At 37.0% G+C, this 144,179-nt stretch overlaps 4 protein-coding genes across 5 annotated transcripts; 2 read left to right on the top strand and 2 right to left on the bottom strand.

Moving 5' to 3' along the window:
* Positions 1-45,148: 45,148 nt before the first annotated feature.
* LOC117315167 lies at positions 45,149-48,885 on the bottom strand. Its single transcript, XM_033869312.1, has 6 exons — positions 48,839-48,885; positions 48,142-48,283; positions 47,446-47,551; positions 46,900-47,187; positions 46,009-46,170; positions 45,149-45,643 (listed from the first exon to the last, which is right to left on the bottom strand). Exons 1-6 carry the CDS (start codon positions 48,883-48,885, stop codon positions 45,450-45,452), a joined length of 939 nt encoding a protein of 312 aa, XP_033725203.1. The 3' UTR covers positions 45,149-45,449.
* Positions 48,886-71,640: 22,755 nt separating this feature from the next.
* Positions 71,641-97,265, bottom strand: LOC117315035 (dipeptidyl peptidase 9-like). 2 transcript variants are annotated; one of them, XM_033869171.1, is made up of 19 exons: positions 97,155-97,265; positions 95,234-95,809; positions 92,898-93,069; positions 91,659-91,904; positions 90,775-90,836; positions 89,770-89,873; positions 89,125-89,305; positions 87,615-87,783; positions 86,959-87,029; positions 86,300-86,370; positions 85,031-85,112; positions 81,654-81,783; positions 81,059-81,236; positions 79,578-79,689; positions 79,073-79,175; positions 78,411-78,460; positions 77,948-78,090; positions 77,380-77,491; positions 71,641-76,185 (listed from the first exon to the last, which is right to left on the bottom strand). In XM_033869171.1, the coding sequence occupies exons 2-19, from the start codon at positions 95,726-95,728 to the stop codon at positions 76,093-76,095; spliced, it is 2,574 nt and encodes an 857-aa protein (XP_033725062.1). In that variant the 5' UTR covers positions 95,729-95,809; positions 97,155-97,265; the 3' UTR covers positions 71,641-76,092. The 2 variants fall into 2 exon arrangements, with proteins under 2 accessions (XP_033725062.1, XP_033725063.1); XM_033869172.1 differs by having other exon boundaries at positions 97,141-97,243.
* Positions 97,266-97,699: 434 nt separating this feature from the next.
* On the top strand, positions 97,700-111,074 carry LOC117315166 (protein RRNAD1-like). Its single transcript, XM_033869311.1, has 11 exons — positions 97,700-98,021; positions 100,709-100,774; positions 101,286-101,507; positions 102,780-102,888; positions 103,525-103,836; positions 107,287-107,416; positions 108,256-108,450; positions 108,631-108,659; positions 109,065-109,178; positions 109,585-109,658; positions 110,052-111,074. Exons 1-11 carry the CDS (start codon positions 97,875-97,877, stop codon positions 110,202-110,204), a joined length of 1,551 nt encoding a protein of 516 aa, XP_033725202.1. The 5' UTR covers positions 97,700-97,874; the 3' UTR covers positions 110,205-111,074.
* Positions 111,075-112,780: 1,706 nt separating this feature from the next.
* Positions 112,781-118,933, top strand: LOC117315036 (zinc finger protein OZF-like). Its single transcript, XM_033869174.1, has 3 exons — positions 112,781-112,873; positions 114,499-114,991; positions 116,195-118,933. Exons 2-3 carry the CDS (start codon positions 114,661-114,663, stop codon positions 117,352-117,354), a joined length of 1,491 nt encoding a protein of 496 aa, XP_033725065.1. The 5' UTR covers positions 112,781-112,873; positions 114,499-114,660; the 3' UTR covers positions 117,355-118,933.
* The last annotated feature ends 25,246 nt before the right edge of the window (positions 118,934-144,179 follow it).

Raw genomic sequence — 144,179 nt, 5'->3', positions numbered from 1 at the left:
GACAAAGTTAGCCTCTTCGATGATGTCCTTCACTTTGTTGAGTTGAACTCGGGCGATGAAATCTGTGAACTCTTTAGCTCTATTATCATTAGGTATGTGTTGCCAACATCAAGTCCTTTTACCTTGTCCAATTTTGTAAGCCACACAAAATCAGAGAATGGCCTACCAGAGCGGCACAATGCATGGGCATTACGGAAGAGAATTGTTAGCTTGTCAATGACAGCTTTATTCAATGATTGTAGAGACTTCACTGCCATTGTCTCCTCCCCTATAGCCGCCTTCGTCCTCCCAGCAACAACCTCTACACTCTTTACATGAGCCTTGCTTTTCTCATGAAGCTTCACTGTTTCCAGTTTACCAGTTGTCCATGTAAAAGAGGTGGCTTGGTCCGGATGTATATCGATACACCACCTACAACTTAGGTTGTAAGCTGCATGGTCTAGTGACAACCATGGACGCCCACATTTCCAGCTCTCCTGCAGCTTTCTTTTACCTCTATTTTGTTCATACCTTCAATTAAAAGTGATTTCATTTTTCACTAACACACTGGTAGCAGCTTTTGTACTTTATTACAGTACGACCATGATAAAATAAAGTCTGTTTTGTTTTAATTGATCAATGAAAGACTGGACTTGATTATTATGTTTTTGATATAAATTTATTTAACAGACTTACAGTCAAACAAAATACACTTGTAAACAACTTCGTGATTACTTTTCAGTCAGTAAACTCACAGCATGACGACCTATAAATCCGTCATTATTGATGAGAGAAAGTCGGAGTAATTATGATTATTATATAATTTTTGGGATTCTTAAACTTTTTTAACATATGTACATTTGACAAAACGAACGCAAATCCAACAAAATGTAAACAACGTCGTGGGTGTGTCCCAGTCGGTAAACTACAACACGACAACATACAAAATGCGTCGTAGTAAAACCAGTTGTCGCTATAAAAACTAAATTATGAACAAGCTTTACTTACTTGGCCGTTTTAGCGGGTTTTATCTCTGTCGATGTTGACGAGGGTCGTTTCAAAAAAGCCCAAGCGTCAGCCATGCTTCTCGTTGTTAAGCGTGACTAATGCATACCGCTCTACAAACAGCTTTCCGATTGGTTGAGATGATTAGCTTCTATCCAATCACGGCGCGGTTTACATCCGCAGTCAGCATTATCTCCCTTTACCTGCTTTGGTGCACTTATGTACAACGGACTTGGCTTTGAGTCTTACAATCGCGTAATCAATGAAATCCGAATACTCGTTGGAATCTGATTTCGAATCGTATTTACAATGGCAACATCGAACGTAGTACTCGCCCAAACATTTTATTTTGGGCTTGTAAATTAATCATTATTGCATTTTTTCATGGCCCAACTAAGGTTTTGATCGCCATCGGCGACCTGGCGACCGGCTGTGTCAAGCACTGAAAGTCCCTTCCGTTTTTCGAAAGGCAGGGGACTAATAACGGAAACATGTTGGTGAATGTGTATAAAAAGCGGAATGGATGTTTGTCTCAGGAATCATGGCGAAAAGTTTCAAGCAAAATTTAAGTAAATCTTTATTTAGGACCAATGTGACTTGATTAACCAATTTTTGTTTTTGTTTTACACTGTACATGTACCATCATGATAATTAGCAGTAGTGTCATGTTTACACTTTATTTATGAAGTAGGTGATGGTTTTTGGAAATTAGTGTCTGATTTGAGTAATTACCAACATAAAGAATGTGTGACATATTTGTATAGTAGGATTTTAAAATCCATGGCAAATATGGCTAAAAACAACATATTATGGTTTTTTTAAATAGAAAATAAATTTGAGATAGATTGTAGCAATAAGCATGGACACAATTCTCACAAACACATATCAATTATATGGAATAGCTAAGTGAACAGAGTTTCAAGATGCATACCGTGATTTGAGTACAATTAGTACTATTTGCCTCTTTGTTCCCATTGAATTCTGTTATTGTGACATGCGTCATAATAACATTTGATCCTGCAGATGGCAAGACAAGATCTGCTTCTTTTCCCCATAACTTGACTGAAAAATCTTCATTTGATCCATTTGACAGACGGATAACCTTTCTTTTTGACGCTTCTGTTGTTAGAACAGAATATGATTACTTAATATTTTTGTATGCTATTAAAATATTGGGGAAATTGATGTGTATAGAGCAAGAGTGAAATCTTGTGTCTATTTATGAAACTTGGAGCAAAATAAGTACACACGTACATATATTAGTAATGGGAATCGAATAACTCCACAAATACGGGGGTAAGGGGCATGATTTTGCTATGAGAAACTTTGGCCCATCAAGATGTATATTTATGTTAAGTATGAGAGTCTGGGTGGAATAGTAATGGAGTTATGGTCTGGACCACATATGTGCCCGTCGCCAACATGATAACATAATATGTCCCGTCTTTTGTCGGGCGTATAACAAGAGGGACTATATTGCCAAATATCAGCACCCTAGTACAATTATAAAGTGATGAAATTAATACCTTGTAAAACTCGGCCCTTACCTACAATTTACGCATCAAGTGCGTAATTCCGCAATATTTAAACACTTTTTACACGGGGAACGGTGAATCCGGAAGTAGAAGATTTAAGTTGCTTCTCAATAATAACGATAAAAAAAAGAAGTCGGTACTTTAAATGATGGCCTTAATTGAATTAAAAACAATATTGTATATAAATATTTCAAGTGTGATTTACTTATTGTGTCATTAACTGCTGAAGACAAATTTGAGCCAGCCTACTAAAACACACATACGCATTCACCACACGCACGAAAGGTCGTCCTTAAATAACCTTAGCTTAAACCAATCAAACCAAACACATTTGTGTTCTTTAAGTTAAATAGCTGGAGCAGTTCATTATGAAAAAAACCGTAGGTCAGTAGAATTTTCGTCAAGAAAACCTTATGGCAATGCCTTACACCAGGAATTCGAAAATGGTGGTCTGCAATTGAAGTAAAAGTAAATATGAACTATAACTGTAAGCTGATTGTTAATGAAGATCCCCTGTCCTCAGCAATCATTTGCATACACGTGTATTGTTCAGATGATAGACCATTCCACAATAATCTGTTCATCGACCTGGCTGCCATGCAACCAAAATTTATGAAAAAGAAAACTAAATACACATCTACACATATATATTCATTAATAATAAAATGGCTCATAAGTTGAGCATTCCAGCAAATATATTCATACAAAAGGTGTTTATTGACCTGGTTACACACAATAACATAAATACCACATGCGCATCTACTGACCTGGTTACACACAATAACATAAATACCACATGCGCATCTACTAACGGTTTATAATATCCATGTGAAGTTTCAATGAAATTTTGTCAGGAAAAGTTGTCCATTCAATTTGTATCTACAGAAGGACAAACAGACATGCAATCTGATTCCAATATGACTGATGGCTCAAAAGATAGAGCATGCTACACCGATCACCATTGCTCTTCAATCCGCTTACCAGATGGTGCCTCTATTTTCTCTGCGGAAGCATGCGCCATCGATTCGGCCCTCGACCATATCGATGAACAACGCATTAGAAAGGCAATCATTTGTTCCGACTCTATCTGTCCTTCAGAATTTACAATTACGAGATCGAAAGAATATATACTCATCCAAAACCTTGTTTAACGAATATCTTGTATCTTAAAAAATGCAAAATAACATTACTTTGGATTCCGAGCTAAGACAGAATTAAAGGCAACGAACCTGTTGACCGCCTAGCAAAACATGATCTAAATCTGCAACAAACAAATATCAAAATACCATATACAGATTTCAAACCTGTAATTAGTTCTGCCATTCAGAGTAAATGGCAGCAACGCTGGTCTCTCGAGATGAGCAACAAACAGTTTAAAGTACATCCGAAACTTAAAACATCAACACCAAGTCGGGAGGATCCTAGAGAGGAAATCGTCCTCTGTCGGCTCCGTACCGGGCACACATATCCTACTCAGTCGTTCCTTTTGAAACAAGAGGATCCACCGGTGTGATATGCATGTGATGCTCAATTCACAGTGGAGCATTTTTTAATAGAATGTTCCGATTTCAAGGACATACGCGATAAATACTTTCGAGTCCCGGATATGAAAACCCTTTTCAGTTCCGTGGATTCGAAAACAATATTTAGCTACTTGAAAGAAATCGATCTATTTTATAGACTTTGATGTCTTTTACGTTACTCTCTTTGCCGTTCTATTTGTTTGACAAAGTTAAAAAAAATTATTCGTACATATATATTTTTCCATTGGTGACCAACTTTTTTTATCACAATGATGTAAATATCCAATACGAATGCTTTTAAAAAAGAACAAATTTTATCTGATTTTAACTTTAAAAATAAAAAACGATAGTATATTGTTTGGCCCTAAATGGCCCTAGTTGTCGATGGGCCGTAAAACATAAACAAACAAACTATAAAATCACACACAGCTGATAAATCCAAAGAATATAGGACCACTGGTAGAATTTCGCCACAAATTCTATAACACGCGGATTTTACTACAGAATCACACACTGAGCGCAAAATATTAAACCAATAATATTCACACTCCCATAAATTATATAGCACATACTTCAATACGACCCACTGAAGTATACCTAAATATCTCTTCAGAAATTAAGAATAGCTCGCTTTGATAATCCTAACATTGTATCATGCAGTTAAACGCGTATACACTAATTTGTTGAGTTGTTGCATCTCGGACACTCTAGTAATCTGGGTAGAGGTTTTGGGTCTTCCCCAAAGTTGATTGAGATGGGCAGTTGTCTGATCCGCCATGCTCCACAGATGTGTTAGTAGTCCTTGTGAGACGGGAGGCTTCATTGGTATCTTTTTTACTTTACTGGAAACTTTGTGCACATCTTTTAAGATTGTGTTGGTTAGAACCTGCTGGTAATTCATAATACGGCTCTCTGATGTTTTTATTTGTTACAACATCTCGGTGTCGGTAGTCTCAATCTGTACTATCTTCGTCTCCAATGCTGTCATCCGGAGTGAGAAGCCTTCCAAGAATTTTGCTAGCGTCACCACTGGCATATCAGGTACTGGTCCGGTTACTTGTGGTTCGCTTGTTGTCGCGCTGTGAGAGGGGTGAATTTGGGCCTATGGGGGGGGGACATAAGGCCAGCTTCGTTGTACATGTGTCGACCATCTTTATTTTCTTCATCTCTCTTCTAAGCAACAAAACATAGGCCGGACGGACTAATTCCGGAATAAAGTACAAACTAAGAAAATAAGAATGAAATGGAACTAAAATATCCGGGAAAAGAGTTATCTACCCTTTGACCGTACATGAAATAGATAGATATCTCACCAACCAGTATTCCATATACATAACACGCTAGCAAATGTGGGTTCTGAAGCCACACAAAAGTTGCTGTCAGTGTGGAACAACGGCCTATCACAACAAGGAGACTTAACACGAACATACCGCAGCCCTCGACCATATCGAAGAACAACGCATCAGAAAGGCAATAATTTGTTCCGACTCTCTATCCGTCCTTCAGAATTTACAATCACGAGATCCAAAGAACATACTCATACAAAACCTTGTTTTACGAATATCTCGTATCTTAAAAAAATGCAAAATAACATTACTTTGGATTCCGAACCATGTCGGAATTAAAGGCAACGAACTTGTTGACCGCCAAGCAAAACTTGCTCTAAATCTGCAACAAACAAATATTAAAATACCATATACAGATTTCAAACCTGTAATTAGTTCTGCCATGCCAGCAACGCTGGTCTCTCGAGACGAGCAACAAACTTTTTAACGTACACCAAAACTTAAAACATCAAAACCAAGTCGGAAGGATCGTAGAGAGCCCTTTTCAGTTCCGTGGATTCGAAAACAATATTTAGCTACTTGAAAGAAATCGATCTATTTTATAGACTTTGATGTATTTTGCGTTACTGTCTTTGACGTTCTATTTATATAACAAAGTTCACATAATCTATTCGTACATATACATATTTTAACATTTTTAACCAACTTTTTTATCATAATGATATAAATATACAATACGGATGCTTTTAAAAGTGACAAATTTTATCTGATTTTAACATTAAAAATAAAAAAACATGTTAGTATATTGTTTGGCCCTAAATGACCCTAGTTGTCGATGGGCCGTAAAACATAAACAAACAAACAATTGAAAATTCATTTGTATTTGGAATCTGCAAGCGAAAGCGGCAGTCGAACACTGGGCAAACACTTGGTAGCAGTCCGACACACGTGGCACCCCTGCGGTACCCCTGCTGCGCGTTACAATATACACTATTGTGTTGATTGTCAACTGTGTGTAGTCATTGACTAGTGGTGGCCGTTTGTTTCTGTTGAGTTTGACGACAGGAATCTGCTCCACGGTTCGTAGCTTTGCATTTAAAACACACATAAGCATAAAAACAAGAATAGCCCCGTACACACCGTCCATGATTAAAGTTGTTGCACACTTCTGACCCGTTTATCTTAAATTTTTGCCTACCATATCTGTCCACATCTTTCTGATTTTGGTTAGAGCCATTTTGCTGGCTGTTGAAATTCTGGGCTGACTGTCCTTTCCCTTTGTTGTAATTTCGGGCTTTCCTGTATTGGTGTTGTGGAAAGAATGGGGTTGTTTGAGTCGTAACTTGACATAGTTGGCATGCGTTTACTTAAATGTTTCTAATGATTCTAATTCGTCCCTCAGTTGTTGAATCGTCCACTTTGCTGGATTCGAACTGTCCCGAGGTACATTCCTTTGTGTAGCTCGGGCTCGTCGTGCAGCCATTACTTGTCGTAAAGTTAACCAAACTTGAACGACGATGTCTGATGTGAACAGTAGAATCTAGACTTACACGAGCCCAGCGGAAAGTTGAAAGTTCTATTGATAACGATTAAATGTTGTTTTAGTCCAATCAAAGTAATTCAATTTACAATTCTACTGCATACAAAATGTCTACTGCTGCTGAACTTGGACCTGACTGGTTCGCCCGTTGTCAGTATAATGTGACCGGGTGGGGTGTGCTGCTGGGTGTCTTCGGCAGTATGCTTCAGTGAGGTAGCACTATAAATCGGCAAAAGTTCCGGCCTATCACAAGGAGACTTAACACGAACATACCGCAGCCTCCCAAAACACACATACGCACTCCCCACACGCATACATGTCGCACGCACGGGAGGCCGTCCTTAAATAACCTTAGATGTTAATAGGACGTTAAACAAAATAAACCAAACCAAACTGACTGACCACTGTTATATTCAGCCAATCAGCGGTCAGCATTCTAATCCCTAATTATAGCCCCGGTTCTGTATACATCAAACTGACCACAGTCACAACAAACGATCTGGGAAATCTGGATTAATATACCAGTACCGCACATAATTATAAAATAATCATGTTACTTGGAGGGTATGGTTATTGGTTGAATATAAACCTGGTTTATTTCCATAAACTTTAAATTATTAAAACGTGGAGAAAGCATAAACAAATTATAGATTAATATAAGATCAATAAAAGAAGGGGATAACTGTCTTTTTCAATGCTATTTAAACTAATTTTATGACAATAAAAAAAAGGATTTGACACCGGTTACAAGTACTTACGAAAGTCTTATTCTTTGTTCATATCCATGTGATTTTATATTCTCGCAGTGAGAACTACTGTAAGCGACAACATAAACAGCAGGCATACGCCTATAATATCCTATAGTAGGGCTATAATTAGGGATTAGATACAAGTAGTAGTGATTTGATTTTGAAAATGACTATTGCTAAATACTCGATTTTAGAGACTTTATCTGTGGGACTAGGTGTCACACGTCAGGGACGCCATACCTATTGATTCTGTTATAGAAACACGAAGGATTTCCAACATTTCGCCTATTGAACCACAGCAACTAAGGGCTGTTTCATGTCAAATAGGACTTATATCCAATTATATCGAGTGCATAGTTTAAAGAGATTTAATAAAGCCAGATTCCCCCCTTTTGGCTCCCACCTCTCGGATTCCCCTGGATGATGTCAGTTGGAAACAATCAAAACTTGTATGGGATGGCAGATTGATGGTTTGTATATAATAGCCTGATGGACTCCTGGGCGGTGTCAATTAACACTGAATATATTGGAAATCGGGCGACCTTTAAAGCCTCTCTTTATCAATACTTCGTTCCTATTGACTGTGTTGATGGACATAGAATCCCGGTCTACATTACTGTTTACACAATATCAAATAAATGTTGCCACTTCAATATTGGCAATTCTTAGAGCACAATGATACAGAAAAAACCGTTATTGCGATGTTAATTTATATCGTTCGTACATTCAATTCACACATCTTTCACACGGGGAAAGCTGCCCGTAATTGACCAGATCTTTACAAATATCTACAAACCAAAACCCTATGATTTTGAGGTAAATAGTTCGGGAATACCTGCGAATGATGTGGTAGACTTGCCGGAGGGATAACGACCAACTACTGCGAAATTATCTCTATTGCGATTTGTAATATTTAAAGGTAAGAATATGGATGATATTCATGGTATCAACCTTGAAATCAATCGTAGTACGGTGAAAGGAGTGTCTGTTTAATATGTGTCAGTATAATTAACCAGGAAATAACTAGTTTACTGAGGATTATCATGTGCCATTTACCAGAAATATGTAACATAAAATATTCTCACATGACAGTTACAAAAAATGGAGAAAATTAAAATATACTCGTGTGCTAGTGACAAGAAATAGGTAAAATCAATATGTTAATATATATATACTATAATTAACTAATAATAAATAAATGACTGCCAAACATTAAACCGGTGTATTAGAATTATTAATATATGGTATTGAAGATATGAGTCAACTTTGGGTTGGTTTGGTTTGTTAAACGTCCTATCAACAGCTTAGGTCATTTAATAATAGCCTCTCGTTTGTGCGATATGCATGCGTTTGATGAGTGTGGGGTTTTTTTTTTGTCTCTTTTCTTTTAAACATTTTTACTTATGTCGCTTTAGTGTTGTTTCGCTTTATTTCATTTTTGTAAGCCCTTATAGTGATCATGACCAATTAGGAATGTAATAACAATATGCCATTATTTTTCAGGTGATCCGGTTCGTATATCAGTATTTAAAGACTCGCAATGACCATGTTTCCAATACTATTGACATTGGTTATACCATTTACGTATGGACAAGGGACGATGGATGACCACATCCGATTAAAAGATACGCTATTTCGGAATTATAGCAAGGAATTTAGACCGGTTTATAACTTTACTGACGCGGTGTATGTTAATATTGACATGTTTCTCATTTCTATTTTGCATCTAGATGAGATTGCTGGTACGATTTCATTGAATGGTGGCCTTCTGTTATACTGGTTTGATTATCGCCTAGTCTGGGATCCATCCGAATTTGGCGGTATTGATTCCCTCGTATTCAATTCCTCAAATGTCTGGAAACCTAGACTTTATATTATAACATCTTCTGATGATTTATCAGATTTTTCATTTGATGCATTTGACGTAAGACTACATTCAAATGGCATGATACTGGCTGCGCCTGGTCGGAATATACGGACAAGTTGCAGTATCGATATGACAAAGTTTCCAGTTGACTCGCATACATGTGTTGCCGAAATAGTGTCTTGGATGTACTCGATTGAGGAGATGAAGTTCATTATAGCAGAGCCAGTCATAGACCTCGGTCTCTACAGACCAAACGGTGAATGGGACATAGACTGGACATCCGTAACAAACAGCACAGACTTTGACACTGGCACTGGCGTAGTTAACTTCTCTATACATTTATCAAGAAGGTACCTGTATTTCGTAATATCTATGGCGATCCCCGTCCTGCTCCTGTGTTTTCTCGGACCGTTTGTGTTTCTTCTTCCGGCTGCTTCCGGTGAAAGAACCTCATATACAATTACTATATTCTTATCATTAGCGGTATACATGACACTTATCGGAGATAATATGCCGAAGGTTTCCGATCCGATGGCGGGGATTTCATATTTCCTCCTTGTGGCAATGTTATATTGTTGTCTACTGATCTTGTTGACAATATTCACTCTCCGTTGTCATAATGTGTCGGACATACGAAAGTTCCCCAGGTGGCTTATAAGGCTGGTTTATAGAGTGCCAATTCGTACATTAGTATACATCAATGAAAAAGGAAGCACGTGCAATATTCATAACGCGCTCAATGCTAGAACAGGTAATGACGAAGAGGAAAGAAATGAAGAACGAAAATGTATTGTAAGAAAGGACGATTTGACAAGTTTCATTGATAAAGTCTGTTTTGTGTAACACTTTTCATCATATCTTTGACGTGCCTGGTGTTTATGCTATATTACTCGTATTGCTGTAACTAACCATGGTCTTTGACCCTCTAGTCAATTTGAGTCAAAACAACACTGAACTAAATGGTGACGCTTGGGCCTGAGGCGGAACAAAAAGTAAGTGTTTTTAATCGCTACTTGGCATAAACGAGTGAATGGATATGGGCAAAATTTGGTTGAAAGGATCCTTTGAGGAAGGCGAACACATTTTGCATAATTTCGCCTGGACCCTGAGGGACTGGAAAAGCGATACCCGATAGGGAAATATAGTTAGTCCTTTTAATTGCTATTTATCATGAACTAAATGGAATTTGTACAAATTTCTTCTGGAGTATCGCATTAATGTATAAATGGTGATTCTGGCCAATAGGCCGAATAGGGGAAATAGTCCTGTAAATCGGTACTTGTCGTAATGCATTTGGTTTGAAGCATTCTGGGTTGAAGCGAAGCAACTTTTGTATAAGCTGTGTGCCTTCTCTAAAGAGCTTGAAAAGGGGGCCCAATAGGGGAAATAAAGATTATTTAAAATGCTCTTTCTGTAGGAATGTTGAGTGCTTCGCTATAATCAGATCAATATTCATGTGAGCGATGTAGGCCACTGTCTCCTGTATATTTATTTATTGCTATAGTCTGTTAAAATTGGCTGAAGTAAATAAATTGACAGTAATGTAGCGCCTTTAATGTTGCTCGTTAGTATATTCATGTAAAATATACAATGTTGTACATTGTTGCAACTTGTGAATTGCCGTCACATTGTTAACCGTGGTATGATGGACACGAAGGCTGTATTTTGTGTTTTTTAGTGTTTTGTTAGTTTGAATGTTTATATTGGTTGGATACGATTAAACGAAATCAAACAATAATCTCGCATGGATTTAGATAAATGAAAGATGTAAAGTACCGCAAACTATTTCACTTCCCATTTTGTTGGAGGAGCATTGATGGTCGGGGATTGGATCGGCTTTTACAACAACGAGGATAATGTCGATATATTCAACAAATCGTTGTACATATAACAGAAAATAGTGTACTCGATACACGATATCCATTTAGATATTATCACCATGTAATATGTTTAATTAATAACGATCAGAGTATCACCCTTTGTTCGTTGCTATACCACTTTCATCCATAAGTTTCCAAAGCTGTTGATAGGACGCTGAATGATACTTAACAAAGCTTTGCCGCTCTCGGTACTGAAACACACAAACAATTACTCTATAAATTGCTCAAGTTGAACCCATTACTCGAAATCAATGCTGATCAAACAAATATAATTGTGAAGACTTTTAAATGAAAACAAACGCTGCCATCCACTTTTGTAAAATATCCGTATATGTGTCAATTAAACGCCGATTCCTCCATTTGGAACTATTTGTACATTTGGTTCGTTTTTATGGAGGCGTTTACGCCTGCCATATTACAATCACCTACGAGTTGTGACGTCACAATCTCTCACTTTCATTTTCGTTATATTTCCTTTCACAGTTCATTTTGTAGTTTCTTTCGGTTCATATATGATGTAGTTGAACTATATATACATTTATGAAAACTATCACGACTACAAATAAAGTGCTATTACATGAAAAAAGGTATATTCAGTATAAATTTCTCTTCGGCGGAAGCCCGGAATTTGAGACCTCTGGTGGTAATTTCTGTAACTAGGGGTAATGATTCGCTTATTAGTCCAAGTATGAGGCACGTCATTGTAGTCCGTCATTCAAAGTATATGTGCACAGAAATGTATTAACTATGCTGATAATGTTGTGAACATTTCAGGAACTATTTTGAATAAACAATAAGAATAATGTCTTGTAAATATCTACACCTGCATCGATTTTTGCAAATCTATATCGAAAATACTGATTGAAGGGAGATAACTGCGATATTCTGACGTTACCTTACAGAGGACACTTGTTTAACTACTAGGAATAAAGACGGCATAACAACCCAAGCGCAAACAAAATTCCGATTTTCATAAAACGCTCCAGGTTTTGGCTAACAACATTTCTTTTGTTTACAACTTGGTAGTTTGTTCACGAGATTTTATGAGATTTGGTCCGATATTTAGCGATCACGTGTTTCGTCTGTTTACGTGAGCGAGCACTCTGTCAAAATGGAGGCACGTGGACATGGGTTTCACACGAAGCATCAAAGTGCGATGATTGTCGCTAGAAATTAATATCTATCATTATGAATTAAAGGCAAGTTGCTTACAAAGTTTAAATCTGTTTGTTGACCCACTGAAATAAGCGTTTGTTTATTTAGGACGAAACTGTTTACGATAAGTTGTTCAAGCCTGGCCAGACCACAAAATCACAATATCTACTGCGATTATAGTCCGAATTTTCTGACGATCTTGCTATATACTATATGCAGACTTTAATCAGCTTTAAGGCAATATCAACACCAGAACCTTTCGGATTACTGCGATAACTGATCGAAGTCCCTGTGTTTCAAATCTATGAATCGGCAGACCTACGTGATGGCGTGATGGAATTCGATCGTTTATTTTTCAAAACTAAGAAAACTGGCACATATCTGTCGTGGTGGTCATTTGTGCTGTACCTTCCCCGACAGAGACAATATACAGAATCTGGATTTTTGTGATAAGGTTTACTGCAGTAGCTACTCGCACTCGTAATATATATGAAAATGCTAAATTATTATTGAACCAGCTTGTCTTATTTATATATTATTCAGCTCACGATTCAATGCAACCTTTTCAAATGTTTTCATGTAATATATATATATACATTTGTATGCACCAAGCTGTGAAATATTTGTATTACATAGAATATTTAAACAATACAAAGTAATTGTAGATTAACAAAATGTATACCAATTGCATTTTAACGTACTAGTACAACTTTTTGTTGTTTTCATGTAATATAACTTCATGTAAAATGATAAATACATGTATATCTATTGGCAATCGATATACAATCCATATAATATAAGACTTTCTCAAATATCAATATCCTCATAACTTTCAAAATAAATCTATATTTGCTTTTGAAATTTCATTAAAAATGTTTGATTTTCATGTCACGAACAAATCCCTTAAAATGATCATCAATCTCCTTATTGGTCTCCAGAAAGTGTGAAAATAAATGAAACTTTTTTGTCAATAATTCTATTCATTATGAATTCATGTATAACCATTTAGGTTTTTTCCAATGTTGACCTTTAAAACTATATATATATACAAGCAACAATCTGTGGGATGTCAAATATTGAAGGCTATAGCTGTTTCAGGATAAATTGCCAAAAATGCTTATAAGTACTGTTTCTTATCACTGATCACATATATTGGGTTTTTGACTATTATGTGTTATTGCTACTTAAGTGTGAATTTTTTCGGCTTCAGTGATAATGTATTTCTTTGTACTTATGTGCAACAGACATCGCGAGAGTTTAATTCTCCTACATATAATATTGACTCCTACAAAAAGAAGTTGAGTGATCATGATTGGTTGACTACGAGAGGCATTTTATCAAATCTCATATTTACCATACTGATTGCTCATGATCATATTTCATCCGGCCTAGTAAACTCTAGAAAAAACATCTTAATTTATGAAAGTAGCTAACTCCTTTAATGTATGTGTAAAAATTAAGTATATATATATATATCGTACAAAACATCAAACTTCTAATATGGTAGAAATGAAACATACATTTAGGCTGACTGCCTGATAATATAATACAATTTGTACAGAGTTTACAATCCTTTGACATTCAGCTCATAATATACACCATTATAATTTGATCTGTCGTCATGCGTCGGTCTTCTTCTTAAGACCAAGATATCGCAGAATGGTGTACAAAAGGTTCTTAAGCTGTTTTATCAAAATTGTTAATTTCATGGCCCCCTATGTGTCGCATTCTCCCTGGGGAGAGGATACATTTTACTATAGTTTATATAGAAAACTCATCACACATATTTTAGCATAATTTGTTTCATTTTCATTGGAAATTGGTTAGCACGTGGTTAGGGCAAACTTTTCTCAATGACATATTGTCAGAGAATGTCAAGGCCAACGACTTGTTATGGGTTCGAATGTCAAAAATAAAAATCTTATATTGATTATTTTTTTTCATTTCATATGAAAGAACATAGTCCACTGAAACAGAATGTGCATATTTTATTGTCATCAGATAAAAATATGGCAGAAAGATATGGCACTTGGAAAAGAATCATAAAGCTATTTTCTCCAGCCAAAATTTAAAAAATAATCCAAAATTGCAGAATAAAGGTTTCTGCTCTTTTATCTATAATATGCACATGAAGGCTTGATGTTTGGCGCATCGATAACGTATGGCTGGCTACAAATGTTATACTTATATTTGACCTTGACCTTCATTCAAGGTCATGGGGGTCAAATGATCAAGAAAATTCAAAGTTCTTATTAATTTGGGTCACATTTTAAAGAATCAGCCCTTTTAAAGGTGTGTGCAATGCATCAAGGTCAAATAATCAAAATGACGCAGATATGGCACTTTTAAAAAGAAATTCCTACCAAAATAAAAAAAATGACCCAAAACTGCACATACACACGAAGGCTGGATACATGTAAGATGTGTGACTGGCTACAAATATTGAGTTTATCTCTCTGACCTTGACCTTCATTCACATTTTAAAGAACCGGCTCTTATGAAGGTGTGTGCGAAGTTTCAAAGGCAAATTATTAAAAATGATGCAGACATGCCCTTTAAAGAATGTTTTCTTGCCAAAATCAAAAATTATCCATAAATTGCAATTCAATTGTTGGCTCAAAAGGGGTCAATTTGGCTCAATTGACGGAAATAACTTCTTCTCTGAAACTAAGCAATCGATATAGCTCATACTTGACTGGTAGCATCCTTTTGGGTAGGGATTCAAAATTGTAAAAATGGTGGGGTTGACCCCCGGGGGGCAGGGTCAAAAGGGGTCAATTGGTTTCTCTGAAACTAAGTTATGGATATAACTCACATTGGTGTGGTAGCAATCCCTATGGGGTTGTACGCAAAGTCAATTTCATTTCATGGATTGATTGCACAATTTGGTATAAAACCTACATTCGTATGGTAGCATGGTTATGGGTGGGTATTCAAAATTGTACGAATGTTGGGGTTAACCTCCCGGGGGCTGAAGGATGGGACCAAAATAGGTCAATTTCGCTAAATTGACATTTTTAGAATAACAATAAACCAATGTACATGTACCCATATAAAATGCTTATGATATATTGACAAATAAACTTAAGCATCATTTTTGTTTCATATCTCATAAAACCAGGTGAGCGATACAGGCCCTCTGGGCCTCTTGTTTTATCTGTGAAACCATTCAGATCCCAACTCCATAATCTTGCTGGACAACAAGAGATGAACACAATCCTGATGTAAAAATAGGCCCAGGGTTCTTTCCCCACCCCAAGGGCCTTATACAATCAAATTGAATTGATATAAAATATGGAAGTTTTCTTCAATATTTTGCATGTAAAACGCTGTATATTTATATACAGTACCTATAGCTACTAGGCTATTATCTACATCTTGGTGCTAAATTAAAAAGCTACAAATCACAAATCACAGTTTATTGTGAATATTGCCATTGGATCTATTAAAATAGATGGAATTGATATCTAATTTTGAAATAATTGTCCTTAAAAATGAGGTCTTTGTTGAAAAAAAAGTGTAATAACTTTTAAAAGCTGTCAATCTAATTTGATATTATTCTAAGATCAAAATAGAAAGGAATAAACAATTTTGTTTACAAGATATTGAAAGACATTGCACACTTTCAACAAAAAAAGTAGCAGACACTCCCTGTATTTTCAATACATATCGTGTATTGTTATAAATTATCGAAATGCATATCGTTTTGTTTCGACATTTCTAATACCCAGGCCTATAAAATATAAGTTTGTTTTAAACACATAAATGCAAATTTTGAACTACTTAAGTATAAAAGATGGTTTAAAGTATGAATGTTAATGACATGTACCTAAGTAGAAGTTGATTTGAAAAAAAATTAAAATGTTTGACTTTTTAAGTAAAGGTTTGATTGAAATAAGAAATGTTTAACTACTTTTAGAAGTAGGTTTGCAACTTTTAAGATGGTTAAAACCATTATGTACATCGAAACAGTCTAAACCATTACATTCATCAGGACTGTGAAAACCATTATGTCCAGTTGGTTTGACACACTTAAGTGGAAATGTTTAGTCATGTTGATATCAGTTTAATTTGTATTCTTGCTTTATTTCAAATATCTCCTTTTACATCTGACTAACGCCTCCTACAGTACTTTCAGTACTTTGATTGTTTAACGTCCTATCAACAGCCATGATCATTTAAGGACGTGCCAGGTTTTAGAGGTGGAGGAAAGCCTTAGTACCCGGTGAAAAACCACCGGCCTACAGTGAGGAAGGCTTTGGGTTCTGTCCTCTGGCCGAGACATACCAGAGTATTTAAAAATGGTAGTTGCTGACCTTGCTTAGCGCTTAGCATACAAGGAGTGGGAAGGCTTGTTCGCCGGTTGTCAGTATAATGTGACTGGGAGGGTAGTGCTGGGTGTCTTCGGCAGTATGCTTCAGTGAGGTAGCACTATAAATCGGCAAAAATTCCGGTCTGTCACAAGGTGACTTAACACGAACATATCACAGCCTCCCAAAACACACATATGCACTCACCACACGCATGCGCACGCACGGGAGGCCGTCAAACAAAATAAACCAAACCAAACTTGTTTTACTCTGGAAACACCGGAGCACAAAGCTTGTAGTTAGCCCTTAGGAACGCTGAAGTCCTCAGTGTCTGATTTTCATAGTCTGTCAAGAGCTGCTCAAACTTCCTCTCGCGGATACGGTTCTTGGCGTGGCGATGACGGGTGAGGGTCTGCTCCTCCACCAAACGCATAGTCGCTTCTAAAGTGTCTTGATTCCTTCCTCAGAAGTGGCGCAAGCAGATAGAAATGGGGCATAGCCCGGCCTGCTTTTCCATTGAATCGTCGGTGCCAGACTGTTAAATAATAAACCAAACATTGTGAGATACTATCGCTAGAGTACGCCTTTTTTGGTATGACAATGCATTTCGGCGCTATATAAGTATAACATTATGACAACATTTTCATTATTTTATGTTCAAGACTATCATATGATTTGTATAAACTTCCTTAGCAGTCGTTGTTTGTTCGGATACTCTGGCGGAACACACTCCATTGTCGAACACTCCAGTTTGGATTGTTCAACCACGTTGTCTCCAAATAGGACAGCAGATCCTCTACCTCTGGACAGGGCAGCTGAACTAAACATGACGATATTCTTATATATTTACGCACCAAAAGTACGTTAAACAAAATAAACCAAACAAAAACCTACGAAGTAATTATTTTGTGAGTGTTAAGCAAGGCTACCCGTTATAAATATTAGGCGTTTGTTCCTACCAGAACACGAATATTATATGATCTAACAATTCATACTACTTTTCGCTTTTAAATCTGTATAATGTTAGGCTGTAATATTATCATTGAAAGATTACGAAAAAAATTGAAATGCGTGACAAAAAGAACTATAAAATTAAATTAAAAATAACGTGTTTCATGCTTCACAGTTCATACTTACTGGATCGTAGAGATATCAGTCGGTCACCTTAAAGGCCGGGGATGGGGTATTAAAGGGAGACAACTCAGAAAAATGGAGAAATATGCAAAACATTGGCTGTCTTCACTTCAGAGAAGGATTTTCTATAAATTCGTGTTTTTCAATAAAACTGATGTTACTAATTTTGTTGGGGATGTAGATTTTCTTGTAAGGAATCTGAATATGGTAATGGTTTTCTTTTTTAAAATTTCATTTAGTCTTAATCCTGATGTAAAAATCAAATTTGAAATTTGAATTTGCCTCCCCGGAAGTTGATACCCGAAGTTTACATACATGGCGTTGTTATGACCCTAGCTGCGCATGCTGGGTAAACAAAATCTCCTACCTTATTAACATTTTGGCGGCCATGTCCAGAAACTAGATCCCTGAGGCACATATATTTTACAGAAATGTACATTAATCCAATTATCTCACTTTTCCTAAACAAATATGTATCAAGCAAATATCACCGGAGTTAATCAACCCCACCAAGATTTACAGTCTAGAATAGGTATCACACAGGTAATCTCGGCTAGGGATCAGATTTGTTCCCACAAAATAAATGACCATATATGGAACACCATCTGGATGAGGATACCAGTTCCTCACTAATTGTATAACACAGTTAGGCATTGTGTCACTTTTATGCCACACAAGTTTCTGTGTTTGACTTTTTCTCTCTAGTGCTTGTTTTTCAATACTTAGCATCTTTCCAGACTTTTCTATGTAGTAACATAACACAAAACCTTTTATTTCTTTTCTGCAATGTTGTGGTTAGTTTTCAGTGTCCCACCACATCTGTCTGAACGTTTCGTCTGTGACACATGGTTGACCAAAACAATGAGGACACTCATTTGACAGAGGATCTTTTGCAATAATAAATTCTACATATTGCTCTGGATGAGATGAATCGTCGGGTTCTTCATATTCCTCCGACACACATACGCACTCACCACACGCATGCATGTCGCACGCACGGGAGGCCGTCCTTAAATGACCTTAGATGTTAATAGGACGTTAAATAAAATAAACCAAACCAAACCAAATCAATAGACTTTGATGAGTTTTACGTTACTCTCTTTGACGTTCTATTTATATCACAAAATTCACATAATCTATTCGTGCATATATATTTTACAATTTTTAACCATTTTTTTATAATAACGATCTAAATATACAATACGAATGCTTTTAAAAATGACAAATTTTATCTGATTTCTACGTTAAAAATTTTAAAAAAAAAGTATATTGTTTGGCCCTAAATGACCCTAGTTGTCGATGGGCAATTTTTCAGCTTGTCTAAATTAAAACATTTGTTTCACACTGACTGAATTTTCAAATTGTTTAACAGGTCATCGTGTTTCGTCCGTCGTCGTTGTGCGCCGTCCGCTGTGCGTAAACGTTTCACATTTCAAACTTCCACCAGTGGAATTAATTAAGCTCAAACTTACCTGAAATGATGCTGGGATGGTCCTGACCAAATGTTATTTTTCGGGTCAGTCTGAAACCCAAGATGACCACGGCGGTCATTTTGAAACATGAATGCGCAATCAGTGTTTTCCTGTACAACACCCATATCAAACTTCTTCTAAAATTCCACCTAATGGATGGATTAAGCTCTAACTTACCAGAAATGATCCTGAGATAATCTTGATCAAGTGTTATTTTGTAACTCATAATTACCTATTTGGCAACTCTGCCACAACCGCTGTGTTCGTTTTGCTCAATCCAAGCACTTTATATATATCATGTTGGATTGTTTGAGTTGCAGTTGCTGTAAGGACCAGGTTGGATACATCAAAATAGCTCTGAAGTACTGCAACTTTTTTGTAGGTTGGTCGAAAATCTAGACCCCTGTAAAATATTACACAATTGCAATGCACCAGAAAATTAATCAATACATACAAAGTCATCTAAACTGTCTTAGGTTTGTCCATTGAATGTATCATAAAGTTTCAACATGATTAATGAGATTAAGAAGAATCTATATTTACTAATAGCTTAATTGGCTTTAACAAGGAAACACCACATTGTAGATAATAGCAAGATCATGTAATTCACAGGTAACGGTTGCCTTTAATTGAACAGCTTTCACTCTTTAAACAAAACAATCATACAATCCAACATGTTCAATAATAAAATGCTACTAACTTTACTTATATCAAACAATTATATAATTACCATGATGAAATGCAATGAGCTTCATCAAATGCCAGAAGACAGATATCATTCTTTAGCTTCATAAAAAGCCTTTTCCACTTAGGTTGTGTTGCTGATTCCGGCGATGCAAATATGATGCTAACATCATCAGCAATATCTAAAAGTTCAAAAAAATAATGAAGTAAATGCTTATGAATTACCTTAACACATATATATATTAAAAATGAATGATGTTTTTTTTTTAGCTCACCTGGACCAAAGGTCATGGCGCAGCGTCCGCCGTCCGCCCGCCCGCCCGCATGCATGTCGCACGCACGGGAGGCCGTCCTTAAATGACCTTAGCTGTTAATAAGACGTTAAACAAAATAAACCAAACCAACTTTCTGAACAATGCTCTTCTTCCTAATGTCTACCTTGACAATGCCCTGCCCTGCAGGTAGGGCGTAAGAATTGTACCTGCTGCCCCCATGGCATGATCGTAAGAGGCGACTAAATTTGGGATCTTATCTTTTCTATTCTTTCTGAACAACTTTCTTCTTCCTAATGTCTCCCTTGACAATGCCTCACTTTTGGCCTTTAGTTGAGCGTTCGCCGCTGTGAGGAAGGCTTTAGGTTCTGTCCCCTAGCCGAGAGATACCAAAGTCTTTAAAAATGGTAGTTGCTGCTCCTGCTTAGCGCTCAGCATATTAGGAGTGGGACGACTGGTTCGCCCGTTGTCAGTATAATGTGACCGGGTGGGGTGTGCTGCTGGGTGTCTTCGGCAGTATGCTTCAGTGAGGTAGCACTATAAATCGGCAAAAGTTCCGGTCTATCACAAGGAGACTTAACATGAACATACCGCAGCCTCCCAAAACACACATACGCACTCGCCACACCGTCCTTAAATGACCTTAGCTGTTATAAGGACTTCAAACAAAATAAAACAAACCAAACCAAATGAAAGCTGGCGAAGTGGTCGGTGATGCTTGATTATCATCGCCATCGTTGGTTACTCAAATGTCCATGGAGTCGTCATTACCACTAAGTATGTCAAATCTTTTGACACTGTTGAAACTTAAATCGTAGTTTGGAGATGGGTACCGGACAGTTTTGGGAATCGAGAGAATTTTCTTTTTCTTCGCGGTTCGTTATTTTGGGGAGTTGTATTTTGCCGTTTCGCCGCTAGCTCGGGTGTGTGGGTTGTTGGGACACAGTGGATTTTCGTTTCAGGTGATGTTTCTGCCTCCATTGGTGTACTGCACGTCGCGAAGAGCGTTGCGTCGAATGAGTCGTGAGCATCAATTGCAAGCGTGACAGATTGAACACTTAACGGGGACAGAAGCGGCACGAAGTGGTTTGGTGTCCATAACCGTCCCGATATCGGCAGATTCGGACTTCTCAAAAGGATCTTAATAGGATCGACACCACCCATATGGAATTCTCTGGAGTAAGAGTTGTTGAATTGGATGTAAGCGATGTACTTCACTTCATTCACACACTGGTATGTTGATCTGATTGGGTGTTCTGATGACGTTCGATAGAGCCGCCATTGTCCATATGCTAGCGTACCCATTCTTTCCACCCGCACAATTTAAAAAAGAATCGTTATACTCCGGTGAAAGAAGATTGAAACATGCCTGTTGCTTGTTTGCCAGTATTTGGCTATTGTTTGTTATCATTTCTTTGCATGTTCGATACCTTAATTGAGTAGACATCATCTCGTTCCCGACTAACAATAATGACACTGCATTAAACAATCTCCATTTGCTGTGACCGTGCTGGTTTGAACGATGATTCGCTGGTATTTTTTTTTACAAGAGAGTTTCGCTACTTAATCAAGGGCATGTGTTTTGTTTACATTCGGTTTGACTGACAGGCAATTTCTAGAGAAAAAGATATGCTCCCTTGACATTTTCAAATTTTGAGAAACTAATTTTGGCCGCCTTCAACAAATAAAGGGTATTACGTTTATTAATCATATTGAAATAAACTAATATTATACATCGATAACAACATCATGTGGTCTGGACCAAAGAGAAACACTTTTGGGACAAACAATTGTAATTGTTATTTCAGTTAGTTCATCGACGAAAAACTTTATCGTAGCTTGTACGTCTTAATCATCATCATACATGTATATAAAAAAAATCAGAGGCCGAGGATACAGCCTGCTAAACACCAGCATTTAACCAGGGACATACTTGGAGGGATTAGAGACTCCACGAACATACCGCAGCCGCGTTTGAAATTATCTTTTAATGTCACTAATAAGAATTGTTAATTTTTGATATACTTTTGTTATATATTTTCACTTTGATACATAAATATGTTCATAATACTATAAATCGGCAAAAGTTCCGGCCTATCACAAGGAGACTTAACACGAACATACCGCAGCCTCCCAAAACACACATACGCACTCACCACACGCATGCATGTCGCACGCACGGGAGGCCGTCCTTAAATGACCTTAGATGTTAATAGGACGTTAAACAAAATAAACTAAACCAAACCAAATTTTCATAGACTTTTACTTTTAAATTGCTGTGTAACACATTTACTTTAATTTAAAATGAGAGTGCCGAAGGTTTTCCTTTGGCTCTATGATTTGTATCTAACTTTGATAGCATTCACGATCCTTTGGTCGAGGACTTGCTTGTCTGGGTGGCTATTAGTTGATAGGGTTAGTCCTAGTAACTCTGACTTCGACCAAAACTTGTTAATCATAGCTTCGCCATCATGCATCCATGTGACGATGTGCGAATCGTTGTTGAGTCAGATATTTTCTGGATTTCTGCCAGGTCGTGCCCATAAAGGTACTCAGATGTACCATCCTGCTGCTCTATCATCTCAGAGGAATAATTTTTGATTAGGAATTCATCATCTGCTCCAATAATTGATATTTCAACATATTTGAAAACACAACAAATATAAACGAAATTTTAGAAAAATATATCTAATGTATGCATCAAAACTGGCTTCAGAAGAATATTTTTTTGTCTTTTTTTCCTCATTGTTATATCATAACACTTCAAATAAATATTGGAAGATGCCTTGAAACTGACATTGTGTTTGCTTGCAAAGTTTTCTGTCAGCACTCCAGGTTTTGGCAAACCAATAGGCTTGCTGGAAATAAAACTGAAACAAAGAACCAATAGGGGTTTGTAAGTAAGGATATTGTATCATTATTCGTTTTTTGATCATATCGGACTTTACTAAAAAAAATCCGTTCGTGTTAAAAATACAATAATGATTACAATGATAAGAAAAATCAGAAACAGTTTGTCAATTTACTTCATGAATAACTGATTTTCCTAATGTGAGCTTCAAGAATGTATAATTTCACCTTGCATCCAACACATCTGATGATCTACGCCGAGCTTGTTGATTAATTGTTAATTCCTGTGTGCAGAATGCCTTGCCAGAATCAGTCGCTTCGCATTGCTTTGTTTCTTTCAACTTCAGGATTTCCTTGAATGCCTCCGACAGTTCTGAAATGACAGATATCACTCAATATGTATAACTGATTGCAAGTGTTAAAATCATATTTACTTTATAAAGTCAAAAGGAAATGTTAATCATTTGATTTAACATAGGCCGATCAATTTCCAATTTACAGCTGCCATTTGCAATAAGGAAGTTATGTCGAGATCAATATAGGTGCAAAGTTTCATCATGACACTACAATAGGCACAAGACAAAGATTGATCAGCTTTTGGTCTTCATAGGAATTATAAATCGAATTAACACAAAAATAGATTTGTTAACAAAATTAATCATATAATGTGTCTATCGATAAACAAAAATAGAAACATACTGCATTTGAGAACATCAACTTTACGTGTCTCCTCCCTGTACTTGGTTTCTCAGCTTCCACATTGAGCACATGTCAGAGTGTCTAAAAATATAACTACTATAGAGACTTAAGGATTTTCAATATGAGATCTTAGAATTATGTTAGAACTTTCTTCATAAATTGATTCTAATATGGTCACACAGACGGAAGGTGATTGGAATAGCCAACAACATGATGGTGCTGCATTGAATGGCAAACAATTATAATATGTTAAAAAAATTAAGATGGCCAAACTGTTCCGACAACCAACAAATAGCTGTTAGTAATTTGCTTTTGCATATTTCATCAATCACCTTCATAAATACATGAACATGTAGAATGAATTTAAGATATCAGATCAAGGAAACTCCATTAATGATTTTGCAATAAATCTCATTAAAATTCTCAGAATGTGTGAAATTTTGTAGAAGAAAAAAAAAATCTCCAACATTGAGTATCATAATTAACATTTAATAGACTGAATTCATCCACGGTATATACCTTGTTCTAGCAGCGCATTCTCAAAATGCCGGGGCACTTTCGTTGCTGTTGTTGGGAAGCCCTCCGCATTGAATTCCATTTGGCAAAGTGAGCTGAAATTGTATGACAATAGTAACGAGTCGAAAAAATTACAATATACCGCAGCCGCCCAAAACACACATACGCACTCACCACATGCATGCCTGTCGCACGCACGATAGGCCGTCCTTAAATGACCTTAGCTGTTAATAGGACGTTGAGCAAAAATAAACCAAACCAAACTATTAATCATAGCAATATTATGCGTACTAAAGCATAGTTTTGTTGGGTTATTTTTCAGCTTGGAAGACATATTACAATTTCATAAAATAATAAACATGAAAAGGTACAGCCCCCTTATAATTAGGGTAAGAAAATTACTGTGGTTACATTCCTCATTTCATATTGCTATCTCTTATTCATGCTGAATGTAAGTTTACCAAAATCATGGTTCAAGTTTTCAGAAGTATCATATCACTTATATTTAAAAAAAAAAAAAAAAAACAATATTGAATTCTAAACTTACTTTGCCTCAATGAAAAGCCATTTCCTTCATCAAGGAGGGGATCATTATGGTGATCATCATGGCCCGCTGTCACCTGACCATAGTTCTGTGACAGATTAAGAAGAACATTTAAAGTTTGAGTGAAAATTCCTTCCAACATATTTTTTACTGGGAAGATGTCTTCAAACCCCCCATACTGTTGCATCGTTTTTGGGGGTTGAACTGCTTTGCATCCGAGACGGTGGAACCTGCAATGATAACAGCAGAGAACACATAGTAGATCAAATTGTAATCTTATTATCACTGTATAAAATAACGGGGACGTTCATTCTAACAAGAATTATGCGTACAATTACGTCTGGCCTTTCCCGCTTTGTCAATAACTTAATCTTAAGTATGGTTAGGTTTCATTATGTAAGTATTGGTAACCTCACCAAGTTTCAATTCAATGCGATAGCAATAAAGCTGTCAAAAAAGGACTTAAATACACATGTTGACGTGGCATTGGCTGCTGCCAATGTAAGAAAAGCAATAACTTAGTCTCGCCTACCTTGACTATCTTCGAAGGCGATACAAAAACAAAAAAAACCTTTAGAAGTGTAAGCTAGCTCATCTATCAAAGTCATGAATTACAATTACCTATCTTAATACACACAGAAAGGTATGACCCTGCTACCGTTGGGCGAGTTGGTTAGCAAGAATGAGAAAAAATGAAATGTGATTGTTGCTAGGTAACAAAATACATTAAAGCTCTCGAGTAAAGAGTGCTGAGATGACAATGTTTTGACCCATTAATACAAACTTCAGAATTGGTGGCCTGGCAAAAAGGTCCAGCAATCCAGCATGCCTGATCACTGATGTCTTCCAGAGATACCTACAATGTCAAAATCAGTACTGATTCAGCAACAAATCAAAACAAATCAACTCTGTCCGAAGACTTTTTGGTTATCCATTAACATTTGAAATAATTATGGATATTGTATCAAAATGACTATGTAAAATCAAGACGTGCTTAGGGAATTGAGCTATGATGAAAGATTTAAATTAAAAGGAATTTAGTATAGATATTCCCAACTTAAACTTACGCTATTACCTCCCTGTCTTGAAGGTGCTGCAGGGGCATGTGAATGTGACAATGGATTTGGAAAATTCAGATATTGAATTTGCATCTGCAAAGAAATGTTTAATCTTAAGATAAAAAGTTGTTCAAAATTAAATGAACAGGATTACAAATATATATGTTAAATCAAGCTTTGCTCAATCTATTAACATAACTTTCCAAGGTTGCCCTGAATGAATTACATGTAGATTTTGGAAATTAAGATCTTGAACTGGCATCTTCAAAGAATGTTAAATCTTTAAACAGATTGTCTCTAAAAATTGAAAGGACAATTCAATTTTGCCATGATGTATTGCTCGCAATTTTGTCATGTTATGTAAAGAAATAAGAGCTGCTGGAGAACAGCTTTATAGTGTCTCACAAATGCTTGTCATAGCCATATAAGTTCAAAACCTATGTCAAAAAGTAAGATTTTTCCAAAAATCATTTAGTTTTGACACTAAGCTATTAAAGGTTAACTGTTTGGTTTGGTTTATTTTGTTTAAAACTATCTACTAACCTATGGTCAGTAACTATGGTCAGCAAGGCAAGAAAACAAAGAATACAAACTTGTCATTTCACTTCTTGTTCAGGAAGACTATCTGGACTTTTAGGGTGCTGAACATTTACTTCTAATGTCTGTTGTGTTCCTATAAGTATACAAAACTGAAAGATTAGGCAAAAACATAAAACCTCAAAATGAACAAGCCCTGCAGGTAGGGCGTAAGAATCGTACCTGCTGCCCCCATTGCATGATCGTAAGAGGCGACTAAATTTGGGATATTATCTTTTCTATTCTTTCTTAACAACTTTCTTCTTCCTAATGTCTCCCTTGACAATGCTTCACTTTTGGTCTTCAGTTGAGCGTTCGCCCCTGTGAGGAAGGCTTTGGGTTCTGTCCCCTTGCCGAGACATACCAGAGTCTTTAAAAATGGTAGTTGCTACTCCTGCTTAGCGCTCAGCATATTGGGAGTGGGACGACTGGTTGGCCCGTTGTCAGTATAATGTGACCGGGTGGGGTGTGCTGCTGGGTGTCTTCGGCAGTATGCTTCAGTGAGGTAGCACTATAAATCGGCAAAAGTTCCGGCCTATCACAAGGAGACTTAACACGAACATACCGCAGCCTCCCAAAACACACATACGCACTCACCACACGCGTGCATGTCGCACGCACGGGAGGCCGTCCTTAAATGACCTTAGCTGTTAATAGGACGTTAAACTAAACCAAACCAAACCAAACCCTTGACAATGCCTCACTTTTGGTCTTCAGTTGAGCGTTCGCCCCTGTGAGGAAGGCTTTGGGTTCTGTCCCCTTGCCGAGACATACCATAGTCTTTAAAAATGGTAGTTGCTGCTCCTGTTTAGCGCTCAGCATACAAGGAATGGGACGACTGGTTCGCCCGTTGTCAGTATAATGTGACCGGGTGGGGTGTCCTGCTGGGAGTCTTCGGCAGTATGCTTCAGTGAGGTAGCACTCTAAATCGGCAAAAGTTCCGGCCTATCACAAGGAGACATAACACGAACATACTGCAGCCTCCCAAAACACACATACGCACTCAACACACGCATTCATGTCGCACGCACGGGAGGCCGTCCTTAAATGACCTTAGCTGTTAATAGGACGTTAAACAAAATAAACCAAACCAAATCAAAATGAACATAGGCAAAAACCTAAAACCTCAAAATGAACAGAGATAATAAATAAATGGAAATGATCTATGAAGCAATATACAATAAATTACCTCTAAAAATTCAGCAGAGAATGATCAACGTTATCTAGCTGCTTTATCCATTTATAAGGTCACTTTAAGCTTAACCTAGCAATTCTGACATTTCTGCAAGTTTTTCGGCAGAAATCATGGCCGCCTTCAACTTTCCTTCTGCCGACTTTTCCACTCCTTTCTGTTTTTTGGTTCTTACCGACGTGGAGGGTTTACCAGTGGAACTTGTTTTGGAGGCAGACTCTGTAACATTCTTTTTTGTCTTGTCTGTTTTTGGTTTGTCTTTAAAAACATGTTTTCGAATAATTAAATAAACACTAGAAATGTCTGATAGACATAAACCCCACTTAAAAGTTCAGAAAACTTAGGTCCATATTTATTTTGACAAATCAGAGACCAATTTAGTCATTATGTCTTTATTATCTAATTTACTTCACTTACTACATTAATGGATTAACCTCAATAAATGTATGCAATGGAGATGTACGTATTACAAAAAAGGAAAAAAAAACACAGAGTAGTTTAAATAAACCATGAAGCCTAAATGCAATAATAGTGAGTTAACGCCAAAACATTAAAAATATATTTAAGTTAATCTTATAATTTAATCCATAAACTGCAAAAATTCACTTTATTGATGGACTATTTTCTATTTCTGTATATGAAATTTATTTCTAACATCAAAACTTGCACATTGAAAGTAAATCTAACTGCTATATATATTTGCATGGGGATAGAGTGCTTCAAAAAATGAAAGAACATATGAAAATTAAAAGGGTCTGAACTTCATGCTTGAAAGTCTCAAATTTCCTACCTTTCGCATTATTTCCAGCAGTAAACATGCTCCTATCTTTCAGAATAACTTCTTTATCATCTGAAAAACAAATAGCATGAAATATTTGAACGGAGGTCCTGGTCTATGTCTTTTTACCACCGTTTGATGATTCTGGATAACAATGAAATGATCAATAAGATTTTCAATATTGTATCTAACAAATCTACCCATTTTATTTTTCTAATCGTGATATGTATATATTTATAAATTGATACAACTATGGAGTCTTTTGGGTAGGTAGGCGTATGCGTCTATCTACATAATATTGTCCACTTTCGTAAAAGATCTATTGTTTGAGAAAACGACAAAATTCTTGCACAAAGTAATGCTTTATAATCAATACCTGCTCTTTAAAACGATATGACTTTACCTAGCAAAAAGACTCCATATGAATCATGGGGAACCTATACAAAAAACATTATGTTCATATGTCTATATATGCCTGACAATTTTAATAGCTTAGCAAGGTACTGCTGGTTGTCATAGGGTGCCATGCATTTGTCTCCTCCCTGTAGGTTTGCAGTCATGCCATTCTCCCCAGTTTCTTCGTCTTCAAGTTCATGAAGTTTGATTGGATGGCTGTACCATCCGTCATCAACAAACTTGACTAGAGTCCATATTACTACAATAATTTGAACAAATCTCATTCTGTATCTATTTGTAATCTGTATACACATCATGGAATGACGAGGTTCATTTTGAAGGAGAAGGTCTCAACATCGAGGGACAGAGCACAAACTCTGAAATGAATTCTAGTCCTTCCCAAAGTGCGACTGCACTTCCGATAGCTAAGAAACGTGACCGTCGAGGTCCGTACCGTAAGCGTTAATTTCAATGAAATTGATACGTTTATTTCCCGAGTGATCGTAGAACAATTTCTGTGCGCTCAAGATCATTTTTACGACTTCGGCAAATAAATAGACTTATAGGCCAAACTTGGGAAATAAGGTATTGTATTATGATTCTTTTCTCATGTATTCATGTGTTCGAACTTTAGGAAATATATTTTGAACGTGTCTTTTGTCCTATCAACCTATAGCCTGTATCATTTCCGGCCGATTTACAGGTCCTCGCGATCGTCTGTCGTATACTAATATCGACCAAATATATAATCAATCGATTATATAATATATTTTTCTATATAAGTATTATTGGGTTTATTGACAGACGAGGCTTGCATGATTATCATACTATTGATGAAATCTTTCAACCCAGTGCAAAAAGAACACGATTTGATTGTGATATCTAATATGTGAAACCACACAGGCAGTAAAGAAGAGCAAATTTTTTTCAATTCGGAGAGCTTTGAGGTAGGAAATGTTCGAAAAGATACTGGTATATGATTTATCAGAATAGCAGCACACAACTTAAATTCTGTCAACTAGCAGTGTTATGGCTTAATCAAAGGGATTTTAAACAAAATATTGGTAATAATTATATCAATCAAATGCAGATAGGAATGATGTCTGTCCATCTATATGCAGAATTAATTAATATATTAGCAGCTCACCTGTTCCGAAGGACAAAGGTGAGCTTATGCCATACTGTAACATATGTTGTCCATCACAACAATTGACTACTTCTTCATAATCGATTGGAATTCGACCAAATTTGGTAAGAAGCATCCCTATTTGGCTATATTGATACAAAAGTGGTCAATAGCGATACATATAAACGACTTGAAACCCGGCAATGTATATCTCTCATATTTGCCTGTAAGCATTGAGCACTATGGGGCGGGGCTGATCCCTTCATTCGTCTGTGAAGGGGTGGGGGGGTCAAAATACATGTGTCAATTTATTTCAGTTTGACTGTATTTGATAGAAACAACTTTTTAGAACTAAGCAATGCATTTTATACCGATTAAATCAATTTAGGTCCTTAGCTAGAAAAGTTGCTGTAATAAAATTCCAATAGGAGTTTTTGTCATATGATATATCCAGATGAGCAATACACTGTCACTGTAACGGGCCCTCTGAGCTTCTTGTATTGTACAGTTATGCCCAGCCGATATGTACTTAACTTTCTGGCTACTGGCTGCACACCACCCATTGCAATGAACTCTTTCAAAAATTAGTTTGTGATTAGATAATCACCCAACAAATTATTTTCATGTGTATACATATATTGTCTAAGAAATTGTATTAATGAGTTTCATATCTAATAATGTTGGAAAACATTTGCAATGGTCGAAAAGACACATTATTAATTTGCGTTATCTATTTACTCTGTATTTCACTTTTGCAGAAGGATATACTTGAATTTGAGTCTCGTGTATTCGACAATGGTGATGAATACTCTGTTGTTATTGATGAAACTGCAGTCAATAAACAAACAACACCATCTGCTGATGTTGATATGCTGGGAACACAGATTATAAACATCAATGAAAAAATGAAAGAAGGTTTAAAGTATGAACCAGTGGAATTCGAGGAATCCCAAGACAAAACTTTAGAGAGTGTTGAAGAACTTTGTCAACTTTTGGGAGATTATGCTGACGAGGAACCAGTCACAGTTACAGACCCAGCAGCATCAGTACAAGATTCAAAAGAAGCAGTCATTGTCGATGAGGAAACTACTGCCAAATTTCTGTCAGAAGATGAGAATGAGTGTCAGAAAGAATTATTTGCAGGAAGTACCAAAAAGGTTGGACTTGCAATTCTTCTTTTATGTTGCCTTAGCATCAGATTCAAGTTGTCTGATGAATGCCTTGGATATATCATTACTGCCTTTTCATTGTATCTGCCTTCAGGAAATCGGTTCATCAAAAGTGCAGTTTAAAAAATAATTTAAGAAACTTTGTTTGCTTTCCCAAAATATACTATTTGTGTTCATCATGTGGAACACATGTGACCAGAGACGTGAATAAGTGTTCTAATAAATACTGTGCAAAGGATTTGACAAAGCTGGGTTCTGTTGGCTATTTCATACAACATTCAGTCATTGACCAAATACAGTTAATGTGTAAGCGAAATTCATTTTTGAACACCATAAGGACAAATCGCTTAAATTTGAACATTATGCCAAGAACCCTGGTCAGCATCTGAGAGAAATATATGATGGATACAATTATAAAAAAAGTTTTGGGAATGGTGTTTTAAACAACCCTAACTCGCTGTCTTTTTCACTAAACACAGATGGAGTCCCAATATGTAAAAGTTCTGCAGTGTCTATGTGGCCAGTTTATATGATTGTGAATGTTAGCGAAAGAGAATTAGAAGAAAATATTATCTACTATGGCTTATGGATTTCTCCGAAAAAAAACAGTGATGTGGAGCTATTTGAAACCACTTCACGAAGAGTTGTCCAGGTTGGAAAATGGTACTGAAATGAATGACTGTTTTGGAAATGCGTTCACATTGACTGCTACGCTGCTGAATTGTGTTTGTGACCTTCCAGCACGTTGCCTGCTAAGTAATAGCATGCAATTCCACGGTAAATAAGGCTGTTGGCTCTGTATGCAACCTGGAGAAACATATCGAACAGAAAAAGGTGGACATGTTCATGTTTATCCCTTTCAAAAAGATGATCCAAAGGGCCCAGGAAGGAATGTGCAGAATTTACAGTCTGATGTAAATAAAGTGGTAAAAAAAGTGCAGGAAAACAAGAAAGATTTTTGGTTCATGTTTCTCAAAAACTTAAATGTTATCCATGGCTTTGTAATAGACTGCATGCACGGAATTTGTTCTGGTGTTGAGAAATTGATTATTTCTTTATGGTTTGATAAGCAATTCAAGGATGAACAGTTTTCAAATTTTAACATGAAATCAGTGAAGCCTAATCTACAAATTACAAGACCACCAAGAACTTTTGACGAACTGTGCACTTTAGTTTACTGGTACAAGGTATTAACATTCTGTCAAAGGAGGATATAACATAAGAAGATATTGAACATGTAGAAATGTGCCTTTTAAAATTTATGGAACTTTTTCCTTCCTTGTATTCATTGAGATACCTTACAATGAATATTCATCAGTTGTTCCATATTGTAGAATCTGTCAAAGGTAATGGGCCACTTTTTGTAAATAATTGCTTTGTGTTCGAGGATTTCAATGGTTGTATACATGTTTTAACACGCACATGGAAATACTGGTGTAGAAACACAGATCATCAATGCTATCACCAAAATGCAAGCAATTCCAACACTGCAAGAACTATACACTGAAAGAAAATCTGAGGATGAAATGTTGATTAACACTATTACGAGGCCTAACTACAGTAATGATGAAAGTGTCTTGGTGATGATGGAATATTTTTGCTTGGACAAACTTACTACAAAACTTTAGATGAAAAATATTTTTGTTTATCTGCTTCAACTCATGGATTTATTTCACCCAGAGTGAAAGAATATCGAAAGATATTTGTCTCAACACTATGTTGTGCTGTTTACGGTTCTGTCTACAAACGTTAAAGCAAAAGACAACAATGTTGTGTTAAATTTATATCCCCTGAAAGAACCATTAGGTTGGGAAATGTGCGAACATATATTCAGTTTGAAAAGCATGCTAATGAAACACAAAATATTGCATTTTAGTTTGAAAAGCATGCTAATGAAACACAAAATATTGCATTTCTGGAGGAGTTTGTATTAGATCAACCATATTCTGATAGAAAACCAATGCACAAAGTGGAGACAACACAGAAATGTTTAGTGGCAGTGAAATTGCAGTCCATCCTAAAAGTCTGAAATATTGTTCAATACCATGATCACACTTTTGTTACAGAATTCCAAAATAGATTTGAAAAAGACTAAAATGCCGAATGTTTAGGCATTCATGCATAATTAAATACACTGGTAGTATACATTGTACTTGTACAAATAGGTAACAACAAAATTTATTTTGTAAAATTTTAGGTAATCTAACACAATGTGATGAACAGGGATGAATACATGTGCATTTATAATGTGTAAAACCATGATATAACAGGAGTATTAAATTATTGTATTCAGGTTGTAAAAAAATATGTTAGTCAACAGATATTTTAGTTTTAAACTTAGCTTCAAAGTAGCGTTTTGATCAGATAGAAATAACAAAAATACCCGTGTATATACTAGATAATGTTTGATAGAAAAATCTGTGTCAATTTGACATTAATTGGAAGGGCAAATACTTCTTAAAATGATAAACATAGATGTGTACTTTCAGGCAATGAAATTGTTGCGGTATAAAGCATCATATGCTATGCTTGAACCATGCATTCGAATTTTTCTAAAAATAAATAACACAAAAGTTTATTTTCTTCATTTATTTGTTACTGGTTGCTTACCTTATATATATACCTTCAAACATGAAGATAATGATAATAACATTTTACATGTGTCTATAGAAAATTATCTCCACTTATAGTATTTTATTAAACTTTTGTTACATTGCAGGTTGAAAATGTCGCTCACACATGAGAAATCTGAACATTGGCAATTATTATTTCATACCATGCTAGTACATGTATACAGGCCAACAACATACAATTATCAAATATATTTAAAAGAGTTGACTAAAAAGTTGACTTTTTCATGTAATATATATTTAAATGTGATTTAGCATATCTATCACTTAGCTGTTTCACATTTTATAAACATGTAATTAACATTTTTACACAAATGTTACATAGATATAACTATATATACAGCTCTTTGAAAGTGATCCGTTCTTGAAGGCTTATTTAGAACAGTTTGTATAAACTGCTCAGCATTCAAAATTTTCTTTAGCCGTTTGAACACAGTTCTAAACTGCTAGGAAGCGTTCATATTAACAGGCATTAAAGCTGACAGTGCAAGTTAAAAAGCATCCAATTGAGATTTTTAAAAAAATAATACAAGTACAGATTTCCAAAAATCGTTTCCGAGACATTCCCAATTTATGCTTGTGTCGTATCTAAGGACGGGCAGACATTTTTCTTTTTTCTTATGCGTGGATACGAACCGCTATAAAAGCGCGTGCATTCATTGAGACAAGTATCAGTCTCTCGATACATGCGCAAAGCGACACAGCTCTCAATAATATATCATACGTTCTCAAACAACAAAAACATGCACCTGATAAACTTATAAACAGAGTAAATATGAGTAAATTCCTACCCGAGTTTTTCCAGTGGGGTATGCAGCAAGAATAACTTTACAACTGTTACATTAATTACATCCATAGTTTCCATTGAAATATTTCCGTGTGTTCGTATCATTTGTGCATGTGTCATAATGATAGTCCCATTTGCTCAGGCATTTCAATTTGCAAATATTGCAATTGGCTCAGCATCAGAATTTTTTCGGTAAAAACCTATAACAAAGAAGACCATCTAATGTATTTCAACAATGTCATTACATTTTCAATAGTTTTAGTAACTCATCAAGGACAAATGAATGCTCTACAGTAAAATAAAGCATACCTATAATCTTCCTTTTTGATATCATCTTGATGAGAACAGCATGATTATGATATTTTTCCAATGCTTTACTGATACTTCCTTTATTTTCAGATACCAGAGAATATACAGAAACTGTATTTCAAACTGTTATCGTACAAAAATGAGAGGAATGCTTGACAGGTATAGGGACAGGAGCATATGTGTTGCTATTGACGTCATATATGATAGCCGGGTATGTTTACTCTTTGATGTTGTGTTTGTTTGTTGTTTTCTTATAATTTGTAACATTTTAACTTGGATTTACGGAGCGCGAGGTTACTGATACTATCAAATTGAACAGTTACACTGTAACTATTTTTTGGAGAATTTGTTTCTCATTTTTGGTTGAAAATTGAATTTTCATAATCATTGTACTTTTGAACAGATTGTTTTCATCTTTGTATTTTTCTGCCAATAAAGAACTGCCATATCCATGGAGTACATAAGCGGGGATATAATCCATATGGAAATAGGGGATTCAAGGGAAGTTGGCAGAAATTCCAACAAACTGGAATCTTTCATCATTTCCAGAGGAATGGTTTGAATGTGGTATAGGTGGTGACCGATGCTAATAAAGCGATTATATCTTTATTTGGTAAGTCATACATGCACACAATAATACACGATTTTGTTTACAAAAATAAGCATGTTTGATGTTGTAAGATTTATTGCCCTTGCTATTGTGTTCTGGTTTGTTGCTGTTGTAAGAGTTATTGTTCTTGGTTAATTCAGTGGCCTGCCCTGCAGGTAGGGCGCAAGAATTGTACCTGCTGCCCCCATTGCATGGTAAGAGGGGACTAAATTTGGGATCTTATCTTTTCTCTTTCTTGCTAACTTTCTTCTTCCTAATGTCTCCCTTGACAATGCCTCACTTTTGGCCTTTAGTTGAGCGTTCGCCCCTGTGAGGAAGGCTTTGGGTTCTGTCCCCTAGCCGAGACATACCAGAGTCTTTAAAAATGGTAGTCGCTGCTCCTGCTTAGCGCTCAGCATATTAGGAGTGGGACGACTGGTTCGCCCGTTGTCAGTATAATGTGACCAGGTGGGGTGTGCTGCTAGGTGTCTTCGGCAGTATGCTTCAGTGAGATAGCACTTTAAATCGGCAAAAGTTCCGGCCTATCACAAGGAGACTTAAAACGAACATACCGCAGCCTCCCAAAACACACATACGCACTCACCACACTCATGCATGTCGCACGCACGGGAGGCCGTCCTTAAATGACCCTAGATGTTAATAGGACGTTAAACAAAATAAACCAAACCAAACAAATTCAGTGGCAATCATAAATATGAATAAATTAAAATCCCTTTAAAATCCTATGCATGTATCAAAATGTGTTATGGTGGTTTTTTGGGGTTTTTTACAGAACAATCCAAATATGGGAACATCAGCCATAGCCTCGATGTTTGGCATAAAGCTAAGAAAATATTACAGGTATTGGGAGAGGCTGGCAGGAAAGTGAGCGGACGATATGTCCTTCCATGGATTAATTATATCGTCAACCATTTCTGGTGGTGCTCTGCGAACTGTAGGGGGAATAAAGAAAGACCGAGGACTATGTGGTTATTCATACTGAGACATATTATCAATGTGCATAGGTCAATAATGTATCAATGCCCACATGGTCCTCTTTCTGTTACAGAGGGCAAGAAATGGTTGACAATTAACTCGGATGCCTATAAAATTGTTAAGTAAGTATAAACTAGGGAACATCAGTCACCTCATCCATGTTATATGAAAAATATTAATTCAATATAATTTATACTATTTTATTGAATATCGTGAGACTTGAAAGTTGTTAGTAAACAGGGAAATACATAAAAGTATTTTATACATAAGTATATAAACCTTATCGGTTTAAAACAAAAAAGTAATTCACATTTAGTAATTTTTTATATTAGAAATAAATATTGTATTCAACAATACAAAGATGTGAAGGTAAATATTTATTCCATGATTAATACATATATAATCACATTTATATAGAAGGTATTACTATGGAATCACTAGCTAGCATAAAAGAATGAGTCTGGACTGAGAATCAGAAAATTGGATTACAATTGTCATTTTCAAACAGCATGTTCCGCAAACAAGCTACAACTCTTCAGAAGACTGGTAACAAGTGTACTGTCCATCAGGGTTTGGAAAACCTCGTCTGATGGAAAGTACAGCACAGGAGGGAATAACCCTCCTGTTGCCAGCCCCGAGCTTTCCCCGCTGCCACAAAACAAAGTTGCGGTATGCGGTTGCTGCGGAAAGTGCTGTTTGAAAAAGAGGGCTCATCATTGAAGTGAAAAGCCCAGTTCAAAATATTAGCCACCTCCAAAACATCTACCCGAGCACAAATGTTAAAAAAGGCTCTGTACGATGTAATGCATGTTGTCTGCCCACAACAAATGTTTTGCCGCCTCTGTCCCATGTCTTGACAATTACCACAAATGCACCATGGTACATTGGGTCCCACTGTCCCATGTATGCCTCTTGACAGGACCTGCCACACATCTCTGGGGATAGTTTCAGCTATGGTATCTCATGTCTGCCTAATTTGGTCAGGGTTCATGGTTTGGAATGAATTCTAGAAGAATGAAAAATATTGTCGTTTTTAAAACATATAGAAAATGAAAGGAAATGTTCTTTGATGTACTGCATGTAAACAAATGAAAGACATGTGGAGGTGAGGACATTTATGTCTTACAGACATTACTAGTTTATTTCAAGTAAAACATGCAGCACATTGGTAAAGTAGTGAAATTATTTGATGAATATGTTTGTGCTTACTCTTTAAAAATGTCTCATGGCATCTTGTATAACAGGAGCTAGTCTGGTGTCCAATGCTGCATTTGGTGATGGTTGATGTTGAACAGATGATGGCTGTGGCAGATTCGGGCTCCGATTGCGGGAGCTAGTGGCAGCATATGGATGGTTTTGAATCCTCGCTCTTGAAACTGTCTACAAGTATACATAAATATATGTATATAAATTTCTTTAAAACATTTCTGTGTTTTTGTTTTGTTTCCAGCAACTGCATACATACATTTCTAGTTTGAAACTGGATATATTGAAGAAACAGTTTTCAGAAATTGACTATACATCAAACATGATTACATACATTTTAACTTCCATCAATTGACTTGCTTTTCATTTACAAACTGCAGCGCCAAAATAATAATTTAATTTGAATGTTAAAAACAATGTATATGATTATTCTCCAAGAATAACCGCTAGCACTGCTGATAGTGCATTTTGTTAAAATACCTACCACATGCTTATATTGGCAGTTAGGATTTAGGCAGTTAGAACTGCACACAGTTCTGGCACAGACACAGCTTTTGCATTTGCCCTGATTTCTGCATTTGCAGCATGGCTCAACTTTAGAATTTGTTGCCTGCACAAAAATTATAAACAGGTACAGTGCTCATAAAAGTTGTAATAGTTATGCTGTTGAAGACTGAACATTTTTAGCCCACCATCATCAGATGGTGGGCTATTCAAATCGCCCTGCGTCCGTGGTCCGTCGTCCGTCCGTCCGTCCGTCCGTCCGTAAACAATTCTTGTTATCGCTATTTCTCAGAAAGTACTGAATGGATCTTTCTGAAATTTCAGATGTAGGTTCTCCTTGGTGCCTAGTTATGCATATTGTATTTTGAGACCAATCGGAAAGTAACATGGCCGACAGGCAGCCATCTTGGATTTTGACAATTGAAGTTTGTTATCGCTATTTCTGAGAAAGTACAGAAGGGATCTTTCTCAAATTTCATATGAAGGTTCCCCTTGGTGCCTAGTTATGCATATTGCGTTTTGAGACCAATCGGTAAACAACATGGCCGACGGGCAGCCATCTTGGATTTTGACAATTGAAGTTTGTTATCGCTATTTCTGAGAAAGTACTGAAGGGATCTTTCTGAAATTTCATATGAAGGTTCCCCTTGGTGCCTAGTTATGCATATTGCGTTTTGAGACTAATCCGAAAACAACATGGCCGATAGGCAGCCATCTTGGATTTTGACAATTGAAGTTTGTTATCACTATTTCTGAGAAAGTACTGAATGGATCTTTCTGAAATTGCAGATGTAGGTTTTCCTTGGTGCCTAGTTATGCATATTGCGTTTTGAGACCAATCCGAAAACAACATGGCCGACAGGCAGCCATCTTGGATTTTGACAATTGAAGTTTGTTATCGCTATTTCTGAGAATGTACTGGATGGATCTTTCTGAAATTGCAGATGTAGGTTTCCCTTGGTGCCTAGTTATGCATATTGCGTTTTGAGACCAATCTGAAAACAACATGGCCGACAGGCAGCCATCTTGGATTTTGACAATTGAAGTTTGTTATCACTATTTCTGAGAAAGTATTAAAGGGATCTTTCTCAAATTTCATATGTAAATTTCCCTTGGCGCCTAGTTATGCATATTGCATTTTGAGACCAATCTGAAAATAACATGGCTGACAGGCAGCCATCTTGGATTTTGACAATTGAAGTTTGTTATCGCTATTTCTGAGAAAGTACTGAAGGGATCTTTCTCAAATTTCATATGGAGGTTCCCCTTGGTGCCTCGTTATGCTTATTGCATTTTGAGATCAATTGGAAAACAATATGGCCGACAGACCGCCATCTTGGATTTTGACAATTGAAGTTTGTTATCTCTATTTCTCAAAGTACTGAATGGATCTTTCTCAAATTTCATAAGTAGGTTCCCCTTGGTCCCTTGTATTGCATTTTTGGACCAGTCTGTCCTGAAAACAACCTGGCAAACAAACAGCCATTATCGTTAAATCTCAAATTTCTTATATAGCTAGGATTCCCTTGTTTGAAAAGTACTGGAGGGATGTCTCAATTTGCACAGATTAGTAAAATGAAGGGAAAAGTAGAGAAAAGATCAATCTGACATGGAACCTATGAAGATCATTCAATGGTGGGCGCCAAGATCCCTCTGGGATCTCTTGTTATGTCTATTCTTTATTCAATCCTGGGGCAAGACATCAAAATAAAATAATCATGGTAAAAAGAAATGATGAAAATATATTTCATAAAAGTCTTGTGTACATGTAACTTTTAATAATTGAAATTTCTGAAACGTTTTACAAATTGAGTTATTATTAGATATTTGATCAAAATCTAACAAAATCCTATTTTAAACCTATTTCAGTTTTAAAATATTTAGTTATCACTATTTTGGTTACAAATCTAAAAACTTCCAATAGATTTGAAATGTTAGAATTCGGGTCCGAATCCTAGTGAAGACAATTGGAATACATCCGAGGAGTTCCGAGTGTTAGTGTTGACGCGAGTACAAATCGGAACTCATCGGATTGTTCGCAGTTTATCAAAATGGATGCACCCACGAAAAACACGTGAGAAAATGGATGGAGTATTTGGGATCAATTCGTTATGCATTTATTTGGACACTTTATTTTGGACAATATTTGAAAGAAAAATGAGAGACAGGTTACAGGTAAGTGCTTCTTCTTTTTGGTGTCGTTCGCGAATACGGTTGTAGGTCACGTGGTGTACGTAGCATAGAAGGCGATACAGGTGTGTCGCCGTGAACACCTGATGTTAGAGAGAATGCAAGTGTGACGAAGCACCTTCCTTTTATAGCAGCGGCAGCCTGGTTGTATCCACGCATAACAAAAAAGAAAAATGTCTGCCCGTCCTTAGATACGACACTACCATAACTGGGGGATGTCTCGGAAACGATTTTTGGAAATCTGTACTTGTATTATTTCTTTTAAATCTCAATTGGATGCTTTTTAACTTGCACTGTCAGCTTTAAGCATTCACAAGCAGTTTTATGGAATGCTAAGAAGAATCAGTCATTTTTAGCTCACACCTGGACCGAAGGTCCGGTGAGCTTATGTCATGGCGCGGCGTCCGTCGTCCGTTCGTCCGTCAACATTTGCTTCAAATCGCTACTAGTCATAAAGTTATGAATGGATTTGAACCCAATGTAGTCAGCAATATCCTCGGGGAAGGGGATCAGAATTTGCATAAATGGTGGCTCTGACCCCAAAGGGGCCAAAAGGGCGGGGCCCAATAGGGGAGCGTTCGCCCCTGTGAGGAAGGCTTTGGGTTCTGTCCCCTAGCCGAGACATACCAGAGTCTTTAAAAATGGTAGTTGCTACTCCTGCTTAGCGCTCAGCATATTTGGAGTGGGACGACTGGTTCGCCCGTTGTCAGTATAATGTGACCGGGTGGGGTGTGGTGCTGGGTGTCTCCGGCAGTATGCTTCAGTGAGGTAGCACTATAAATCGGCAAAAGTTCCGGCCTATCACAAGGAGACTTAACACGAACATACCGCAGCCTCCCAAAACACACATACGCACTTACCACACGCACTTACCACACGCATACATGTCGCACGCACGGGAGGCCGTCCTTAAATGACCTTAGCTGTTAATAGGACGTTAAACAAAATAAACCAAACCAAACCCAATAGGGGGAAGGGGAACAGATTTTGCATAAATGGTGACTCTTACCCATAAGAGGCCAAAGGGGCGGGGCCCAATAGGGGAAATAGAGGTAATTCCTTTAAATCGCTACTAGTCATAAAGTTATCAATGGATTTTAACCCAATTTGGTCAGAGACATCCTTGGGGAGAAGGGGAACAGATTTTGCATAAATGGTGGGTCTGACCCCAAAAGGGGCTAAAGGGGCGGGGCCGAATATGGGAAATAGAGGTAATTCCTTCAAATCGCTACTAGTCATAAAGTTATTAATGTATTTGAACCCAATTTGGTCAGAAACATCCTTGGCAGAAGGGGAACATATTTTACATAAATGGTGACTCTGACCCCCGAGGGGCCAAAGGTGCGCGGCCCAATAAGGGAAATAGAGGTAATTCCTTTAAATCGCTACTAGTCATCAAGTTATGAATGTATTTGAACCCAATTTGGTCAGAAACATCCTTGGGGGAAGGTGAATAGATTTTGCATAAATGGTGACTCTGACCCCCGAGGGGCCAAAGGGGCGGGGCCCAATAGGGGAAATGGAGGTAATTCCTTTAAATCGCTACTAGTCATAAAGTTATGAATGGATTTGAACCCAATTTGGTCGGAAACATCCTTGGGGTAGGTGAATAGATTTTGTATAAATGCTGACTCTGACCACAAAGGGGCCAAAGGGGCGGGGCCCAATAAGGGAAATAGGGGTAATTCATTTAAATCGCTACTAGTCATAAAGTTATGAATGGATTTGAACCCAATTTGGTCAGAAACATCCTTGGGGGAAGGCAAACAGATTTTGCATAATTGGTGAGTCTGACCCCCTAGGGGCCAAAAGGGTGGGGCCCAATAGGGGAAGTGAATGCATGCATGTTCTAAAAACAATTCTTGAGGTCTTTCAGACCTTAGAGAGTCTGGACTTCATTAATCTTTAAAGCAGTTCGGATTCCCACACTATAACCATACATAGCATTGTTAGAGATTTACAAATAAAACAAATTGAATATGAATATTATTTTTACATTTGGTCTAATCCAACCAGGTGAGCGATACAGGCCCCATGGGCCTCTTGTTCGAAGCAGTTGTGTAAGCAGTTCACTTTACCTTGGGATGTTGTCTGAGGGTAGTAAATCTTCACTGTAACGATCAACAAGGGACTCGATACCAGCTGGTAGGGCTCCACTTGGCTTTTCAAAGACAACATCTGGTGTTAGTTGGAGTCAACTATAAGCTGGCTATGTCTTCAAAAGCGAGTGTCCAATTAACTTGTGACATGGTCGAAGAATGGTATTAGGATGGTGCGTCTGTAGTATTGAGGAACGCTCGTTGATGGTGTGTTGCTCCTCATAGTTTGCCACTTACACACTCTTGGGATCTTTGGTTCAATATCCAAACGCTCTGCCAAGTACATAGCCTGATACCACACCTCAAAGTAGGTCTCGTCATCCTTCCTAACATCCTGGAGGCATTCCTTTATCGGGCTGATTTCTTCATGGCTTTGAATGATGTCCTTTAAACCCTGTTGCACATTAACGGTAACAGGTTTCAGATACCTCAGACAGTTCTTCATAATGATGAACGCAACAAGAAACTCAAAGTTCAGGAGACAGGCCAAGAATCCTCTGGTGTTAACTAGGGTATCAGAGTCTCCCATCTTGCTGGTGTCGACCATATCCTCTAAGCGAATCACAATAACATGATATAGTTCACTTAAAGTTTCCATGGCAACGTGTCTCTATATCCACCGTGTCTTGCACAAGTCAACAAGATTTGTCTTTTTAAAGAAAAAGCAAATATCTTTCAAAGTTCCAAGCATGTTTCTCATTACAGGGATTTGACATGCCTTGACGATGCTTAGGTTAAGACAGTGTGCTACACAGTGATGACCTTGTCGTTGATTGCTAGGATTCGTCCCTGTACACCCTTCACATGTCCAGCCATGTTTGAACCGCCATCATATCCCTGCCCTCTCAAGTTCTCAATAGGAAGAGCCAGCTCCAGTAGGGTGTCACGTATTCTGGTTGTAAAACACTCTCTTGTCACAGACTCACAGTTGGGGAAGCAGAGAAACTGTTCCTTAATGGTATTTGCTGTGTCCACATACCGCACGACCAGGGAGAGTTGTTCCCAGTTGGAATAATCTGTAACTTTGTCAGCAAGCCCTTACCAAAATCTGCTAACAATTTGCTCGTAAGTAGCTCACGTGAGAAACTAACATGGTTTGCTCACATGAGATCTCGCGAGCATTTTAACATGCAAATGAGGTTAAATGCTCACATGAGCAAACATTGCTAACATGAGCTCACGTGAGCTATGTAAACCATTAACATGAGCAAAGTCAGCTCACGTGAGCATTTTCTGCTCACATGAGCTCACGTGAGCATTTTCTGCTCACGTGAGCTCATGTGAGCAATTTTCGCTCATGTGAGAAGACATGCATGGAAAAAAATACAGATGCAAGAAATCTAACAATATTTGGGTTCTTTATTTAAGTGGTCCAAAATTGTGTTGCAAGGAGGGAAAAAACTGTATCCAAACTGTGTCCATCCAAACATATCTTAACCGCGGCCCAGAGGTGGAGGGCTTGTGGTAGAATGTCACGCACATAAACACACTAGTAGAAGGTTTTAAAACTGTCCATAAAAACATCAATCACAGTAGAATGTGTCTAGTGTTTTGTCTTTCTCTTGGCATCCAGGCACTTTCTGTTGATCATTATGTTGATCTGGGTTGGGTCGACTTTAAAATTCATCATCACATATTCTGAAATGGACGAAAGCAAAAACATTTAGAAAAAACACTTAGTTTAATTAAGGTCTACAAAAATATTATAGCAATTGGCTGAGGAGATGATTCACACAATTTAATCAATACTCTTAGTCGAAGTGAATACACATATAGATGTTATAGTCTAAACTTCTTAAAGTACCAACAAGCAAATTTATAATTATATTCCCCACATATTGTAAGCAAACAGCAGATAACTTCTTTTTTTGCTTTTAAAATCAAGGGGACCATAACTCCACAAAATAATGTCATGTACATTCCATTGGTGAAGATACAGGATAAAATAAATTGTAGATCTTTCTCAAATAAGACAACTCATTAAAACAAACTATAAAAAGTTCCTCTGTAACAAAGACTGGTCCCATATTATAATATACATATAGACAAATTGGAATAAAATTAATAATACATATTTCTTATTCTTATGGTCAATAATACCTCTAATGGGTTCTATGATGGTATGCGGCAATGGAGGTTTGCTTGTCTTCTCTCCAGTTGCTGAATGTGTTCGCAAAACTTCAGTATCAAAATAGTAGTCCAGCAATGACCGTAGCATTTTGCTGGGAACTTTTTGAGCTTTCCTCCGCATTATATGCAATTTGGTGGCATTGACAAAAAGTGTATGTCCTTCAACAAGTGGTATCTGGAATATAATTTTTAATTCAATTCGATTATTTCAAAATAACCGTTAGGAAAACCATCATTGTTAATTAAAAACGTAAATAAAATATATAATAACAATTTATTAAATGATTTGGTATCTTTACAATGTATAGTATTACTGCATCATAACAGTATTAGTAATAAACAGATGTGATTCACAATCTATATTAGTTGATTAGCAGTAAACAAATTATTTTCTATGGTGAAAGAGTCTTTTAATCTCATTAACTCCCGAGGAACATACATAAGCCATAGGTGCCATTTTGGTGTGAACACTTTTATCAACCATTCTTTCATTGTCGCTACCACAATTTCATTTATGAGTCTAGAACTGGATCATGTAGATAGAATAAAAGTTCTGTGGTCAGATTTGAACTAATTGCTCAGTCGAACATAATGCACTGTGTAGAAAACATACCTTTCCTTCTCCCGGTTGGAGGAAGTCATCAATGGCCGAATCAGCCATAACACTGCTGTTATTCCTGTCTCCTGGGCTGGTTATATGGCTAGTCATTGGAGTCATTGGACAATCATGGGTGTCATGGGCGTGCTTGTGGTACCGGTGATGGGAGAACTCATTAGGACAGGTCTACTAGAAACAGTTGTGGCTGGGGATCCAAATAAACTGCCCTGCAGGTCATCAGTTGGCCTGTTCTCCCATCTTAGAATGACAGCCTTCAGGTCATCAATCAATTTCTTTGATTCTGAGGCAGCTAAAATATTTAAAAAGTTTATATGATGACTTATTAAAGTTATTTATATAAAAACGGATACAGTTCTGTAACTGCAGAATTGTGAAATATTTCTATTTAGTTAACTTGTGATGCACAATCTTGAGTGTGACTTTCAGACAGGACTATTCTTTTTCCAGAATTAGGGATAAAACATGATATAAAATGGCAAAAGCCACAAAGATAATGGCCATTATGATTTGGAAAATCATCACCAATCCCTAATTTTTTCCATGAAAATCCTGATATAAATGATGTTGTTCATAATGAATTGTTTGGAAGACATTTAACTTTCGCACCGAACATATTTCTCACAAGTTTGTTTTCTGTTAATTTAAATGTAATACCTGTTTTAAGTCTTAGTTGGCGATTTTCCTCTTCCAGTTTAGCAATGCGATCCAGACAAGCTCTATTCTCTTCTTCTAAAGACTGCATTTTGTCTTTGCAACCCCAGGTAGAACATCCATAGGAACCGTACAATGTATCCAGACCTTGACCAATTGCAGAGGCTGAGGATGTTTCAAAAGTACAAAATATAAGCTTCAGGATTCTTTCAGTTCTTAACTCTGATACTGATACTTCTATAAGTTTTGTAATATACATCTGACCAAACTTCTGTTAGTCATAGGATCTAGTAGTACTTTTTGATAACTTTGGCCTTGATTCATATAATTAAAATTATGTGAAAATAATAAACATTTTACCTTCAATAGCATCAAAAGCAAAATAAGGAAGGGTGCAAATAAATATATATACTCCCATAGAAGTCCCCCTCCCAAACCAGATTTGAAATGGCCGAGTAACTGTGGACACTTAGTTGTAACCTTGACAAAGAGTATGACCACCACATTCTAAAAGCAAGACTGACCGGTCTGGAAGCCCCCTAGCATTTCCCTTCTACTTATTTAGTGAAGTAAGATAGAAACAGTTAATCCATATGTGAATGAGTTTTTAATAATTAAGCCGATTGATCAGTTTGAAGGATATCTGACAGTAGTATCTTTAATTTGAATATATATTCTACACTGACTGAGTATTTATAAGTATAACAACTATTCTTCAGTGTAAATAAATAAATATCCTACAAAAGTTCAACCTATCGAAATGTAATTAGAACAGAATGTCTTTTCTGATGGACAAAGAGAAACTATTTTTAAGCCTCTATAATATATTGTTTTAGGCCCAGAACAGAAGGGTATCATACTTTTAATGACTTTGGATACCATATAAATACTTACATGTGCTTCTAAAATCTGGATATGCTGGACATCCCTCAAATGTTGGCTCTAATGGGATGAGACAAGACCCTGTTGCTGTGCTTTGCCAATCCAATGTCCGTTTTGCTTTGTGGAGCACAGGTAGATTGTCTTCATAAGTTTCACATGTGATGAAACTGTCACCTGAAGTTCTCAGCAGAGATTTTGGTGTCATTCTTGGAGACCTTCTTAATTGTGGGGTTGACCTTGTAGATCCTGGCGATCTTAATGTTCGTCTTTTTGGAGTGCCGGTAGTAGTGTGCTTCTCGGCTGTTTAGATATATTGAAAAAAAAAATTCAGTCCTGTTTCATCTTTCATATCACAATATTACCTATTTTGTTTTATTTCTCAAGTGTTCATACTAAAACTAAATATTCAAAAATCTAATTTTAACCAATCTTTAACATCTATTTGGCTGGAAGCATTTGATTTGCTTTGTTTGTGCTTTATGTGACAACCATCTACAAATATTTCAAAGAAGCAGAGAAGGGTTCCCTGTTCCAAATGGCTGAGTAGCTAAGACTTACCTGTCATTAATGAAGGTCTGCAATCAGGTAAACAATCTTGCTCTCTCTGTAGTGTTGACGATGGAATATCAGAGGCTGGCATACTTATAACTGGGCTAGAAGAAGACTGCGAGAGAAAAAAGTATGATTATCCTGAAAACAATTTTTTTTTTAATCTATATATAATAAGTACGATACACAAAGCGTTTATCTTGTTTGTATTATTAAACTTCAATATAGCGTATTATCATAAATCTTGTACACTTCCAGGATTCCAATAGCCATATTGCTTAACTATTATAATTAGCCCATGGTAATTATAATTGTACAGTTAAATAAGTAAATGTATCAGGGGCCCCAGCTTTTTTCAGTTTGATCAGACTTTAAAGTAACCTCACTTCAACTAGAAATGTTGTTTGGGGGCCAATTCGATCATATATCCAATGCCTCCCTCTTTGATAAGGGCCATTACTCCATAAAGATTTTTTTCAATATACCGAAGAGTATTTGGTTATCAGAATTATCTGAGCTCTCATTGGCAATCAAACTGAAGTTTTGAATTAATTTGTTAGTACAAATAAGTTTGAGAAATAAATTGCTTTAGTACTTAAGATGTACGTGACACCATATTCCAGACAGACGGACAGTTGGATTCAAAATGCAAGTTGATTAATAAGTCGATATGATGTGCAGATTGTAAGGAGAAAATAAACTTACTTCAATCGATCTTTTCTTTTTGAAGTAATCAGCTGTCTGCATTTTTTGTGTTTCTATGTTTCTTTGTTTTTCTGTTGGTGGCTTGACTGACTTCTGTTTCTCTGTTGGCTCTTTGGTGCTTGTCTTCTGTTGTTTTTTTTGGCTGCAAAAAAAATATATATATAATATACTAGTATGTGTAATATATGTGTTTAGGGTTACAAGTTGAGAATTTGGTTAGGGTCGGTAGGTTGGAAATTGATTTGAAAATGACTTGGGGTACTTTCCCCTGGAAATTTATTTCCTAATTTACTCCAATTTTCCCAATTTGTATGCACGTCATAAAGTTGGATAATGAAAAGAATACATTGTTCATAGTCTGGAGCTTTGTGCCACGATATATCACAGCACTGACCAATATTAAAACAGCTTAACTTGAATTTATTTGTTCATTTAATGATTTTATCACACAACACAACAACTGAAGTTTGAGTCAATGTAAATTTCCATTATTAAAGCATTTCAATATTATAAATTTGATTCAGGTCATAATGTCGTAAAATTCCCAATTTTAACTTTTTGCGTAGAAATAACCAATGAAAAAAGGTATTGGGGCACTTTGGAGAAAAGTATGAGAAAATTACTGATGTACCGCATATAATGAATCTTTTGTAGTGTTTTTGTCAAGCAGGGGGATGACTTCATTTTAGTGTTTTACATTGAGTCAACAGCAGTCAAAACTTCAGGTTGGTCGGGTCGAACCATAAACACACATATTTTTTTCTATTGCCTTAACCTTTTGTTTCTGTTTCAGGCCTTACCTTTTGTTTCTCTGTTTCAGGATGAGGATTATTTTTCAGCTGATCTAATGTGGCTGTATCCTCTTCGTGCGTCGTCCGTCGTGCGTCGTAAACAATTTACGTTTTCAACTTCTTCTTAAAAACTGCTGAACCAAATTCAATGAAATTTTACAGGAAGCTTCCATGGCTGAGGGTGAACCAAAATTGTGAATTATATGGTCCCCACCCCCCCAGGGGCCTGAGGGGCGGGGCCAAAAAGGGTCGAATTGACTAAAACTTCAAAAATCTTATTCTCTACTCTCAGATAAGGTGGAATCAAACACTCTTCATAGATGAAAGGGTCTTAAGGTGCTTTACCAAAATTGTGAATTTCATGACCCTGGGGTCTCACGTTTGCCCCTGGGGAGGGGGTAAACTTTGCTATAGTTTATATAGGGAAATCACATTTTTGAATATTATTTGTTGGATTTGTATTGGAATTCATTCTAACTTGTATCAAATTATCAGCATGGGAAGACAGTTTGATGGTATGTACATGTTGGCCCTAGTTGACCCCCAGGGGCTGGTGGGCGGGGCCAAAAAAGGTCAAATTGACAAAAATTCCAAAAATCTTCTTCTCTACTCTCAGATATGGTAGAATCAAATAATCTACATAGATGGAAGGATCTTAAGGTGCTTTACCAAAATTGTGAATTTCATGACCCTGGGGTCTCATGTTTGCCCCTGGGGAGGGGGTAAACTTTACTATAGTTTATATAGGGAAATCACATTTTTGACTATTATTTGTTGAATTTTTATTGGAATTCATTCTAACTTCGTTAACATTATCAGCTTGGGATGACAGTTTGATGGTATGTACATGTTGGCCCTGACTGACCCCCAGGGGCTGATGGGAGGGGCCAAAAAGGGTCAAATTAACAGAAATTTTAAAAATCTTCTTCTTACAGCCCATTTAAGGTAGAATTAAATACTCTTCACAGATCGAAGGGTCTTAAGGTGCTTTACCATATTTGTGAATTTCCTAGCCCTGGGGTCTCGCGTTTGCCCCATGGGAGGGGATAAACTTTACTATAGTTATAGGGAAATCACAGTTTTGACTATCATTTGTTTTATTAGGTCATCTGACCCTATAGTCATCATGTTTCGTCCGTCGTCGTGCGCCGTCCGCCGTTCGCCGTCCGCCGTGCGTAAACTTTTCACATTTCAAACTTCTTCTCAAGTTCCACCTGTGGGATTGAGCTGAAACTTGCCTGAAATGATACTGGGATGGTCCCGACCAAGTGTTGTTATTTTTCGGGTCAGTCTGAAATCCAAGATGGCCGCCACAGCCGCCATTTTGAAAACACATTTGAAACTTCTTCTCGAGTTCCACCAGTGCTATTGAGCTGAAACTTGCATGAAATGATCCTGAGATGATCCCGACGAAGTGTTGTTATTTTTCAGGTCGGTCAGATATTCAAGATGGCCGCCATGGCAACCATCTTAAAAACACATTTTAAACTTCTCCATTTCCACTGGTGCGATTGAGCTGGAAGTTGGTGAGGATGTTAAGGAGGGAGAGTCAACAAAGTGTTGTTATTTTTTGGCTTCATAAAAACTTTGACATGGCTGCCACGTCGGCCATTTTGTAACATGATTGCGCAATCATGGTTCTTCTGAACTACACCTATTTGAAACTTCTCAAATTCCGCCAATGGGATTCAGTTCTTACTTACCAAAAATGATCCTGAGATGGTCCTGACCAAGTGTTGTTATTTTTCAGGTCAGTCAGTAAACCCGATGGCCGCCATGGCAACCATCTTGAAAAACACATTTTAAACTTTTTCTCCAGTTCCAACGGTGCAATTGAGCTGGAAACTGGTGAGGATGTTTAGGAAAGATAGTCAACAAAGTGTTGTTATTTTTCGGCATCGTTAAAACTTTGACATGGCAGTTAAGGTGGCCATTTTGTAACATGATTACGCAACCATGGTTTTCCTGAACTATTTGGAACTTCTTGGAAATTCCACCAGGGGGATTCAGCTCTAACATACCAGAAATGATCTTTAGATGATCCTGGCCAAGTGTTGTTATTTATGGGTCAGTCAGAAATCCAAGATGGCCGCCATGGCAACCATCTTGAAAAACACATTTTAAACTTCTCCAGTTCCACTGGTGCGATTGAGCTTGAAATTGGTGAGGATGTTAAGGAAGCAGAGCCAACAAAGTGTTGTTATTTTTTTGTCTCTGCCACGGCAGCCATTTTGTAACATGATTGCGCAATCATGGTTTTCCTGAACAACACCTATTTCAAACTTTTTTTCAAATTCCACTGGTGGGATTCAGCTCTTACTTACCAGAAATGATCCTGAGATAGTCTTGATCAAGTGCTATTTTTCGTGTTTATCCAAATTCCAAAATGGCCATCATGGCCAACAGTGCCACTATACCTGCTACAAAGAATACATACTACAATAGTATAATGTTCTTTAGTTTAGAGTCAGATGACCGTTAAGGCCCTTGGGCCTCTTGTTTGTTTTTAAATTCATTCTTTCATTCAAATTTACTGAAATATTTCAAAAATCAGGTGACCGTTAAGGCCCATGGGCCTCTTGTTGATACTTCCATTTCTTTTTGCTCCCTTAAGTTAGCATTGTAAAAAAATAATTATGAAATTATATAAAATATATTTTTGTCCAAGATTGACATACATAAAATTTCTCTCTATATGCATTTAAGCTAAATCTAAGCAAACACGTACCTGGTTAATAACAATTAATTATGAGCATCCAAATAATAATAATAATAAAAAATAGAACATTCAAAACATGAAGTAATATTTCCAATAAGGTTTAGAAGAATACTCAATTTATTTTTAAAAAAATCAATAAAGGGAGGTTACTATTAACTCATATATATTAATACCTAAATACTTGTGGAATTTTCTACTATTTGCACAATTAATTACCGGTCTTAATTTAAGACTGATAAAATGGAACTAACCTAAAAGAGTTTTTATCGTAAAGCAGAGGCTTTTATTAGGTCATCTGACCCGAAGGGTCAGGATGACCTATAGTCATCATGCTTCGTCCGTCGTCGTGCGCCGTCCGCCGTCCGCCGTCCGCCGTCCGCCGTGCGCCGTGCGTCGTGCGTCGTGCGTAAACTTTTCACATTTCAAACTTCTTCTCAAGTTCCACCGGTGGGATTGAGCTGAAACTTGCCTGAAATGATTCTGAGATGGTCCTGACCAAGTGTTGTTATTTTTCGAGTCAGTCCGAAATCCAAGATGGCCGCCATAGCCGCCATTTTGAAAACACATTTTAAACTTCTTCTCATGTTCCACCAGTGCTATTGAGCTGAAACTTGTCAGAAATGATCCTGAGATGGTCCTGACCAAGTGTTGTTATTTTTCAGGTCGGTCCGAAATCCAAGATGGCCGCCATCTTGAAAAACACATTTTAAACTTCTTCTCAGGTTCCACCAGTGCTACTGAGCTGAAACTTGCCTGAAATGATCCTGAGATGGTCCTGACCAAGTGTTGTTATTTTTCGGGTCGGTCCGAAATCCAAGATGGCCACCATAGCCGCCATCTTGAAAAACACATTTTAAACTTCTTCTCAAGTTCCACCAGTGCTACTGAGCTGAAACTTGCCTGAAATGATCCTGAGATGGTCCTGACCAAGTGTTGTTATTTTTCGGGTCGGTCCGAAATCCAAGATGGCCGCCATAGCCGCCATCTTGAAAAACACATTTTAAACTTCTTCTCAAGTTCCACCAGTGCTACTGAGCTGAAACTTGCCTGAAATGATCCTGAGATGGTCCTGACCAAGTGTTGTTATTTTTCGGGTCGGTCCGAAATCCAAGATGGCCGCCATAGCCGCCATCTTGAAAAACACATTTTAAACTTCTTCTCAAGTTCCACCAGTGCTACTGAGCTGAAACTTGCCTGAAATGATCCTGAGATGGTCCTGACCAAGTGTTGTTATTTTTCGGGTCGGTCCGAAATCCAAGATGGCCGCCATAGCCGCCATCTTGAAAAACACATTTTAAACTTCTTCTCAAGTTCCACCAGTGCTATTGAGCTGAAACTTGCCTGAAATGATCCTGAGATGGTCCTGACCAAGTGTTGTTATTTTTCGGGTCGGTCCGAAATCCAAGATGGCCGCCATAGCCGCCATCTTGAAAAACACATTTTAAACTTCTTCTCAAGTTCCACCAGTGCTACTGAGCTGAAACTTGCCTGAAATGATCCTGAGATGGTCCTGACCAAGTGTTGTTATTTTTCGGGTCGGTCCGAAATCCAAGATGGCCGCCATAGCCGCCATCTTGAAAAACATATTTTAAACTTCTTCTCAAGTTCCACCAGTGCTACTGAGCTGAAACTTGCCTGAAATGATCCTGAGATGGTCCTGACCAAGTGTTGTTATTTTTCGGGTCGGTCCGAAATCCAAGATGGCCGCCATAGCCGCCATCTTGAAAAACACATTTTAAACTTCTTCTCAAGTTCCACCAGTGCTACTGAGCTGAAACTTGCCTGAAATGATCCTAATATTATCCCGACCAAGTGTTGTTATTTTTTTCGGGTCAGTCCTAAATCCAAGATGGCCGCCACAGCCGCCATTTTGAAAACACATTTGAAACTACTTCTCAAATTCCACTGTTGAGATTGAGCTGAAACTTGCCTGAAATGATCCTAGGATGGTCCTGAGGAAGTGTTGTTATTTTTCAGGCCTGTCAGAAATCCAAGATGGCCGCCATGGGAACCATCTTAAAAAACACATTTTAAACTTCTTCTCCAGTTCCACTGGTGCCATTGAGCTGGAAATTGGTGAGGATGTTAAGGAAGGAGAGCCAACAAAGTGTTGTTATTTTTCAGCTTCGTAAAAACTTTGACATGGCAGCCATGGCGGCCATTTTGTAACATGATTGCGCAATCATGGTTTTCCTGAACAACACCTATTTCAAACTTCTTCTCAAATTCCACCATTGGGATTCACTTCTTACTTACTAAAAATGATCCTGAGGTGGTTCCGACCAAGTGTTGTTATTTTTCGGATCCGTCAGAAATCCAGGATGGCCGCCACAGCCGGCATTTTGAAAACACATTTGAAACTTCTTCTCAAGTTCAACTGGTGAGATTGAACTGAAACTTGCCTGAAATGATCCTTGGATGGTCCTGACCAAGTGTTATTATTTGTTTGGTCAGTCAGAAATCCAAGATGGCTGCCATGGCAACCATTTTGAAAAGCACATTTTTAACTTTTTTCCAGTTCCACAAGTGCCATTGAGCTAGAAATTTGTGAGGATGTTAAGGAAGGAAAGCCAGCAAATTGTTATTTTTTGGCCTTGTAAAACTTTGACATGACAGCCATGGCGGCCATTTTGTAACATGATTGCGCAATCATGGTTCTTCTGATCAACACCTATTTCAAACTTCTTCTCAAATTCCACCAGTGGGATTTAGTTCTAACTTACCAGAAATGATTCTAAGATGGTCCTGACCAAGTGTTGTTATTTATCTGGTCAGTCAGAAATCCAAGATGGCAGCCATCATGAAAAACACATTTTAAACTTCTGCTCCGGTTTCACTGGTGCCATTGAGCTGAAAATTGGTGAGGATGTTAAGGAAGGAGAGCCAACAAAGTGTTGTTATTTTTCGGCATCGTAGAAAGTTTGACATGGCAGCAACAGTGCCAGAAATGATCCTGAGATGGTCCTGGCCAAGTGTTGTTATTTATTCGGTCAGTCACTATAGCCAACAGTGCCTCTAAACCTGCTTCAGAGAATGCATACTACAATAATATAAGGGTCTTTAATTTAGAGTCAGATGACCGTTAAGGCCCCTGGGCCTCTTGTTTAACTCATTTTATCTTTTTCCCAAAATAGTGGTATTCAAACAAGGACTTGTACAAGTCTACGTGACCTACGTACCTATCACTTCCGGTACGAATGGGGACTCGAAAAAGGTGAATAAATATATAGAAATGCCAGAAGGTAATTCACAAATAAAGATACCAGATAAAGATCACACCCTAACCAACTAAAGAGAATAGTTTGCCAAAATTATCGTGTCGGCAATAAGATGAAAATATTTTTTTCAAGACTTTGAAACGTAACCAGGAGCAGAGACAGGTCAGAGACATATATCTCTGTATATATGTCTCTGGACAGGTCTAACATACGTCTTAATTTTGCGTCCTTTCATATACTTTTTCATTAATTTTGAGCGATCTTTCGATGAATAATATCTTTTAGTCAACCCACTGCATCAATGAGTTTCTAATGCTATTTTCTGGGTACGATGTTCTGACATTTTGATACAAGCGAAGAGTTATCCGCCCCGCTACCATTTGAATTTTGCAGTGGTCATTTCTCCAGTTTAGAAATATTTAATCGATTCAACTTGATTTAGCCTAACGTGAAAGTGTCTTTGTAACGCCACGTGACTGTTTATTTAGATGATTTAATATAATTTGGCGAATTAATAAAATAAACCCACGTACCGTTTCCAAGGGAAAGCACGATTCCTTCAAAGTCCACTATTGTTTTGATGTCTCGTCCACTCTCATCAATATCCTCCGTTACATATGAATCAGCAACATCTGATCCAATGTCAACATTACCCAACGTGATTTTAACTTTCTTCTTGTTAACAACATCCAGACTTTTATCACCAGGGAAAAAGACGACGGCAAACATTTTGAGGAAATTAGTTACAACTCTTGTTGGTACAAACAGTTATCAATGATGGCGCTTGACCACTGTAATTAGATACGGACGCGCACGGAGGGATGCTGTGTTATATAGGTCCTCGTTCGAAAAGTTTTACCACAAATAACACTAATCGCGATGTATTAGTGTAGTGATCAATTGTAAATCAGTTTGCCAATTTGTTTCGGCAGCCGTTCATAATATTTCCAATGGAGTTTTTTAAGTAAATATTTCGCGGATGAATATTTACGATTTGTCCGGCGTATGTATATATCACCTTTGCCATACTTTCAGTGATACTATCGTGAACATGTGGGTCCGAAATTTGATACGTTTAGTAGGCTTCCTAAGTGAAGTTCTAACTGCGAGTCATCGGGTTGTTCCGATCGACATATTAATAGAGGAGACTACTGCCTGCAAACAAGTTGAACCAGCCAACTATGGCACACATTACGACATGTTTATTCGTTGTTTTAGTCCTTACAACAATTTACCAGTTTGACCGATTCCGGTGCACTGGTTATGGATGTCTGTCATCCCGAATTCGAAGTGCATCTCAAGGTTTGTAACACTTTTTATCTGCAGATACTTACAGTAGTCTAACAGTACATTCAGTAAGTTAGTATGTGCGCGTGTGTGTTGAAATGTATATCTTAGTTGTTACGTAAAATATTTTGATTGATAATTTCCAAATCCCATTAATATTACCAAAAACATCACAATCCGAGAATGTTATTCTAAATTTATACCCAACTCCGCAAGCGTTTCAATCATTCGGAACTCCTCGGGTATTCTTTTCAATAATCCAATAATGTTTTTCCGAGCTTGCCGGAAAGGCCCGAGATTATCCGATTGCGTTTCAATGAGCCAATCTTTTCAAGCGTCTTTGTGATTATTTGTTTATATTACTCGATCGGCAATCGTAATTTTTTTAAACAAAACACGCGATCAATCAGCTGGTGTGTGGTAGAAAAATAAAAAAAAAATAACCATTTATAATATTATCATGTACATTCATTCTTACTGCACTCTTAGAACACACGAGGAAGCCCTTTATTATCAGCCTAAGCTGCTTAACGTAATAACTTTATTTTCCTTGTCTATGTAGACTTTGTGTCGTTTTCCTTAATTTGAAAACGAAAATCCAATAGAAATAGCAAAGAAGACCTATAGATATCAGATATGTCAATGCAGGTTTTATAAGGTCTTTATAGCTATATATATTATATATAACGTCTATCAACAGACGTGTGCAACTGATAAAAGTTGCATCTGTTGTGTTGATAATCACTGTAGGGCTTACTCTGCTGTAGTCATGTTGACCTCACATTTCGCGTATGGATTTCAATCTATTATTCATCTTATTTGTAAAACTAATTTCAAAGAATATATATATTTTTTTTTAGAAAACCACTGGAAATGGATAAAACATGTGAACAGATACACTAAACATGAAGACAGTGTCAACATCCATCAGATTTTGACAACTCCTGGTTATGACGAAGTGAAAGGTACCATGATACTACATGATGGCAAGTGCAAATACTTCAAAACAAGACTTAATCTGTTTTTTCTTGGGAAATTTTGTTTAAGGCTCCTCGGTGCAGTTATCCAGAAATGGACAACATGTTACATGGTTGTTACTGTGCATGTGTGGATATTGCAACAATCAACATATTCCAGTGACTATGACTATTCTATCGTTCTGTATTACTTGCTGATAATAGGAGGTATTGAGTTAAACCCTGGACCACCAAAATTAAATGAGCCACAAAAGAAAAGAGTTCGAAAATCAGTTAAACAGTATTGCACATATTTAACTTCCAGAAATTCTCTTGGAAATGCACCACAATATGTCCAACAAAGACTGGATGTTATCACAGCAGAATGTGCAACAAGAAATAGTGCTTGCCAGGATCAAATTGATACCAGTCAATCTGAAGTCAACATTGAACACTCTTCACCTAGTACATCATGTGGTCCTGATATTGTGAAGGAAATGGAATATGAAATCCCTAACAAACAACATCAACCCATGCATGAACAACAAATTGTGGTCACTAATTCTGACATTGAAAGTGTTACAAACAGTTCTAATTCAGGTTCTGAGGATGAAAAATATGTTTTAACAACACCATCAAATTCTTAGGATGATCAAGAAGAGCATGAGGATGAAGATAATGCAAATGAAAAACCTAGTAATCCAGCTCATGGCATCAAATTTGAAGACATTCCAATATATGATGGAGCCAGAATTACCACTGGGGCGAGTATGTTATTACATATAACTTTCGCGCTTGAAGAAAATCTGACCGGAGTTGCATTACCAAAACTTTTAGGACTTACTGAAATTCATTGCAAGGAAAACAATACCACACCAACTTCAATTCATGTATTTAAGAAATGGTTCAAAGATCTAAAAATTCCACCAAAAAAACATATATTGTTCATCCTGTTTGATAAGTGTTGAAACTGAAACTGATACTGATAAATGTCCAAATCCATTATGTGAAATTTCATTTATAAGAAGGGAAAACAAAAGTTACTTTGTTGAAATTTCTTAAGTAGAACAACTAAAAATGCTTTTTTTTCATAAGTCGTTTCGAGAAAGTATTATGTTTAGGTTTAAAAGAGATAAAAAAAAATGTGACAGCATAGAAGATATTTATGATGGGAAACATTACAAATCATTTAGCAATTTTCTTTATTTTCCGAACAACATATCACTGATATGGAACACAGATGGAATCCCATTATTCAACAGCTCACAAGTGTCATTATGGCCACTTTACTTTGCAATTAATGAACTTCCCTACAAATTAAGACGGGATCCTAAAAACCTTTTTTTAGCTGGGTTATGGATTGGTCTTAAGAAACCACAGATGTTAACATTTCTGAAACCTTTCATAAATGACTTGGACATTCTAGAAGATGGGTTTGAAATTAAAACTGATATGGAAGAAATTATAACAGTTAAAGGTATGTTAATGGCTGGCACAGCTGATCTTCCAGCAAAATCTGCTGTATGCAACATGATTCAATATAATGGCAAGTACAGTTGTCCGCACTGTATACAACCTGGGCAAACTACTAAAGCTGGAAAGGGAAGTTGTCATGTTTTTCCATTTCAGTTTAATGACCCGTTAGGCCCAAAACGCAGTCATGAACAGTCAATGGATATGGCACAAACGGCCACTGACACAGAAAAAAACACATGGTATAAAAGGACCTTGTTGGTTCACATCATTGAAAATGTACAATTTTGTAACTGGAAACTGCACAGACTACATGCACTGTGTCCTTTTGGGTGTTACAAAAAGACTAACATCATTGTGGTTTTCCAAAGAGCATTCTGGTAAAAAGTTCAATGTTTTTAAAGAACTTGAAAAAATCAATGATCGATTAAAAAAGTTGAAACCACCATTAACAATAAGAAGAATGCCAAGAGTAATCAATGACTTGAAATATTGGAAAGCATCTGAATATCGTTCCTGGCTTCTTTTTTATGCTCCTGTCCTTCTTCTAGATATATTGACAAAGGAATACTATGAACACTTTCTGTTACTTAGCAATGGTATCTTCCTCTTGTTACAGAAATCAGTTTCTAGAACATTTTGTAGCAAGATATTCAGATCTTTATGAAGAACGTTATTTAACACTAAATGTTCATCTCCTGTTGCATCTTCCTGAAAATGTGCGACAGTTGGGACCTTTATGGGCTTATTCTTGCTTTCCTTTTGAGGATGCAAATGGTTATTTGCTTAAACTTATAAAGGGGACACAAAGTGTAGAATCTCAAATTACAGACACTATTGCCGTTATTCATGGTATACCTTTCCTGGAAAATAATTGCATTAATTCTGGTTCCAAAGAGGAAGAATTACTTCGAAAAATGCAAAATATGACTTTTAAAAATACATATGAACTTGGAGATGATACTTTTGCTTTAGGTAAAATTACTGAATTACAAATAAATTCTCTCTCTCCAGAATATTATGTCGCTATTGCATCGTATATAAACAAACCATTAAATGACATTACAAAGGTGTTTAAAAGATTAAGAATTAAAACAAAGGTGTACCATTCACTTCAGTACACCCGTGCAAAGGTGAGAAACAGCTATACTATAAAATATTTATCTAAAATTTCAGGGCTGAAGTCTTATGGAATAGTTAAAACCTACTTACAGTATGTGCATATTAACTCGAAAGAATGTACAAATTTAGCCATTGTGACACCTCTATTTCAGAATAATGATGTTGAACATTGCTTTCCCTTTGACGATGTCACGGAACAAAGACTTCTGCCACATTTTGCAATTTGTGACTTACCAAACTTAAATTGTCAATCTGTGGCAATTGATGTGAAAGATATACTGGATGTGTGTATTATGATGAACAATGGAAACAATGATATAGTTTATGTATGCAATGCCCCCAATCTCCTTGAGAAAGATTAGAAAATCAAAAGGGTTATTTTGGTCATTGGGTTCAGGATCCATATGACCCATAGGATTAGATATTTTGTTTATCCATGCACCATCCAGATCTGCTGACTGTGCATGAAAGCTTATACTTTCTTAACAATACACTTGTCAGTTGTACTATATATGCATTGGCCTTTTTATATAGCTTATACTGCTTCAGTGCTTGCATTTATATATACATATATACATGTATGAGGGACACTTTCACTCAACATCAATAAATATACAATGTAACTCATGTCATGTGGTATACATGTATATACAATGATATATTAATAAAATATAAGTAGTTACAATATGACATATTTTGTCAAATAACCATTAATGGATCATATAATATATCAGCTCTCCCTAAACTTCAGCAGGAGAGGAGCTGGCGGGGCTAACCTGTACATTTAAATTTACATGTACCTATTTGTAAAGAAATTACATTTCTTTGGATGAAAACTAAAACTGTATTAAATCAAATGTTTGTGAAATGATATTCAATACAGTTCGTACCTTCATAATTATATAAACCTGAATTCAGACTAAAAGACTATAGCTATATTACAACTAAACAATTTCACTGAAGTGGATATGTCGCGCGGCTAGGGCAGTAATTTGGGCAACAGGCAGTGCACTGCATCATAGATTTTAATTTTACAAAAAAAAATCATTTAAAGTTAAAATATGACACCATTGAGATTTTATATTTTGATCATTATTATCTCAGCAGGTCCAAAGCACTAATAGGTTGAGCTTCATACTGTGGTGTCCATCTGTCTGTCAACAATTTATGTATTGACTTCCTTAGCTTGTTACTGCTGATTCAGTGGCTCTATAATGACTTCTTCTCCGAAACATGTCATTTTTGGAGAAGTATATCCAGCTGAACGATACAGGCTTGTATTGAATATGATGCTAGATTATTTTTATCATATTATATGAGCTCTGTGCTTATTCCTAGTAATACATGTAGTATGATTAGAATTACCAGATGAAAGCATTTTCTAGAAAATAAAATGTGTAAAATTTTGAATGCAGTGTCTTTATAATTATTATGTAACTTTCTTTGAATTTTTCTATTCAAATCGCCTTCATCCATGGTCCGTACGTAAACACATGCAGACCCCCCATGGTCCCTAGTTGTGCATACTGCATTTTTGGACCTATCGAAGAACAACATGGCCAACAGGCGGCCATCTTGGATTTTGACATTTGACGTTTGTTATCGCTAGACCTCAGAAAGAACTAAAGGGAATTCGAACTGTCTCAAATATCACATGCATTCATGTACATGTATGTATGCTGCAATTATGAGGAATCCATTAGGAATATATCATTACATGAATACAATTGTTAATTAAGTGACTAGAATGATATGACCAACCTCAAAGAGGAGTGCGTGGCATTCACATATTGTGACAGTACTGGTGACAACCAAAATCCTTGCCAATGTATATGTTCAGTATATATAATCCTATTGAAGTATTGAACTCAGCACAGCTTTTAGCAAGGTCAGAATATTTTAATGATGTTTGAAAAAACAACAACATAGAAGAACATTAATTGCATTGCTGTAAAATGGCATTAACAATTATGATTGTACTGTATATGTTTGTTACAATTGCCGGATAATATCAACTAATTACGTGGAATAAGATAAAGAGACAATAGGTTCTTTGTATATTAACAAAGTAAAACATTGAATTCTGATGGAATAAATGAACATATAAAAATGTTCAATAGATGTAGGTTTCATTAAACCACAAAAAAAAATTAAGTCCAAATTTCTCACGTCTGCTCACGTAAGCAATTCAGACTTAGATCTAAATTCAGCAGCTGAATCCTGCATTAGTATGTTAGAATATTTCTAAGTCCATAATTCACATATCTGCTCACATGAGCTCATGTGAGCTCACGTGAGCATGTAATTTGCACGTGTGCTATTCATGTTAGCAAACCCCTTGCTTACAACAGCTCACATGTTGCTTGTGAGCACAATCTCATTTGCATAGAGTTCTTATAAGTTTCTCATATGTTGCTCATGTGAAGCTCGCGAGATGCTCGTGAGCATATGGTAGAATTTTCTGTACGGGAGGATGGAGAAAAACTTGGCCTTTCTTACTTGTTCTGAGATGTGGTCACGAATCTGGTCACCGATGATGCCAATCAATGGTTCTGTATGGTCTTGGAGATTATTTTTCCCTACTGCTAGCTGTCTGCAAATGCTTCTCTAGTGTGGTGTCCCCTGCATCTATGGGGTTCATAAAAATTGCCTCGGTTGACAGTTTCGCCATTACTGGTTACATCGTAACGGTGGCCACGTAGAGCAATATTTTGTCTTCCACAAAATAGCACAGTGGAGGCAATGGACTCGAGGATTTCTCTGTAGCGGACTTTCCTCAGACATCTACAGATGACGTCGGGTTTCTTTAAGTCGACAGGAAATCCTCGCTCATCTTTAAGGCAGTCTGGTGGTGACTCATTCTGTCATGTGTTTTGCACTCACCCAGGGCCTTAGTCCAATTTTTGACAGGTTTCTTGATGAATGATGCAACAGGTCCTTTCAGTTTTGCGAAAAAATTCACAATGTTTGCAAAAGATTCCATCGCATGATGGGGAATACACAATCCATGGAAAGGTTACTATCCAGGAAGGCTGAAAACTTGGCATCTTCCCATACATTTCAGTCTTTGGGTAATCAAATCTGGTAGATATTGTGCCTGTTCTGGTCAACTGACTATAAATGTCATCTCTGCTTGCAAGATGTATCAATGAATCTAAATATGTCATGGCCATTAATGTCTGAACAGGAAGCATACGCACATGCAATAAAAATCAGAATAAGTAAAGATAATGTCTCGTAATCTCTTGAGCATGAATGAATCTTGAACTTGATCTTTTTACTGATAATGTATGTGTACACAGTATAAATGTAAATATCCTTTTACTCACATTACATTAATTGATATGAACTTTGTTTTCAAACATTAAATTCATATTACTGTATTAATTAAATAAATTTACTTAACTTTTCAAAATATTAGCTTTCAATATATTTATACAAATCACTATGAACAATACATGTATGATTGAATGATGTTGGAATGTAATATACTTTATAAATGAATTTCTTCAATCTATCAATCAAAACCTAACATTTCTACTTTAATAATTAATACATGTATATCAACGACAGCCTTAATCTACAAATCAGGGTTTTATCATTACAAAAATGATCAATCATCTATACATAAATGTTCAACACCTCATATATGTGGAATAGATTGAAATTCAAGAGTAGTACATGTATAAATAAAGCAGCCAATTTGGTCTTCAAATTTTTTAAAGGAGCTAGCATTCCTTTGTTGAATAAAGTTAAGTCATCAAAATGAAACAATGTATTTTTTCCATATAGATCTAGTAAAAGCTATAAATGATCTTTAGATAAATACGATAGTTTTACTCAAAATTCTTAAATTACAATGTCCTTAAAATTCTTATCTTCCCTGAAGAATCACTAATAACCGCAAAGCCAAACAGTATTTGTGTACGATTCATCATAATTCAGTACATTTTGGCTTCAATTTCCTTTCAAGTAGGCATTTCACCAATAGAAATTCTGTGATGTCCGAACAAAGGAATGCCCCTTGAAGCTGAATACAGTGAAACATTCTTCAGTTCATATATTAAATTATCTAAGTTTATACAGCATGGTACAGTTCATATGGCCTATCACAAGGAGACTTAACACGAACATACCGCAGCCTCCCAAAACACACATACGCACTCACCACACTCATACATGTCGCACGCACGGGAGGCCGTCCTTAAATGACCTTAGCTGTTAATAGGACGTTAAACAAAATAAACCAAACCAAACAGTTCATATCCAAAATGCCGAAGTTGATACAGCATGATGCAGTTCATAAAATAGATTAACTGAGTTGATACAGCATGGTTGAAGCATGATGAATTCATATCCCAAATGCCAAAGTCATTGCAGCATGGTCACAGCATGACACCGTTCATAAATTTATAATCAAAGCATGGTTGCAGTATACATGATGTACAGAAGCATGGTATAATTCATAATATCATGGAATTTAAAGCATAATTTCAGCATGTGCTGTAATGCAACATGGTACCATGCTGCAATCATGCTGTGAAACTTGCATAAAAGCAACATGATTCCAGCATATGCTGCAAATTGACCAGGGATTCCTCACGAGATTAACATAACAATGATAATGTTGGGTGAATGCCTTGGGCATCCATCACAAGATTTACGTTGCTGTAATAATATTTGGTGAATGAGTTGGGCATCCTTCACAAGATTTACATTGCTGTGATAATGTTGGGTGATGGAATTGGGCATCCCTCACAAGATTTACGTTGCAGTGATAAATGTTGGGTGGAGGACTTAGGCATCCCTCACAAGATTTACATTGCTGTGATAATGTTGGGTAAATGACTTAGGCATCCCTCACAAGATTTACATTGCTGTGATAATGTTGGGTGATGGACTTGGGCATCCCTCACAAGATTTACATTGCCGTGATAAATGTTGGGTGGAGGACTTAGGCATCCCTCACAAGATTTACATTGCAGTGATAATGTTGCGTGGAGGACTTGGGCATCCCTCACAAGATTTACGTTGCAGTGATAATGTTGGGTGGATGACTTGGGCATCCCTCACAAGATTTACGTTGCTGTGATAATGTTGGGTGGATGACTTAGGCATCCCTCACAAGATTTACATTGCTGTGATAATGTTGGGTGATGGACTTGGGCATCCCTCACAAGATTTACATTGCTGTGATAATGTTGCGTGGAGGACTTAGGCATCCCTCACAAGATTTACGTTGCAGTGATAATGTTGGGTGAATGACTTGGGTATCCCTCACAAGATTTACGTTGCCGTGATAATGTTGGGTGGATGACTTAGGCATCCCTCACAAGATTTACATTGCTGTGATAATGTTGGATGATGGACTTAGGCATCCCTCACAAGATTTACATTGCCTTGATAATGTTGGGTGGAGGACTTGTGCATCCCTCACAAGATTTACGTTGCTGTGATAATGTTGGGTGATGGAATTGGGCATCCATCACAAGATTTACGTTGCTGTGATAATGTTGCGTGAATGACTTAGGCATCCCTCACAAGATTTACGTTGCAGTGATAATGTTGGGTGATGGAATTGGGCATCCATCACAAGATTTACATTGTTGTGATAATGTTGGGTGGATGACTTGGGCATCCCTCACAAGATTTACATTGCCGTGATAATGTTGGGTGGAGGACTTCGGCATACCCACAATATTAACATTGCCGTGATAATGTTGGGTGAATGACTTGGGTATCCCTCACAAGATTTACGTTGCTGTGATAATGTTGCGTGAATGACTTAGGCATCCCTCACAAGATTTACGTTGCAGTGATAATGTTGCGTGGAGGACTTGGGCATCCCTCACAAGATTTACGTTGCCGTGATAATGTTGGGTGGATGACTTAGGCATCCCTCACAAGATTTACGTTGCCGTGATAATGTTGCGTGGAGGACTTGGGCATCCCTCACAAGATTTACGTTGCCGTGATAATGTTGGATGGATGACTTAGGCATCCCTCACAAGATTTACGTTGCCGTGATAATGTTGGGTGGAGGACTTGGGCATCCCTCACAAGATTTACGTTGCAGTGATAATGTTGCGTGGAGGACTTGGGCATCCCTCACAAGATTTACGTTGCCGTGATAATGTTGGGTGGATGACTTAGGCATCCCTCACAAGATTTACGTTGCCGTGATAATGTTGGGTGATGGAATTGGGCATCCCTCACAAGATTAACATTGCCGTGATAATGTTGGGTGAATGACTTGGGCATCCTTCACAAGATTTACATTGCTGTGATAATGTTGGGTGATGGAATTGGGCATCCCTCACAAGATTTACATTGCCGTGATAATGTTGGGTGATGGAATTGGGCATCCCTCACAAGATTTACATTGCCGTGATAATGTTGGGTGATGGAATTGGGCATCCCTCACAAGATTAACATTGCCGTGATAATGTTGGGTGGAGGACTTAGGCATCCCTCACAAGATTTGCATTGCCGTGATAATGTTGGGTGAAGCTATATCGAGTGAGTTGATCCCCTAACATCATTGTATTTTCTGTTGATGAGATGTGGAATCTTGACCATGTGATAGGGCCTCTGACTGATTGGTCGATCCTCAAACAGTGCTTGGCACTAGCTACAATATAGCAGTTTTGATATCCCGACAGATGCTGTTTTAGTGTTCAGACATTTCCCCCAACCTAATTGGTAAATAATAAACTGCGGGATAAAAATTTCACAGACGACAGTGATTACATATCTTTCAGTTACACCAGTATTACATTCTATGACATCTTTATTTTCTGTAGTGAACCGGGCAGTATCTTATTGCATTTCTGTTTACTGTCATTTGATTTTTAAAAGTTAAACAGCAATAAGATGTCGTGATAGATTATTTGTAAGTGAATTTAATTTTTTTCATTTTGTGCAAGGCGTCCATGATGTATGTGTGTGCAGCTTAAACTTAATTCGGGGACCAAAATAGATCTTCAGCTCCAATTGTAACACTTAGTATCTTAAAATCTTAACTTTCCTTTTCTCACTGTTCTTTTTTTCTGTGTATTGTTAGCTCACCTGGCCCGAAGGGCCGTGCGCTTATGGCATGGCGCGGCGTCCGTCGTGTCGTCAAGTGTTCCTTTAAATCGCTACTAGTCCTAAACTACTTTGGAATTTGGATTTTGACCAAAGGGCCTGTTTCCAGTAATGTTAATTCTCCATAGGAGCCTGCCCCCGTATAGTTTCTTATCTAGCTCAACTAGAGTTTTTTTCTTTTCCGAAGAATAATTTTACACCTTTCCGACAACCAGATTTCATAATGTCAGTGAAAATGTATTTTTATAAAGTTGTCATTTTGAGCATCAAAGACATAAGGTCGTAAATAAAAGGTTATCTCGAAATTGTAATTCGCAACATACATGTAGTATAAATTTCTTTTGATAAATATTCCCAAAACATCGTGTTTATTCATAAAACATAAAACAAAAATGTTCTCGGATGAAAATGCACTTGCAGAAACACGATTATGAAGAAAAATGCCATAAAATTGCAATTTTCTCCCGTTATATAGTTTTGGATGCAAACTTCCATCACAAAATCGGATAGCGCTTTACTTGTTTCATATGTGTACAAAAAATCAGCTAATTCCATGTGGTGGAACGTTCTCATATCGCCGCCTGAATGTGGTTGTAAATTGAAAGAAAAGGGGAAATGAGTAACAACCTTGTCTGAAACCCTATTATATAGCTTTTTTATATACAAAATTTTATATTGAATATCAGAGCGGATATTTTCATGACAGTTTTATGATATCTAACGACTAAATAAACAGTATCGATATAAAGATTTACACTGAGGACACCCTGATACATGAATACTGTTCTATCTCAAGTTGTCCTCTTTTGAATTTTCTGATTGTGTGGCCTTGTACATTTATCCGTATCTTCTTGTCTTTGTCTATACGTTTACGGAATCATTGACTCGACGCTAGCTATTCTAGTCTCACTTTCCTTGTTTTATTGTCCCATCTCCAACATCGTCCAAAGCGTTGTGACTCTGTCAGGGTTGGGACCCTGACTTGTCGCACTTTCTTTGTGCCTGCCGACCACGTCATCGTTCTATTGCGTTCAAGTTCAGTGTCTCAGATAGATAAGGGACAGAGCTAACTTTTCTCCATGCCATCTTATCAGAGAATATGCTATGGGATAAAGAAAATATCGAAAAAAAATTCTCGATCTGAGAATTTTCTTCATCGTAAATAAAAGAGTATGATGCACCGAGACGAAATTTGAAAAGTTTTTGATCATCGGATAAAAAATGACGGAGATATGGCACTTTGAAAATGTCAAAGTTTTCCCCGCCAAAATTAAAAAATCGAGCAAAAATGCCTAAATTTTTTTCAGCTCCTTCATTTAAACACATACAGACTTGATATTTGGCACAACTATAGAACTAAGAGTGGCTACAAAAGAAATTATTTTTCAAATAATATTAAAACAAAATTAAACCAAAATCCCTTTGTATCAGGTTCTTTGTTCGTTCGTTTTTTTCCTTAAACAATCAATGCATCTTGTAGTATGGCGGGGCTCACTTTTCTCCGCGATATGTTATCAGAAAATATGTCAAGGTCAAGGTCTAACCGCGAGATCAAATCAAGGTCAAAAATTCAAAATTCAAAATGAGTTAATTGCATTGCAAAATGCATGAATAATGAAGACGAACGGTTCAAGTTTCATGGTCGTGCGATAAAAAAATGACGTAGAAATGGCACTTTGAAAAATGTTTGTTTTCCCGCCAAAATTCAAATTTTCCCAAAAATGCACTTAATTACCCTCTGCTCCAAAATCTTTACATACACAGATCTTGACCTTCGTTCAAGGTCACAGAGGTCAAATGATCAAAAATCGAAAATTTCAAATTCTCTTTCAAACGGTTATTTTTTATTGTATATTAAAAGAAAAAGTTTGTTTGAAGATGTTTGCAACGTTTGCAACGTTTCCAGGTCAAAACGTCAACTTTATCTCAGAAAAAATACATAGGAAAACATTTAACTGCCAAAATTAAATATTATCCTACAATTACACTTGAAATGTTTTTCCTCCAATACTCTTGACACCAACAGATTTGATAATTGGCACATATAAAGCATTAATGACTGGCTACAACAGGTATGCACATATTTGACCTCGACCTTCGAAGTTCAAGGTCACAGAGAGGGTTGAAAGTCAATTGATCGGTTAATGAAGGGAAGCGAAGAGAAAACGAAGAGAAATCGTAGGTAAAACGTACAAAAACGTTCGTCAGAACGAGAACATGACTGCAATCATTTTCTAGTTGGAAATCTCATGTTTTGATCTTGATCAAATCTAGTTTTGTTTGTTGTTCTGTCTATTTGTCAGCTAATATCTTCAACCACGGGGACTTGTGAAGTAGCCATCTTGGATTTTTTTTTATAAAAAAAGTGTTTCTCTCACTTCTTTTCATATCTGTGTACATATTCTCAACATACCGAGCAAATACTCTCATGTTTTTGTTAATTATCTAAAGAAAGTCGAAAATCGGCAATTCAACCATAGGCTAATTCAACCCAAGATTTGAAAATGTTCCACCACTTACATGTTGATGATTTTTCCTCTCATCAATAGCATATTACGTACTGTTTAATGGGATAAAAATTGGTTTGCATCCAACGCCCATAAAAGGGTGTATTCTCTAAAAAAACACAGTTTTTGTGTCTAAAATGTTATCATCGAAAATGGCATTTTTGAGATTGTTTCTTCCATAAAACAGCGAAATGGCGCGATGGAAACATGATTTTTTGTCACAATCATGCCATGAATGTATTCTTTACGGTGACCATCATTTGATTAGATTTTCATTAATATTTTACATAACATGCACATTTTATCAACACTTAGACAGCTTCTGAAAGGTACAACTTTGAGGAGCCATAAAAAACAAACCAAGTGACCTAAATCTTTATACTTTATATATTTGTGACCACAACAGCATGGGCAATGCACCACCAACAGGAAATTTGAATCAGAGAAGGGGCCATTTTGGAAACAGGCCCTTTGGTCTGAAGCATCTTTGGGTGAAGGGGAACCAATTTTTGTATGGCATGACGCGGCGTCCCCGTCGGGTCGTCAAGTTTTCCTTTAAATCGCTACTAGTCCTAAACTATTTTGGATTTTGACCAAATTTGGTCTGAAGCATCCTTGGGTGAAGTGAAACCAATTTTGTATAAACGGTGGGTCTTGCCCCCCAGGGGCCTTAGGGGCAGGGCCCAAAAGGGGGAATATAGCATATTCTTTAAAATCCTTCTTCTTCTGTAGGAATAAAGGGATTTGATCCATGTTTGGTCTGAAAACATCCTGGGTGAAGAGGGAACCAATTTTGTATAAATGGTGGGTCTGACCCCCAAGGGGCAAAGGGGGGGGGGGGCATAGGGGAAATAGAGGTAATTCCTTTAAATCACTACTAGTCATAAAGTTATGAATGGATTTGAATCGAATTTGGTCAGAAACATCATTGGGAGAAGGGGAACAGATATGGCATAAATGGTGACTCTGACCCCTGAGGGCCAAATGGGCGGGCCCCATAGGGAAAAAAGAGGCGATTCCTTCAAATCGCTACTAGTCATCAAGTTATGAATGGATTTGAACCCAATTTGGTCAAAAACATCATTGGGGGAAGAGGAACAGATTTTGCATGAAATGTTGTTTCTGACCCGTGAGGGGCCAAAGGGGTGGGCCCATAGTGGAAATAGAGGTAATTCTTTTAAATCGCTAATAGTAATAAAGTTATGGATGGATGTTCTAAAAACAATTGAGGTCTTTCAGACCCTTAGAGAGCCTTGACTTCGTTATTTCTTTAAAGCAATTGGGATCCCCACACCATAACCATATATAGCATTGTTTGAGATTGACAAATAAAATGAATTGTACATGAACATTATCTTGACATTTGGTCTAATCCAACCAGGTGAGCGATACAGGCCCTTGTTTTCTTCTATGGCGTCTCCTTGATGACCCTCCACATATGACCCTGGCTGTTGTTGACTTTTTGACAACCCTCCTCATATGACCCTGGCTGTTTGTGTCTCCTTGACACCAATCCTTGTATGACCAGGGCTGTTAGCGTCTCCTTAACAACCCTCCTCATATGACCCTGGATGTTGGTGTTTCCTTGACAACCCTCCACATATGACCCTGCTGTTGCAAGGTTAACTCTAAAAAAACAATAAGACTACATCTTACCAAACACCATGTCTCATTGATGGAACAACACGTCTTCTCTCCACTTCTTATCCGAAATAACTTAGCTGTTAATAGGACGTTAAACAAAATAAACCAAACCAAACCAAACCGAAATAACAACACCAACACGCAAATATTCATTTGCCATACTAGCTCGTCTGTAATTAGGGACGGCTTGGGCAGCGTCCGTAAATTTCCCCCTGGACTTTTGCGTTGAACTTATACTGTTCTTCACAACTCCTTTTCTTAAATTTATATGTGTCCGTACTTTGAACAGTCTCCTGGATTTTGCTGAGAGACGCTTCAGAATTCTCGCACACTTTACACTCAAAATAATTCAGCTTCTGAGTAATTAGACTGTGGAAATGCCCTATAAATTTCATTCTGCTACTTTCCGATGGTGGGCTGAATCTGGTCAGATATAGTCCTGCATTACAAGAATATTGGAAAAAATGACCAATAGGAAAATTTAGCATGAACTGCACTGGTAGACAGCTAGCTAGAGAATGACCCCCTACACCACTTATACGTGTCCTAACCAAGGCCTATAGAAACGCGCGTGCAATACGTGCCAGAGAAGACAAACTATTCCTGCTATACTTCAGAACGGCGGGAATATTTAAATCATATTACAAGTTCTAGCTTATTTGTCCTTTGACAATGTGAACTAAAACCCAACAGCAATTTGATCTTTTAATTTGTTTATTCATTTCATTATTTCACCAGATCAGCAATAGTGTTTGATATAAAAGCAAATTATGCAATAATTAAAATGATTTTTTGTTTGCTAACAATGTATGCACTTAAAAAACATAGTTACAGTGATCAGACAACAAACTGTGTTACGTCCTTTCATCCACACTACTCCACACCCACCCAACCTCGTTTCTTTGGAATTACATATATGCTAATTTAAATTATCATATTCATTCTCAAATAAACCCCAGTCTGTGCAAATTTTTAGTTCCGAAGTTTGGCACGGGTTTATTTGTGAACTACAATTTTGGTTGCATTTTGAATTAAAAATTCTTTAAGAAATTGTCCATATATTTATGGACATGAGCTTAATTGATAAGGCAGATAAATATGGTATATGGAATGATGTGAGGAATCTGGAAGTTCCAGACAGGGTATGTCTTCTTCCAGATTTCTATAAAGGATTCCTGTCTAAGACAAACACACACATACTGTGGCCTCCCAAAACACTGCGACATACACTATACACATGCATCTCGTACACAAGGGAGGCCTTAGATAACCTTAGCTGTTTATAGAATGTTAACGATACAAACCAAACCAAACCTGTTTTTGAAAAATAATCAATATTACAACAGCTATCATTCCACAAAATTTATGATGAAATGTGATTTATGAATAAGTGGAGCACAATTCCTGATAAAGATTACGGATACTACATCCCCAGATACATCCATCAATAAGCCCATGCCAGGAGATAAACCGGTATTATAGGAAGTAGTAAAATACCCTGCCAGCCTTGGCCTCAAACTAGCTCAATTCTAGGCTAAAGGGAGATTCCCACTAGCCTGAACCAGAAAGGTGAGCTCAAACTCACCACTTTTGAACTACTCCCTCCTTTGCGATGTCTTTGCCCCCAAAAGACAACCACAACCTAGGTTCTTTAAGCGACCTCTCTCTCTCTCTCAAAGCCCACATTCTACCACTAAAAGGGAAGTTCTCGCAAGCTTGAACTAGTAAGGTGACTTGTACTACAAGCCCATTAATTTCTTAACAGAATGGTATCTCATTACCTGTGATAACCACACATTAAGCCCAAGGTTTTATGTTTGCCCAAACTTATTTTAGGATAAATATGGTATCTGTTACTGTCAGCATTATACATGTATGGAACCAACCTACGTTACCTACTCAGTAAACAAAATTGAAGTAAAAACGCATCTTATATGAAAGCTTAGACAAATCAATGGTACACTTATAAAAGCTGATTAGAAATCTGAAATAAATTGATTTCAAATCAAATCAAAATACAGGAATTCATCTTGTCTGTTATGCAAATACATTTGGCAAAATCTATAATTTAAATATCACATAAAAAACTATGCAAACATACTAAACGTTTAAAATTGTCTGTGTGAAAAAACTATGGCAACTGAATTATGGAAATACAAAATAGAATTCATACTCCACTTATTAATATGACATCCCTGAAAAAAACGTCATTTCTGATCATTTTTTCTACAGAAAATTTATCTTGACAGCCAATTCAGTCAACTTTTAGCCAACTAAAGCACTTGTATACACCTGTATATGTATGGTTATAGGTATGGTACATGTTTTATCAGAATGACATCCATCCCACTACATTTGCAGTAGATTACTGAATAGCTGATAATGTTTGTGAGGGATTGAATTTCACTATGTTCACGGTCATTAAATAAAGCATGAAAATAAATACCCAGCTAATAATAATATATACAAAGGTATATAAGAATTTACTATAGAATGTATAAAAGGTCTAGTCGCATGAAAAAATACCCTCTATAGGCCTAACGGGGACAAAACCTGAAATATTAGCCTGGTGACATTTTCCACTGTAATATTGTGGTGTAAATCAAGCATAGAGTTTAATCATTCTTGGCTAGAGTTTAATCATTCTATAGTGATTCAAATTAGTTTTATTTTATCAGGCATTGATAACAATAGTTGTGTCCTTGGACAAGACAATTAACCCTAATTTCTCTGAATGGCATGCGACCTCAGAAAGACCCTGGCTGTTCACGGTGTGATAAACCCAACAAATAAGCAAACTCTATTGGCTTATTACATCATAACTGCATATAATGTGTCGGTTTTGGTTGGGGCAGTGTACATTTTATAAGTGTTTAATTTAGCTAGATGTAAATGTAATTAGATAAAAAAATATCAGGACATCATGTTATAAAAACAAATGGTTGGGATAATCATTCAATATGGAGACTTTTATCATATTTGGAATAAACTGGAAAAAAATACAAAAAATTTTCTTTCATACACATTTGATTAAGATTGCAAGATTTCCATTCAAGCCTACTTCAGGAAGAATGAGAGATTCTTTCTTTGGGTTCTAAATTTAGAGGAAATTCCTTGAGGTTATATTAAACTTCAATGGAAATCTAGCAAACAGGCAATAATGTTAACTTGTATCTCTACTTCAAACATTTAGTTTCTTCAATTTTGGACACATAGCATAGTGTGAAAGCTTACTAAAATTTATATTGAGCATGATTACAACTTTTCATTTTAAATCAACTTCTAAGGACAAGCTACATATGTTAAAGTTTAGTACCATATCTATCCTCAAATAAGCGCCCTCCACTAGTGTAAAGGTTTAGTACCGTATCATCCTCCAATAAGCCCTTTATCCAACTGTAAAAGTTAAGTATCAAAGTTTGGGGAAGACTTATTTGTGAACCACTTTTAGCATAATACATTATAATTATGTATAATTAATCTCCCGAACTTTAACTTAATATTCTAAATTCTTTATTACATTACTTTTCCAAGCCAACACAACATGTTTTTATAGCTGATAAGTATCAATATTTTACAATTACTGCCTTTAAAATCAGTAAGATATTTATAAATGCAATACATATTCAGTGATCAAACGTTCTGTACCAGTAAATACAAACCTGATAAAAAATAAAATGTCTTCAACAGTTATCTACAACAAAGTTGTAAAATTGAAAGTCGGCTAATCTAACACCACACATGATTTTTCTAAAATCATTATTCCTTTTAATTAACACCATAATTGACCCAATAAACACACCAGCCCCTATAAGTGCATCCCAACCAATCAGGAACATATAGAAAGTGTTTTACCTCGCTGATCTACCAATCTTCAGACTTTGGATTGTTTTGCTCATATAAATACATTTTGAAGTAAATTTCACTTGGAATAATTTTCCCAGTACATGGTTTTATAAACTGCCCCCATTTTGTGTTTTTGTAAGTGCACAGTACACTTATTAGGTCAGATACGGTATCTTAACATATACCATTTATGGAGTGAGGAATAAATAATTAAATGATCTACTAATGAACATAATGGAACACAATATGCTTTAAAGCTTGTATGTGGACAAAATCTGTAATTTTCTCTCTCCATCACTGGTACATTATTATGGCTAAGATACATACAACACCACACTCAAACTTGTGTATGATAACTCATGTTCAAAAATGTTTGAACAGCAATATTTTGTGTCGGTTTGCATTTATGCAAAATCAGCGCTAGAACTTTCTGTAGTTAGTACAATATTTTCCCACAAAAATCAATAAAGTCACTTAAACTCTAAATATACAGTATAATGTGAAAATTTCCTCTATAATATTGAAATTTTTTAAAGCAAGTAAATACATGAAATATGTGATGATGTGTTAACATCTAATTTGAACATTTACATCCAAATGAAAAGTTCTTAAGTAAGCAAACTGTTCATAAATGAAAAACAACAAACATTTATTTCTTTGGGGAAAATCAAAGTGCAGGACCAATTTTTCAAGCTTAGCTGTTTCAGAAACTCTTTGAACACTAATTTCACCCCAAAGCCCTCTCCATTTACTGATATAAAATCATTTCTTTACAGTGACAATATCTGTGATATGACTTCCCACCCCCAATACCCAACCCTCTCTCTGTTTACCAATATAACAGCATTTCTTTAGAGTGACAATATCTGTGATATGACTCCCACCCCAAACCCAACCCTCTCTCTGTTTACCAATATAACAGCATTTCTTTAGAGTGACAATATCTATGATAAAACCCAGCCCCCTCTCTATTAACTGATATAAAAGCATTTCTTAGACTGATATTATCTATGACTCCCACCCCAAACCCAATCCCCCCTCCATTTACCTTTATATCAGCATTTCTTTAGAGTGACAATATCTAGCATTATCACTGTTCAGGCATTATTTTGTTTATTTTTACAATTATGACTACCCAGGACATCTGTATGTCATCCCTAGTTAAACTATACCCTAGCTTATGACTAGAGACAGTCCAGACTCACTCTACACCCATGTTTTCTTAAGATACAAGGAGGTTTCAACTCGGTAAAACAGCAAGTTTGCAGATTTTGGTTTATAATCTGAAAAACCTTAAAAGTGCTATAAATGATTCTGAAGGAAACTCAGAATCATTGTTTTGTAGTGCTCTGCAGCTTCATGATTACGGATTCCGTGTCGCTCGTTAGGGTACACCTGTAACAAAACAACGTCAACATCAAATGTTTTTGAATTATTATGCAAGAAAATATCCAACTTACAATCTGGAAAAGTATTCAAGTTATAATCTGGAAAAGTATCCAACTTAAAATCTGGAAAAGTATTGAACTTCAAATCCGGAAAAGTATTCAACTTATAATCCGGCAAAGTATTCAACTTATAATCCGGAAAAGTATCCAACTTAAAGTATTCATGACAACTTAAAATCCGGAAAAGTATTCAACTTATAATCTGGAAAAGTATCCAACTTAAAATCCGGAAAAGTATCCAACTTATAATCTGGAAAAGTATTCAACTTATAATCTGGAAAAGTATTCAACTTATAATCCTATTCAACTTATAATCTGGAAAAGTATTCAACTTATAATCTGGAAAAGTATTCAACTTATAATCCAGAAAAGTATTCAACTTATAATCCAGAAAAGTATTCAACTTATAATCCGGAAAAGTATCCAACTTATAATCCAGAAAAGTATTCAACTTATAATCTGGAAAAGTATTCAACTTATAATCTGGAAAAGTATTCAACTTATAATATGGAAAAGTATTCAACTTATAATCAAGAAAAGTATTCAACTTATTATCTGGAAAAGTATCCAACTTGTAATCCGGAAAAGTATTCAACTTATAATCCGTAAAAGTATTAAAGTTATAATCCGTAAAAGTATTGAACTTATAATCTGGAAAAGTATTCAACTTGTAATCCGGAAAAGTATTCAACTTATAATCCGGAAAAGCATTCAACTTATAATCCGTAAAAGTATTCAACTTAAAATCTGAAAAAGTATCCAACATGTAATCCGGAAAAGTATTCAACTTATAATCCAGAAAAGCATTCAACTTATAATCCGTAAAAGTATCCAACTTGTAATCTGGAAAAGTATTCAACTTATAATCCAGAAAAGTATTCAACTTATAATCTGGAAAAGTATTCAACTTATAATCCATAAAAGTATTCAACTTATAATCCGGAAAAGTATTCAACTTATAATCCGGAAAAGTATTCAACTTTTAATCAAGAAAAGTGTTCAACTTATAATCCGAAAAAGTATTCAATTCACATTTTGTATTGAGGAAAGTTTTTGTATTGAGGAAAGTATCAAATTAAATATTTCATTAGTAACAATAGGAGTTAAGCAAGCAGAACACCACACATGTAGAACAATTTACCTGGAGACTGTAAGGTTTGCACGCCTTCACTAAAGCATTAATTAGTGTACTTGTATGTTGGAAGTGAACATTCTCATCTATCAGGCCATGGATTACCAGCAGTCGATTCTCTCTGTTAAGGGAATCAAACCAAGAATCAACATTCAGGTATAATTAAAGGCAAACCAGCTACATTCTTTTTGTATGAGTTCCTTGTATTTATACAGTAAATGCAACTGTTTTGTATTCACATAGGCATGAATGTTTAAATATTTACGACAAATGATAATTCTGACATCATATTCAGTACAGCCATATTAAGAAATTCCTTGATAAATCAGAATATATAAAACTGTGATAATTCATTACAGTTTGAAACTGTTTCTACAATAGCTCTGTTACATTGTTTCATAGTAATAGATGACATTGTTTCCATGGCAACTCTTTGACATTATTTCCATAGTAACTACATTACTTTGTCTCCATGGTATTTTAATTAAATGGTTTCCATGGAAACTTAATTACTATACTTCCATGGTAATTGTATTGCATTTTTTCCATGGTTTCTCTACTACCAATCACAACTTACTCATCGGGAAAATTTTGGATGTAATGTAGCACAGATCCTTTTTGGTAGCCAGTGGAATTGTCCTTCGGGACGTCTAGGTACCGTTCTGTGTAGCCAGTGTCATAAAGTTTCCAGTCAACCACTGGCGCCCCCGCGATAGCAACCTGTCAAAAAATGTCTCCTTTTAGGGAATCTTACATCAAATTAATGTAAACTTCATTTTTACAACAACTTCAGAACATGTTATAATGAATTTATAAATCATGATGAGCTGGACAGAAGCACTTGTGGGAGGAAAATGCAAAACCAGGAGAAAACCAACATGGTCAGGCAGGTGACCACATACCTTCTCACTGCAGATCAGGGAAATCATTTCATTTTTTAACACTTCAGTGCATACATGCTCACTGAATGGATTTTATTTGTTCAATAAACCAGAGTGGACTAGCTGTTTAGAAGAAATAGATAATATTAAGAGACTTACCTTGAATATATCGGGCCTCTGTGCTAACCCCAGGAGGGACAAGTAACCACCTGTAACATTTTGTATATCATACAAAATAAACACAAACATAGATATACATGTACAATGTATATATAAATCAGATGTTTGTTGTGTTACCATAGAACATACTCTAAAGCAATGTACATCCTCCACTACCTATTATGGTCCTTTACAAGTATCTCAAGTTTGATCCAAATTAATCCCTTACAGAATGAAGCCTCTAGAGTGCTGACAATGATTTTCTAAAAATTGTAACAGAGACATTGAATATGACCCAACAAAACTGAAACTCGATCTTCTGCGAGATAATGGTCCTACATAACTTGGTGAAGTTTGATCAAAATCAGTCAATACTGCTACAGTGCCAACAAATTTACTTGTACAGGACGGACAGAGAGTAAAACTAGAGTTCCCCCGGTTTCATGAGTAGGGGACTTATAAATGTACTCAAAGATTATCCAAGTTTGTTTTATACAGATATAAAGCCTTGGTTCGGTTTCCCATACTAATTTATACAGATCTTTCAAACAGACTCAAGAACATTATATAACAGGTTGTACATATATAACAAACACATAAGACGATAGGAAATGTCACATGATCATTTACCAAACTCCTTTTATATGTTAAAAGTGACCTACCGTAGGACCAGCCATGGATAGCGACTCTTTCCATGTCTATAAAGTCAACCTGAGAGGCCAGCCACTGAATTCCTTCTACTTGGTCATCGATTTCCACTGTACCCTGTGGATGAGAGACGCTCAACAATTATGATGTAAAAATCAACATCTAACATTATTTATAAATGGCCTGTGAGATGCATGCATGAGGCATAGGCATGTGTATCTTGGGAGAGTGCGGTATGTTTATGTTTGTCTCGATCCTTGTGATAGCGCGGAACAGATATACAGTAAAATAACATAAACAAGCATACTAAATATTACTGAAGCCATTTGCATCCACTAAAACACATAAATCATTACATTGTCAGTTTAAAGGACGATAACTCTGTCGATAAGAGCAAAAACACATTGAAACATCAAACTTGATATGCAAAATGTTTCTATGAGACCAATAGGCCAATACACAACAGAGTAACAACATCGTATCCTGTCTGGTTCATGAAAAAGATTTTAAATATGTTACCAGTCTTTTCTTTATATGGGCTTCAAAGTCAAGTCCGCGGTGACTTGACCCTCGTCCGTCGATTACAACTACAGCGTAACCTTGTGAAGCCAACGTATGATGCCTCAGGAATCTGTGGGGTAAAATATAAAAAAATGAATATATTTGTTTTTAGTTTTAATTGACACTCAGTCAAATCTTATTGTTGACAAAAGTGAAACTGATGAAAATATATAATCACCTATGGCTGTTTAAGAAAACAGCATTCATTTTTATAAAAGTTATTTCATTATGAATCAAATTATAGATATGTCATATTAACAAGGATGGATAGTATTGCAACAGCAATACAAAGTCCCCTGCCTGAACCAGGAGTGCAACTATTTATTTTCCATTTTTTAAGCTACGTGTTATACTGATCACTTATACCAAGTTTCGTTACAATCGGAGTAGTACTTTAGGATTGTCCGGACAAGCCTCAACCAATGAGAAGCCGGCAGCCATTTTGAAAAATGAATTTTTGAAGAAAAAAAATGTGGGATGCACAACTACATGTTATACTGATCATGTATACCAAGTTTCATTAAAATCGGAGTAGTACTTTAGAAGGAGTTGTCCGGACAAGTCTCAACCAATGAGAAGTCTGCGGCCATTTTGAAAATTGGTTTTTCGAAAAAAAAAATGTGGGATGCACAACTACATGTTATACTGATCATGTATACCAAGTTTCGTTAAAATCGGAGTAGTCATTTAGGAGGAGTTGTCCGGACAAGTCTCAACCAATGAGAAGTCGGCGGCCATTTTGAAAATTGGTTTTTCGAAAAAAAAAATGTGGGATGCACAACTACATGTTATACTGATCATGTATATCAAGTTTCATTAAAATCGGAGCAGTACTTTAGAAGGAGTTGTCCGGACAACTATTGCGTGACAGACAGACAGACGGACGGACGGACGGACGGAGGGTAAACCTATAGTCCCCCCGTTTTTCAAACGGCAGGGGACTAATAATGTATCAATACCTCCGGTCTTAACAAAATCAAATTTAAATAAGATGAGGTACACAGAACATTTTTTGTTAATTTTTTCAAAACTTTTTCAATTCATCCACGTGTAATTAGGCTGATTCAGTAAAATATCTTCCCAATGGGATGACTCTCTGTTTGTGAAACAGTGATCATCCATCAACATGATTTAATTCAAATATTATCATATAAGCTTCAGTATTTTCTCTGGCATCGGACACACAGACTATTTGGATATTTCTTACTTAAAATCTACTGGGATAACCCTTACATTTTTTTACAGTCCATAATGCAACAAACTTCAATACAACTGTCCTTTTCACTGAAATCAATATTTATATTATTTAAATGTTACAGATATATGTTGCTACCTAAAAAGAAACTAAGAGAAAGTGACTTCTTTGCCGAAATATATGAGGAAGAACCAAACAGTTTGTATGCTACAGACACCTACCACGATATCTATAAGAACCCTACCTCAGACCTTTGAAGGAGTTAGTGACCTGTTGGACCTGTGGACCTCCGTACACCATTAACACTGTAGGGTACTTCACGCCCGGCTGGAAGTCGTGTGGTTTGTAATACAGTCCGTGCATCGTCCGCCCACACACACTAGTATAGCTGAACAGGTCTGGAGGGTGGTACTCCGGACAGGCTGGAAACGTTGATGGATTAATTGATTGAGGGCATGCCTTTTATCAAAGATGTAAAGTTTAATTTACAGTCCAAATATTATCTAAAAGATGTTAATAAACAGAAATTTTACATGACATCAAATTTATTATAATATACAGGTATGGGTAGTGTTAATGTTGATAATCATATTTTCATTAAAACATTGTTTTTCTCTGCCTTATTCTACAATTATCATCATGTTTTGGTTAATTTCTTGTTTTGGTTAATATTATGGTTTTGGTTAATATAGTGGTTTTGGTTAATATAGTGGTTTTCGTTAATATAGTGGTTTTGGTTAATATAGTGGTTTTCGTTAAAATCATGTTTAGTTAATATCATATTTTGATTTTATATGGCCTTCTAATCACACATCAGTGATCACTCTGTGACAACTTACCCACAGAAGGCATGACAATTCCCAATGTGTCTGTGTACATCTGGCCGTTGTCACGGTGACAGACACGATGGACACTGCTGACGGGCGTCTGTTGTACAGAACTGTAGACTGTCACAAACACTGACAACTCCTGAAACAGTGGTCAATATATATAAATAATCCAACAGAACAGTATTCCCCCTGGGTTGAGATCTCCTATCTCAGCCTTATGGGGCAAAACATTATAGCATAATCAAATACTTCAAAGGACCCACCAAGAGGCTGAGCAATTTAACAGAAACATATAAAATTTCCTTACCTCACTCATCTGTTAATATAATCCTCAGTCTTTTAACCAAAGATTTGTTTTTCACAGCATAATGTTATGTGAAGAAAAAAGGTTTTTTTCCACAGATATTTCACATGGAAACTTGTCCCTGTGTTAAGTACACCTCTTTGGTGTTGTTGTACATTAAGTGTACAGTGATACAGTAAGTGTATAGTATAAGGTCCTATACAGTGTGTACTTACAGAGCTGAAGGAGATACTGTGTGAGGTCCTATACAGTGTGTACTTACAGAGCTGAAGGAGATAATGTGTGAGTATAAGGTTCTATACAGTGTGTACTTACAGAGCTGAAGGAGATACTGTGTAAGGTCCTATACAGTGTGTACTTACAGAGCTGAAGGAGATACTGTGTGAGGTCCTATACAGTGTGTACTTACAGAGCTGAAGGAGATACTGTGTGAGGTCCTATACAGTGTGTACTTACAGAGCTGAAGGAGATACTGTGTGAGTATAAGGTCCTATACAGTGTGTACTTACAGAGCTGAAGGAAATACTGTGTGAGTATAAGGTCCTATACAGTGTGTACTTACAGAGCTGAAGGAGATACTGTGTGAGTATAAGGTCCTATACAGTGTGTACTTACAGAGCTGAAGGAGATACTGTGTGAGGTCCTATACAGTGTGTACTTACAGAGCTGAAGGAGATACTGTGTGAGTATCAGGTCCTATACAGTGTGTACTTACAGAGCTGAAGGAGATACTGTGTGAGGTCCTATACAGTGTGTACTTACAGAGCTGAAGGAGATACTGTGTGAGGTCCTATACAGTGTGTACTTACAGAGCTGAAGGAGATACTGTGTGAGTATAAGGTCCTATACAGTGTGTATTTACTGAGCTGAAGGAGATACTGTGTGAGGTCCTATACAGTGTGTACTTACAGAGCTGAAGGAGATACTGTGTGAGGTCCTATACAGTGTGTACTTACAGAGCTGAAGGAGATACTGTGTGAGGTCCTATACAGTGTACTTACAGAGCTGAAGGAGATACTGTGTGAGGTCCTATACAGTGTGTACTTACAGAGCTGAAGGAGATACGGTGTGAGGTCCTATACAGTGTGTACTTACAGAGCTGAAGGAGATACTGTGTGAGGTCCTATACAGTGTGTACTTACAGAGCTGAAGGAGATACTGTGTGAGTATAAGGTCCTATACAGTGTGTACTTACAGAGCTGAAGGAAATACTGTGTGAGTATAGGGTCCTATACAGTGTGTACTTACAGAGCTGAAGGAGATACTGTGCGAGTATAAGGTTCTATACAGTGTGTACTTACAGAGCTGAAGGAGATACTGTGTGAGTATAAGGTCCTATACAGTGTGTACTTACAGAGCTGAAGTAGATACTGTGTGAGGTCCTATACAGTGTGTACTTACAGAGCTGAAGGAGATACTGTGTGAGGTCCTATACAGTGTGTACTTACAGAGCTGAAGGAGATACTGTGTGAGGTCCTATACAGTGTGTACTTACAGAGCTGAAGGAAATACTGTGTGAGTATAGGGTCCTATACAGTGTGTACTTACAGAGCTGAAGTAGATACTGTGTGAGGTCCTATACAGTGTGTACTTACAGAGCTGAAGGAGATACTGTGTGAGGTCCTATACAGTGTGTACTTACAGAGCTGAAGGAAATACTGTGTGAGGTCCTATACAGTGTGTACTTACAGAGCTGAAGGAGATACTGTGCGAGTATAAGGTCCTATACAGTGTGTACTTACAGAGCTGAAGGAGATACTGTGTGAGGTCCTATACAGTGTGTACTTACAGAGCTGAAGGAGATACTGTGTGAGGTCCTATACAGTGTGTACTTACAGAGCTGAACGAGATACTGTGTGAGTATAAGGTCCTATACAGTGTGTAATTACAGAGCTGAACGAGATACTGTGTGAGTATAAGGTTCTATACAGTGTGTACTTACAGAGCTGAAGGAGATACTGTGTGAGGTCCTATACAGTGTGTACTTACACAGCTGAAGGAGATACTGTGTGAGGTTCTATACAGTGTGTACTTACAGAGCTGTGTGAGTATAAGGTCCTATACAGTGTGTACTTACAGAGCTGAAGGAGATACTGTGTGAGTATAAGGTCCTATACAGTGTGTACTTACAGAGCTGAAGGAGATACTGTGTGAGGTCCTATACAGTGTGTACTTACAGAGCTGTGTGAGTATAAGGTCCTATACAGTGAGTACTTACAGAGCTGAAGGAGATACTGTGTGAGGTCCTATACAGTGTGTACTTACAGAGCTGAAGGAGATACTGTGTGAGGTCCTATACAGTGTGTACTTACAGAGCTGAAGGAGATACTGTGTGAGTATCAGGTCCTATACAGTGTGTACTTACAGAGCTGAAGGAGATACTGTGTGAGGTCCTATACAGTGTGTACTTACAGAGCTGAAGGAGATACTGTGTGAGGTCCTATACAGTGTGTACTTACAGAGCTGAAGGAGATACTGTGTGAGGTCCTATACAGTGTGTACTTACAGAGCTGTGTGAGTATAAGGTCCTATACAGTGTGTACTTACAGAGCTGAAGGAGATACTGTGTGAGTATAAGGTCCTATACAGTGTGTACTTACAGAGCTGAAGGAGATACTGTGTGAGGTCCTATACAGTGTGTACTTACAGAGCTGAAGGAGATACTGTGTGAGTATAAGGTCCTATACAGTGTGTACTTACAGAGCTAAAGGAGATACTGTGTGAGGTCCTATACAGTGTGTACTTACAGAGCTGAAGGAGATACTGTGTGAGGTCCTATACAGTGTGTACTTACAGAGCTGAAGGAGATACTGTGTGAGTATAAGGTCCTATACAGTGTGTACTTACAGAGCTGAAGGAGATACTGTGTGAGGTCCTATACAGTGTGTACTTACAGAGCTGAAGGAGATACTGTGTGAGGTCCTATACAGTGTGTACTTACAGAGCTGAAGGAGATACTGTGTGAGGTCCTATACAGTGTGTACTTACAGAGCTAAAGGAGATACTGTGTGAGGTCCTATACAGTGTGTACTTACAGAGCTGAAGGAGATACTGTGTGAGGTCCTATACAGTGTGTACTTACAGAGCTGAACGAGATACTGTGTGAGTAGCCAAGCTCTGTCAGTCTGTACGGCTCTTTTGGAGAGGAATATGATACTGCATATCTGAAAATATTAAATGTGCTTGTACAATTGGTGATATTTGCTGAGGAATTAAATTTGCTTCATTTAAGGTCATTAAATATACTGTGTAAATAAATATCATGAATATTTAAATATATACAGTGCACTCTGTCCAAACCGGACTCTGTCCAATCCAGATATTTGCCAAAACCGGCCAAATGATTTGGTCCCGAAAATTCCCTTCTTTATTTATAGTTAATAAACTCTGCATAATCCGGACTCTGTCTATTCTGTAATCCGGCCATATCTCCCGGCCCCATTCCTTCTGTATACTAGTAAATCTACTCTGTATAAACCGGCGTCGGTCCCACTGATGTTCCTGGTAGCGCGCGGTAGCTTCAGGGGTTCGCAACGAGTGTTTATACAGTTGTAATTGCCGCACAGGTATATTATTAATTGACCATTAAACGCCATTGTCCACAGGTGGCTACGGCTGGATAATCACCGAAACAGTTGTTAGGTACAATAAAGAATTCATTTTGTCAATTAATACCCATATTGTTACATGTTTGTAAATGTATCATTATTAAGAAATGTTTCATGCTGCCTGGCTTCCCCTTCGCGGACCTCACTACACGAACGTACCCGGATGAGGAAGTCGGAGATGATGGTGACGACATACCTTTTGTATTACTCCGTTTCTATTATTAACAAACATGGATCTCACGACAGCCGTCAACATTAAGGACCAATTAGAAATTGAGGCTAATTCCTCAGATTGGGAATCTGCACTTGTAGAAAGTGTCAGATCGATTGATTGTTCGGACTCGGTGAAAGGCCTCTTAAAACAAGCAACAATCAGTGATTTTTTTCAACCGATGTAACGTTACACATAGTGTCATATTGCCAGTGTTGAATTAAATTATGTTATTCAATTAAAAGTTTGAATATGCATGAATAATGCACAATGACATCTTCTTTGTATATCTTTTATTATTAGTATATTTTGTTTTTGCATTCAACGATGATATCAAGTAGAATCTCTACAATCCGGAACTCTCTACAGACCGGCCTTATTTTCTGGTCCCAAAGGTGTCCGGTTTAGACAGAGTGCACTGTACTAACAAATATAATGGAGTGTTTACTGCAGAATATCTATAAGGCAGTGTTACATGATATTTCGTAAACACAGACAACAGTTCTCATCATGTCTATACCAGAATACTTACAGATGTGTTTCTAAAACAGAATGTCTATGGCCAAGAAAGTATACAAGATTTCTCTTCTCATCAACCCAGATCTGAAACGTCAATTTAAAATTATTTACATCAGTTAAGTTTTCAAAACAAATTTTAGCAAAATAAGAATCACCAAGCTGTAAAATCGATTCATTTTCAGCATTTATTCAATATGCCTTGAAGGATCAACCTTGAAGGAGTTGCTCACATCTTATATCAAAATTAAATCAACATTTTATTAATACTACATCAATTCTACACCAGTGTTATATCAATATTACCTCACCGTTATATCAGTGTTACATCAACTTTATTTAAACAATACATCAACTTTTCTTAAGTAATTAATCAACGTTAAATCATTGATACATCAGCCAGATCGCTGTTACATCAACATTACATCAACATTACATCACTGTTACATCAATGTTACATTAATGTTACATCATTGTTACATCAACATTACATCAATTTCACATAATTGTTACATTAATGTTACATCATTGTTACATCAGTCAGATCGCTGTTACATCAACATTACATCAATTTCACATAATTGTTACATCAATATTACATCAATGTTACTTCAACGTTACATCAATGTTACATCAATGTTATATCAACATTACATTAAATCTAACATTTTTTACCTGTTTGCCCTGTACCTCCCACTGACCACAGGTTAAGGGCACCTGGTCTGTTACATCAGCTTTCAGCTGGCCTGTAAACATAAACAAATTAAATCAACCCCGTTGAAACAAAAACCAACCAGAAAATATCTGACATGTATTCTGCAGCTCCTAACAACGGGGCTGCGGTGGCCGAGTGGTTAAGGTATCCCGACACTTTATCACTAGCCCTTCACCTCTGGGTTGTGAGTTCAAAACCTACGTGGGGCAATTGCCAGATACTGACTGTAGGCCGGTGGTTTTTCTCAGGCTTTCATCCACCTCCAAAACCTGGCATATCCTTAAATTACCCTGGCTGTTAATAGGATGTTAAACAAAAACAAAACAATCTTAACAATGCATCCAGTGCAGAACAGGTCACAGTGAAAAATATGAATAGAGGTAATTTAAAACAGGACTGGACAGTGGACATCAGTAACACAATAATATTTTAACCCCAACCCCCAGGAAATGGCAGAGGAGTGAAAAGGAGAACATAGAAAGTCTATGTTGTTTTTAATGAAATATTCTTAGAATATTGATATAGTAAGTGCATATAACTTTACGTCAGAACTTAATACAACGTAATGAGTCACCAGTTGAATGATAATGAATAGCTACGACTACACAATACCCACCTTGGTTATTCTCGATGACCTCCATGGCACTGCGTGGGGAAGGGTTATCACAGGTAAGAAGTTTAGAGGTCACCTTATATAGGTGTCTGTACCCAGTCTGTTCCGTCGACCAGAGGAAGGAAATCTCCTCCGGACTTTCTTGTGGGAAAAAGTGGAGGATGTCGTGAACCTGTGGACAGATAAAAACACTCAAGGATTGAATAATGTTATGTTGAGGTGTATGGGGGTATAAACCTCAATAGGTCTTGAGACAAATTTATTATGAACTGCAAAGCAGTCATAATAAATTTGTCTCAAGACCTATTGAGGTTTATACCCCCATACACTTCAACATAACTTTGTTCAATCCTTATATTTATATTTTTTTTTTTATATTTTTGTATAATATTTTGTTCTTGACAAATAGGGACTTGTGCAAGTCTACCACGGAACTTACCGACACATGTACATCATCACTCTTCGTCTACATATGGTTATTACTTTCAGGATTTCTTTCGTGAACAAACTTAATAACGAATTAAAACAAATATTATTTTTAATGGATTTTATTTCATATAAATATGATCACTTTTAAAAGGAATTAAAAAAATATAGTCCAAGTTCGACAAATGTATTCCTACGCAGGACTTGATATAGTTCATTGGAAAATGACTTGAGTCAAATTGAGTCAAAATTAAGTAGAAATAAAAACACTAGAGATAGGATGATGATTGGATTTAATCTATTAACAACCGTCACTCGTCTTGCAGCAATAAACCCAATATACAATCTATTAGGTGTATCGACAGACGAGGTGAGTGACTGTGGACGACAAATTATATTCTGGTGCAATTCTAGGTAGTTAATGCATTTTCAAAATAATATGCGTTATTTTTTATTTGGCTGATTATGCAACTTAGAGTTATGAATTGAATTATGCAATTGATAAACTAAATGGGCAGGCCTTCAGGATTATAACTGATATTTGATTATGAATTTGTCACCACTGTCAAATCCCTAACAAACTCTACAGACAAAGTAATACTTGGTGTACAGTAATATGTTAATGATAGAGAGGATCTTACATGAGTGGATATGTCATATGGAATTTATCCCACAAGTTTAACAAGCATACTGGTTATTGATATAGCATTACATGTTCCTTCTGGCCCCCACTAAAAATAGTAACAGTGACCTTGACCTTGACCTTGACCCAAAAACTGTAAAACTTGAAATTGTCCAAGATATTATGATCCTTTATCTTTGTGTGAGCTTGACATAAATCTCTCAACGAATGAAGTCGCTAGAGCGCTGACAAACTCTGGCATTAGCTACATATTAAGGCTGACAGAGATGAGTGTAAGATTCTGTATAACATACAACTCATAATTATGATAATTTATTCATTCCATTTCCTTTACAATGAACATAGCTGATGTACAAATAATGACAAACATGTATACACAACCATCTTCATTCTGCATAATCAGCAAAAAATTCAACCAATGAAAACAATCCCTGATTTACGTACATTGATCCAGATGTCCGACGTGTCCTCATATATCACTTGTAAGGGGGGATAATTATTGGTACACTCGTAGTAATAGTTGAGCTCCATGTCTGGATCAGAGGATACAGGGATAAAACACTCCAGTGGTATCAACACAAGAGCTAGGCGGGTCTGCTGTCTGTTCATGATTTGTACATACACACTGTAACAAAATAAATAGTTCAAAGGTCATGAGTTACCATTGTTACAAAACAAACAGTTCAAAGGTCATAAGTTACAATGGTAAACAGTATAAACAGTTCAAAGGTCATAAGTTTGAATAGTAATCATTGTAAATAGTTCAAAGGTCATAACTTAAAATGGTAAATAATATAATTAGTTCAAAGGCCATAAGTTACCAAAGCTAGCAAAATAAATAGGTCAAAGGCCATGTGTCACAACAGTTAACAAAATAAACTGTTTAAAGGTCACTTGTTACCAAAATTAACAAAATAAGTTCATTAAAAGTTCACCATAGTTAACAAAGTACATAGTTCAAATATCATCAGTTACCACTGTTAACAACATAGATAGTTCAAAGGTCACTAATTACCATTATATTAATTATATGTACATGTAGATAATAAAATAAACAGATAAATAATCTAGTGTGAATGAGAGACCTACAATTTCGAGTCTGGGGTCCAGCCAGCACGGATCAGGTACTCCATCCAGGGGAAGAACGTGGACAGTGGTTCATACAGCTCCTTCTCCGTCATACTGTCCTGTATCTGTTTACAGACGGGCATCAATTCAGAGTGTACACATGCTTAGACAGCTGCTTCAAAATTAGAATGTATCTTAGACAGCTGCTTTAAAATTACAACATATTCAAGACAGATGATTCAAAAGTACAATGTACCTAAGACAGCTGCTTCAAAATTACAATGTATCTTAGACAGCTGTTCACAATTACAACTCATCTTAGAGAGCTGCTTCAGAATTAGAATGTATCTTATATAGCTGCTTCAAAATTACAACATATTATAGACAGCTGCTTCAAAAGTACAATGTACCTAAGACAGCTGTTCAAAATTACAACTCATCTTAGAGAGCTGCTTCAAAATTACAATGTACCTTAGATAGCTTCTTCAAAATTACAACTGAATCTAAGAGAGCTGCTTCAAAATCACAATGTATCTTAGACAACTGCTTCCAAATTACACTTTATCTCAGACAGCTGCTCCAAATTACACTTTATCTCAGACAGCTGCTTCAAAATTATAATTCATCTAAGAACTGCTTCAAAATTATAATGTATCTAGTAATTATTAGAAGATAGATACTTCAAATTGAAGAGTATCAAATAGCAAAAGGTCACTCAGCATTTCACATGTAAATGCTTCAGAATACTGCCACTGATATGGAATATGTATTTGTCTGCCATATAAGTCATGTTATTCTAGAATTGTTATATATTTAAATTCCCCAAATTGTATTAACTTTTGGGGTTAATGGCAACTTAGTGCAGTTTCTCTAAATAAAAATGTTAATACTTACAGTTATTACCTAATTCATTTCCCTTATTGTTGTCAAGACATTTTCAATCATTAACAAGATCTAACACATCATTTTAACAAATACTCATATAAATGTTTAAATACACTTGTGTATAACTGTGTCTGTCTTTACCTGTCCATCACTTCCAACTTCAAATTCCACAAGTTTTAGAGAAGTGACAGCATTATCAGTTCCTGAAAAAAAATGTACAGATAAGTTTCACGATTTGATAGAAATTCTTTATAAAAAAAAATTAAAGATTAAAGAAATGTTTTGAGTCAAAAAGCACTCTCATCAATCAGATAACATCAGTTTTGTTCAGGAATGTACAACTTTATACCATGATTTTGAATTAAAGTACCGGGTAGACCAAGTTTCGAAGAGTTAGGATACAATAGATATCCCCAAACAAACAACGATATTGACAGATAAACAAACTAACAACATCGGCCTCTCACCCTATTCCTGTATCATAAGAGGCCACTGGTTGGCTGATTCATCATTTGATGCTATCGTGCTGACAATTCTTTTTTTACATATGTATATTTTTTTAATTTTTCGATGATATTCAGTTAAAATTTCTAGTTGTGTTACTGCCAAAATTGACAGATGTTACTTGTTTACTGTTCAATTCTTTATACATGGAAGAATATTATACAAAACAATAATCAATATGTTAAACATGAGGCCCATGGGCCTTAACGGTCGGTCACCTAAGATTTGAAATATTTCAGTTAAGTTAATTGACCCTTTTTGGCCCCGCCGATCAGCCCCTAGGGGTCAGTCAGGGCCAACATATGCATATTATCAAACTTTCATCCCATGCTGAAAATGTTAACCAAGTTGGAATGAATTCCAAAAGAAATCAAACAAATCAAAGTCAAAAATGTGATTTCCCAATACAACTATAGTAAAATTTACCCCCTCCCCAGAGGCAAATGTGGGACCCCAGGGTCATGAAATTCATAATTTTAGAGACTTTGTCTCAGGTGACCTAAAAATGACATTATTCTTACCAGCTCGAGGATAGCGATACTCATCGATCCCCTGTGTGTCAGTCATTGGGCCGAAAATATTTAATATTTCCACACTGCTCTCATCAATTTCCTCGTACAGGATGCGATAACATGAAGTTTGATCGAAGCTGCTGGAGTTCTTTGGTTTAGGCTCCCACCAGTATCCAGTATATCTGTCAAATTCCTCCTGGACAACGAAACAGGGTACTCCAGCACTCATTGGGTCATCGGTCAGCCGACTCAGTCCTAAATACACAATACCCATGTCATGTGGTTTTATTTAATGTCTCAATTTTACAATTTTTCTCAATTCTGAACTCTTTAAATACAATGAAACTGAAATCTAGGGGCCTCTTCATTTATATGCGGACAAACCGGTTCATCAGTTTTTAAATGTAATATTTCATACATATATATCTTGACGGACCTGCAAATGTTTATACAGGCCTTGAGAGTCTTTATCAAGGCTTGTCGGAAAACAATATAAAATTGTCAGGTCCGTCTTAATTTCATAAACGAACAACACTGCAAAAACGAAAACACCCATGTACTTGAGCTTCAACAGAAAATGAAACCTACATGTTACATCCATCTGTTAATCTTAATGTTACAGATGTATTTCCAATCAGCTATATTTTATGCAATTCTCAATTATGACACCCTGAAGACAAATCAGTAGAGACAATCGGAGTCAATTTTCCTTTTTGATAAAACTATGAAAATGTCAACCATGCAAAACACAAACATTACAATAAATCTGCAAAAGAGAGGGAAAATACAATGACCAGGAAACTCAAGAGCATTCAACTCAGTCCAGTTCTGCTAAACATCAAATTTTAGTATAGTTCGCCAATAACACTGCATTTTATCTAACCAACAACACCATAGAATTATCTTCTATAATAGAGAATTTAATCAAACTTTTACACAGTCATAACTTACACTTACATAACATACACAGAACTTCACATATAGTACCACCAAGAACATGGTCAAGTTTGTTAGCACTACTCTAACATAACACAAGATGTAAATATTTTGCAGCAGTGACTATACAAGGCTGGAATCTATAATTTCAATTTTAACAATTTCCCCTGCAGATTTCATGTCACGATTAACCACAAAATCTGATGGGTCAAATGACATGTCAATTCCTGAAAAGACAGGCTCAAATCTCCTACTGCGGAGATAAAACATATTCAAAATATTCTGGAAATCTCAAATGATACATATACATGCCTTTATGAGCAAATGTAAGTCTACATTCTTGGCCTGTCTGAAGATTGGTGACCCACAAGTCATTACTATGGATAAATGAGATGAGGTTGGGGTTCCGCGGGCAAATCTTTGGATCGAGCCGAGCTCGACAACAACTGGTGTTGATGGCTAGAGGAAGGACAGGCTCCTCGGACTGCAAATGGAGATCAATCATATAACGCCATTAATTTCTGGATTTCATTATAATTCATCTAAAAATAAAGTTAGCAAAATGCTGGGGAAAACTGTTTTACATCTTTACAACTAGAGCTTTATATATACTTTTCTTCATTTTATCGTAATCATTTAGAGGTGGCGACTGAGTGTCTTTATTCATCATCTCCAATATTTTGATTAGGACATTGCCAGTATCAAATAAACATCATCAAGAAAACGAAAAAACACTGTCACACATAAACAAAACATAAAACACTGTCACACATAAACAAAACATAAAACACTGTCACACATAAACAAAACATAAAACACTGTCACACATAAACCTGTCACACATAAACAAAACATAAAACACTGTCACACATAAACAAAACATAAAACACTGTCACACATAAACCTGTCACACATAAACAAAACATAAAACACTGTCACACATAAACAAAACATAAAACACTGTCACACATAAACCTGTCACACATAAACAAAACATAAAACACTGTCACACATAAACCTGTCACACATAAACAAAACATAAAACACTGTCACACATAAACAAAACAAAACACTGTCACACATAAACAAAACATAAAACACTGTCACACATAAACAAAACATAAAACACTGTCACACATAAACAAAACATAAAACACTGTCACACATAAACAAAACATAAAACACTCACACATAAACAAAACATAAAACACTCACACATAAACAAAACATAAAACACTGTCACACATAAACAAAACATAAAACACTGTCACACATAAACAAAACATAAAACACTGTCACACATAAATAAAACATAAAACACTGTCACACAAACAAAACATAAAACACTGTCACACATAAACAAAACATAAAACACTGTCACACATAAACAAAACATAAAACACTGTCACACATAAACAAAACATAAAACACTGTCACACATAAACAAAACATAAAACACTGTCACACATAAACAAAACATAAAACACTGTCACACATAAACCTGTCACACATAAACAAAACATAAAACACTGTCACACATAAACAAAACATAAAACACTGTCACACATAAACCTGTCACACATAAACAAAACATAAAACACTGTCACACATAAACCTGTCACACATAAACAAAAACATTAAACAATGTCACACAATAAACTGTGTCACACATAAACAAAACATAAAAAACTGTCACACATAAACAAAAACATAAAACACTGTCACCAAAACCTGTCACACATAAACAAACATAAAACACTTGTCACACATAACCTGTCACACATAACAAAACATAAAACACTGTCACACATAAACAAAGCATACAAACACTGTCACACAAAACAAAACATTAAAACACTGTACACCTAACAACATTAAACACTGTCACACATAAACAAAACATAAAACACTGTCACACATAAACAAAACATAAAACACGTCACACATAAACAAAAATAAAACACTGTTCAACATAAACTGTCACACATAAACAAAACATAAAACACTGTCACACATAAACAAAACATAAAACACTGTCACACATAATAAACACATGTAACACTGTCACACATAAATAAAACATAAAACACTGTCACACATAAACAAAACATAAAACACTGTCACACATAAACAAAACATAAAACACTGTCACACATAAACAAAACATTAAACACTGTCACACATAAACAAAACATTAAACACTGTCACACATAAACAAAACATAAAACACTGTCACACATAAACAAAACATTAAACACTGTCACACATAAACAAAACATAAAACACTCACACATAAACAAAGCATAAAACACTGTCACACATAAACAAAACATAAAACACTGTCACACATAAACAAAACATTAAACACTATTTCAGACATTAATCAGAAGTTGTTTGTGTTAAACCTGCCAATTTTATTGAAAATTATCATGTATAGTCTAGATCTGATCATGACTTTAATCAAAGCTTCAAAATTGCCAAACAAAAATTTTAAGTAGGCACAAAGAAAAGAGGTTCAGTAGGGAAACAGGAGGCAAATCAATTTCTCCATCTTATTTATGATCATCTTTTTAAGGCTACATGTATCAGTAAGATATACTAAAAGTCAGTTCTTCATATATCTGACAAAAACTTCATTCTGAACTTACCGTTACATCACGATCCATGCATACAAAAAGTGAATTGCATGCTGGGAATACAAATTTTCCTTCATTTTCTACAATATCATAAGAGGTGATACCGAAAATACCCAGGCGTTTTCTCTCCCTCATCAGTTGTTCTTCACGAGAAAGCTGTGCACTCGGGAGCGATGGTTGAAATGAGTCCAATAAGGACCTACAGTTCAGAACAGGAGTTACTTCCCTGATTTCGTTTGGCAAATCAGCATACATAAGAGTGTTTTCTCGACATTTTTGTGGTGTACCCAGAAAATAAATCCTAGTTTTTTGGCCAGTTGGGGTTTCTATCACTCGAAATGAAAAAGAGGTTGGCACATTGCTGACTAAAGCTACTAAAAGTTTTCTTTTTTCTTGGACGTTTTGACGAAGCAAATCCCATGTCTTTGGTTGTTGGGTTGAGTTTTCTTTGGGAGAACCACTGGTTTGAACAAGATCCAAAGGATCTACTGACAACTCTACAGCCATTCTTGGATAATTTTGTACCAGTGTTGTCCAATCCTGATCTTTTGAATTTTTCTTCAATCAAGGCATCGTTCAGTCATTATCCTGAAGATGAAAAAATACTGTTAAACATATGGAATATGTTGTGAATTTTATGAAAAAGCATTCTGAAATCTGAAACTTAGAAGATCAGGTGTCAGATAGAGAAAAAGATAAATAATAATCCTTCTGGAAATAAACTAATACTATTGTCCATTTAAAAAAAAAGTGTTTTGAACAATTATCAGGTTGAGGTCCACTTCTGAATTTGGTCTTCTGGAAATGAAAACACCTTGGTTACATCTTATTAATTGACACCCATGTGATTAAGTGGCAGCTAGATATAGGGACTCATGGCCAGGAATTATTGACAAGGATATTCAATGTTACCTCTGGAAAACTTTTTTTTTAAAAGAAAGAAAGAAGAAGAAAGAAAGTAACAGAGTCTCTTTGTATGGTTGTTTACCATATACCCCCAAAAATTAAAATGGAGAATGGGAAAACATCAGGACAAAGCTAGGGAGAATTTCACTTTTAAGTGAAGGAGGGTATAGACTAAAAGTGGAGACTAAAATGTCACCATTACAAGCAGAGGCTGGTGAGAATTTTCCTTGGATACCCATGCCAGTGAGTAGGTCAGGATGCCAGGTTATCAGAGAGCAAGAGATCGCTAGCTGTCCTGAATACCTTTGTTATCTGATAGTGTCGGTATAATTAACTTTTGTTATTCCGGCATTTTGGTGTTTCCATTTTTTCTTCTTCATCCAGTTAGTTAAATCGGAGAAATGCCACCTACTTAACCCAAAGTACTGGTTTCAACCCCTAAAGAAGACATTGGAATAAAATTAACATGATTAAATCCATGTCAGTACATGCTACCCTTTGTTATAGGGAAATAATCCATGTGATGGACAATGCAATAAATCAATGGAATTGTGTTTTCAACTGTAGTAATGACACTGTTATATGATTAACATTTTCCAGACACACGCTGCTAACAAGTTCATTGATCGACATTCTAGCAACTCTGTAGCTATGCCAATTGAAACGTTTTGTGCCTAAACTTAAACACGGGCATACCGATGCATATACATTGTATGTACTCAGTCGACTGCACGCACTGTGAACGCCAGATCCTCAAGAAAACCGGCTTTGAAAATTGTTTAGTTAACCACTATAAATAGCCTTATTCACCAGGAGGGTAATACAAATTATCGGCAACTTACTAGAAAGTGAATTAATTATTTTTTCGGTCAAAACCTTCAGTTTTTTTTATGTTCTGAACATTTCCAAACAAAAAAACGGAAACACCAAAATGCCGGAATAACAAAAGTTATACCGACACTATCAGTTAAGCATGCAACGTTTGCGTATATGTGCGACTAAACATATCATACATCAACCAGCAAACCTTGTAACGACAGCATTAGTTGTACATATTCTGTTGTTCTCCGTTAATTTACAGATAACCAGAATCCCGGAATAGTGATTCGTGATTCTTCGTGCTCACCGGACGTCAAACATTCACATGACCAGGATGTTACACAATATTAGACACGAAACCTGATATTTTTATGCGGAATTCCATTTAAAAAATTACTGATCTTATAATATAAAATGTCCTCATTCAACACAATGTTGATTCATTGATTCTGTAATTCATTATACAAATCTGATATTCATTCATTCCGCATTCATGATCATACTGTAGGCCTATATTTGAATCACTGTACATTTCATTATCTCATTCTTTCATTCTTAAATCCATTCGTTCTCTTGTTCATTCATTGATTCACCATGTTATACAAAGGTGTAAAAAATGCCTGTGTGCATGAAATCTGTATGATAACAGATATGATATGAACATATTTTGATGACCGCATTATCCGGAATTTAAATCCGGTTTGGTATACTTGAATTAGTCTTTGCTGTCATCATCAGTTAGACGCTTGTAAGTTTTCTTCTGCTCTTCTCACTGTACTGCATGTCGTTGTACCTGTACTGTACGTAAGATGAGTGTGTAATATGCCATGACTAGCCATGACAACCAGTTTGTGTCGATTTACACGACCGTTCAATGTCAATGTTGTCGAATAACTGTCATTAGGTTCACACGACCAGACCCCATCATATGAAGCAAGTCGATCTGCTAAATACAGTCATGGAAAATTACAACAACGAGCTGGTCTTGAAATTTCTTGAGAAGTATGACTGGATTTATAATTTCCAGCTGATAAAATTCTTTTTGGATAGAGTATGGGAAAATATCCCAAGAGAGGTGAGTGTTGTGCTATATTATAGGGACTATTGTGAGACACATGAGTTCGTTGAGCTAATCCAATATTGGGGGAGCATATAATGAATATAGTTTACTGGTCAAAAGAAACAAGCTTCTGCGCATGTAACAGATGAAGTCACTGCCTATTACCCAAATAGGGTTTTAGCAGAGACGTATATACCAGAGATTCGAAGGATAGGTAAATCTCGCAACATCAAGCATGTCGCTTTTGTTATCTGGAGTGGAAGCTTTATGTCGCGATATTTGGCTGTGCGCCTAACACTGAACCTAGTGTTAGATCAAGGCTCAGATCGTCCAGTGACACAGTGACGGACCGTAAATAAATGTAATATCAATTACTACTGTTTTGTTCAGATAAATTTTACCTAGAATCGCCGGGTGTAGCAAAACAAAAAAATCAAATTTTTGACGGTCATAGTTTGAGACGTTAAAACAGTTTCCGGAAAGATAATATTTTTACTATGACAAAGTTTAGAGGATGTTTTAGTGTCTTATCACAGACATGTACATAAATTAACCGACCGTAGGATCTTTCTCTTAATATTTTTTTTTCTATGCATATTATTCCTGGTTTTGATTTTCCTGAAAAGTTTGACATTTTATGTTCGTTAATGATTACTTGAAAAAGGGACATATAAGATATGTATGTCCCTGCTTGATAATACCGCTGATAAAAAAAGCGTTTGATACCTCCTGAAATTGGTTATACAGACAATTATACAACTATCAAATTATTAGGAACATGTGTGAATTTGCTTGTGTACTCATCACCGTTTGTCAACATGTCACCTGATCACAGCAGGGTAATTAGTTGTGAATTTTATCACAGGTAAGTTGCAAGGTTCCTTTGAACTGCAGCCAGAGAACTTTAGATCACAGTCCTACCTGTACCGGCATTGAGGATACATGTATAAGCTGTAGGTAAAACCGTCCATGCCTGGAGGGGGTTGGGGTTTGGGGTGTTAATATGGTGACATCTCGCTGGAGGTGGTCAATTAACGTACATACCGGGTGGCACAGGACGCAACAAGCAGACACATTTTTCACATTCACAATCAATCGGAATGAATCAATTTTATGGTAAATTAATAAGTATTGTGTTAGAAATATATAAAATGGTGTATTTGTAATAATAAGTTTGAAATTAAGAACATCCTTGTATGAAATCTCAAGGAAAATATCATTTAACAGATACAACTTCAAATTCACTTCCCTAGAAAAAACAGTATTTAGGACCGTTTTGGTCATTTTGATCCATCACTTAGTAGCGTGTTAATTTGTGTCTGCCTCATCACGTGAAAGTGCCCAATTTCTGTTATAAAATAAAGTATTTTCTAAATGTCTGACCGATCTGAAATTAAGAACAATAATGTATGAAATGTCAAATAAAATATAGCATCCAACAGATTAAATTTCACTTCACCAGAAAAAAGGAATATCCTGGACCGTTTGGGAAATTTTGACCCAAAGCTTGAATAACATGCTAATTTGCGTCTTCCTCGTCACGTGAAAGTGCCCGAATTCTGATATAAAATAATTATTTTCTAAGCGTCTGACCTATTTGAAATTAAGAACAACAATGTACGAAATGTCAAATAAAATATAGCATTCAACAAATTGAATTTCACTTCACTAGAAAAATAGGAATATCCTGGACTGTTTTGGTAATTTGACCCACTGCACAATACAAGTTTTTATATCTTTGTATATCGACCTTAATTTGAAGACAAATTTACCTCTCATAACATCAATGAAATAACGCAAACTTTACACCAATTTGTTAAATTATACCAAACCAGAAATCAAACGTGTGACGTTTAATGTCGGTCTATTTCGCCACAAAATAGGCTTTAAATCCCAGTGTGTTTCGAAACGCTACGAGGCGATGCAGCCAATATGGCGGCGAATTCAGTGTCACCTGGGTTTCAGAACGAGGCACTCCGATACTTCCGGGCATGGGTGATATTTGGTAAGATATATAGACTGTTACCAGTCTCCCTGATATACAAGTCTCTGGTTTTAGTCTATGATTTGTGCAATTTGAATTTGCCTATACCTAACCTAACCACCTAGTGTAAGCTTATACAATTGTAGGTATGTAAAGGTTAGTTTAAAATTATTTGTGTCATAGTATACAGTGTAGTAAGAAGAATTAATGAATAAATACCTGTACTGGGCCTCCAACTGGTGACCTGTCACCATTTATTTATAAGCAGACATCTTTCCACTAAATCAAAGTTAAAGGGAAATTTCTGCTAGCCTAATCCAGTACGGTACATGTGTACATGTAACACTCCTACTCCTTCCTTCACAAAGTCATCGACCCAGAAGACAACCACAAACAAGGTTCTTTCAAAGCTCCAAGGATGCTTCTCAATCTCTTATAACTTATACTTGGCTTGGTAATTAAAGACACAAGCTTTGTAATATAAAGAAGTAGTGAAAAATACCCCACCCATTCTTGGCCTCAAACTAGGGACCTCTCGTTCTCCGAGCAGACAGCCTACCACTAGGACTAGGGAGATTCCAAGCATGAGCTAGCAACGTTTTGTGACTTATGCATGCTAGTGTATCCTCATCTTTACAGTAGTAGTGTATCACAAATTAATTTAAGTTTAACATTTTAATTGACAATATACAAAAGTTCATACCATTTTCCATTTCAGTGGTGTGAAGTTCTACTGTCACTGTCAATAGAAGATCTCAACAGATTACCTTATGGAGACATGAGGGTAATAAAATTGTATTCAATGAGACTTTATCTTGGTCTGACTCAGTGACTATGGTTTATAATAAGGTTTTATTGGTGTCTATACATGTATGTTGAAACGTGACACAGTCAAAAATTAATTTTGCAATATTTTTTTTTTTCGCATCCACCAATTAAAGTTTGAGACATATATGTCTTAAAATAGCAATATATATATGCCTTGTATATATATTTATATTATAACAGTTATTTATTTAATCATTACTTTAATATCATCTTGGTCAAATTTTAGCCTCTTCCTGTTGACTTAGCATGAACCAAAAATCTTTATGACAATGTAAGAATTTTATGCTTGCTAAAATACATAAATGTTAATACACGTATATGATCTCCACTTGCATCAGTTTGTTGACAGAGTAACTCTTCCAAAATATCTATGTATCTTGTAACAGTGTACAAGCTGTATCAAGAGCTTAATTTTGTATTCCATTTACATTTGAAATATGTTTTCTGATTGATACATTTTCTCCCAGGATGAATGGCCAGCCTCTCTGAAAGAATTCATCAGAACAGCATTGACCTTGTCCCTGCCAAGGTCACCAAGGAAAGGGACAATACCTCTGGGCATTGACCCAGAAATGCGACGAGGCATGACACCAAAGAAGCAACATGAGGTATCCTTGATGTCATCGGTCGTGCATGACGTAGCACAGAGAGCTGACTGTGAAGTTATTCTAGATATTGGATCCGGACTGGTAAATAGTGTTTGTGTTATATCTAGCCAGAGACATATATACAGAGAGATTGGCAGCTCTCTATTTGCCCTTGTGTTTACATAGTGGCCCATGACCTTCCCACAATCCTTTGCGGTCGCTCGGTTCAGTCTTCACTAGACGCCATATTGGAGAAAACTTGAAAACCAGACACATAATTCGATAATTTCTATTTGAAATCATCACCAAGATCCAATTATGTGCTTTAATTTTATTAATATCAAAGTGCAGAAGTGTCATCAATATGAAATATATCACAATTTGCTGTCCAAGTGTTTGTATTTTGAGTATGAAAGTCAAGCACAACGCAGGAAAGATCGGCGGGAATCTCCAATTTTCGAAAAGTCCCTATGGGGTTTTCGAGAATACGGATAAATGACAACAATGTGCATGATAATCTGTATATATGTCTCTGATCTAGCTTAGTAGTAGTCCTCTACCGGTGAAACTGGAGCGGACTATGGGTTTCGTCTTCGTACATCTTGTATGTGCATACATATATACCTACATATATAATATTGTACAATTTTTGTATGTACATAATGCCAAAGATTGTCAGCACTACTAGCAATTTTGTTCCTTGAGGAATTCTGATCATATTCACAAAATGATCAAGCACTTGGTATAAATCAGGTCATTTTAAGATTAAATACAGTCTTTAGGTATGCTATGTGAAAGGAATTACAAAATGATAAACTTGATTTCTTTCAGAACTGCTTTAATACAAACCCTGGTGATTTTGAGCAGCTTGTATAAATTCTTTGTTGGCCTGAGTCGAAGTACACAAAATGCTAATATGGACCAGAAAACTAGGGACAAACTTACATATATATGACACAGGAGAGGGGATAATGTAATGACAAGACTTGAACTTTAACCTGGCTCCTAGGATATCTAAATGGACACATACTGATTGGCCTAAGCTTCCTGACTACTGGTGATTAGTCCAATCTAGTGCTGTTACACCTGGACCAAGTTTGTTTGTTCTATAGTAAATAATCAATGAATCATTTTAAGGAAAGTTTCTTACGAGGTTTTTTCCTCACATCTAATAATGCTTGGAAAATGTTATGCTGAAATGAGGGTCTGTTTTAAGAGGAACAAAATCCTGGATGTCTTGCATGGTTACAGGTGAATGCACTTCTTAAAGTGCAGAGTATTAGAACTAACCAAGCCACAAAGTCTTTGGCTGAGAATTAGAGCAAAATTGTGTATGGTTCTATTTTCTAATGAGTTTATTTGTGTTTACTAAAGGGTTATCTGGGACAGCTACTTCAGAAACATTTTGGCTACCACATTATAGGACTAGAGAGTAAGCAGGGTCACACCTCTGGGGCAGAGAGAAGGGCCCGACATACAACAGGTCAGAAATTTATCATACACCAGTTCTAGAATGAACTAATGGTGAATCACTAAATCTAAATTACTGTAAATTTTTCTTATATATATTTCAGCTATTTTTATCGCGTTATTTTTTATGATTTTAAAAAATAAAAGAATTTTTGCGATAATTATCCGTGAAATTCCCATGAAAATTAATGATTTTGAGGTATGTTATAATTTGATGTGTAATTAAATTAGAGATTTTTTTTAATAGATCACAAGAATGGAATACAGAATGTCACCTTTTGAGTTGAAGAAAGGTCAGGAAAATATGGACAAGTTTTCAGAATTGGTTAACAGTACTTGTCAATCACAGAATCAGAGTAATAAGACAGAAACTGAAATGAACTTTCACAAGAAAAATGGAGAATCCAATCAACCATGTAACTCTAAAACAGAAGGACAGAGTGATTCAGATTGTGATGATTTGGTTTTGAGACCACCCCTTTCAGAGACAGATGACGGCCATAGATGTGATGAAGATTCTATGAATTATATATCTACATGTACAGGCAATAGAAAGGCTTGTCAGGAATGTAAATCTGTTGATCAGCAGGAAAATAATGAAATTGTAAGAAAGGCTGTGTATTGTGATAAATGCAAAGCATGTGACCTTAACTTGACAAATTGTCCTTAAAACAACCCCAACAGTTTCTGGGTGTGTGCAATTCTTGTCAAAAAAGTAGGTGTGTGGAAGGACAAACTGATGTTTTGAAACATCCCCCAGATTTCAGCAGTGATGTCATGGTACCAGATTCAAAGCCACAACTTGAGAGACCAGTGACCTTGACATTACCACGGGCTCTGATGATTGGTCTGCATTGCTGCGGTGACCTCACTCCAACTATGATGGAATATTTCCAGAGTCTGGACTTTGTTAGGGGGCTATGTTGTGTCAGTTGCTGTTATCACAGAATGGAGGTCAAAGGTCAGTGACAAAATCTTTTTTAATATATATGTGTTTCTAAAATTTTCAAAAGTGAGTTTTTTCAATACAGTGAAAATATCTTGACGGACCTGCAAATGTCCGTCAAGATAATACATGTAGTTCAGTCAGACTAAATAATGATTTATTTGGAATATCCCATAACTTACAACTTATACAAAGATGATTAATATCACTATTGACTTCATAAAGAGTTATCATTTCATTTAATATCATACTGCATGTACATGCAGGGGTTTTTCTCACTGGTTTGGGAAGGGGCCTTTTTGTCTCATTTTGGGAAGAAAATTGATGAATTGGGAAAGATTTTTTCAGGAGTAAAAGGCAAATTTGGGGAATTTGGCTTAAATATGAAATAATTTCAATTGGGAATTGGGCTCATTAACAGCTCCAAAAAGCCCTCAGAAAAAGCCCTGACATGTACATGCTATAAGGGAGAAAGAGGGGTGAAATAAAGAAAGAGAACCTGTTATTAGGACAGAAATGAGATAGACGGAAAGAAAAGATAAGGACAGATATCAGAACAAGCGTGTCATGAGGGGAAGTCAAAATAGAGCTTTAGATACTAATTGAAGTTACGTCATAGTACAGTTACTAAATTACTAAAACATTAAAAGAGGAAGAATTATGTGTTATCAGGTAAATCATGTCAGGTTTTAGGCAATAATCGACTAGTTTGATCCATTTCTTCCATTCATTCACAAAAACAAAAAGAAAATAATACCCATGAAATGTTAAAACATAGACCCTATTGGCCTCTTGTTCTTCTGTTACCACTGCCATACTAAACATCAAACATCAACATCAAATCTTCACCATGCTTTGAATTCCCAATCACCATCTATCTGAGCAAAAATGATATTGCTTTTCCCAAATGTCTGTTTATGAGTCACTGCTTATATTAAGGACTAAAAAACTTACTCTGTCTGTATATTATACATGTAGTAAGATACCTAGACTGTTTTCGTTTTTGGGGTCCAAACGATTGGTCCAGCTGTTGGACCGGTGTTGTTTCTTTTATGTATTAAAGATGGACCTAGCGATTTTATATTGTTTTCAGACATGCCTTGACAAAGACTCCCAAAGCTTGTATTAACATTTGCAGGTCCGTCAAGATATATGTTTGAAATATTACATTTAAAATCTGACAAACCGGTTTGTCTGCATAAATGAAAAAGGCCCCTTGTAGTACAGGCTGTCTGATAGACTGTACTCAAATCTGTTCTCTTTCTTGGCCAAATTTGAGAATACAATGAATTACAGATGTATACTTTTACAGCTGGGAATGAGACACCATACAACTTTCCATTGAGTGCAACAACGTGTAAAATCTACAAAAAACTAAGGGGAGATAATCCCATGTGGAATATTGGCACCTTTGCTTTACGACTAGCTGCACAGGAGACCAGGTATGCAATTTGCTCTCAAGATATTGAAACTCCATTCACTTTCATTTCATTATACCCCCGCAACGAAGTTAGGGTGGTATACTGGAATCAGGTTGTCTGTCTGTCCGTCCGTCCGTCTGTCTGTCTGTAGACGCATTTTGTCCGGAAACTCCTCCTAAACCGATGGGCCAATTCCGATGAAACTTCACACAAATATTAATGATCATGTGTAGATGTGCATGCCACTTTATTTTTCTCAAAATTATGGTTGCTATGGCAACAGGTCACTATAAACAGGTTTTATGATAAGAACCATAACTTTAAGTTTTTCCTGACAACTCCTCCTAAACCGAAGGGCCGATTTCAATGAAACTTCACACAAATATAGAGGACCATATGTAGATGTGCATGCCACTTTCTTTTTTTTCAAAATTATGGTTGCTATGGCAAATGGTCACTATAAACAGGTTTTCTGATAAGAACCATAACTTTAAGTTTGTCCGGACAACTCCTCCTAAACCGAAGGGCCAATTTCAATGAAACTTCACACAAATATAGAGGACCATGTGTAGATGTGCATGCCACTTTCTTTTTTTTTCAAAATTATGGTTGCTATGGCAAATGGTCACTATAAACAGGTTTTCTGATAAGAACCATAACTTTAAGTTTGTCTGGACAACTCCTCCTAAACTAAATGGCCAATTTCAATGAAACTTAATTCACACAAATATTAATGATCATGTGTATATGTGCATGCCACTTTTTTTTTCAAAATTATGGTTGCTATGGCAACTGGTCACTATAAACAGGTTTTATGATAAGAACCATAACTTTAAGTTTGTCCGGACAACTCCTCCTAAACCGAAGGGCCGATTCCAATGAAACTTCACACAAATATAGAGGACCATATGTAGATGTGCATGCCACTTTCTTGTTTTTCAAAATTATGGTTGCTATGGCAAATGGTCACTATAAACAGGTTTTCTGATAAGAACCATAACTTTAAGTTTGTCCGAAGAACTCCTCCTAAACCGAAGGGCCGATTTCAATGAAACTTCACACAAATATAGAGGACCATGTGTAGATGTGCATGCCACTTTTTTTTCTTCAAAATTATGGTTGCTATTGCAACTGGTCACTATTTTACTGGGTTATCTTAGTTAGCCTCTAATTAACAGTTCCAATTCACCATTGACTCATGCAGATTGCGGGGGTATTAGTCAGCCATCCTGGCGACAGTTCTAGTTGTCAATACTGCATGGATATATTTGAGGACCATGTTAATGACGTTTTACCAAGATTATCAAGATCTTGAAATCCGCCGGTTACGATTATGAACATCTCATACCTTACAACTTATTCAAAATGATTGATATCACTATTGACTGCATAGGTAGAGTTATCATTTCATGTAATATCATACTGCATGCTATAAGAGAGAAAGAGAGGTGAAATAAAGAAAGAGAACCTGTTATTAGGACAGAAACGAGATAGACGGAAAGAAAAGATAAGGACAGATATCAGAACAAGCGTGTCATGAAAGGAAGTCAAAATAGAGCTTTAGATATTAATTGAAGTCACGTCATAGGATAGTTACTGAATAACTCAACAATTAAAAGAGGATGAAGAATGTGTTATTAGGAAATTAATATCAAGATTTAGGCAATAATCAACTAGTTTGATCCATTTCTTCCATTCATTCACAAAAACAAAAACAAATGTTGGGGAATAAACTACACCAGCTACATTTATAAAGGCTAAATCTGCTCTTGAGTTGGTACATAATATTTATTTGATACACATAGTGATTTAGTTTCACTATATTCACAGTCATTTAATATTTAAAGAAAATAATACCCATGAAATGTTAAAACATAGACCCTCTTGGCCTCTTGTTCTTTCATCAACATCAAATCTTTGCCATGCTTTGAATTCTCAATAACCATCTATCTGAGCAAAAATGATATTGCTTTTCCCACTACTTATATTAAGGATTCAAAAACTTACACGTTCTTAAAAACTTACTTGTTTTATACTGTTACAGCAGGGAATGAGACACCATACAACTTTCCATTGAGTGCAACAACGTGTAAAATCTACAACAAACTAAGGGGAGATAACCCCAAGTGGAGTATTGGCACCTTTGCTTTACGACTAGCTGCACAGGAGACCAGGTATGCAATTTTCTCTCAAGATATTGAAACTCCAATCACTTTCATTTCATTGAAATTGATAAAAAAAAATTCAGATGAATTTATCTAAAAGTAGAAGGAAGGCAATATGTAGATTATATAACATTCAGATTTAATTATGAGGAATAGGATGTCAGAATTTTTGGGTCAGATTACGCAGGATGTAGGAATAATTGGGGATCAGATCAATTGATTAAGCGGGATGTACAAATACTGCATGGGTAAGATTTGACAGGATGTTAAAATATTCAGAGTTCAAATTAGATAGGATGTTGGAATACTCAGGGTTCAGATTATACAAGATGCTTGAAAGTTCGCTGGTCAGGTTAGACAGGATATCAGAATACTCAGGTGTCAGATTAATAAATTAGACAGGATGTATGAATACTGCATGGGATAGATTTGACAAAATGTTGATATATTCAGGTGTCAGATTAGACATGATGTCAGAGTACTCTATGAGACAAATTGATAATATGTTGAAATACCCAGATGTCATATAAAACATGATGTTGAAATATTCAGGTTTATTTTAGCCAGTCTATATAGTTAAGTTCCTAAATGTATAGTACATGTAATTTCATGAAAAAAAAATTTTTTTCCTTTCATCCAATCGCATGTGTTTTTATATCCAAACCTGTCAGCTGTAAAGGATAATGTTATACCATCCAATAGAGTAGAATAAAGGGAAGTAACTAGTACATCAATATTATTAAAAATGCTTCAAATCTTAATATTGCTAGATATTGCAAATCTAGAAATACAGTAATTTTCAAACTGTTTTATTTTCACAACACTGAGGATGCATTATCTATTTCTAGGGCTCGGTGGGGTAAGCAGACTGCTGAAGACCATGATTACCACACAAAGAACGTAGGGTACAGAGGCATTCTGGAGCTCTATAAACATACCAGTAAGTCTTCTAGAGGTACAGAGGGATTCTCCAGCTCTATAAACATACCAGTAAGTTTTCTAAAGGTTCAGAGTGATGTGGTACAAAGGGATTGTCTAGCTCTATAAATACACCAAGTCTTCTAGAGGTACAGAGGGATTCTCCGGCTCTATAAATCCACCAGTAAGTCTTCTAGAGGTACAGAGGAATTCTCCGGCTCTATAAATATACCAGTAAGTCTTCTAGAGGTACAGAGGAATTCTCCGGCTCTATAAATACACCAGTAAGTCTTCTAGAGGTACAGAGGGATTCTCGAGCTCTATAAACATACCAGTAAGTCTTCTAAAGATTCAGAGTGATGTTCAAGCTCTATAAACATACCAGTAAGTCTTCTAGAGGTACAGAGATTAGGAATCTGTACTGAAATCCCATTAAAGCTGGAAACATCATAATCATAAGATGATAATACAATATGTAATTAATGTTAAATTCTGTGTCACAGACTAAAATGAGAAGTTCTATGAATTAAATTAGGACCTTTACATGGCCTTGACATGACCTTGACATGACATGACCTTGACATGACCTTGACTTTGATGTAATCAGAACTATATTTACCTTGAAATAAGTATCTGGAACTTTTAACTCAGTATCTTTGAATTTATGATGATTAAGCATGCAGATTAGCAAATTGGTACAATTTTGAAGGGAAGATGTCAACTGTTTGTTTTGTTTCAGAATCTAAAAATTGTGAGAAGGCAGCTAGGAGGATAGCCAGAAAGTCTGACTTTTCTTCATTCACAGCCTACGTTGAGGCAGCCAGTTGTCGCCTTGAAGCAGAAGAGGGGACTGGTATGTATATAGATTAATTCAATTGAATCAATCACCCATTATGAATTGTGAATGGTGGAACAAAATGACTGACTGTCTGATTAAGTTCTTAAAATTTTGACTTTAAAAGATGTCAAAACGTAGGTTTTCTAAGTTATATGGGAAAAAAATCCTATCTCTGTTTTCATTTCATCTTGGGTTAGGGTTAGGGTTAGCCAAGATTTGTTTCATAAAATTGATCAAATCAGTGAGTCAATGCACATCTCCTTCAAAATTTAACATTTTTTTGTTACTTCACTGGATACAAGTAACATCATAAAATATCACATATCACAACAAACATAGTACAGTGACCTCCAATCGATTTGGATATATGGGGTTCCACTGTCAAATTGTGAATATCTCAGGTTAGAGTTCTTTGTTCCAGGTATAGACAGAGCAGAACTGTTCAGATTATATGAGGAAAACAAGGACAAGATGAGGTTTATAGAACCTCTGACAGTAAGTACTGGTGGTCCATGTATCTGTGTCTGGAGTGTTTACTGATATGTAGAAAATTACATAACCTTTTAACTTTGACCTCTTCGTATATGTGTATGCAATTTCTACATCTGTCACTATCACATTTAATTAGGATTTACATAATTAACATGTAATGTACAACAATCAGTCTAGAACAATATACTCTTCGTCGTAATTTTGTATTTTATGTGTCAGATCTAAACCTTTTGTCCCTTTCCATCACTGACAAGTCCTAGAAAGGAGAAACATACAAAAAAATGTATGTATGTACCCCACACTTCTGTATGCATTTTTAGCATAAACTGTATCTATTCCTTATATACAATTTACAAAGGTGCTATTTATTTACATCTTTTTATACAACTCTTCTAGGCACTCCAGTATCTGCTACAGCCAGTTTTGGAGGGACTTATCACTACAGACCGAGCCCAGTATTTAAAGGAACACGGCATCACTACAGAAATTATACCAATATTTGACGAGGTTATCTCCCCTAGGAACTTGGCTTTGATATCTGTGAAATGATGCGTACTTACATTGTAATATAACAGTGATGTCAAATATACAGACCAGAGGAGATACCAAACTGTACTAAATAACTGGGATTATTGAACGGTGGATATGGTTGCAATCACAGTGACTTATATTAGTGATGGGAATCGGCCTCACTTTCAGAATCGATAAAACAAAATCTCGAAATCAATAAATATAGATTATGACCAATTTTCTCAATTTCACAAAAAATTTTCCTTTTGTAGAAAATATATGTACATCTCATGTGATCAAGTACATTGATTACACAGCCATTAATTCTTATCAAAGTGTTGATACTGAACACAAACAAAACATCAAACAGTTGTTAGTATATTTAAATCTCCTTAATCACTTGCAAACGACCAATGGATTTATCGGTAAAATATAAGAACAGCTGGTTCTTGGTTTGGTAGTATTACAAAAAATACACAAAAGGCAAAGCTTTACAAACACTTCCAGAAATTTACAATTAATTGCCTTTTCAGAATCGTCATCGATGACCCTCCTTCTTTTCTTTTTTTTCACTAATTTTCGATTATTTTTTATCATTGACCCACAACTTATTAATATTTTTGTTCTTACGCTCGTGACTATGTCATGTGGAATAAATTTTATAAGTTCAATAATTTGATATGCCTCAAGCCTTTAGGTGATTGGCAAATTCCATGTTACATAGCCAGGAGTGTAAGATTCTGTTTATCACAGATCTCATTACAACACAAATACAATACAAATGCTCATGGAAGTTATTGTTTTATGTAGCCAAGTTTTCCATCTCCACTGGAATCACATGCATAACAAGACTTTTGTTGTTGAATTGTTAATTTTTACTCATAAATAAACTTCAATCAAAACAATTTATGCCTGTGCTTTATCATGTGTCTCAATACAAAATGGCTTCCTGTTGACCATTTTGTTTTCTTGTTGTCTCAAAATTGAACATGTACAACTAGAGACAAAGAAGAACCTACATATGAACATTAGAAGATCCATCAAGTATCTTGAGGAACATGCAGATGTGCAAATCTTGATTCAAAAGAAACCTTCGTCTTTGGGTAAATTAGTTTGGTTTTGTCTTATATCCGATTAACACAAAAGGTAAAACCGAAGTGTCCACAAGTGAAGTGGCCATTGACGGGCATTTGATAGTTCCATTGCACTAAAATGAGACACCTTGACCTGATAGCTGCCCTATACTAGGTAGGGCGAACAATTTGTACCTGCTGCCCAAATTACATGATAGTGGAGGCAACTAAATTTTGGATATGATCTTTTCACTTCTTATTTAACAACTTTCTTCTTCCTAATGTCTCCCTTGACACTGCCTCACTTTTGACCTTCGATTGAGCGTTAAACCCTATGAGGAATGATTTCTACTTACAAACTTCACTTGACATCATAAAACAATATCACTATAAAAGTAATCTTTCTGTGGTTTGCCTCCTGGCCAAGACAAAAATGACACCTGTATACAAATAAACGGAATTATTCGTGAGGAATTTGATCGGTGTTGTTGGAAGTGGAGTTACTCAAGGTGGTGTTTTTCGACCATGACTGTTCCTTGTGTGTATAGATGATATGCCCCTGGTCTTTCCGGCCACCTTCTTACCTGGCCAAGTATGGATTTTGGATTTTGCACAGAGCTGAGCTCTGTCAACCATCCAGTGGTACAAACTGAGTAAGATCAATCAATCAATCAATTAAAACCCACGATTTTCATCTCGGTTTATATGTTCTACCGTTGCTTTATCTTTCCTTTTCATCATTGAAGCTGCATTTTTCATGTCTTGATAATTTGACTTATTTGACCTTGACCTTGACGATTGCTGAAGCCATTACTTTGAACTTTGGTCAAACCCTCAGAAGAAAAAAGAAACACTTTTAATAAAATTTAGAAACTTTTTACTTCTTAATCATGTGCCCTTGAATGTTACCTTGAATGAAGGTCAACGATAATCATACAATATTGTAGTTAAACATTGGTGCCAATATCACGTTAAATCGAGATAAAGGAACAGAAACAATTTATTGAAATTTTTGAGAATTTTGGCGGGAAAAACTTCACCTTTTTTTCAAAGTGCCAAAATATCTGTGTCATTTCTCAATCTATGTCCATGAACTTTCCACACACCTCCATAAGATCACGGTCTTTGAGGTTTATGAAAAAAATAACTTCAATTTAACATATTTATTTTTTGGACCTAAAATGTATTAGCATGTGTGAAGTAAGCATGTGTGAAGACGGGGCGAGGTTTTGCAGTTTTCATCATGAATTAAAAAAATAAAGTTCAACGACCTTCACCTTTGAAATCAAAAGCTCAATAACATAAAATAAAAATATGGATTTCTTAGTTCAGTCCGAAAGATGACTCTAACTTTCAATCCCTATATTAATTTCCCTACAAATGTAGATCTAGGTGGAATTTGAATAAATCTAATAATATATTGTCTGTAAAGAACGCCATTCAATACTACCACAAATACATACTTTATTTATATTTTTTTCGGTTATAAAGATGAATATAACGGTTGATTTAAGAAACCAGAGGGCTTGGCGTTCCCAGTCGCTACTTCAACTCCCGTGCGTGTATTATGGTGTTTGACTTATTCAAAATGGCTGCCATTCATTATCTACGATACTGGACCTTGCTGCAATCGTGGTACGCTGTTTGTGCGTTTGCAAATGATTAAGCGTTATGTCGTAGCTGTATTGGAGATTCTTTATTGCAGTTTCCTGCATGAATTTCTTTCTTTTCTACTGAACGTTAAGGCCTATAATCCTTCGGTTTTCTGTACACACGTGTATCGCCCTAAATCAGCTAACTTAATTTGTAAACAAGAATCACAGCAGAAATCGGTATGAATCGGGAGTATCTTTGGCACTAATGTGACAACTCGGGAGGTTTTTATAGCTAGACGGACGTTATTTCCTGTAAACTGAAGGCAAACATGTTTTAAGGTGGCTGCCGTATTGAAGTAAAGGTAGACAAAATCTAACGAGATAAAATCAATGGAATCGTTATTAGATGGATTATCTCCCTTGCTCTACTGTTGTTGGTATAATATGAATGGGTTCCCGGTTCATGCTACGATGTCTACTGTATATATAGTATATAGGTATGGCATTTCAGTGTGACGGGACTATAAACACTTTCATCATTGTCCCCATCATCCATGAATGATCCGAATCCAGTTTCATCAACGTTTTCTTATCTTATGATACTTATCTTGACATTTTCAATGGGAAAGACTACAGTACAGAATTTAAGGGGAAAATCTTAGTTTCAAAGGAACTTTTCTAAAATTCTGTAAAGTTTTCCTATGGAGGATTTTTAATTAAGGAATGTTCATGAAATGGAGGCCTGATTATGTTGAAAGTATGGCTAGCGAAGTTTATTCATGGAGCCAACGTGTATGTTGATCCAGGATTTTACCAAATTATATAAGATATCTTAAACTTTATAAGATATCTTATAAAAAAAAAGTTTATAAGATATCTTATATCTTTTATGAGATATCTTATGTTATATAAGATATCTTCTACCACAATACCCTGTGTTATTCAACTCTCAGACCATCAGTTAATCATTACAGCTGTTGATTACCAATCTGTTTATACCACATGTGGTATAAACTCTGTACGCATTTTGATTGGCTAACACGGTGAACTTTGACCCAAGCTGCAATTGTTATTGACGTCATCAATAATCTAATGACGTCACATCACCGGGTCCCGGACATCACCGCGAAATTATACTTGGCCACGTTTCCCTTTGATTCAAGCCGATATTATTGTGGTAGAAACAGGTCACACGACTCGAAATTGTTGGATATGGAATTTATTTCACACTCGTAAGTTATTTTTTAAAAGTTGCAAAAAACACTCGCTAAAGCTTGTGTCTTTTGTAACTTTTAAAAAATAACTTACTCGTGTGAAATAAATTCCATATCCAACAACCACTCGTTGTGTAACCTCTATTTATAAACTTTAAATAACTTATTTAAAGTTTATAAGATATCTTGTATAACATATATAAGATATCTCATAGAAATATAGGATATCTCATAAACATATAAGATATCCTATATGATTTGGTAAAATACTGGATCAACATTGCTCCGCAGATGAATGACAACTTGGCTTGCATATGGAAGGACAAAAATTCACAAAACCAAATCCAGATATATCTTCATTAAATGTATCACGTAAAAATGTATGTGGATTGCAAAAAAGAAAATATATAATTTGTACATAGATTTTACATCGATTTATTTTTTTATTTAGATGATTGAAAAGGCAAAGATGACCGGTGCCCGAAATCTATTCTGACATGTGGAGCACAGATATAGCTAAGAGTAGTATTTCCAGTACAGAGTTAGAAAGTCGGACAACAATGGAGGACCAACACAACACAGGAGTACCAGTCTAGTTGAGAAGGAATTGAAGATGGAGGACAAGATTGTAATGCACAGTATGTACCAACAAATAAAAGAGGAGTGGGATAACTGGACACATGATTGTAACAGAGAATCAAACGTCCCAGATAATATGTCTTCTAGCTCTGGTGAACATGACGGTCAGCAAATGTACATATTACACACACCTGAACTAACAAGTTTCAGCAAACCTCCAGATGAGGATGATGGTCGTGAAGTAACAGATTTCAGCAAACCTCCTGATGATGATGGTCTTAAAATAACAGATTTCAGCAAACCTCCTGAGGATGATGGTCGAGGAAGTGAGGAATCATTTCCTTACAGTTATGAACAACAGAATGGTAATCATGTTTATTGTTTATCTGATAATGGCACATGATCACATGAATATTCATGTAAGTAGATATTTATCCCTTACACATTCTAATCCAGCAATAAGCCTATGCCTGGTAATAAGCCCTGTAGCCCAACCATATCTAATGCTAAACAAATGTTATTTTAACATCTAGCAATAATCCCACCCTCTACCTTTAAGCTTTAATGATAATAATTAAAAAAAAAAATGCCCCCACTATACCACTAGTCTGAGTCTGAGCTAGAAAGGTGGCCTTCTGCTATCTCCTTTTACTCTACTTCCTTCTTCACAAAGTCTTTGCCCCTGAAAACAACCACAACCCAGGTTCTTCACTTCCAAGGAAGCCTCTCAATCTCCTATAGCTTTCACTTGAGTGGTCAATGGCAGCAAATCTGTACTAGAAAGGAGTAATGAGAAAATTAAATACCCTGTTGGCTCTGAGGCTCGAACAATCAATCTCTGGCTCTCCAGGCAAACATTTTATACTACTAGCTATATAGGCTAAAGGGAAATTCCCACAAGTTCTCAACTTTTACATATATACTAGTATCCAAATCCTTGATGATACTTGCACCAACGCATTTAGGCTTGATTCCCAAATTACATATATACATATAACGTATTTGGTCACCTGTTAGACCAGAGACATAGATATATGTCTCTGTATGTGGTCACCTGTTAGACCAGAGACATAGATATATGTCTCTGGTTAGACCTTGTAGGCATGCTTCAGGTTCTTCAGGAAGACATACACTTTTGTCTGTTTTTTCTGTTTTTAGCCATCAATTTTAAAGTAGTAATTAAGCTAAAAGCGATTCACAGTAAGCCCTCCATCCCAAAACTTATATATATAACATGTATTAAACTTTTGAGGATAAGTACAGTATTTCTTGTGTAACAGAGAGCATGATCAATCAAATTTATTTCCCTGCCTCTGCTACATGGATCAAACCAGGGGTGTTTGGATTACTAGCTACATTTATATAGGCTTATGCTCAACCGATCTTGCTAAACAGAAGTTCTCTCTAGCATTTAAGCGGTATATATTGTGGTTAGTATTTACCAGGGTTACACTTATATTTATCTACACACAGAAACCTGACAATTTTATATATTTCATACTTTTCTCTATTAAGTCTTTCACAATTCACGAAGACTAAGAAGAAAATTGATTTCTTTATTGTTTCAGGTAGAAAAGATAGTGTTATATCTAATCAGGAAAAGATGGAGGACGCCATTGACACTACCAATACCAGTACATCTGACAAGCCCTATAAATGTCATCATTGCGAGAAATGTTTCCAAACAAAGAAGAACTTACAGACACATTCTAAAATACATAGCGGAGAAAACACTTTCATATGTGGAGTGTGTTTGACAGAATTTACATCGTCTAAGAGTTTGACCAATCATATGAGATCTCACAAGGGTAAGACCTATATTTGTGACGTGTGTGGCAAAGGCTTTAGTATAGCAGTGTATTATCATAAACATATTCGCATGCACAACAGCGAATTTAAGTGTGACTTATGTGGTAAAGTATTAAAAACGGATAAAATTTTAAAGATCCACATGAAAACTCACAGAAATGAACGTCCCCACGAATGTGAGATCTGTGGTAAGCGATTTAATCAAGCTGTATCGTTACGGAGACATAATCTCATACATACTGGAGATCGTCCATTTAAATGCGAAATCTGTGAAAAGGAATTTGGGGATCAAGGAACACTTCAGAATCATAAAAGAACTCATACAGGCGAGAAGCCTTTCGCCTGTGATGTATGTGGAAAACACTTTAGTCAAATGGGACATGTTCGAAATCACCGGAAGACACATTCAAAAACTACAGAAAAGCCGTATAAGTGTAGTTTTTGTGGAAAGGGTTCAACTAGTGCTGGCAACTTACAAAAACATATCCGGATACATACAGGAGAGAGGCCGTTCAATTGTGATATTTGTGGGAAGGGTTTCACCGAGATAGGTTCGGTGAAAAAACATAAACGAGTACACACTGGTGAAAAACCCTACAAATGTAATATTTGTGGGAAAGAATTTAGTGAATCTGGGTCGGTTAAGAAACATATTCGAATTCACACTGGTGAAAAACCGTACTTATGTGACATTTGTGGGAAAGCTTTCAGTGAAACAAGTGGATTGAGAGCTCACAGAATGACACACACGGGTGAAAAGCCATACAGTTGTGGATTTTGTGGTGAGAGTTTCATTCAGGCAGGAAACCTGCAAAGTCATCTGTTAAAACATGTTTCTGTCAATGGGAAAGGTAAATCATATCCTCAAGAACTAGGGCATCCAGATTCCATTATCCCTCTGACAGATAAAGGCATATAAGTCTAGGTAATCTGGATTCTATTGCTCCTCTGGTAGATAATTTTTTATAAGGGCATATAGCTCATCACACAATATTTGTTTTATTTTGATATGAAGTTCCTTACATACAGCTACAATGTATATTACAGCAACAAAGCATTTCACAACTGGAGCTGCCGGTTTTCCTAACAGCTTACGCAAAACATTTTTGCATATTCTGTATCACTTCCTATAGCTAGGAGGTTAGACAGGACAGTCTTGGTCCCAAGAGAGAAGATTTTAAAGTTAGAACACGAGGCTTGAAGTGTTTGCAGCTAAAGAATGTTACCCAGAGGGTTTAGATTTCCCTGTCTAATTACTCCCAAGGGGATGAATGATGATTTTTCTCATAATTTGCCCTCTTATATATATTGATGTTACATCAAGGCAATGCATTGTATTGTTGGAGAGACATTGTATTGTTGGAGAGACATTGTATTGTTGGAGAGACATTGTATTGTTGGAGAGACATTGTATTATTGGAGAGACATTGTATTGTTGGAGAGACATTGTATTGTTGGAGAGACATTGTATTATTGGAGAGACATTGTATTGTTGGAGAGACATTGTATTATTGGAGAGACATTGTATTGTTGGAGAGACATTGTATTGTTGGAGAGACATTGTATTGTTGGAGAGACATTGTATATTGTTGGAGAGACATTGTATTGTTGGAGAGACATTGTATTGTTGGAGAGACATTGTATTGTTGGAGAGACATTGTATTGTTGGAGAGACATTGTATTGTTGGAGAGACATTGTATTGTTGGAGAGACATTGTATTGTTGGAGAGACATTGTATTGTTGGAGAGACATTGTATTGTTAGAGAGACATTGTATTGTTGGAGAGACATTGTATTGTTGGAGAGACATTGTATTGTTGGAGAGACATTGTATTGTTAGAGAGACATTGTATTGTTAGAGAGACATTGTATTGTTGGAGAGACATTGTATATTGTTGCCAAGACATTGTATTGTTGCTATGACAGTGTACAATTGTTAGCAACGGGTACTCCCCTCATCTCTGAGGTTGAGATCAGGAAATCTTGCATTGTTTAAATGAAAAAGAAATAATTTATCTTTGTCAAGGGCAAGTATTATGTGACAAAGTCTAATTCAAGACAAATCTGAAAAGAAGAAATTATAGAGTATATGAGTATCAGCATTAGATCAAGTTAACTATAGATTTTTAACACATGTACAGTAACAAATTATTCTTTGTAGATATTTACCAGTATATCAAAACTACATACATGTACATTGTAAAATATTTCAAAATTGTTCAGTTCCAATGCATTACCTCCCCTTGTGGATCACGGGTCAGAAAGAAATGGAATATGACAATGACATTATTTTAATTATGGCATCATTTAGAGCCAAATATGGAATGAAAGTACCAGTAATGTATACACTAATTATATACGATTCTCACAGTTGTACACAAAATCAACACTTCAGCCAGTATGCTTCAGTGAGGTAGCACTATAAATCGGCAAAAGTTCCGGCCTATCACAAGGAGACTTAACACAAACATACCGCAGCTTCCCAAAACACACATACGCACTCACCACACGCATGCATGTCGCACGCACGGGAGGCCATCCTTAAATGACCTTAGCTGTTAATAGGACGTTAAACAAAATAAACCAAACCAAACCAATCAGCCAGTTCAAGCCATTTTCTTTTGTTCACAATATTTGTGATGATATTCAGAATTATTCTTGTATTTAATTCAATTACAGATTTCAATGATATGCCTTTAGCTTTACAATGCATTATTTCCATACAAAATTTACTAACCTTTAAATCCACAGGTGGGTACATCTGGATCCTGAACCACAAATACATACTACATCAGGGCATCAAGTAGACCATTGAGAGTATATTTTTGACTCCCACAAATACGATTTTACTCCTGTAGTTGACATGTCTATTTGATGTATCTTTTGACCCTTCATATTTCTGAGAAATAGTGATTTGGGTTCTGATATTGCTAAAAAACCAAGGGTCAGCTGGATGTCCTGTGCACAATGTGTATGTAGTACGTTGTATACTGAATGTCAGCTGAGGATTTTAATTCTTACTACATTACACTTTTCATATTCTCTCAAGTAATATAATATATCTATATATCGCCTGATTTTGTCAGGGATATTGTTTGTGTGCCAACATTTTAGCTTCACTTTTGTTTACATAATAAACATGTTTAATCTCAATTAGCAGCTCATATGCTGTTGATGGTAGAAAGAGTAGATTTATATAAATATACATTTATCATTATATACTTACCATAAATGTTCTTCACTTGTCTAGTTGGTGACATAATAATATATTGTATCGTACAAGTTTACAGTTATACAGATACATTGTATATATCAGTTTTATATGATTTTTAAGATGCTTCATATTATTACAGCACTTCACAAATAAAGAGAAAATAAAAATATGTAATTTCAGCCTCCATTGTATTTTTAGTTCAGCTGATCCGCAGGGTCAGGATGTCCTTTAGTCATTGTGCTTTGTCCGTTGTCCACCGTGCATAAACCTTTCACATCACAAACCCCTTCTAAAGTTCCACCTGTGAGACTGAGCGCTGATTATATAATTTGCCTAAAATGATCCAGAGATGGTCCTGAACAAGTGTTGTTACTTTTCGGATATATAGGTCCAAAATCCAAGATGATGGCCATCTTGAAAAAAAAATACTTTAAATTTCTTCTCCAGTTCCATTGCTACCATATTGAAGTGTCAACGCGTGGTTCACGAGGACAGCTTACCGTTTACCTTGTTACAGGTGGTCAGTTCCCTACTTCCTATACCGGGGTTAACCATGGGTAGGGGGCCGGGTTCTAGCGACGTATGCACCGTTTTACCGGGATGTCTTGCTAGATAAGCTTTTCTGTTTACGAATTTACCTCGTGGTGTAGATTGCGTTGTCTAATTTCTAGTCTCTTCTTTCTAAGTGCGCACGTGAGCCGCTCGCGCACGCTGACCCGTGTCACCGGCGCGCTTGAGTCCGTTTTCACTACATTCCCCCCCGTTTTCTTTTTGGGAAAGTCCATAGCCATCTCCGAACGGGCACTAACCCTCACACCGGCATGGCCTAATCAAGATGGGGGCCCTGCTACCGGTCCACACTCAAGCTTAACAGAAGAAGGTCCGGGCGTTCTCCTCTGTGGCTCCAAGGACCTCTCTGACGGTAATGCCTCCCCGTATCTCTGCCACTTTCCTGGCTGTGATATCAATTAAGTGGGGGGCACTGCACGAACTTTCCGCACTTACCGGAAAGTAAGGGGCATCTGTCTCTAAAAGGAGCCGATCTAGGGGAATTGACTTGATAGCCTTTCTCTGGGCATCATTGAAGTGAAACACCAGGCCCGACACACTAAAGTAGGTGTTTGGATAGACTTCCAACCAACTTTCCACTACTCTCGCTGTACCGGAGAAACAGTGGAGTTGAATCTTCTGGCGTGATGATACTCCCTGCAATTGCAGGATATCCAGGCAGCACATGAAGGCCTCCACTCCTGCAGCATCCCTCTTCATTCCCCTGATGTGCAGCACCAGTACCATGCCTGGACACAGATAGGACAGGAGATCCTTGAGTAGCTGCTCCTGAGGATACCAAGTATCAGGCCGACAGGTGTGATCGAGACCGACCTCACCGAGTCCAGCCACTCCAGGTACCACCAGCAAGTCCACCAGGCGTTGTTTGTCAACCTTGGAAATGCAGTGCTTAGGATGGACTCCAATCACCGCCTTAAAGCCTTCCTCCACTAATCGAGATATTTCGTCGACTGATGGGTAGGTTTCGGGGTCGCAGTATACCGCGACACCTCCCGAGACTTCTAGCTGGTACTCCCCTGGTGTTGTTGGCACCGCTGCTAGTACATCATGCACTGACGCATCATGGTGAAGCTTCAGGTACCTTCGTATCCTATCCAGATGGAAATGGCTATCGAAAGCGCTCATCACCAGTTTGGACTCCTCCATTCGCTTGGACTCTGGTACTGATATGTCCTCCAACGAATCCCCAGCAGGCTCTAACCCCGGGTCCTCTGCCGATCTACCGGTGGATACCCGAAGTCCTGATGACGTCTCCATGGCCTCTATCGGATCCTTCATGTCGACACCAGCCGTATCCTGGACCTCAGCTTCCGGCTCCACAAGAACCTGTTCAGAGGTAAAGGTGAACCTTTCCCTTAGCTCTTTCATCGTCCCCCTAGCTATCTGATTGGCAATAGCTTTCAGGCACCTCCAATGCAGGAGTGCAGCGGGAGAGTTTATTGGGGACAAGCTGAAATCCTGTGGAACTTCCCAGCCTTGCTCCTCACACAGTCCTACCATCAACTCCCTCTGTCTATCGGTGATCTTCCAACCTGGCTCAATGAACCTGTATCGGTTGATCCAATCACAGAGGTCTTGCAGCCCTGCTGTTGGCCCCACAGTGCATACAGCAAACATGGCCAGACACGAATACCGGGTCCGGTGTAGGTCCACTGTCAACGGATGACGCTCTTCTAAGACATTGGGGAGGTGAGCCTCGACTAGATGACGCTTGGGATACCAAGTTTCCTTGCCACAACCGCCTATCTTGCAAATCTCCCCCTTCCGATGACCTCTGTGAGACTTCTTCTCAGGTGGCTGACCCTCCTGACCTTGCAACTTAGCTTTCCGTTTCCGGTGCCTTGTTGGAGTGGGCTGTTCTTCCGGCTTGGAAGACTCCTTCTTACGGGAATAAGACGAATTCCATATTTCCCTAGTTCGTACTGGTACTTGTCCAACCCCCGAACTTTGCTGATGATCTGTCCGTACCCGGACTGAATGAACCTTTGGTCCGGCTCCCCTCGTACTCTGTATACGTGGGGTCGGATACCTTGCCTCTCTTGTGGAATAGGTTCCTTTGTTCCGTTGATAACTCCTCGGGGAGGGTCTCCGTTTTTGTGAGAAACGTGCCATACTCCTACCCCTGCTCGAATCCGAGCCCCTTAGCCGAGAGTTAGACTGTCGCTGATAACGGGGGCTACCCCTCTGCGACTTGCCCTGATCCGGCATGTCCCTCTCTGCAGGCATTAATACAACGACACGTTGCGTGTCTGTGTTTCCCGAGAACCGGGAATCCTTGCCTTCCGAGCTTCCTCCCCGTAACTGGGAATCCTGACCCTCACCGGTTGACTGATTGTCAACATAAAGGTCCTCCCTTGAAGATTCGCCGGCCAACTCCTCCTGGTATTCCCCTCCCGAATGATTGGACACGTCCGACGAATACTTTTCCGGAGACGATCTCTTCTCTTCTCTAGGGCAGTCCATTAAGGCATCTCTGTAGGAGCGCTGATCCAACCTAGTCGGGCCATCTTGAGCGCTAACCTCTTCAACATATTTTGGGAGTGTCGGGTCCTGTTGAAGCCGATAGTCCCTCACAGGCTCGAACACCGCCTGCTCCGCGATGGATTCTCGGCGATTGTCACGACGATGACGGCGACCCTGTAATTTGAAGATGTTACCTTCAATCCAGTCGTCTGTAAACAATCCAGCGCTGCGAGCCTCCTCTGCCATGCGCCTTAGCCAACCCCGCCTGCCTTTCTTGATGGCGATCTTGACCTGCCCCATTACCGCTTCCTTCATCCTACGATCGGAGATGTTGGTCCTATACAGGTGGCTCATGACATCTCGAGGGTCCAGGGTGTCACCTTTTCGGGTGGCATCCTCTACTGTCTTGAGGTGTTTAGACATCACCTCAGTCCATCTGCCTCCGTACGCCATGCCTTCACCTGTGAAGAACAGAAAGAGAGAAACTATGCTTGAGTGACCACATTGTTCTTACAAGAAGAACACTTGAACCGGTCAATATCCAGGGCATCGGAAGGGGCTATATTGATGCATGACCCATGGTACCATTCCCCGCAGTAGTCGCACTGTATCATAAATTGACCATTCCATGGCTTTCTACAAATACAATAAGCCTCATCATCTGCCTCCGTATCAACTTCACCCTCTGCCTCGTTACCCACCAGAAGATTGGATGTGAAATTGTTTATCCATGCAGGCATTTGGCGGTCCCTGCAAGGCTTGAGCTTATCGTGGTTTAAGACCAAGACCTTGTTGTTAAGCTGAACCCGAAACAAGTATGGTGTGATCTTTTCCACAATTATACCGGGCCCTTTCCAGGGAGGGCACAACTTCTTGCATCTGCCTTTAGTTGCCCCACTATCCAGGATGTAGACAATATCTCCTTTCTGATAAGACCGCTTCAATACCCTGAGGTCATAGTTCCTCTTCATCCGGCGCTGTGTCTCCTTCAATTTCTGTCTAGCTATATGATGAGCTTCCTGCAAAGCGCCTATTAATCGATGAATATAGGGTGCAACCCCCTGTTGAAGGGGAGTATTACAGGACTCGAACATAAGATCTGCTGGGAGATTAACCTCCCTGCCCAACATCATCATATTTGGTGTCTGCCCCGTGCTCCGGTTTACTGTCGATCTCATTGCTCCCGCAAGCTGAGGAAGTAAGACGTCCCAGTCTTTTTGTCGGTTACCAACGAAACACCTGACTGCGTCCATCAGAGTCCGATTGTAACGTTCGACTTGTCCGTTGGAGGATGGTCGATATGGAGTGGTTCGGGCCTTATGGATGCGCAGAATATCGCCTATGGCAGTAAAAAGATCACTTTCGAAATTTCGTCCTTGGTCAGAAAACAACTGGAATGGCATCCCAAACCTTGAGAAGAAAGAGTTTACCGCCGCTTTGGCTGTGACTTCAGCTGTCTGAGAGGACGTAGGAATAATTTCCACCCATTTCGTAAACTGGTCCACCATCATCAAAATGTTCTCGTTCCCATTTTCTGTTCTTGGTAACGGCCCCAGGAAGTCGATATGAACCCTTTCCATCGGAGCTCCCGCATGGTGTCTCACTAGAGGATATCGGCCATGTCGATTTGGCTTCTTACTCCTATTACAGACCTCACAGGTAGTAACAAACCTCTCAACATCCTGACTAAGACCATACCAGGCGAACTTCTCCTTCACTCTTTCTCGTGTCCGTGTGATACCTTGGTGCCCGGCAGATGGCAGATCATGGTGAAGATGCAGCACAGTGCCCCGCAGACCTTTTGGCACTACAAGCTTCTGGATCCCGCAATCCTTTTCTTTCAAAAATAAGATGTCTTCCCTCACTCTCAATCGTTCCTTGTTTATCCAATAAAACTTGGACGCAGGGCTCGAAAGAAACAGCTCTTCGTTAGCCGGTGTCGCCTGTTTTAGGATCCAATTCACCACCAGCGTCAAATCAGGATCCGTGCTTTGTTCCCGTCTGATTTCCTCTCGGGAAAAACCCCAGCACATCTCTCTATCCTCCGCGGATTGCACAAAGGACACCACCTCCCCCTCTTCGGTCAGTGTGTGCACCTGACACAACCGTGAGCACACCTCAATGTATATGGGAGTTTTATCTTCTGTTCCACCAGGGTCCCAGGTCTTTGACGGGGAAATCTTTTCCTGGCCTTGATTTACCGGACCCTTTGCTGCAATGGGGACCACATCATCCACATTTTCTATAAATTCGCCCCATCGATCATGAGCTCGTTGGCAATAAAGGCAACCACCACAAGGCAGATCCTCAAGCCGGGACCCATGGATGTAATGGCTGACCTCTGCAGACATCCTGGACAATGCATCTGCATTTGTGTGCAAACTACCTTTTCTGTGTTCCAGAACCATGTTGTACTGGCTCAACTCCTCTATCCATCGTGCCAACTGACCCTGAGGCTGCTTAAACCGTAACAGCCAAGTAAGACTATTATGATCGGTTCTTACCTTAAAAGGTCTGCCTAAGAGGTAATGTCGAAATTGCCGTGTTAACCGGACAATGGCCAGCAGCTCTTTCCGTGTAGTACAGTACCGCTTCTGTTCCGGGGTTAAAGCAAAGCTGGCATATGCTATCACTCTTTCCTCCCCATCTACTATTTGCAGAAGTTCCCCTCCTATAGCCTCGTCCGATGCATCGGTATCCAATACGAAATCATCATTCTGGTTGGGCAAGGCTAGTACTGGTGGTTGCATTAGCTTAGCCTTTAGCGTCTCGAATGCCTGCTGTTGTTCCCTCTCCCATCTGAAAGGCTTCTTTCCCGTTATGTTATACAAGGGAATAGCAACCGCTGCGAAACTCTGTATAAACAACCGGTGGTAATTCGCCAAACCCAGAAATCTCTCTACTTCTTTGGTAGTAGAGGGTACTGGCCAGTTCTTAATGGCCTCTATGTCGCTCGCAGACATGGCTAAGGTGTCCTCCCCAACAATCCGGCCAAGAAATTCCACCTTTCTCTGACAGAAGACACACTTCTTGGGTTTGAGTTTTATTCCGTAATACCGGAACCTGCTCAAAGCCTCTACCAAATTCTTAAGATGATCTCCGAAATCTTTGCCTAGAATCACTATGTCATCTAGAAAGGCCAGGGCAGTCTTCCAATTAAGGCCACACAGCACTAAGTTGATGACTCTAGAGAAAGTTGCTGGTGAGTTACATAGACCGAATGGCCTCTTCACAAATTCAAACAGTCCATATTTGGTAATAAAGGCAGTTTTCTTTCGGTCTTCCTCTGCAATTTTCACTTGCCAATAGCCCCATACTGCATCGAGCTTGGAGAACCACCGATTTCCGGATAGTGTATCCACACAGTCTTCAACTAGAGGCAAAGGGTATACATCTTTCAACGTCAAATTATTTAGAGCTCTGTAGTCGATGCAATACCGAACCGACCCATCACGTTTCCGGACTAAGACTGGAGCTGACGCCCATTCAGAGACAGATGGTTGGATAACCCCTGCCTGCAGCATCTTGTTTAACTCCTCCTCCTCCTCCTCCTCCTCTTTCACAAAGTGGATAGGGGTCCTCCTCATCCGCTGTTTCACCGACGGTGCTCCCTGGGTATCGATTCGATGTTCAATTTCCTTAAAGGTCCCTATGTCGAACATGTGGGAAGCGAACACATCCTGGAACTCGCAGATTACCGATGTCAATTTCTGACATTGCTCCTCAGATAAGTTTTCCCGCGACCGGGTCAACATATCCTTCACATGCTCCGGAATTGCTTTGTCATCATGGCCTTTAGGGTCCTCCACCTCACTAATGTCCAGAGTGGGTTTCTCCGCGTCATATTCCGGGAGAATATCTACTCCTGTAGCCATTCCGACTACTTTACCCTTCTTGAGCACAGTAAATTTATCCGAGAAGTTAACCACACAGATTGTTGGGCTATCCGAGCTCCGGTGCACTGACCTGGGAATAACCCATCGGGGATTTTCCTCTGCCTCCACAACATAATCTGGGAGGACCTTATCCAGCTGGCATTTTATCCGTGCCACTGAACGTGGGGGTATCATACGTCTCTTTGCTACAGAGACCCTACTCACTCTGGGTAAACCCTCGCTGTTACCAACCCTGAGAGAGGTAGTGGTGGAACCAACCTTTAACAGATGATTCTCCATGTCAATATGAGCTCCTTGACGAATAAGAAAGTCAAACCCTAGGAGCATATCATCCTCAATAGGAGCAACGTGAATGACCTCATTATACACAGAAGCCCCAATCTGGAGTTTTACCGGTCCTATCTTAAGTCCTGTCATAGACATATCCCGCGCTGCCGTGAGGAATTTCATTTTGCACAGTGTTGGAGGCTTGGGATCCATCATTTGATAAATCCTGTCTGAAAGGATGGTTGACTCTGCTGCTGTATCAACAATAGCATCCACCGTCACATTTCCTACCCGCACTGTGGTATGGTACAGGGAATTGGACTTAACCTTGTTTATTCTCATGACATCCAAATCTTCATCTCTGCCGTTGTCCTCTTTATCCGATGAGACAGCTGACTCCATGGACTGCACCCCTTGTATGGGTAGATTCTCCTGAGCCCAAGAGACTGTTGTATCTGGCTGTTGAGTTGGGACAGTGCTGGAAGGACTTTGGTGCTTTATTGGGTTGAGGAATCGTCCTTCTTCTCCAACCCCACAATGTTTAAAGATCCCTCCTCTTTAAAGGTAACCTCCTTCTTAGCCTCTGGACAGTCTCGCATATAATGCCCAGGTTGATTGCACTTGAAGCAATTGCTATGCTTAGGTGATGAGCTACGACTCCGTCCCCGGGATTTGAATTCCGTGAGAAGCATATCAAACTTGCTTCCAATGTCCTTGTTTTGTGCATCCATCCTGAGGGTGAGCTGGGATAGTTGAGACTGCAAGGATGAAACACCTCCCTCCAAAGAAGCTACCCTCTGCTCCAGCGTAGGAGAATTGCTTGATTTCTTCAAGATGGAAGAGATCGGAGGCGTTTTTGTCTGTGAGGGAGTCCTCTTTTCCTTACGTGGTGCACCCGCAAACCGGCGCACCTCCCGTACATCTATTTCCTCATCCGATGACGCTGACGAGTCTTCATAATGCTGCGTCCTATATATTGGTTGTGCTTCCGAGCGGGACTTCTTTTTAGAATCTTGTGGATGATGGATACACCTATACCACTCGATCTCTTCAATAGCATCTTCAAGGGTTTTGTGTTTTTGCATGCAGGCATGCTTTCCGGCTTCCCTCTCCTTACAGCCCAGACAAAACCGCATTATGGCATGCTTCCTAATCCAGGATTCTGGTAAGTCCTTGTAAGCCTTGACAGCTAGACCGAGTACCCGGTCTGCCCAATCGTGCAGTGTCTCATCCAGGTCCTGGTTAGCCATTTGAAACTTGGCTTGCAAAGTTTCCTGAAGCTCTGAGGCCTGGAAGCGCTTGTCGAACTCAGCAATCAGTTTCCGATAGGACATTGAGGAATTCATCTCCGTCAACAGGTGGTAGAAATCACCAGCCTTCCCTGTCAACCCCCAGCATAAGGCATCTCTCCGTTCCTCAATCGTCCAGCCCGCCGCATCAGCATACCGTGTAAATTTTTGCTTAAAAAGGGACCAGTTTGACCGACCATCAAACTCCAGATGTTTGGGCAGGATGGGTGGTCTCCCCTTGCTGCTTCGTAATGGGGCAGTAAATGACAAATCGTCGTCACTTTCCTCATCGCGAAAGTATTTACGGTGTTTACTTGGGGGTCGGGATTGCCTGCCACGTCTTCGCCGGGTGTGGGCATAGTCCTCATCTGAATTCTCACTAAGGCGACCTCGGGACCGTGTACCGTACCTATGTTTGGGCTCAGTTTTCCTCATTGACCGGCGTGGAGTAACACATTCCTCCTCTGACTCCCTGTAATCCGGTTGAGCACTAGCTCCCTGCGCTCGGAATGACTCAGGTAAGAGGGCACCTTGTCGTTCCTCTATCAGCCGAAGCACTTCCTTAATAGCTTCCTGAGTACATGCCGCTTGGTCTGCAGGCTGCTGCTCAACAGTCTTGCACGGATCCCTCCCTACATTACTTGATGGTTGACCTGAATCCTGGTCATTGGACAAATGTGGATTGGGGCAAAATCAATCGCTTCCATTAACCTGTCCGTGAGACGGATTCTAGGTATATCCCCAATATTATGGCTGGTAATATTACCGTATGTATACCGGTAGTCCATGATATTGGCAGCTACTTTCTTTCCAACATCCGGCAATGCAAGTAATTCACGTTCCTTACACCAATTGATCTTAAGAGCCATATTTGCTGTACCAGGGCAAATAAGGTTAGGTACTGAAGGAAACGTAAATGCAGCTGGGAATCTTAATATTATTGGAGATGCAGACGTGAGGCAAGTAGAAATGAATTAAATCCCCAAATAATTATAACAGCATCAACATAACACATATCCAAGAACCTGGACATGTAATTGGGTCAACATTAAATATCTCAGAAAACCGGAAAACAATATTAAATCTTGGTAAGATATTATCTTGGTACATAAATTGTAAACCGAGACCGGTCAACAATGTAACACACAGTTGACACCTGTGTATTAAAATAATGTATCAAAATTCTAGCCAGTAACCGGCTACAAAATTAATAAATGAACACACAAACAATGTAACACACAGTGTCTTTCGATGAGAGCTGCTCACAAAATCAGGTTGATATATTAAACCAACAAATCAAACCTAAGTATCAATTTAGAAACACGTGGGGATGTTTGTTTACATATCTGCCGAAAAACCGGAAGACAATGCTGCAGGGGATATGACGTCACATACGTGGCGCACGCAGCTACCCCTAAAAAAAAATATTGACAAAGTTCGCTGAAGAAACAAACAAAAAATAGTGATAGGGTTATAAAAACTATCCCCAAAGTTCTTAAAAGATATACAAATCCAATACTAAAATCACAACAATTAAACCTAGCGTATGACAGGGTTTCTAATCCTGCACGCCTGCTGACAGAACTTCCGAGATGGAGAGTGGCCCCGTCAGTCGAGTTTTACCTCGTCGCCATTGAAGTGTCAACGCGTGGTTCACGAGGACAGCTTACCGTTTACCTTGTTACAGGTGGTCAGTTCCCTACTTCCTATACCGGGGTTAACCGTGGGTAGGGGGCCGGGTTCTAGCGACGTATGCACCGTTTTACCGGGATGTCTTGCTAGATAAGCTTTTCTGTTTACGAATTTACCTCGTGGTGTAGATTGCGTTGTCTAATTTCTAGTCTCTTCTTTCTAAGTGCGCACGTGAGCCGCTCGCGCACGCTGACCCGTGTCACCGGCGCGCTTGAGTCCGTTTTCACTACAATATTGAGCTGGAAGTTGGTGTGGATGGTGTTAAGGAATTAGAAGGGAAGCCTTTTTTTAACTTCTTCTCAAATCCTACCAATGGGATTCAGCTCTAACATTCCTAAAATGATCCCAAGATGGTCCTGATCAAGTGTTATTATTCTGGTCGGTCCTATAAAAATATAAATCCAATATTGCCGCCATCTTGAAAAAACATCTGCTAATTAATACTTTACAAAAACAAAAAAAATCTAAATATCTCTAGCTAAAGGTGAAAATTAACGAATACTGACGATTCCAGAGATTTTAACTAGTGATATACATTTATTTGTTTAGAGAATGGATATTTGGACGGATAACCGTCGTACAAATAGTGTTATTCTGAATTGTGTCAATGATGAGTTACGTGCATAGTACTCTAGTATAGATAAGGATGAAGTACGAGGCCTTCTGGAAGATAACTACAGCTGTACCCGGAATCCTCACGACTGTACATTGAAACTGAAGGGAGATATCACGCATTCAGTCTTTGACACCTATTTTTTTTAGGTCTAGCTGATTTCTGGTATTTCACGCGTCCGACAAAATTAGATAATTTGATATGTAGCATAATCAATAAAATCAATAAAGACCTGTTGTCCAAAAGGACAAAGAAACACTCCTGGTTGCGATAAATAGGTCACATTTGATATAGTTTAACAATATCTTTATTCAATATTCAAGTATACATACATTTTTAATAATTTGGGATCGGAAACAAGCTTAATATATTAATTCCGTTGGTATTTGATGTATCGATGTCCTGATAATGGAGTAAATCACACGGACTAAGAGCTACATACTCTATAATTTAAACCCGGTAGTAATTTGCGTCACGCCGGCTGGTTTTAGGTTTCCTGCCTTTGTCATATATATATATATATAAAAGATCATATTATATATCGTCATCAATAATTTGTTGACGATCCAATCAGATGTAACAGGTATAACAGTATTTCTATTGTTTCAGATTAGCGGCGAAAAAATTCCGAATATTAATGGATGTGTGGCTCGACTACAGAATAATTACGAATATACGATTAAAAAAAATGTTCAGGTTGTGACAACGACGACAAGGATTTTCAGGTGACAGCAGCGACGACGACGATGACGATGATGATGATGATGATGATTCAATTCAAGTTTAATATGCATGCCTTACATAGGTATACATTGATACAATACATACGTATCACTTACGGTCAAGCATATTTAGACAACGACGACGACGACGACGATGACGACGATGTCAACAATGTCGGTTCATTTAACGCGCTGACATATATATCCGGGTCATTATCATATCTAGGCATAATCGTCAGGTCAAAATGTCTTTGAGCTTTGGTCGTCTCTCACTGATCAGCGATAATATGCTTAGTTAATACCTCTCTTAGCCTCGGGCTAATAGTTCCAATAATAACATTCCTGCGTCACATTCCCTGGTGTGGTTGAATTGTATCAAATTCATCTCGTGGTTTTAATATTTAAAACTAATCGAGTCATATGATGACGACGGCGGCAACGACGATGATAATGATAGTAGTGGAGACGCCATCTTGGATTTGTTATTTCTGCAATAGTATTATTGTGTTATGTACAGTGTATACTGCGTAGATTCCGTATTACAACATGCAACAATTTCGGAACAAAATAAATTGAGTAGAAATGTTGTATCTCGTACGCAGATTGTCTGCCAGTTCCAATAGTTCTGTGTTATCAACGGTATAGATGCCGACATCATGCTTCGCAAATGTAGCTAAAACGATCCATTTCAATCGATGGCGAGAGAGGCCAACCATAAAGCTATCTTTTGTGATAAATTGATAATGTTCTTATATACATGTATATAGTAAATGTGTGGTGATAATGTGTGCATTTTAATATCTTAGTCTCTACTATACAATTCGTTGTGGCTTTGTTACCGTTGTACCAATTCATTTGTATTGCCTGTAGGTATTGCTTGTACTCCTTGAATAAAAAAACATTATATCAGTATACGTTATAGAAGTTCTGAATACCTCCTGTATATGCATATCAAATGTTTCTGTGTTGTTCTTTCCTGAAATGTGAAAATTATGACATTAGTTAACGAACAAAGCAATTAATTGGTCAGGATGTCTATATGCAATTATGCCTGATAAGTTATTTGGTTTAGGTGCAACCAAAGGTGCAGGGCAATTGACTATAACATACCTGGACACATTTCTAACGATTCGCTGAGGATAGATTATAAAAATTTGGAACAATTCTTAGGGAGAAAAAAATTAGCGATCCCAACAAGATAAAAAATAACTATTTCTCACGATTCCTACTTGGTAGAAAATCACGATTTCTAACTAATCTTACGGGGAAAATAACAAGTTGATGCTACTGTCAAAGAAATATCTAAAAAACCGAAAGTCACAAAAAATAAAATACTCATAAGATCTATAAAACGAAACCGAACTACGGATATCTACACCTACATGATAGAAAGTCAGGAATCTGTAATGATTCCTATAGGATATGAAATCACGATTTCTTACGACTCTCTTGCTCGATGGAAAATAGTGATTTCTAGCTATTCCTACATGATAGAAATTAACAATCGATAACGATTCTTACAGCAGGGAAAATAAGGATTTCGTTCCAACTATTGAAGAATAGAAAAGCAAGATTTCCAAGGATTCCTACTTAAAGGCAAATAATAATTTCTAAAGATTCCTAGCTATTCGTATGATGGAAAATTTACGATTTCTAACGAATCCTTTGATGTTGACTAATGACTACCGATAGTATTGTTTTCACTGGTGTCAACAGTGAATTATGGTATATTATATATGCATGGATTATATACCGTCAGACCGGAACACCAACGACGGATAGATAAGGAAGAGGGAAGAGGCATTCCGGGAGGTTTTACCGTGAATCCTGACAACCTAACATTCATCATTCACACCTACAATGTATTTTGTAAATCCAGTGTATTTTGGAAATAAAACTTATGATTTATGGTATTTTACGCGTCTAACAAAATTGAAATAATTTGAGAAGTAATCAATCAAACGAATAAAAAAAACGATAGTAATACGATGTTCTTCGAAAGGACAAAGAAACACTCCTATTTGTTGTAAAAAGTCACGTTTGATTTATCAATATCCTATGATGAGATACACTACGCGTCTACTATATATACCCGGTAATTTAAACCTGGTGGTAATTGACAGCATCTCCTGCTGTTCGGGGTTTTCTGCCTTTGTCATATATAACAGATCGTATCATATATCGCCATAAATAAATTGTTGACAATCCATTCAGATGTATCAACGTTTTACCTGTACATACGTTCTATTGTGACAAAGGGGTAATTGCGTACGGCACGGAGTAACATCTGGAAATAAATCCGATTGAAAGATTTTATTTGTTTGTTATTTTGCAATTGGTAATTTGAATAATTATTTACACACAACATCGGCCACTAGAAGTGTTATTTTCGCGTCGGAAAGACATTTCGCAGAAACTCGTGAATTTCCGTCGTCCTTAACATAGAATTAAGTATTTCAAATTGGCCGGCAGGTTGTATCGGCTACATAAATTGTCTAAATATTCCATTCAATTTACGTGGTTTCTGAAATGATAATCTATGCGACCGCATCTAAACCTCCCCTTTATGATAGCGATGTTTATGTGGCAGATAAGTTGTCTTATAGTGAGCCATACCCATGTCTCATTATTTTTATTGTTTTTTTTACTGTCGGTTCGGACAAGGGGCCGCGGTGGCCGAGTGGAAAGGGTGTCCCGACACTTTGTCACTAGCCCTCAACCTCTGTGCTGCGAGTTCGAAACCCAAGTGGGGCAGTTGCCAAGTACTGACCGTAGGCCGGTAGTTTTTCTCCGGGCTCCCCGGCTTTCCTCCACCTCCAAAACCTGGCACGTCCTTAAATGACCATGGCTGTTAATAGGACGTTAAACAAAACAAACAAAACAAACGGTTCGGACATGTATACCATGTCGCTGAAGCAGCACACCCCTTAGGGTCAGCTATTGTCCTGGAAGATGATTATTTATTGTATCCCTGTATAACTGATGATTTATTGTATCCCTGTATAACTGATGATTTATTGTATCCCTGTATAACTGATGATTTATTGTATCCCTGTATGACTGATTATTTATTGTATCCCTGTATCACTGATTATTTATTGTATCCCTGTATAACTGATTATTTATTGTATCCCTGTATAACTGAAGATTTATTGTATCCCTGTATAACTGATGATTTATTGTATCCCTGTATAACTGATGATTTATTGTATCCCTGTATAACTGATGATTTATTGTATCCCTGTATAACTGATGATTTATTGTATCCCTGTATAACTGATTATTTATTGTATCCCTGTATAACTGATTATTTATTGTATCCCTGTATAACTGATTATTTATTGTATCCCTGTATAACTGATTATTTATTGTATCCCTGTATAACTGATGATTTATTGTATCCCTGTATGACTGATTATTCATTGTATCCCTGTATAACTGATGATTTATTGTATCCCTGTATGACTGATTATTCATTGTATCCCTGTATAACTGATGATTTATTGTATCCCTGTATAACTGATTATTTATTGTATCCCTGTATAACTGATGATTTATTGTATCCCTGTATGACTGATGATTTATTGTGTCCCTGTATGACTGATGATTTATTGTATCCCTGTATAACTGATGATTTATTGTATCCCTGTATAACTGATGATTTATTGTATCCCTGTATAACTGATGATTTATTATATCCCTGTATAACTGATGATTTATTGTATCCCTGTATAACTGATGATTTATTGTATCCCTGTATAACTGATTATTTATTGTATCCCTGTATAACTGATGATTTATTGTATCCCTGTATAACTGATGATTTATTATATCCCTGTATAACTGATGATTTATTATATCCCTGTATAACTGATGATTTATTGTATCCCTGTAAAACTGATGATTTATTGTATCCCTGTATGACTGATGATTTATTGTATCCCTGTATAACTGATGATTTATTGTATCCCTGTATGACTGATTATTTATTGTATCCCTGTATAACTGATGATTTATTGTATCCCTGTATAACTGATGATTTATTGTATCCCTGTATAACTGATGATTTATTGTATCCCTGTATGACTGATGATTTATTGTATCCCTGTATGACTGATGATTTATTGTATCCCTGTATGACTGATTATTTATTGTATCCCTGTATAACTGATGATTTATTGTATCCCTGTATAACTGATTATTTATTGTATCCCTGTATAACTGATGATTTATTGTATCCCTGTATGACTGATGATTTATTGTATCCCTGTATGACTGATGATTTATTGTATCCCTGTATAACTGATGATTTATTATATCCCTGTATAACTGATGATTTATTGTATCCCTGTATAACTGATGATTTATTGTATCCCTGTATAACTGATTATTTATTGTATCCCTGTATAACTGATGATTTATTGTATCCCTGTATAACTGATGATTTATTATATCCCTGTATAACTGATGATTTATTATATCCCTGTATAACTGATGATTTATTGTATCCCTGTATAACTGATTATCTATTGTATCCCTGTATAACTGATGATTTATTGTATCCCTGTATGACTGATGATTTATTGTATCCCTGTATAACTGATGATTTATTGTATCCCTGTATAACTGATGATTTATTGTATCCCTGTATAACTGATGATTTATTGTATCCCTGTATGACTGATTATTTATTGTATCCCTGTATGACTGATTATTTATTGTATCCCTGTATGACTGATGATTTATTGTATCCCTGTATGACTGATTATTTATTGTATCCCTGTATAACTGATTATTTATTGTATCCCTGTATGACTGATTATTTATTGTATCCCTGTATAACTGATTATTTATTGTATCCCTGTATGATTGATGATTTATTGTATCCCTGTATGACTGATTATTTATTGTATCGCTGTATGACTGATTATTTATTGTATCCCTGTATAACTGACGATTTATTGTATCCCTGTATAACTGATGATTTATTGTATCCTGTATAACTGATTATTTATTGTATCCCTGTATAACTGATTATTTATTGTATCCCTGTATGACTGATGATTTATTGTATCCCTGTATAACTGATGATTTATTGTATCCCTGTATAACTGATGATTTATTGTATTCCTGTATAACTGACGATTTATTGTATCCCTGTATGACTGATGATTTATTGTATCCCTGTATAACTGATGATTTATTGTATCCCTGTATAACTGATTATTTATTGTATCCCTGTATAACTGATGCTTTATTGTATCCCTGTATAACTGATTATTTATTGTATCCCTGTATAACTGATGATTTATTGTATCCCTGTATGACTGATGATTTATTGTATCCCTGTATAACTGATTATTTATTGTATCCCTGTATAACTGATTATTTATTGTATCCCTGTATAACTGATGATTTATTGTATCCCTGTATGACTGATTATTTATTGTATCCCTGTATGACTGATTATTTATTGTATCGCTGTATGACTGATTATTTATTGTATCCCTGTATGACTGATTATTTATTGTATCCCTGTATGACTGATTATTTATTGTATCGCTGTATGACTGATTATTTATTGTATCCCTGTATAACTGACGATTTATTGTATCCCTGTATAACTGATGATTTATTGTATCCTGTATAACTGATTATTTATTGTATCCCTGTATAACTGATTATTTATTGTATCCCTGTATGACTGATGATTTATTGTATCCCTGTATAACTGATGATTTATTGTATCCCTGTATAACTGATGATTTATTGTATTCCTGTATAACTGATGATTTATTGTATCCCTGTATGACTGATGATTTATTGTATCCCTGTATAACTGATGATTTATTGTATCCCTGTATAACTGATGATTTATTGTATCCCTGTATAACTGATTATTTATTGTATCCCTGTATAACTGATGATTTATTGTATCCCTGTATAACTGATTATTTATTGTATCCCTGTATAACTGATGATTTATTGTATCCCTGTATAACTGATTATTTATTGTATCCCTGTATAACTGATTATTTATTGTATCCCTGTATAACTGATGATTTATTGTATCCCTGTATAACTGATTATTTATTGTATCCCTGTATAACTGATGATTTATTGTATCCCTGTATGACTGATGATTTATTGTATCCCTGTATAACTGATTATTTATTGTATCCCTGTATAACTGATGATTTATTGTATCCCTGTATAACTGATTATTTATTGTATCCCTGTATAACTGATGATTTATTGTATCCCTGTATAACTGATGATTTATTGTATCCCTGTATAACTGATTATTTATTGTATCCCTGTATAACTGATGATTTATTGTATCCCTGTATGACTGATGATTTATTGTATCCCTGTATGACTGATGATTTATTGTATCCCTGTATGACTGATTATTTATTGTATCCCTGTATAACTGATGATTTATTGTATCCCTGTATAACTGATGATTTATTGTATCCCTGTATAACTGATGATTTATTGTATCCTGTATGACTGATGATTTATTGTATCCCTGTATGACTGATTATTTATTGTATCCTGGATGATGATGATTTATTGTATCCCTGTATAACTGATTATTTATTGTATCCCTGTATAACTGATGATTTATTGTATCCCTGTATAACTGATGATTTATTGTATCCCTGTATGACTGATTATTTATTGTATCCCTGTATGACTGATGATTTATTGTATCCCTGTATAACTGATGATTTATTGTATCCCTGTATAACTGATGATTTATTGTATCCCTGTATAACTGATGATTTATTGTATCCTGTATGACTGATGATTTATTGTATCCCTGTATAACTGATGATTTATTGTATCCTGTATGACTGATGATTTATTGTATCCCTGTATGACTGATGATTTATTGTATCCCTGTATGACTGATTATTTATTGTATCCTGGATGATGATGATTTATTGTATCCCTGTATAACTGATTATTTATTGTATCCCTGTATAACTGATGATTTATTGTATCCCTGTATAACTGATGATTTATTGTATCCCTGTATAACTGATTTTGACAGGCGAAGACAATTCCTACAGCCTCCCAAGGATATCGTGCGAATGACCAATGTCCTGATTCACCTTGTTCAGCACAATGGTGAGATATGATTTAGAAATAACAATAAATGTCTGAACCACGAGCTTTTAAGGAATATGGTTGACTTTATCGATGTAGACCGCTACAGCTCCATGAAAGGCAATATCCTCTGTCAAACGAACAGGCCAACAGTGTTATTATGATAATTTATATAGACGATTTGACAGAACACATGAAGAACTACGCTACGCCTATTTGTAGATGATAGTATCATTCATCGAGATATTCCAAACACCAGCGGTATCTGAAAGCAATGAACTGACCACAATGCTGCAGCTGCCTAGGGTAGGGACTGGCTAATGTTGTTTCCCCCCAACCACTGATTAGTGCTCTGTCCTCCGGGTATCTGGTAAACATCAGTCAACCCCTCCATCAAAATAACAAACTTCATGTCCAAACACTACTAACAAGATATTTTGTAAAGTACCTTGCAGTAAAGATCCAACCTCAAATTGGACCACCACATTAACTCTATAACATCCAATGCAAATCAATCATTAAATTTTCTTCGCTTGAACACGAACGAAGATTTTCAGGACATGAAAACAACCTGCTTACAAAACCTTGGTACGTCCAAACTAGAGTGCAGTGCCTCAATTAGTGACACAACTCCTCTCAAATTACCAGATTGAACATATACTGGAACTAGCAGCCAGGTATGTATGTAATAACCACCACAACCATAGCTCTGTTACGGCCAGGATAAACTCAACTGGACACCTTTACACCTCCGTCCTCTCCGATCAAGACTTATTGTGTGTTACAAAATTGTCACATACTGATTACACTAGGAAATCTAACACCCTCGCACTCGTGCACAAGTCATCTCGATCCATATGCATTTAAACATCTCCAAACGTCTAGAGACCGCCACAAATACTTCTATCGAGAAAATGTAATGGCGAATTCCCATTATAACATATCGTATTTCAGGATATTTTATGACAGGCGTCTACGTAATCTGAAGTACAGGATGTAAATGAGTAAATGGAATAGTATGAAAAATGTGATTAGCGTGAATCGTTGACTATACGGAATAGAATGTAATTACGTTATTGCGAAATGTTATCATTTATCATTCTTTTATTATTTAATAACGACTTGTAACAATTGTTCTGCGAGAAAAAATGATGTTTTCGTAATATGTTTGCAGATAAATGCCGTTTTGTGATATGAAATAAACACATGAAATGTATACTAACCATGTATGTTATAGTTTCTATATGTGGCATATAATTAAAAAAGGAATTCCTTGCGAGGGAAGACATAAAAACTCCAAGACTTCTGCAAGGATTCTGCCTTCACAGATGGAAATGACTTAGCAGGCCTCATCTTGTCTAAAGGAAACCTGTGTATGCAGAATAGCCTTGTGGAAGTCTTGGATTTTTAGCCCACCATCATCAGATGGTGGGCTATTCAAATCGCCCTGCGTCCGTGGTCCGTGGTTGGTCCGTCCGTCCGTAAACAATTCTTGTTATCGCTAATCCTCAGAAAGTACTGAAGGGATCTTTCTCAAATTTCATATGTAGGTTCCCCTTGGTGCCTAGTTATGCATATATCATTTTGAGACCAATCGAAAAACAACATGGCCGACAGGCAGCCATCTTGGATTTTGACAATTGAAGTTTGTTATCGCTATTTCTCAGAAAGTACTGAAGGGATTTTTCTCAAATTTCATATGTAGGTTCCCCTTGGTACCCAGTTATGCATATTGCATTTTGAGACCAATCGGAAAACAACATGGCCGACAGGCAGCCATCTTGGATTTTGACAATTGAAGTTTGTTATCGCTTTTTCTCAGAAAGTACTGAAGGGATCTTTCTCAAATTTCATATGTAGGTTTCCCTTGGTGCCTAGTTATGCATATTGCATTTTGAGACCAATCGGAAAACAACATGGCCGACAGGCAGCCATCTTGGATTTTGACAATTGAAGTTTGTTATCGCTATTTCTCAGAAAGTAATGAAGAGATCTTTCTCAAATTTCATATGTAGGTTCCCCTTGGTTCCTTGTTATGCATATTGCATTTTGAGACCAATCGGTAATCAACATGCCCGACAGGCAGCCATTTTGGATTTTGACAATTGAAGTTTGTTATCGCTATTTCTCAGAAAGTAATGAAGGGATCTTTCTCAAATTTCATACATATGTTTCCCTCGGTGTGTAGTTATGCATTTTGCATTTTGAGACCAATCAGAAAACAACATGGCTGACAGGTAGCCATCTTGGATATTGACAATTGAAGTTTTTTATCGCTATTTCTCAGAAAGTACTGAAGGGATCTTTCTCAAATTTCATACGTAGGTTCCCCTTGGTGCTAAGTTATGCATATTGCATTTTGAGACTAATCAGAAAACAACATGGCCGACAGGCAGCCATCTTGGATTTTGACAATTGAAGTTTGTTATCGCTATTTCTCAGAAAGTACTGAAGGGATCTTTCTCAAATTTCATATGTAGGTTCCCCTCAGTGCCTTGTTTTGCATATTGGGACCAATCCAAAAAATTACATGGTCGACAGATAGCCATTATCGCTAAATCTTAAATTTTATATATAGGTTCCCCTTATTTGAAAAGTACTAGCTATAGAGGGCTGTTTCTGAATTTACACAGATTAGTAAGACTTAGAGGAAGGGAAAAGTAGAGAAAAGATCAATCTGACATGGAACCTATGAAGATCATTCAATGGTGGGCGCCAAGATCCCTCTGGGATCTCTTGTTTGTTTTTTCCTTCGTTAATTATTTTTACATTAATTTATATAAACATATATAGAACATGGATGGGGCACAGAGGTACATGTGTAGGGGAGACTTGGCTGGGCTGAACGTTCATGGCCAGGTAGGCTCAACTGGTTTTGCGTCTTATGTCTCCTGTTACACGTGTATATGCTGGAGGTGTTTCTGCAAACGCGATTGGGTGCCGTAGATCGGGAGTTCGGGGCCTGGTCAGGGCACGATTTATAAAACTGTCTTCTTTTGTCATTTGTGTTACTTTGTTATATATATACAAATATACAATTTATCTTAAATTATTTATATAGTTATATATCAATTTTTTAAATTATATTTTATATTCTATTTTCAATTTCCCAGAATGCCTGAAGACGGACCTAAATTCTTCCCCTTTATCGAATTCGGGAAATGAACAAATGCAAAAGATAGACGATGACTGAATGGTTTACGTGAAAAAAAAGAGTTCATACAGTTTTCATTAGATTCATGTTTAGAGGAAAGAAGTTTCAATTTCACATGAACTAGATATTATATAAGGTTTCACTCGTCATAAGTAGACAGTAAACTCCTAATTATGCAGGATTTGGTCACACCGAACGGGTGTTACAATCACCGGACATCTTACGCAGGAACCGTTTGGCGATATACTCCAAAAATGCAATTGTAGTCGTAGATGGAACATATACATGTATTTTCATTCAAAAATGTCAACATCTTAATTTGCAAACACAGTCCTACAGTCGATGGTAGCCTCCACAACTTGTTATGTAATATCTGCCCTTGACCTTTACCTTGCAGATGTCGAGCATAATGATGCCAGCATACTGAGGCAAATCATTAACTTCAATAGGGAGAACATGAGAGAGTGGATCCAGTAGGGTGTTGCGAATGTGGACAGGGGCTTTTGAGATTCCTTGAAATTATTGGTTAATTAGCTACTGGGCCATGTATGTCAGCATTTCGTTCGAAAGGACAGAAACATTTTTCTTGCGAGCACACTGATCAAGATATGTAGAATTTCTTCTAGCTAGTTAGTACACCTCTTTAAAAGATATGTTTACTACATAACACATTTGTCAATATCTAGTATACATCTTTAGGAAGCATAACGAAACCAGTTTTTATTTCTATGGTCTTGATATATTGACTAATTAATTGTTAAAAGTCTGAAATGTTGCACGTTTGATACTAATTTGTGATATGTTATTTTTTCTTTTCTGCCAAACTCTTGAAAAACTTGTTACTATGCTCAGATGGGTGGTTGAATCTATCATCTCCAGAATTTAACAATGGAGGCACCTTGCCAACACTGTTCTAAAGACACAGATTCCATACAATGGAGACTATGTACGTTTGGTATGTGCGATTTGCAACAGATACAATTAAGCGTAGGAAATGCTGAATATCACCAAATACTTGTTGCAAAGATTAAGGTACTCTATAACTTTAATATCAATAAAAAAAATAACATCTCTCTGTTATAAGGAATGCGTTTTCATCAAATGATAAGTGGCACTTACACTGCCTCCTCTGTTGGCTTTCCCATTATATGTATGTACTTTGTAATTTTATAACTCAAATACAATTATTCAATATGATGTACTTGGTTCCTGAGGTTATAAACTCCTTTGGTTATTATCTCTTAAAACTTTAGGGAAACATTAATCCCCTTTACAGAATAAAATCATTAACTGTTTTAGATTAAATTGATATTGTATATAATTGTATATTCTTTACATTTCTGATGACAAGAATGATATGGTATCAATGCGCATTACTGTTTTAATACTAATGTTGTCATAAAACAATTACATGTCCAGAAAAAGAGAAACACAATAGAAAAGTGATTGACAGAAGACGACCATGTCAAGAGAACTGTTGCATGGAAGAAACTGGACGCAGTCAATACAGTACCTGATTTCCCTCCATAGAAGAGGAACTGCAGGATATTACAATTGGCGTATACCAGCTTTAGATGGCTAGGTATTACACTCGGGGGCACCTAGCAGAAGAAAACATATTTAACATAATTTTGAATAAGGATTTCTTAGGAATTCTTAGGGTACAAGGTTCAGAGCCGCAACATATCGTCCAGGAGATACAGGCAGAGGTGGAGTATAGTCCTGCATTAGTGGAGAGTTGGTAATGATAATGCCGTGCTGGCGCAGGATATGTTGTTTAATGTCACATCGTACACAGACGTTTGGTATCCAGGATATGTTGTTTATGTCACATCGCACATAGTCGTTTGGTATCCAGGAGATGTTGTTTAATGTCACATCGCACATAGTCGTTTGGTATCCAGGATATGTTGTTTAATGTCACATCGCACAAAGACGTTTGGTATCCTGGATATGTTGTTTAATGTCACATCGCACATAGTCGTTTGGTATCCAGGAGATGTTGTTTAATGTCACATCGCACATAGTCGTTTGGTATCCAGGAGATGTTGTTTAATGTCACATCGCACACAGACGTTTGGTATCCAGGATATGTTGTTTAATGTCATATCGCACATAGTCGTTTGGTATCCTGGATATGTTGTTTAATGTCACATCGCACACAGTCGTTTGGTATCCAGGAGATGTTGTTTAATGTCACATCGCACACAGACGTTTGGTATCCAGGAGATGTTGTTTAATGTCATATCGCACACAGACGTTTGGTATCCAGGAGATGTTGTTTAATGTCACATCGCACACAGTCGTTTGGTATCCAGGAGATGTTGTTTAATGTCACATCGCACACAGACGTTTGGTATCCAGGAGATGTTGTTTAATGTCACATCGCACACAGACGTTTGGTATCCAGGAGATGTTGTTTAATGTCACATCGCATACAGTCGTTTGGTATCCAGGATATGTTGTTTAATGTCACATCGCACACAGACGTTTGGTATCCAGGATATGCAAGACAGGCTGTCGACAGCTTAAACAGAGTCCATTTAACTAATTGATGATAGTGATGTATGTGAGGAAGAGTAAAATAATGAACTGTAGTTTCCCGTTTAACGTTATCTCAAACGGGTCAAATTTACCATACCGGTAAATAGAAAACTGGTTAAGATGTGATAATCCCCCTGTTTTCTATCATTTATTAGCGAAAAAGTCTCCACACACTTTTCTGTTGCAATATTCATTTAGTATCAA

This window comes from Pecten maximus, chromosome 17, assembly GCF_902652985.1.
Source record: "Pecten maximus chromosome 17, xPecMax1.1, whole genome shotgun sequence".
Classification (NCBI taxonomy): Eukaryota; Metazoa; Mollusca; class Bivalvia; order Pectinida; family Pectinidae; genus Pecten; species Pecten maximus.
This window is presented reverse-complemented; position numbering and strand designations above follow the sequence as displayed.

Excerpts from the sequence above, each read along its gene's own strand:
- LOC117315035 (XM_033869171.1), bottom strand. The coding sequence starts at position 95,728 with ATGGCTGTAGAGTTGTCAGTAGATCCTTTGGATCTTGTTCAAACCAGT. Across the intron at positions 90,837-91,658 it reads GTATCGCTATCCTCGAGCTG|GAACTGATAATGCTGTCACT; the intron begins GTAAGAATAATG and ends ATTTTTTTTCAG. Across the intron at positions 87,030-87,614 it reads GGTCATCGAGAATAACCAAG|GCCAGCTGAAAGCTGATGTA; the intron begins GTGGGTATTGTG and ends TTATGTTTACAG.
- LOC117315036 (XM_033869174.1), top strand. The coding sequence starts at position 114,661 with ATGGAGGACAAGATTGTAATGCACAGTATGTACCAACAAATAAAAGAG. Across the intron at positions 114,992-116,194 it reads CAGTTATGAACAACAGAATG|GTAGAAAAGATAGTGTTATA; the intron begins GTAATCATGTTT and ends TTATTGTTTCAG.
- LOC117315167 (XM_033869312.1), bottom strand. The coding sequence starts at position 48,885 with ATGGTTCGACCCGACCAACCTGAAGTTTTGACTGCTGTTGACTCAAT. Across the intron at positions 48,284-48,838 it reads TTGACTGCTGTTGACTCAAT|CCAAAAAAAACAACAGAAGA; the intron begins GTAAAACACTAA and ends TTTTTTTTGCAG. Across the intron at positions 45,644-46,008 it reads CCAACTAAGACTTAAAACAG|CTGCCTCAGAATCAAAGAAA; the intron begins GTATTACATTTA and ends TAAATATTTTAG.
- LOC117315166 (XM_033869311.1), top strand. The coding sequence starts at position 97,875 with ATGAAGCAAGTCGATCTGCTAAATACAGTCATGGAAAATTACAACAAC. Across the intron at positions 98,022-100,708 it reads GGGAAAATATCCCAAGAGAG|TGGTGTGAAGTTCTACTGTC; the intron begins GTGAGTGTTGTG and ends TTTCCATTTCAG. Across the intron at positions 100,775-101,285 it reads TACCTTATGGAGACATGAGG|GATGAATGGCCAGCCTCTCT; the intron begins GTAATAAAATTG and ends ATTTTCTCCCAG.